General features: G+C 48.5%; 2 protein-coding genes and 1 long non-coding RNA gene across 5 annotated transcripts; 1 reads left to right on the top strand and 2 right to left on the bottom strand.

The window, feature by feature from the left end:
* Nucleotides 1-53,468: 53,468 nt before the first annotated feature.
* On the bottom strand, nucleotides 53,469-61,466 carry LOC132366702 (uncharacterized). Its single transcript, XR_009503502.1, has 4 exons — nucleotides 61,182-61,466; nucleotides 59,425-59,483; nucleotides 58,358-58,504; nucleotides 53,469-54,435 (listed from the first exon to the last, which is right to left on the bottom strand). It is a non-coding gene; the product is annotated as an uncharacterized LOC132366702 (long non-coding RNA).
* A 393-nt stretch (nucleotides 61,467-61,859) lies between these two features.
* PIGG (phosphatidylinositol glycan anchor biosynthesis class G) lies at nucleotides 61,860-102,952 on the top strand. Of its 3 annotated transcripts, none has more exons than XM_059923815.1 (13): nucleotides 61,860-62,158; nucleotides 63,065-63,270; nucleotides 70,616-70,825; nucleotides 72,459-72,647; nucleotides 73,540-73,681; nucleotides 80,178-80,390; nucleotides 84,212-84,429; nucleotides 84,594-84,875; nucleotides 86,113-86,570; nucleotides 88,882-89,073; nucleotides 94,067-94,376; nucleotides 97,973-98,136; nucleotides 101,666-102,952. In XM_059923815.1, the coding sequence occupies exons 1-13, from the start codon at nucleotides 62,005-62,007 to the stop codon at nucleotides 101,877-101,879; spliced, it is 2,952 nt and encodes a 983-aa protein (XP_059779798.1). In that variant the 5' UTR covers nucleotides 61,860-62,004; the 3' UTR covers nucleotides 101,880-102,952. The 3 variants fall into 3 exon arrangements, with proteins under 3 accessions (XP_059779798.1, XP_059779797.1, XP_059779799.1); XM_059923814.1 differs by lacking the exon at nucleotides 101,666-102,952 and adding an exon at nucleotides 99,200-100,039; XM_059923816.1 differs by lacking the exon at nucleotides 101,666-102,952 and adding an exon at nucleotides 99,181-99,275.
* A 21,393-nt stretch (nucleotides 102,953-124,345) lies between these two features.
* TMEM271 (transmembrane protein 271) lies at nucleotides 124,346-126,063 on the bottom strand. Its single transcript, XM_059924306.1, has one exon. It carries the CDS (start codon nucleotides 126,061-126,063, stop codon nucleotides 124,945-124,947), a length of 1,119 nt encoding a protein of 372 aa, XP_059780289.1. The 3' UTR covers nucleotides 124,346-124,944.
* Between the last annotated feature and the right edge of the window lie 11,200 nt (nucleotides 126,064-137,263).

Genomic DNA, 137,263 nt, shown 5'->3' with positions numbered 1-137,263 from the left:
TAGCACAGAAACGAAGACCCAATATAGCAATCAATCAATCAATCAATCAATCTTAAAGAAACAATAAAAAATTAAAAAAATAAAATAAAACAAAGCAGAACAGCGACTAAGACCTCATGGAAAGAGCTGCATGCCTCCCTTTCTGCGCGGCTACTCAGGGACTTACCTCGAGGCCAGTACTCGCGATGAGTTTCCCTTTAGCTCTATTGCGTGGCAGGATGAGTTCCACCCCGGGCATCGAAGCACCCTGCTTACCTGGAGAATGCTCATTTTCTTCCCAGAGCCATGCCTACAGTGGCTAGTGGCCTGTCAACAGCAGTCAATTTCAAGTAGCTTCAAGGCAGCATGAATGGAGCTTTCAGAATGGGAAAGCAAGGCTAGTTCCATCAGGCCCCCATTTCCACGGGCACATGCAGCATACATCCCTGTGCTTTCTAACAAGTCCAAACAGACACAGGTTACCCAGTGGTTCCTTCCCTGAATCAACTCCTCGAAGCCGGGTGTTCTGCATCTAGCAAACTGCCTCAACCAAGGAAAGCTCCAGCTAGGCCTCCGGGTACATGGCTCTTCAAAAGCCTGCAGTGTTACCCGAGGAACTGGGCTTTAGTGGCAGTCGGAACGCAAGCCGACATTCTCCTGGAGGCAGGGTGACTTCAGACAGGGGGTCCCAGATGGAATGCGAAGCCGAGTGTTTTTCTCAGTGCAGCTCACACTAGGCCAATGAGTCAGACTTGCACGGCATGATGGACCTGCTAGAAAGGTGTTCGTCGACCTATGGGAGAGTTGAGGAAATCAAGCTGTCCCAAGAAAGAGTGCAGTCTGTTGCCCTACACTCGGCATACACAGAGTGGCTCCGAAGGGCTACGGGCCTGGATGTGGCTTAGCAGGCCCATGGGGGCCTGAGGGTACTCAGTGTTCTTGCAGGGAGTAGGGTGCCCACGCGAGGCTCCTAGATGTCCTGCAAAGCGTACTGACGTTAAAATAATGCAGAGTAACGGCTATGGCCTCCTGGAAACTGCTGCACGCCTCCGCTTCTGCATGGCAATTCAGGGCCTTACCTCGAGACAACTGCTCACGCTGAGTGTCCCGTTATCGACACAGCATGGTAGGATGCTGACTTTCTCCTCGAGCAGAGTGACTTCAGGTACGAGGTCCTCGAAGAATCCTAAGCAGAGTGTTTTCTCATGGCAGCTCAGACGGGGGCCATGACGAACACTTCCATGGCACGTCGCACTGGCTAGAAATGTGGTCCTGAGGCTGTTCCAGTGCTCTGGAAATGTAGCTCTCCTTAAGGAACGAGCAGTGTGTTGCCCATCACTCGGCATACACAGAGGGCCTCCCAGGGACCGACCTTTGGGCCTCGATGTTGCTCAGCAGGCCCACAGGGGTCTGGAGGTACTCACTGATCTTGGAGGGAAAATGATGCACACCCGAGGGGCCTACGAGTCCTAAAAAGGGTACTTCCTTTAAAATAAAGCAGAACAGGGGCTTCCCTGGTGGCGCAGTGGTTGAGACTCTGCCTACCAATGCAGGGTACACGGGTTCGAGCCCTGGTCTGGGAGGATCCCACATGCTGCGGAGCAACTGGGCCCGTGAGCCACAACTACTGAGCCTGCGCCTCTGGAGCCTGTGCTCCGCGACAAGAGAGGCCGCGATAGTGAGAGTCCTATGCACCGCGATGAAGAGTGGCCCCCACTTACCGCCACTGGAGAGAGCCCTAGCACAGAAACGAACACCCAACATAGCAATCAATCAATCAATAAATCTTAAAAAAACAATAAAAAATAAAAAAAATAAAATAAAACAAAGCAGAACAGCAACTAAGACCTCATGGAAAGAGCTGCATGCCTCCCTTTCTGCGCGGCTACTCAGGGACTTACCTCGAGGCCAGTAGTCACGTTGAGTTTCCCTTTAGCTCTAGAGCGTGGCAGGATGAGTTCCACCCCGGCCATCGAAGAACCCTGCTTACCTGGAGAATGCTCATTTTCTTCCCAGAGCCATGCCTACAGTGGCTAGTGGCCTGTCAACAGCAGTCAATTTCAAGTAGCTTCAAGGCAGCATGAATGGAGCTTTCAGAATGGGAAAGCAAGGCTAGTTCCATCAGGCCCCCATTTCCACGGGCACACGCAGCATACATCCCTGTGCTTTCTAACAAGTCCAAACAGACACAGGTTACCCAGTGGTTCCTTCCCTGAATCAACTCCTCGAAGCAGGGTGTTCTGCAAATAGCGAACTGCCTCAACCAAGGAACGCCTCAGCTAAGCCTCCGGGCCCGTGGCTCTTCAAAAGCCTGCAGTGTTACACGAGGAACTGGGCTTTAGTTGCAGACGGAACGCAAGCCGACATTCTCCTGGAGGCAGGGTGACTTCAGACAGGGGGTCCCAGATGGAATACGAAGCCGAGTGTTTTTCTCAGTGCAGCTTAGACTAGGCCAATGAGTCAGACTTGCTCGGCATGTTGGACCTGCTAGAAAGGTGTTCGTCGACCTGTGGGAGTGTTGAGGAAATCAAGCTGTCCCAAGAAAGAGTGCAGTCTGTTGCCTTACACTCGGCATACACAGAGTGGCTCCGAAGGGCTACGGGCTTGGATGTGGCTTGGCAGGCCCACGGGGGCCGGAGGGTACTCCGTGTCCCTGCAGGGAATAGGCTGCCCAAGCGAGGCTCCCAGATGTCCTGCAAAGTGTACTGACGTTAAAATAATGCAGAGCAGTGGCTACGGCCTCATGGGAAGTGCTGCACGCCTCCACTTCTGCATGGCAATTCAGGGCCTTACCTCGAGACAACTGCTCTCGCTGAGTGTCCCGTTAGCGACACAGCATGGTAGGATGCTGACTTTCTCCTCGAGCAGAGTGACTTCAGCTACGAGGTCCTCGAAGAATCCTAAGCAGAGTGTTTTCTCATGGCAGCTCAGATGAGGGCTGTGACGAACACTTCCATGGCACGTCGCACTGGCTAGAAATGTGGTCCTGAGGGTGCTCCAGTGCTCTGGAAATGTAGCTCTCCTTAAGGAACGTGCAGTGTGTTGCCCATCACTCGGCATACACAGAGGGCCTCCAAGGGACCGACCTTTGGGCCTCGATGTTGCTCAGCAGGCCCACAGGTGTCTGGAGGCACTCAGGGATCTTGTAGGAAAAATGATGCACACCCGAGGGGCCTACGAGTCCTGAAAAGGGTACTTCCTTTAAAATATACCAGAACAGGGGCTTCCATGGTGGCGCACTGGTTGAGAATCTTCCTGCCAATCCAGGGGACACGGGTTCGAGCCCTGGTATGGGAGGATCACACATGCTGCGGAGCAACTGGGCCCGTGAGCCACAACTACTGACCCTGCGCGTCTGGAGCCTGTGCTCCGCAAGAAGAGAGGCCGCGATAGTGAGAGGCCCGCTCACCGCGATGAAGAGTGGCCCCCACTTGCCGCAACTGGAGAGAGCCCTAGCACAGAAACGAAGACCCAACATAGCAATCAATCAATCAATAAATAAATCTTAAAAATAAAATAAAATAAAATAAAGCAGAACAGCGACTAATACCTCATGGAAACAGCTGCATGCCTCCCTTTCTGCGCGGCTACTCAGGGACTTACCTCGAGGCCAGTAGTCACGTTGAGTTTCCCTTTAGCTCTAGAGCGTGGCAGGATGAGTTCCACCCCGGCCATCGAAGCACCCTGCTTACCTGGAGAATGCTCATTTTCTTCCCAGAGCCATGCCTACAGTGGCTAGTGGCCTGTCAACAGCAGTCAATTTCAAGTAGCTTCAAGGCAGCATGAATGGAGCTTTCAGAATGGGAAAGCAAGGCTAGTTCCATCAGGCCCCCATTTCCACGGGCACACGCAGCATACATCCCTGTGCTTTCTAACAAGTCCAAACAGACACAGGTTACCCAGTGGTTCCTTCCCTGAATCAACTCCTCGAAGCAGGGTGTTCTGCAAATAGCGAACTGCCTCAACCAAGGAACGCCCCAGCTAGGCCTCCGGGCCCGTGGCTCTTCAGAAGCCTGCAGTGTTACCCGAGGAACTGGGCTTTAGTTGCAGTCGGAACGCAAGCTAACTTTCTCCTGGAGGCAGGGTGACTTCAGGCATGGGGTCCCAGATGGAATACGAAGCCGAGGGTTTTTCTCAGTGCAGCTCAGACTTGGTCAATGAGCCAGACTTGCACGGCACGTTGGACCTGCTAGAACGGTGTTCGTCGACCTGTGGGAGTGCTGGGGAAATCAAGCTGTCCCAAGAAAGAGTGAAGTCTGTTGCCCTACACTTGGCATACACAGAGTGGCTCCGAAGGGCTACGGGCCTGGATGTTGCTTAGCGGGCCTGTGGCTACTCAGTGTTCTTGCAGGGAATAGGGTGCCCACGCGAGGCTCCTAGATGTCCTGCAAAGCGTACTGACGTTAAAATAATGCAGAGCATCGGCTACGGCCTCATGGAAACTGCTGCACGCCTCCTCTTCTGCATGGCAATTCAGGGCCTTACCTGAAGGCAATTGCTCATGTTGTGTTTCCCGTGAGCAACAGAACATGGTAGGATGCTGACTTTCTCCTTGAGTAAGGGGACTTCAGGTATGCGGTCATTGAAGAATTCTAAGCAGAGTGTTTTCTCATGTCACCTCAGACGAGGGCCATGACGAAGACTTCTATGGCACGTTGGACTGTCTAGAAATGTGGTCTTGATGCTGTTCGAGTGCTCTGGAAATGTAACCCTAACCCTCTAACACTAACCCTCACCCTCCCCTTAACCTTAAACCCTAAACCCTAACCCCTAACCCTTAACCCTAACCCTAGCCCCAACCCTAAAACCCTAACTCTAACCGTAACCCTAAACGTAGTCCTAACAAAGGCCACGAACCTGTCCCTAACTCAGTCCCTTTCACAATAGCTAACAAAGGTTCTGATGCTAGTCCTAACTAAGGCCCTGACACTGTCCTTAACTAAGGCCCTGAAACTACTCCTAATTCAGGTCCTGGTCATGTCTTTAACTAAGACCCTAATGCTGACCCTACAAAGGTCCTGATGCTGCTCCTAAGTCATGCCCTGAAAATGTCCCTAGCTAATGCCCTGACGTTAGGCTTCACTCAGGCCCTGTCGCTCTCCCTAAGTCAGCCTCTGACGCTGTCCCTACCTGAAGCCCTGACACTGGTTCTAAAGAAGGCCCTGATCCTCTCAGTAACTGAAGTCTTGACACTATCCCTAGGTTATTCCCTGACACTATCCCTACATGTTAACCTGACCCTGTCCCTAGCTAACCTCCTGCCTCTTATGCTAACTAAAGCCTTTATGCTGTGCCTAACTCAGGCCCTGAATTTAGTCCCAAGGACGTGATACTGTCTCTAACTAAGGTCTAGATGCTCGTCCTAAGTCAGTGCCTGATACTGTCCCTAACTATAGCCCTACCCCTATTCCTAACTCAGGACCTGACACTGTACCTAACAGAAGGACCTGACACTAATCCTAACTAAGACCCTAACACTGTTCCTAACAAAGGCTCTGATGCTAGTCATACCCAAGACCCTGACACTGTCCCTAACTAAGGCCCTGACACTCCACCTAGCTCAGGCACTGACACTGTCCCTAACAAAGGCCCTGACACTACACCTAACTCAGGCCCCGACACTGTCCCTAAGGCCCTGACACTACTCCTAACTGAGGCTCTGACACGATTCCTGACATAGACTCTGATGCTGGTCCTAACTAAGGCCCTGACACTGTTCCTTACTAAGGCTCTGACACTACTCCTAACTCAGGCCGTGATACAATATATAACAAAGGCTATGATGCTAGTTCTAACTCAGGCCCTGACACTGTCCCTAACTAAGGCCCTGACACTACTCCTAACTGAGGCTCTGACACGATTCCTGACATAGACTCTGATGCTGGTCCTAACCAAGGTCCTGATACTGTCCCTATGTAAGCCCTGATTCTGTCCCTAAGTGAAGCCCTGAGTCTGTCCCTAACTCAGGCCCAGACGCTGTACCTAACTCAGACCCTCAAAATGTCTTTGAGACCCTGATGCTCTTCCTAAGTCATGCCCTGACACTGTCCCTAGCTAAGGCCCTGACGCTAGGTCTTACTCAGGCTCCGTCGCTCTCCCTAAGTCAGGCTCTGACGCTGTCCCTACCTGAAGCCCTGACACTAGCCCTAAGTAAGGACCTGATACTCTCTGTAAGTAAGGTCTTGACACTATCCCTAGCTCATTTCCTGACTCTCCTGATGCTCTCCTTAACTAAGACCCTGAAATTAGTCCCAAGGCCCTGACACTGTCCCTAACTACTCTCTGTAAGTAAGGTCTTGACACTATCCCTAGTTCATTTCCTGACTCTCCTGATGCTCTCCTTAACTAAGACCCTGAAATTAGTCCCAAGGCCCTGACACTGTCCCTAACTACGGCCTGGATGCTTGTCCTAACTCAGGCCCTCACACTGTCCCTAACTAAGGCCCTGACACTACTCCTAACTCAGTCCCTCACACTGTACCTAGCAAAGGCTCTGATGCTAGTCCTAACTAAGCTCCTGACACTGTCCCTAACTAAGGCCCTGCTGCTGTCGATAACTAAAGTCCTGACTCTATCCTGAGCTAATATCCTGACCTATCTCTTACCAATGTACTGACACTGTCCCTAAGTAAGCCCTGACACTGTCCCTAAGTGAGGCCCTGAGGCTGTCCCTAACTAAGGCCCTGACGCCCAGCCTAACTCAGGCCCTCATGCTAGGCCTAACCCTGGCCCTGACATTGTCCCTAACAAAGGCCCTGACCCTAGTCTTACCTTAGGCCCTGATGTTTGGTCTAACTCAGGTTCTGACGCTGTCCCTAACTAAGGCCCTGAAGCTGTCCCTAACGTCAGCCTTGCTGCCGTCAATCACCAATGTGCTGACACTATCCTAAGCTAGTATCTTGATCCATCTCTTACCATGGTCCTGACACTGTCCCGACTAAAGTCCTGATGCCGTCCCAAAGTGTGGCCCTGAGGCTGTCCCTTTGAAGCCCTGTTGCTGTACCTAACTTAGGCCCTGATAATGTCTTTAACTAAGGCCCTGATGCTGATCCTAGCTAAGATCCTGACACTAGGCCTCACTCAGTCCCTGACATTGTCCCTAACTCAGGTCCTGACTCTGTCCCTAACTCAGGCCCTGAAGCTGTCCCTAACTCAGGCCCTGACCCTTTGCCTAACTCAGGTCCTGACTCTGTCCCTAACTCAGGCCCTGACACTTTGCCTAACTCAGGTCCTGACACTTTGCCTAACTCAGGCCCTGACACTTTGCCTAACTCAGGTCCTGGCAATAACTTTAACTAAGACCGTGATGCTGATCCTAACTACAGTCCTGATGCTGGTCCTACGTCATGCCCTGACACTCTCCCCAGCTCAGGATCTGATGCTGTCTGTTATATCTTGGTCTCTCCCTCCCTAATTCCCTGAGGCTTTCCATAACTATAGACCTGACACTGTTTCTAACTAACTGCCTGACTCTGGACCTAACTGATACTGAATAATCAGCCTCTCTGCACCGATTCTGAATCAAATCTTGAGAACAGTGTTTTGGAAAAATAGAAAAGATTAGTTTTATCACTCTGCCAGCCAATGGAGGACACAGCAGGCTCGTGCCCTCGACAGCTGTGTGTCCCAATGCAGGAGGATTTGGTGTTTTAGAGCGATGGTTCAAGGGTGTGGTTGCTCATAAGGATCAGTGTGTATGCAGGGCCTGCACTCCTTTAATCTGGTCTCAGATAGTTTCTTGATGAGCTCCTCTGGAATGAAGAATGCTAACATCTTCCACTTGTTGGGGGTTTTAGTTCTTTAAGGAGCTCAAAGATATTGTTATGTGTATCCCTTGAGGCAGAACCAGGATCCTGCCACAAGGCTGCACTATTGTTTCTTGACTCTTCCTCCCTGTCTCTGCATCCCCTCACTTCCCTGATTAGCAACTGTTCGAATTTGCCCTTTGGAACTCAGGGAAGGTCCTGGAGTCTCTAGTCTATTCCCTACAAACAAGTTAGGAGGCACACAGAAAGGCTTCTGTGCCCAGGAGACCACAGAGTCCCTCTCAGTTTCACTCCTCCTCTTCTGGATACTCCTCAATCTTGAGGAGAACAGATTTTTGACAAGAAAAGGAATAATCATTTCAGATTGAGACATTAATCATAAACTTGGCACAGGAACTCGGTTTTAAGGGGACTCGGTTTTAATCCCCACTTCACTTTTATCTTTCCCCACATCCTTCAAGGAACAGGGTGATGACTGCTCTGGCTACTTCTCGCTTAAATGGGGCGCAGTCCTGCCTAAATCTAGGGGAATGGATACCAAGTTAGAAATATTTGAGTTCCAAGTCCTGTACCTGAGACTCGTATGATTAAGATCTCAGTCCCTTGGTCCCCCATTTTGGTGTAACCAATCCAGTTAAAATAGGAGGGGTAACAACTGAAATTTTAACAGTAAAAATAGATCTCATTCCCTTAGGAATTCAGGAGAATAAGTCTGAAACCTGGTCTGGAACTGGCACTTCAGAGAGGCTTCGCAGCCAGTTGTCTAATTCTACCTAAGTAGGTTTTAACTTCTGATGTAGTATTGATGTACCATAACAGGAGCTATTGACCACTACACATATGTCTCATCTTTCTATTAGTATCTGATCTAACATCACTGTTTGAAATTTAATCGTTAAGAGAGGAGTCCTTGAAAACGTACGGTTGCAGCTACCAGCAGACATTGTTTTGAGAATGGCTAGTGGCATCCTGAGTCTGATATAGCTCAGAAATTCAATTTCAACAATACAGGAACACGGGGACTTACCTGGTGGTTCAGTGGTTAAGACTTCGCCTTCCAACGCAGGGGGTGCCGGTTTGATCCCTGGGCAGGAAGCTAAGATCCCACATGCCTCGTGGCCTAAAAACCAAAACATGAAACAGAAACAATATTGTAACAAATTCAATAGACTTAAAAAATGGTCCACATCCAAAAAAAAAAAACTTAAAAACAAAAAAAAAATACAGGAATGCATCTGAATCACATCTACAATGGTCACTTAGGTTTATCTTGGATGTCTGAACCATAGTTACTTTTTGACTGTCAAATGCATTCCCCTCCTCAATGCCAAAGCAGATGTACAATTCATATCCAAAAGGCCAAAACACAGGCCACTTTGGTCAGCAAAATTTAAGTTAAACCATGTAGAAGCCAGAGTGACTTCCTCACACCTCAATACGTGAAGAGTTTTTTTCCCTTTTGATTACAAGTCTTTCAATAGAAAGCATTGATGATCAAAATGTCAATCCGTCAGTGCCAGAATGATTCAGCTGTTTGGCCCAGGTGTAGATCATGGCCCTCAGCGCTAGGCCTCCTTTATATTTGCCTAGTTAATCCACATTGGGGGAATACTGATCAGGTATCGTGAACATGCTCAGAGGTATGTTAATGAGAAAACGCTTTATATAGGCCATACATTTTATTATTCATACCCAATTGTCACACAAGCATTGTACATGTGCTTTTAGCAGTAGACCTAAAGCAAACAGTGATACATCATGAGTAATTACACTCTGATAACTTCACTAGGTAATTTTCCTTTCCTCTTAAACATCAGGGCAAAATGAAGCCAACACAGTAACTTTCATAAACACACACTTCAGTACAGAGGTGTCATTTACCCAATTGCTCCAAGTCCTAAGTAGCTTCAGGTGAAGGACTTCCCTGTGTCTGGGAAACACAGATCAAAGCCAGTAACAAAAAAACAAAAACATTATAACCATATTCACCAGTTCACTCAGTAACCAATCCTTTTGTTAACTTTTTATGAAGCCATCCGATTCTCCATTAAGATTTTTCATTTCTTACCCAGTTTGGCATTATGATATGAAATTTATCAGAGACCCGTGCTTGCCAAAAGGTCCTTCACATAGATCTTCTTGAAGATGGAGCAGTTTTGCAAAGTGTTAGAGCACAACAGTAACTATCTATAAATCACATAAAGACTTAAAAGGTCATGGTTAAACATTTGATCACAATGTAAATGACAAAAGAAACCATTATTGCTGTGACATACAACATTTAAAAATAACTAGAATTATGACTGATAAAATTTTACCAGGACATACTAGATTTTTAGGAATTCCATGTAATTTAACATACTAATCAAACATTTCTCTCTGAGATGGCTCAAGGGCCTTCTAAAGCATCTCCAAGTTAGCTGGAGATCAAAAGAACTGTTAGAATTGGCCAAACAACACTCATTCACTGAACCAAAGTAAAGAGATTTCAAACAAAAATACAGATCACAGACACAGGCAAAGAAACTCACAAGCTGTCCACAATCAAACACAGCATTCCAAGAAAACTTTGGAGGGAGAAACCAAATCCAGGCTTGCCCTAACCCACTTCCAACAAAATCCATCTTAGAAAATCCCGGTCATGCACAACTCTTTCCTCAGTGTTCCCTTTTCACAAATGTTCATCACTTCTGTATCCATCTTATGTTGCCCCTTATTTTTTTCCACATTCAGACACAACCAGCTCTAGTACAAAGTGACTTTCTTTTCTCTTTGTACCATCAGCCTGTTACCTAGCCGCTCACTTTCTTTATTACGTAGCTTCATAAATGCTTGAACATACAGAACTTCTTCTGTCTTTCTCTTCCTGTGACAAAATAACTAGCTGAAGGATAGTATAGTCATTTAGGCTACCATTCAAAGACCACCTTTCCGCATTTTTCAAGAATGTATCCATACACTGGCCAGACAAAATTACAACAGAATTTCATTCTTTTCTTAGTCTTAGGTTTACAACTATAGGTTGACCAGTCTGCCAGGGTTTTGCCCATTGGCTATCAGATGGAACTGAAGAAGAAGCACTTCTTATGTCTGAACCATAGAACACTCAAATGCGGGCTAAGAACAAAACAAAATCCTAACCACCAATGGAAGCCTCAAACCAAAGGAACCAGAAACCAAACAGAAACCAAAAACCAAACAGCACAAGACTCAAATCAGCTTCCAAGTCTCAACTTAGCCTGTGACCTCTGTCCAAGTGGTGCACCTTCCAAATGAGATTTCCTGGAATGAAAAGTCACCCAAATGGGAACCAAGGTTCCCCCAAATGTACAGGGCTAAAAGGACCTCAGAGTGCCTGCCAGGGGAGTTACCACATGCTGGCTGAGGTGCTGCAACATCCCAAATGCTATTTTTCTGGTTCCCCAAAATAATCCCTCGGAGTAGGACATTCGGGCAGTCCAGGCAGGAGGAAGAGAGGAATGTCCTCAAGGCAAAGACAGCCTCGGCAGCTGCTAGGGTGGTCCCTCTTCCACCATCTACTCCTGCCCCAGAGTTCTAACTGCTGGGATGACTAGGGCTTGGCCTTTCCAGGCAAGGGTCCCACGTGGTCTGGCCTCTAAAGGAATTCTCCAACCCTACACTCTCTCGAAAGAGGCTGGCGTGGAGAAAATCTCAGTGTCCAATCAAGTCAGGGGACCCACAGGGGCCATCCCCAAGTCAGTCCCACACTGGGTACTAAATTTGATGTCGAAAACTCGACCTCTGTGCACCAGTGCCAAATCGAATCTTAGAGAGAGAGGTTTGGAGGAAGTAGAAAAGAATAGCTTTACTGCTTTGGCAGCCAAAGGGGGACACAGAAAACTCGTGCCCTCAAAAACCGTGCGTCCCAATGCAGGAGGATCTGGTGAGGAGTTTTACAGAAATGGTTTAAGGACACAGTTGATCCTAAGGATTAGTGTGTGCACAGGGCCTTAACTCACTTTAATCTGGCCTCAGATGGTCTCTTGATGAGCTTCTCTGGAATGAAGAACATGAAAATCTTCTATTTTGTGGGGGTTTTAGGTTGGTAAAGCGCCCAAAGATACTCTTAAGTGTATCCCTTGAGGCAAAACCAGGATCCTGCCCCAAGGCTGCACTGCTGTTTCTTGGCTCTTCCTCCCTTGTCTCTGCATCCCCTCCCTTCCCTGATTAGCAACTATTCGAATCTGCCCTTTGGAACTCAGGGAAGGTCCTGGAGTCTCAAGCCTAACTAAGGCCCTTACACTACTCCTAACTCAGTCCCTGACACTGTACCTAACAAAGGCTCTGATGCAAATCCTAACTCAGGCCCTGACACTGTCTCTAACTAAGGCCCTGCTGCCATCAATATTTAAGTCCTGACATTATCCTGAGCTAATATCCTGACCCTGATCTTACCAAGGTTCTGAAACTGTCCCAAACTAAGCCCCTGGCGCAGTCCCTAAGTGAGACCTTGAGGCTGTCCCTAACAGAGGCCCTGATAATGTCTTTAACGAAGACCCTAAGGCTGATCCTACAGAGGCCCTTATGCTGCTCTTAGGTCATGCCCTGACACTGTCACTCACTCAGGCCCTAAAGATAGGCCTCACTTAGGCCCTGTTGCCTTACCTTAGTTAGGCTCTGACGCTGTCCCTACATAAAACCTTGACACTGGTCTTGATGAAGGCCCTGACGCTGGTCCTAACTAAGGCCCTGATGCTCTCAATAACTAAGGTCTTCACACTATCCCTAGCTCATATCCTGACACTACCACTGGCCTGGAATCTGACTCTGTCCCGAGCTAATGTCCTGCCCCTTATCCTCACTGAAGCCCTAATGCTCTCCTTAACTAAGGCCTGACACTATCTCTAACTAAGGTCCGGAATCTGTCCCTAATATAGGCCCTGCTGCCGGCAATAACTAAAATCCGGACACTATCCTGAGCTAATATCCTGACCCATTTCTAACCAAGGTCCTGACACCGTCCCTAAGAAAGCCCTGTTGCTGTCCCTAAGTGAAGACCTGAGGCTGTCCGTAACTCAGTCCCTGAAGCTATGCCTAACTGAGGCCTTGACACTGTGACTAACTCAGGCCCTGATCATGTCTTTAACTAAGACCCTAATGCTGATGCAACAAAGGCCCTGATGCTGCTCCTACATCATGCCCTGACAGTGTCCCCAGCTAAGGGCCTGACGCTAGGCCTCACTCAGGCCCTGTTGCTCTCCCAGAGTCAGGCACTGACGCTGTCCCTACCTGAAGCCCTGACACGGGTCCTAAATAAGGCCCTGATACTGTAACTAAGCTCTTGACACTATCCCTAGGTCATTTCCTGACACGATCCCTAAACTTTACCCCAACCCTGTCCCTAGCAAATGTCCTGCCTCTTATGCTAACTAAAGCCCTTATGCTGTGACTACCTCAGGCCCTGAATTTAGTCCCAAGGCCGTGACACTGTCCCTAACTAAGGCCCTAACACTATTCCTAACTCAGGCCCTGACACTGTACCTAACAGAGGCCCAGATGCTAGTACTAACTAAGGCCTTGACACTGTCCCTAACTAAGGCCCTGCTGCCGTCAATATCTAATGTCCTGACACTATCCTGAATTAATTTCCGGACCCATCTCTTACCAAGGTCCTGAAACTATCCCTAAGCAAGCCCTGACGCTGTCCCTAAGTGAGGCCCTGAGGCTGTCCCTAACAGAGGCCCTGAGAATGTCTTTAACAAAGCCCCTGAGGCTGATCCTACCGAGGCCCTTATGCTGCTCCTAAGTCATGCCCTGAGACTATCCCTAGCTAAGGCCCTGACGCTAGGCCTCACTCAAGCCCTGTCGCTCTCCCTAAGTCAGGCTCTGACGCTATCCCTACCTGAAGCCCTGACACTGGGCCTAAATTAGGTCCTGATGCCCTAAGTAACTAAGGTCTTGACACTGTACCTAGGTCATGTCCTGACACAATCCCTAGACCTTAACCTAACCTTGTCTTTAACTAATGTTGAGCTTCTTATGCTAAATAAATCCCTGATGCTGTTCCTAACTAAGACCCTGAAATTAGTCCCGAGGCCGTGACCCTGGCCCTAACTGAGGCCTGGAGGCTCGTCCTAACTCAGGCCCTGACACTGTCCCTAACTAAGGCCCTGACACTACACCTAACTCAGTCCCTGACACTGTACCTAACAAAAGCTCTGATGCTAGTCCTAACTCTGGCTGAGATACTGTCTCTAAGGCCCTGCTGCAGTCAATATCTAAAGTCCTGACATTATCCTGAGCTAATACCTGACCCATGTCTTACCAAGGTCCTGAAACTGTCCCAAAGTAAGCCCTGATGCTGTCCCTAAGTGAGGCCCTGAGGCGGTCCCTAACAGAGGCCCTGAGAATGTCTTTAACGAAGACCCTAATGCTGATCCTACAGAGGCCCTTATACTGCTCCTAAGTCATGCCCTGACACTGTCCCTAACTCAGGCCCTAAAGATAGGCCTCACTTAGGCCCTGTTGCCTTACCTTAGTTAGGCTCTGACGCTGTCCCTACATAAAACCTTGACGCTGGTCCTAACTAAGGCCCTGATGCTCTCAATAACTAATGTCTTCACGCTATCCCTAGCTCATATCCTGACACTATCCCTGGCCTGGAACCTGACTCTGTCCCGAGCTAATGTCCTGCCCCTTATCCTCACTGAAGCCCTAATGCTCTCCCTAACTAAGGCCCAGACTAGTCCTAACTAAGGCCCTGACACTGTCTCTAACTAAGGCCCGGAAACTGTCCCTAATATAGGCCCTGCTGCCGGCAATAACTAAAATCCGGACACTATCCTGAGCTAATATCCTGACCCATTTCTAACCAAGGTCCTGACACCGTCCCTAAGAAAGCCCTGTTGCTGTCCCTAAGTGAAGACCTGAGGCTGTCCGTAACTCAGTCCCTGAAGCTATGCCTAACTGAGGCCTTGACACTGTGACTAACTCAGGCCCTGATCATGTCTTTAACTAAGACCCTAATGCTGATGCAACAAAGGCCCTGATGCTGCTCCTACATCATGCCCTGACAGTGTCCCCAGCTAAGGGCCTGACGCTAGGCCTCACTCAGGCCCTGTTGCTCTCCCAGAGTCAGGCACTGACGCTGTCCCTACCTGAAGCCATGATACTGGTTCTAAATAAGGCCCTGATACTCTCAGTGACTAAGGTCTTGACACTATCCCTAGGTCATTTCCTAACACGATCCCTAGACTTTACCCTAACCCTGTCCCTAGCAAATGTCCTGCCTCATACGCTAACTGAAGCCCTTATGCTGTGCCTAACTCAGGCCCTGAATTTAGTCCCAAGGCCGTGACACTGTCCCTAACTAAGGCCTAGATGCTCGTCCGAAATCTGGCCCAGAACTGTCCTAACTAATGCCCTAACACTATTCCTAACTCAGGCCCTGACACGGTACCTAACAGAGGCTCTGATGCTAGTCCTAACGCAGGCCCTGACACTGTGTCTAACTAAGGCCCTGCTGCCGTCAATATCTAAAGTCCTGACATTATCCTGAGCTAATATCCTCACCCATGTCTTACTAAGGTCCTGAAACTGTCCCAAAGTAAGCCCTGATGCTGTCCCTAAGTGAGGCCCTGAGGCTGTCCCTAAAAGAGGCCCTGAGAATGTCTTTAACGAAGACCCGAATGCTGATCCTACAGAGGCCCTTATGCTGCTCCTAAGTCATGCCCTGACACTGTCCCTAGGTAAGGTCCTGACGCTAGGCCTCACTCAGTACCTGTCGCTCTCCCTACGTCAGGCTCTGACGCTATCCCTACCTGAAGCCCTGACACTGGTCCTAAATTAGGCCCTGATGCCCTAAGTAACTAAGGTCTTGACACTATCCCTAGGTCATTTCCTGACACGATCCCTAGACCTTAACCTAACCTTGTCTTTAGGTAATGTCGAGCCTCCTATGCTAACTAAATCCTTGACGCTGTCCCTAACTAAGGCCCTGACACTACACCTAACTCAGTCCCTGACACTGTCCCTAAGGTCCTGACACTACTCCTCACTCAGTCTCTGACAGTGTACCTAACAAAGGCTCTGATGTTAGTCCTAACTCAGGCCCTGGCACTGTCTCTAACTAAGGCCCTGCTGCCGTCAATATCTAAAGTCCTGACATTATCCTGAGCTAATATCCTGACCCATGTCTTACCAAGGTCCTGAAACTGTCCCAAAGTAAGCCCTGATGCTGTCCCTAAGTGAGGCCCTGAGGCTGTCCCTAACAGAGGCCCTGATGTCTTTAACGAAGACCCGAATGCTGATCCTACAGAGGCCCTTATGCTGCTCCTAAGTCATGCCCTGACACTGTCCCTAACTCAGGCCCTAAAGATAGGCCTCACTTAGGCCCTGTTGCTGTACCTTAGTTAGGCTCTGACGCTGTCCATACGTGAAGCCCTGACACTGGTCCTGATGAAGGCCCTGACGCTGGTCCTAACTAAGGCCCTGATGCTCTCAATAACTAAGGCCCTCACGCTATCCCTAGCTCATTTCCTGACACTTTCCCTGGCCTTGAACCTGACTGTGTCTGGAGCTAATGTCCTGCTTCTTATCCTAACTGAAACCCTAATGCTCTCGATAACTAAGGCCCTGACTAGTCCTAACTAAGGCCCTGACACTGTCCCTAACTAAGGCCCGCAATCTATCTCTAATATAGGCCCTGCTGCCGGCAATAACTAAAACCCTGACACTATCCTGAGCTAATATCCTGACCCATCTCTAACCAAGGTCCTGACACCGTCCCTAAGAAAGCCCTGTCGCTGTCCCTAACTCAGGCCCTCAAACTATCCCTAACTGAGGCCTTGACACTGTGACTAACTCAGGCCCTGATCATGTCTAAAGATACCCTAATGCTTATCCAGCCAAGGCCCTGATGCTGCTACTAAGTCATGACCTGACAGGGTCCCCAGCTAAGGCCCTGACGCTAGGCCTCACTCAGTACCTGTCGCTCTCCCTAAGTCAGCCTCTGATGCTGGCCCTACCTGAAGCCCTGACACTGGTTCTAAATAAGGCCCTGATACTCTCAGTAACTAAGGTCTTGACACTATCCCTAGCTCATTTCCTGACACTATCCCTAGACCTTAACCTAACCCTGTCCCTAGCTAATGTCTTGCCTCTTACGCTAACTAAATCCCTGATGCTGTCCCTAACTAAGGCCCTGAAATTAGTCCCGAGGCCATGACCCTGTCCCTAACTGAGGCCTGGAGGCTGTCCTTAACAAAGGCCCTCAACTTATCTTTAACTGAGGCCCTGACACTCTCCCTCACTAAGGATTGAGGCTGTCTCTATCTAAGGCTCTGAGTCTGTCTTTAACTAATGGCCTCATTCTTTCCCTAACAAAGGCCCTGACACAGTCCCTAACTAAGGCCCTGACACGGTCCCTAATAACATGAGCTGTCCCTCATTAATGCCCTGATGCGGCCCATAAATGATGTACTGAAGACGGCACTAAGGTCCAGACAATGTCACTAATGACCCAAAATGTCTGTTACTAAGGCCCTCAAATTACCTCTGAGGCCCTAAAGATGTCCATAACTAAGTCCCTGACAGTATCTCTAACTAAGACCCTCAAGTTATCTTTAACTGAGGCCATGACAGTGTCCCTAACAAAGAACTTGACACTGTCTCTAACTAAGGCCCTGAGTCTGTCTTTACCTAACGGCCTCACTCTTTCCCCAACTACTCCCTGACGCTGCCCCTAACCAAGGCCCTGATGGTGTGCCTAATTGCCTGAGCTGTCTTTCACTAATACCCTGACCCTGTCCATAACTAACGCCCTGATGATGTCCCTAATGAACAGCCTGAAGTGTCTCTTACTAAGGTCCTCAAGTTTTCTCTGAGGCCCTGACACTCTCCCTAATTAAGGCCTTGACACTGTCTTTAAGTCATGGCCTGATGCAGTTCCTACCTGAGATGCTGATGCTCTCACTAAGACCCTGAAGTCTCTACCTGAGAAGCTGACACTGTCTGTAACTGATTTCCTGACTTTTTCCTTAACTAACATCCTAATTTTGCCCCTAAATAACACCCTGACACTGGTCCTAACTACGGCCCTGATGCTGAACCTATCTAAGGCCCTGACGATGTCCCTAATAGACTTAGATGTCCCTCACTGTGGTCCTGATCCTGTCCATTACTAAGGTCCTGAAGATGTGCCTAAGTACGTCTCTGACCCTGTCCTAAGGCCCTGACCCTCTTCCTAACTAAGGGCCTTGACGCTGTCTCTACAGAAGGCCCTGACACTGCCCCTAAATAACGGCCTGACACTGGTCCCAAGTATGGACCTGATCCTGTCCATAACTAAGCCCCTGAAGATGTCCCTCATTAAGTCTCTGACACTGCCCTTAATAAGCCCGACACTGTCCCTAGCTAATGGCCTAAGCTATAACTTACAAAGTCCCTAACACTATCCCCAAGATGCTGACACCCTTCCTAACTTAGGCTTTGATGCTGCCCCTTAGTGCCTAAGCGGTGACAAAATAACACCCTGATTCTATTACTAAGGCCCTGAATATATCCCTAAGAAAGTCTCTGAAGTGTCCCTAACTAACGGCCTAAACTGTCTCTTACTAAGGCCCTCACGTTATCTCTGAGGGCCTGACAACACTGTCCCGAAGGCCCTGTTGCTGGCCCTAACTAATGTCCTGATGCTGAACCTGAGGCCCTGATGCTCTTCTTAACTAAGGCCTTGATGCCGATTCTACCTGAGGCCCTGAAACTGTCTGTAACTAATGACCTGACTCTTTCCCTAACTAACACCCTAATTTTGTCCCTCATTAATGCCCTGACACTGGTCGACACTACAGCCCTGATGCTGACCCAATCTAAGGCCTTGACGATGTCCCTAATAGCCTTAGATTTCCCTCACTGTTGGCCTGACCCTGTCCCTCACCAAGGCCCTGACCTCTTCCTAACTAAGGCTGTGATGACGTCTCTACCTGAAGCACTGACACTGTCTATAATAACGGCCGACTCTTTCCCTAACACCCTGATGCTGTCCCTAATAGCCTCATGTATCTCTCAATAACAACCTGATCCTGTTCATAACTAAGGCCCTGAATATGTCCCTAAGTATGTCTCTGACGCTGTCCTTAACTAAGGCCCTGATGCTCTCTCTACCTAAGGCACTGACACTATCTATAATAATGGCCTGACTCTTTCCCTAACACCCTGATGCTATCCCTAATTGAGGCCCTGAAGATGTCCCTAATACCCTTAGGTATTCCTCTGTATCACCCTGATCCTGTCCATAACTAAGGCCCTGAATATGTCCCTAGGTAAGTCTCTGACGCTGTCCCTAACTAAGGCCCTGATGCTGTCTCTATCTCAGAACCTGACATTCTAATGTCCTGACTCTCCCTAACTAACATCCTGACGTTGCCCCTAAGTGAGGCCCCAACACTCTTCTTAACTAAGGACTTGCCGCTGTCCCTACCTAAAACCCTGACACTGTCTGTACTAATGACCTGACTCTTTCCCTAACTAACACCCTAGTTTTGGCCCTGACTAACACCCTGACACTGGTTCTAATTATGGCCATGATGCTGGCTCGAAGGCCCTGAAGATACCCCTAAGTAACAGCCTGAACTGTGTCTAACTAAGGCTCTCACGTTATCTCTAACTGAAGCACTGACACTGTCCCTAACTTAGGCCCTGACGCTGTCCCTTATAGTCTAAGCTGTCACTAAATAATGCCCTGATCCTGTCCATAACTAAGGCCCTGAATATGTCCCTAAGTACATCTCTGACGATGTCCCTAACAGCCTGAACTCTCTTCAAGTTATCTCTGATGCTCTGACACTGGCCCTTCCTAAGGCCTCACCCCGGGGTTGTCCCAGGCTGCTGGGCAGTTTTCTCTTGTCCGCATCTCTAGCCAGCTGCCTACCATTGGCCACTCTAAGATTCTGCGATGCAGTGGTCCCACGTGGGATGTGCCTGTGTAGGCTCACCTGCGGGAGGAGAGTCATGGCCACTCCGCCCTCCAGGGGACTGCAGCTCAGGGTAGGAATCTCTCAGCCAGCGTCTGAACACAGGGTTCTGTGTCCTTGTTTGTTGTTTGTTGTAAATCCCTTGGAGTTACCTCTAACATTTTTTAAATGGATCTCCCCCTCAGCATATTTATGATTTAAATTATTTACCACATTAAAATACAGGAATGACATTATTAGAATGAGCAGGAAGATATCGGATGCCCCCCCCCAAATGATCTATTACTTGGAGGATTTAAAATTCTAATGAGAAAACACTCACTCTCCTCACCCTCTTGGGCGTCAGCACAAGGCGGGAATCAGCTGCATTCTTTATTTATCCCTCTGATTTTCCAGAACCTTTCCTTCAAGGAGAAATCTCTGGGCTCTGCGGGAACTGTGAGTGGTGACCATCAGGTAAATCTGAGACTGAAAAGCAAGAGGAAAAGAGAGAGGGGAGGAGATGAGGATTGGTGATGGGGAGAAGCAGGATGCTGAGAGTCTGGGTTAGTCTCCAATGAAGCTAAGGACCACCAGGATCTGGCCCCACCGGCCTTGTCACCTGGTGTGGGGATTGGGGACAGCCAAACCACCATGGCCACTCTCAGAGAAATAAAGAAGGTGGGAGGGCACCCCTGAGAGCCAGGTTGAAAATGGTCATGCTGTGAAATAATAAGATGCCCTTTTCAGAAAAGTGAAGATGGTTCTCTTGGTTCTCAAAGACTTGCAAATACTCTGTGTCCTTCTGGAGGCATGCTGAAGCCGTCAGCCTTTGAGGGCAGTAATGGGAGTGCATCTGGGCTCAAGACCATCCAGCGCTCACTCCTTGAGGGTGCTGAGGATGACCAGTGTCCACCCCTCGGGTGCTGTGGGGCCTGAGATCCCCTGATCACCGAGGACGGGAGGGACCACACAGACACTCCACTGGACCACCGGGGGCTTGGCTGGTGGGCTACAGTCCTTTAGCAGATACATGGTTTGCAAACATCTTGTGCCATTTTGGATGGTGGATTATCTTATTCCTTGCTCCTTTTATACACAACTGTTTTTCATTTTGAGGAAGTCCAATTCATCTATTTTGTCTTTTGTTGCTTGTGCTTTTGGTAGCAGATCTAAGAAATCATGACTAAATCCAAGGTCATGAAGATTTACTCTCACGTTTTCTTCTACGAGTTTTATAATTTTGGTTCTTGCATCTAGGCCTTTGGTCCATTTTGCGTTGATTTTTGTATACGGGGTGAGGGGAGGTAAGGGTCCAACTTTATTCTTCTGCATGTGGGTATCCAGTCGTTCCAGAACCTGTGCTAAGTGTTTGGGAGAAAATACGTGCAAATGATGCAACCAACAAGGGCCTCATTCTAAAATATACAAACAGCTCATACAACTCAAAAAAGAAAAAAAATCAAAAAGTAGGCAGAAGGTCTAAATAGACATTTCTGCAAAGACATACAGATGGCCAATAGGCACATGAAAAGATGCTCCACGTCGTTAATTATTAGAGAATGCAAAACTATAGTGAGTTATCACCTCATAGTGGTCAGAATGGCCATCATTAAAGTGTCTAGAAATAAATGCTCGAGGGGGTGTGGAGAAAAGGGAACCCTCCTACACTACTGGTGGGAATGTAAATTGATGCAGCCACTATGGAGAACAGTATGGAGGTTCCTCAAACACTAAAACTAGAATTACCGTATGAACCAGCAACCCCACTCCTGGGCACACGTCCAGACAAAACTATAATTTGAAAAGATACACGCGCCCCAGCATTCACAGCAGCACTATGCACAACAGCCAAGACATGGAAGCAGCCTGAGTGTCCCTCAGCAGATGAACGGACATAGAAGATGCGGTACATATATGCAATGGAATACTACTCAGCCACAAAACAGAATGAAACAATGCCATCTGCAGCTGCACGGATGGACCTAGAGATTATCATACAAAGAGAAGTAAGTCAGACAGAGAACGACAAATACCATATGCTATCACTTATATGTGGAATCTAAAATGAGACCCAAATGAACCTATCTACAGAACAAAAACAGACTCTCAAATATAGAAAACAGACTTGTGGTTGTCAAGGGGAAGACAGGGGAGAGGGATGGATCGGGAGTTTGGGATTAGTAGATGCAAACTATTATATATAGGATGGATAAACAAGGTCTTACTGTCCAGCACAGGGAACTGTATTCAATACCCTGTAATAAACCATAATGGAAAAGAATATGAAAAATATGTATATATGTATGTATGTATATATGAATCACTTTGCTGTACAGTAGAAATTAACACCACATTGTAGGTCAACTATACTTCAGTATCAATTAGTTTGAAGGCACTTTTATAAATCAGGCCTTATTTCTCTTGTCCTTTCATCCTGGGACAAATGTATAACAGAAACTAACCTGGATTACTCCGGGATGAACTCATATCATACAGAACTTTAATTGTTGAACAAACCATGAATATCAGTTACACCATGGGATGTCCTGATCCAATATGAAGTTTGTATACCTTGTATCAAGCCTGCAGAATCCACGAAATTTGGAAATTCAAACTGAAATGAAGCCACCTATCCCATGACTTCTCCACAACTAGTTATACAACATCAATTGGAAACCATATACAATCAAATGAATGCAGACAGAAACAACTATAGCCTTCCTTTTTTTTCCTTTTAGATAAAGACGGTATTTAAGGTGATGTCTTGGGCCGTTTCAGGGTGTTACTCAATTTCCTGGGTATCTGCCATGCACACAGGAGGTACACATGTTAGTTAACTTGTTTGTGCAACTATATGAAGGTAGTTAATACCACAAACCTGTATACGTAAAATGAATTAAATGCTAAAGTCATGTTTTGCATTTTTAATGACAAAGAAAAAAAAGTGTAGTGCTGATATTTGTTACAAAAATGAACATTAAAAACATTCTTAGTGAAAAAAGCCATACAGAAAAGGCCACCTAGATCCCATACTCATCTTGTCTGCTTCAAATCCATCAAGGTTGTCCAAATGAGGGGGAAACTCAGTAATGGTTCCAGAAAAAGAAAACTGGATCAGGATGGAAAAAGACATTTTCATACAGTTGGGACAGCAGGTGAAAGTTGAAGTGGGGCTGAGTATTAAATTATAATGTGGACATCAGGATTTCCTCATTTAGGGGTTATGTGCTGGTTCCTTGGGCAAAACACACTGAGCGTTTTGTGTGAAGTGGCAAATGTGAGTACTTTTTGCCATTATTGCAACTTTTCTGTACATTTTAAATTACTGGAAAGTAAATTACTTTTCTAGACAACCATGTCAGTATCATGCCAGAAAATCAGATAAGACAGACATCAAATTTTGTTATACAGGCCAAGACTCACCCAGACCAAGTTCAACCAAAGTTGTGACACTTATTTCCCTTGTAGGAGTCCGCATGGTATTAAGAGGCACCGTGGGAAGAGTATATTAGTAGCTACCATGTCTTGGGTCCTGTGGATTACCTGGGGTGCAGTAGACACTGAGATTTTAGTATTGCAATTTTTCACATTACTTCAAAAAATATGTTAAAAAATAAATTCAGTAAAGTTGCAAAATATGGAATCAATATACACAAATCAGTTTTGTTTCTATACACTAATAATGAACCACCAGCAAGAAAAATTAAGAAAACAATCCCATTTACAATTCCATCAAAAAGAACAAACTATGTAGCAATAAATTTAACCAAGGACATGAAAGACCTATACTCAGAAAACTATAAAGCATTGATAAAGAAACTGAACACACAATAGAAAACAATATTCCATGCTCATGCATCAGAAAAATTACTACTATTAAAATGTTTATTCTACCCAAAGCCATCAACAAACAGTGCCAGGAAAACTAGACACCAGACTCCAAAGAACGACACTGGTCACCATCTACACGGCACATAAAACTAACTAAAAGCGCACAGTATTCCACATTAAACCCTTTCTCTCCTGAGGCCCCTGAAGATGCGCCCCACCCACCCAGCAGTCAGCTGCACAGGAAGATTCTCCACACTTGCTCGTTTTTTCCTCTTGTGGAGTCTCCTCACCAGTGGTTCCTGAGAAAACCCAGCTGCTGTCAGTGTGGACAATGCCTCATGGTCCAGCAGCCTCAGCCCTGACAGGAGACAAAGCTCCTGTCTGCTTGTCACGGAGCAAAGTCTGTGGGCAGGGTGCACCTGTGCCCCCAGGGTCAGACAGGTGGGTTCGGCGCCCCCTGTGGGACGTCAGAGAAGAGCCGGGAGCGCCGCACTCACAAACCCAGAGGCCTCATCCGGAAGGCAGTTCTGCTGTATATACTAAGTTTGGAAATCCAAACTGAAATGGAGCCAAGTATCTCACTGTATCTTCTCAAAAGATGGTTAAGGAGCAATTAATTACAAACCATATGTAATGAAATGAATGTAGACACAAACTTTACAACTTAAACCAAAATTCACTCAAAATTGCCCATAGACAAATTTAAATTACCAAACTATAAAAGTCCTAGAAAAAAAAGAGATAATCTACATGACTTTGGGTCTGGTGACCTTATTCAGAAAACCGGAAGACAAACCACAAACTGCAAGAAACTATTTCCAAAACACATATCTGATAAAAGATTTGTACTCAAATTATGCCAACAGTGCCATTAAAATTTGGTAAAGATTGAAACACACACCTGGCCCAAGAAGATAAACAGGCAGTAAATAAGCATACAAGAATATACTCAAGATGCTGGTGGAATGCACGTACAACCAACTTTGGAAGACAGTTTGGCAGTTTTTTCCAAATCTAAGAAGTCTCACCTTAGGATCCAAGAAGTGTACCTCTTGTATTTAGACAACTGCTTTGAAAAACTGTGTTCAAACCAAAACTAGCATCAAGTAATGCACAGCAGCTCTATTCATAATGGCTAAAAACTTAAAGATATCAGGATGTCCTTCTGTAGATGAATTCATAAGCAAATTAGGGCACATACATGTCAAGGGGAGAAGAATACACCACCCCAAAATATGCCCATTTGACAAAAGGATTATTTTGGACTGATTAATTTAAGAAACAGCAGACCCAGGAGAATCTTTCAAAACCAAGTAGAAAATGCCCTTTTAGGAGGTAAATTTACATTTATTAAGGATATCTCCATTTGTAAGGGTATGTCCCTCTCTGGACGAGGAACTGAATGATGACTAAATATCAAGAAAAGCTTGTTGGGACTTCCCTGCTGGTCCAGTGGTTAAGACTCCATGCTCCCAATGCAGGGGACCAGGGTTCAATCCCTGGTCAGGGAACTAGATCCCACATGCTGCAATTAAGAGCCCGCATGCCGCAACTAAAGATTTCACAGGCCTCAACTGAGACCCGGCACAGCCAAATAAATAACTGTTTAAAAAAAAAAAAAGCTTATCAATGAAACAGGCCTGGATGTAAATCTGTGTAACAACCATACCCTTGTTTACTGGGCTTTGACTAATAACATCCCTTAAATGGCTTCCTCCATTCCCTAACATCTTTCTTTTGTTCTCAGCAGAAGATAGCATTTAAGGTAATGGCTTGGGCCATTTCAGGGAGTGACTTAGTTTTCCTGGGTATCTTTCAAGTATACAGGAGGTACGCATGGTATATATTAAACTTCTGATTGTTTTCTCCAGTTCGTCTCTTTTTCATTACAAGGGAGATCTCAACAAAGAACATAGAAATGTAGAGGAAAAACTATTTTTCCTCTCATATACATGCAATGCAATAGTATTCAGAGATATAAAGGAATGGACCATCAACCCGTGCAAAAAAAAAAAAAAAAAATAGATGCATCTAACACTTACATTGCTAAGTGAAAGAATCCAGCTTGAAGTGCTACACACTGTATGACCTCATTTATATGACATTCTAGAAAAGGCAAAACTGACAATGGTAAACAGTTTACAGAATATGTGGTTGAAATAGTCCATATGATTAGTTTAGTGGTGAATAACTGTCACTATGCATTTGTCTACACCCACAGATTTTTACAACCCAACAAGTAATTTACAATCTATTCAAACTTAGCTACTTAGGATATGGGAGTGTCAAAGACTGGAATACAGAATGTAACAAAGAATCTAACTGATTCAGAAATGTATGAAAAAACTCACTGTTGGTAGTGGGACAAACGGGCTGACCTAAGTTAACTTTGGAAATGTACAGAATCTGTAGGCCAAAGACAAAATGTGCCATACATACACAGTGGACTCTGTGTTCTTTCCATGAGGGGTAGTAGCTAACAGTACCGAAACTACTATATCAGTAATCGAATGGAACAAGCACTGAATTTAATAAATGACAAATGGTGGAAGCCAGGTTTCTTACCACTGGAGTGGGATGTTACAGTCAAACAAAGGGAGAAGGTTACAATATCCATGTCATAACAGATCCGGTTGGAGACATCAGTATAAACTATCTTTAGCCTAATAGAGATACACACAGTTCCACATGGAAATCTTTATAATTATGGGTATATGCATAGGCTGGGATACATGCACATATTTCCATGCACTGTCAGCTGAGCATATTTAGCTCCCACGTGTAAGTTTTTAATACCATTCTCTAATAAAAGGAACAAGGGCTCTTTGAAGAAAGGGCTGATGCTAGGACTGAGACAGTAAATATATGAAGCAGGATAATCTTAAAATATCAGAAAGTAAAGAAGTACCAAAAATTTTAAAAACCCACAAAAGGAAAATTATGTAAAATGAAAACAGGAGCAAATGGAAAAAGCTCTCAACAGCCAAAGCAAGAATTAAGTAAGCAGTCTAATAATGTAGTGCTGCATTATAACCAAAAGTTTACAGTAATTATTCACGTGTCCAAACTGGTAAAAATAAATTACATAGTTTCTGATGAACGGTGTTAAATAGAAATCTCCTATGCAGAAAGCTTCTAAGCAATGTATATAGCCACTCAGCTGTCCATCAAGGATGTGAAGATAACCCCTCTCTCCTCAAGTGTGGGTTCCGCATTATGACTTCCTCCTAAATAAAACACACAGGATGGACATGGGGAAAAAATTAACCTCACTGTGGGAAAACTTGACACACACTACTTCAGCTAGGTGACCAAAGTTAAGAATATAAGTGAGAAGTTCCCTTAAGAGCCTGTTCTCTCGATACATAGTGAAGAGGAAGCACTTTACCTCTGTGGTCTGCTTTTTCAAAGCCAAGTCTAACCACGACAAAACCACCAATCAAATCCCAGTGCCCGGCAGTCTATAAAATACCTGACCAGTCCTCCTCCACACTGGCAAGGTCATGGAAACAAGGAGAGTCTGAGCAACTGTCAAAGCCCAGAAGAGACTAAACAGACATGATGGCCCCATGTCCTTTGAGATCCTGGAACAAGGAAAGGTATAACAAAGGGCACATGAATAGGGACTTCACTTAATAATAAAGTATCAATATTTGTTCATTATTTTTCATGATTCTGTAGAAAATTAGACAGGAAAGATTAAACGTCAAATAAGAGAAATCTACTGTAACAAACTGGAAATCTAGAGGAAAAGGGGGATTTCTTTGTAAAAACACATTACCAAAATGAACCCTAAATTAAGGAAAATACAAAAAGACCAGTTAATCACTGAGGAATCTCTTCCCCATACTGGTTATCCTATCACTGTTCCAGGGTTTCCCTCTCCCGGGACAGGGAAGGAACAGGGACAGAGATGTTTGGCAGCTCCCCTAGTATCTGACCCCACCCAGTGTCTTCATCTCCCCCAGCCACACCTACCCAGTGAGGACACCTGAGGAAGGATCAGGGATTATTGATTCAGATGTATCAACCAGGACTTTTTCTTTTCCCAGCGACTGGACACACTTACTGAAGTAAAAGAAATTAGTATTTATTGTAAGGGTAGAAATAAATTAATACTTGCAAATGGAAAGTTGAAGAATGGGTTTGGACCTGGCAGGTTCAGTGGCTCACACTGTCTCAGTGTGACCTTGCTTCTCTCCAAAACTTTGTCCTGCTCAGTGCCTTTGGGGGACCCCATTCATAGGCACAGGCTCTCTCACTGCCCTTGGGCCAACAGCAATTCTAGGCTGACAACCACTCACCATCCATTCTCTGAGAAAGAGTTTCTCCTTTTCTTGGATTCCAAGAAAGTCATGGTTTTAAATGCCTTTGATCTGGCTTGGGTTGCATTCTCATCCTTGACCCATCACCAGAAGATGGAAAGTGGGACTGGCTAGATGTGGGCTGTAAACCCATCTTCGAGCTGGGTGGAACATGGGCTCATCCTTCTGCAACTGTTTGGACTGGAAGCAGGTGAGATGTAATTCCCAAAGGAAAACTGAGGCACTTGGGCCTCAGAACAGATGCTGGCTGGCAGAAAGCAGCAGATTCTAAGTCAATGACAGCTCACTGCACAGCACAGAATCTGACACAAAAGGAAGAAAGGGGTTCACTCAGGGTCAGGGGCTGCAGCTACTCATCCAGTGCTCTTACTGTCCTCCCAAGACTGCAAGAAGTTCTTTCACTTACTGAAAAGTCAGGATCGTTGGTGGTGGTAAACTCAAGTCTCTTTCCTTGGGCATCAGGTCCTCACATCTCAGAGGCTGGCCCAGAACAGCCCATGTGCCCTCAGAAGACACACAGACCTCATTCCTGCCCCTGAGAGGTGGGAGCCCTTGAGTTATGCCATCTCCATGGCCATATTAATTGCCCATCCCTGAAAAACAATACTGCTCCTTTTCCAGTTTCTTCTCTCTCCTTTACTAAGAGGAAGAAACCAAATGCTAGGGTGGTAAGGAAACTCTTGTGCAATGATGTAATGGGAGGCTCAAGAATTATTCCAAGCCATGGCACCCATAATTGGCAGGCTTTCCAGAGGCCACATGGATGCATATGGCTCTCCAAGACAATGCAGTGTCACTGTGAACCTTCCACTGGGAGGTCCAGTTGCCCCCATATCTTTGATTCTTAATGAATATGAATGTCAAAAGTTTCTAACGGGGGCTTCCCTGGTGGCGCAGTGGTTTAGAATCTGCCTGCCAATGCAGGGGACACAGGTTCGAGCCCTGGTCTGGGAAGATCCCACATGCCGCAGAGCAACTAGGCCCGTGAGCCACAATTACTGAGCCTGCGCGTCTGGAGCCTGTGCTCCGCAACAAGAGAGGCCGCGGTGGTGAGAGGCCCACGCACCGCGATGAAGAGTGGCCCCCACTTGCCACAACTAGAGAAAGCCCTCGCACAGAAACGAAGACCCAACACAGCCATAAATAAATAAATAAATAAATAAAAATTAAATTAAAAAAAAAAGTTTCTAACGACTGACAGGACAAAGGATTGCAGGGCCATGGTCTGCTGTATGGTTGTTGTGTCAGGGACGCACTCCAATGTTTAGAGGATTATTACTTCTCTTGGCAGCCTATGAGGCTGTGAGCAGGAGGCCTTTTTCTCAACCACATGCGTGTTGGTAGTTGAAACTTCTCAAAGGAATGTCTACACTGACCAGGCAGTTCTTGAATTGCCCAGCATCCTGGTCAGCTCCGTAACTGTACATGAGGGCCTGACAATGCCCAGGCTGGACTGAGCTAGAGGACCACAGATGTCTGCCTGGATAGTCAGAGGTCAAGGGCTGTCCTGCCCGAGACCTGATCATCTATTCATGCCCACTCAGATGGGACAAAGGATGCCTCCAGAGCCAGGAGGGCCCCACCAGCCCTTAAGAAGGCGGCATCTGGGGGCTGGCAGGTCACTGCACCCAGTCCTGTATAAATCCACACATGCCCACTGAATGCCCTGCTGTCTGGGCTGTGCTGGAACCTGGGGCTGCCCAGGCAGAGTAGGGCCAGCATCACCCTTCCCAGGTGGGAGGGCAGAAGGAAACCATGCATGACTTCTGACACCCTCCCTAATCCTTGACAGAGGTTGAGTTGGATGAGAAACAGTCCGAGACAAGAACAGACATTTCATTCTTCTCTCAGAGCCCAGGACTGGGGGAAGGGAGGCCAGAAAAACAGTTACTGACCTCAGCTCCCTGACTCCTGTTTGATCCTGGGCAAGTCCTATCCATTCTGGAGGCTTCAGAGAGAAGGAGAGGGGAAGGCAATGAGGGTCAACTGTGCTTAAACCTAACTCTAACCTTTACCCTAAGAACCCTAACCTCTAACCTTAACCCCCTAACAACCCTAGCCCCAGACCCTCGCCCCTGACCCTTTAACCACAACCCTCTACCATAACTCTCCAATCATGACTCTCCAACAATGACCCATAACCCTAAACCGTGACCCCTGAACCCTCACACTGACTCAACCCCAGGCCTAAAGCCTGGCCTAGTGGGTACCGAGGGATGACTGTATGAACTCTCAAATAAACCAAGGAATTAAATCTTCCTGACCATGAATTTAGCAATGGTTTCTTAGATTTGACAGTAAAGCATAAGAAATGAAAGAAAAAAATAGATAAATTGGATTTCCTCAAAATTACAAACCTTTGTGCATCAAAAGAGGTTATCCAGAAAGTAAAAAGACAGCCCACAGAATGGAAGACAATATTGGCACATTATATATCTGATAAGACTCTTTACCTAGGATATACCCAGGGCTTTTACAACTCATCAACAAAAAGACCAACAATAAAATTTTTGAAACAGACAAATGGCTTGCATGGACTGCTCTCCAGGCAGGACATACAAATGGTCAACAAGGACATGAAAAGATGTCAAACATCAGTAGTCATGATGAAAATGCAAATTAAAGCCACAGTGTGATGCCCCTTCACACACACTAGAACAAAAACAACAACAAAAATAAATTTTAAAATATATAAATAAAAATAACAAATGTTGGCAACAATGTAGAGAAATTGGAACCCTTAAAAGTTGCTTGTAGGGGCTTCCCTGGTGGTGCAGTGGTTGAGAATCTGCCTGCCAATGCAGGGGACACGGGTTGGAGCCCTGGTCTGGGAAGATCCCACGTGCCGCGGAGCAACTGGGCCCATGAGCCACAATTACTGAGCCTGCGCGTCTGGAGCCTGTGCCCCGCAACGGGAGGGGCCGCGATAGTGAGAGGCCCGCGCACCGCGATGAAGAGTGGCCCCCGCTTGCCACAACTAGAGAAAGCCCTCGCAGAGAAACGAAGACCCAACACAGCCATAAATAAAATAAATTAATTAATTAAAAAAAAAAAAAACGTTGCTTGTAGAGATGTACAATGGTGCAGTCTATGTGTACAAAACTTTAGCATTTACTCAAAAATATAAAATATAATTACCATGTGGTTCAACAACTCCACTCCTAGATAAATACCCAAAAAATGGAAAACACATGTTCAAACAAAAACTTGAACACCAATTATTCATAGCAGCACTGTTCACAATAGCCCAAGGTAGAAAAGATTTAAATGTCCATCAGCAGGTAAATGGATAAGCAAAATAAGGTAGATCCATAAGCTGCATTATTCTGTTATATAAAGGAATAAAGTAAAATTATACAGTCGCTGTGGAAAACTCTATGGTGGCTCCTCAAAAACATGGAAAATGTATGAGCCCTTGATTCCACTCCAGGGTGTACACCCAAAATATTAGAAAGCAAGGACTGGAACAGATATTTGTACCCCGTATTCATAGCAACATTATTCACAATAGCCAAAAGGTGGAAGCAACACAACACATCCTTCAACAGATGAATGGATAAGTACAGTGTATTATATACACAATGGGATATGATTCAACCTTTAAAACTAAGGTAATTCTCACACATGCTACAATGTGGATGAACCTTGACGTCATTATGCTAAGTGAAACAAGCCAGACACAAAAAGGACAAACGTTCTACGATTCCACTAGTATGAGGTATCCAGATAAGTCAAATTCAAAGACAAAGTAGAATAAGGTTGCCAGGGGTTGAGGTGAGTTAGTGTTTAATGGCTACGGTTTCACATGGGGAAAATAAAGTTCTGGAGATGGATGGTGAGGATATTTTTACAACAATGTGAATGTAGTTAATGCCATAGAACTGTATACTTAAAAATGGTTTAAATGGGGCTTCCCTCGTGGCACAGTGGTTAAGAATCCACCTGCCAATGCAGGGAACATGGGTTCAAGCGCTGGTCCTGGAAGATCCTGCATGCCACAGAGCAACTAAGCCCACGAGCCACAGCTACTGAGCCCTCGTGCCACAACTACTGAAGCCCATGCGCCTAGAGCCCGTGCTCCACAACAAGAGAAGCCACTGCAATGAGAAGCCTGCACACGGCAACGAAGAGTAGCCCCCTCTCGCCGCAACTAGAGAAAGCCTGCACACAGCAACAAAGACCCGACACAGCCCAAAAATAAAAAATAAAATAAAATTTTTAAAAAAGCTTTAAAAAAAAGTGGTTTAAATGGTAAATGTTATGTGTTTTTAATCACGATGGAAAAAATGAATGAAATAATGATCAATGTTACAATGTGGATAAACACTGAAAACATCCTAAGTGAAAGAAGCCATACAGAAAAACCACCCAGATCTTGCTCATCTTGTACACTTTAAATCCAGCAAGGTTTTTAAAGTGAGGAAAAGCCCCAGTGGTGGTTCCAGGAAAAGAAAACTGTATTCGAATGGGAAAATACATTTCCACAAAGCTGGGGCAACTGGTGAAAGTTGAAGCAGGTCTGTGGATAGGATTATAATGTGGAAACCATCATTATTCCTCATTTTGGGGTTATGTGCTGGTTCTCTGGGAGAGTGGCCCTCCCACTCTCACAAGGTAAAACAAACTGGAGTATTTTGTGAATGTGGAAAACTTGATACTGTTATTTAAAGTTTTTTATACACTGGAAATTTACTAGAAAATAAAGTACTTACCAAAACAACCATGTCGTACCACGCCAGAAATACAGACATCAAACTCTGTTACAGAGGCCAAGCCCTACCCAGATCCAGCTCACCTGCAGTGGGGACGCCAATCACCCTCGTAGGAGTCCACATACTATGAGAGGCACCGTGGGAAGATTACATTGGGAGCCACTATGTCTTGGGTGCTGTGGGTGATGTGGATGTAGCTGAAACAGTGGGATTTCTGAATTCTAGTTTTCCACATTCAACCACCAAAAAACCGTTACAACTAAAAAATGAATTCAGTAAAGCTGCAGGATACAAAAAAAAGAAAAATCAATGCACAAAAATCATTTGTGATTCTATACACTGATAATGAACCATCAGAAAAAGAGTTCTAAAAAAACATCCCACTTACAACTGCATCCAAAAAGATAATCAGGAGTAAATTTAACCAAGGACGTGAAGGACCTGCACACTGAAAACTGGAAGACACTGATAAAGGAAACTGAACAGACAAAAATAAATGGAAAGATACCCCGTGCTCATGGGTAAAAAGAATATTGTGAAAATATGCATTCTAAGGTGGGACTTCCCTGGCCGTCCAGGGGTTGGGACTCTGCGCTCCCACTGCAGGGGGCGCAGGTTCGATCCCTGGTTGGGGAACTAAGATCCTGCATCCTGCATGCCACATGGTGTGGCCCAAAATTTTTTTTTAATTTAAAAAAAATATGCATCCTAGCCAAATTAATGTATAGATTCAATGCAATCCCTACCAAAAGTGCAATGACATTTTCCATAGAAACAGAACAATCTTAAGATGTGTGTGGAACCACAAAGGACCCAGAAGAGCTAAAGCGACCCTGAGGAAGGAGAACGGGCTGGAGGCATCTCGCTCCCTGACTTCACACTTCATTACGAAGCTACAGTCCCAAAAAAGTGTGGAATTGGCACAAAAACAGGCACGCAGACCAGAGGAACAGAGCAGAGAGCCCAGGAATCAACCTACAGGTGTGTGATCAGTTAATTCACAAGAAAGGAGCCAAGAACATACACCAGGGAAAGGACAGTCCCCTCAGTAAACGGTGCTGGGAAAACCGGACGCCACACGCCAAAGAACAACACTGCACTCTGTCTACACCACACACAAAAGGGGCCCAAAACCCAGTTTTCCACATCAAGCCCTTCCCCTCCTGGCTCCTCTGAAGACAGACACCCTCAGCGGTCAGCCACGTACAGGAAGCTTCTGCCCACTTTTCCTTACCTTCTCCCTCAGCGGCGTCACCTCCCGGCAGGTCCTGAGGAGACCAGGCTCCTGTCAGAGAGAAATGGACCCCACGATGTCCCAAAGCTGAAGCCCCAGGGGGTCCTGAGGAGACTCGGCTTCTGTTAGTGTGGACTCGACCCCGGTTGTCCCGAAGCCCGGCCATCAGCATGGACTCGGCCCCACGTGTCCCAGAAGCCAAAGCCCCAGCGGGTCCTGAGGAGACAGGGCTCCTCTCAGCGTGAACGTGAACAGCATGATCTGAATAGACATCCCACCAAAAAAGATATACAGAGAGTAAAAGTCATACAGAAACAAGCTCAACATCATATACCATTAGGGAATTACAAATTAAAATCATGAGATATCACAGCACACCTATTAGCACTGCTAAGCTCCAAAAATATGACAATACCAACGGCTAGAGGGTGAGGAACAAAAGGAGCTCTCCCTCATAGCTGGGGGGAGGCATGTGCAGCCACTTTGTAAGACAATTTGGCAGTTTTTTCCAAAGCTAAACAAGTCTCACGTTGGGATCCAACAATCATGCTTCCAGCATTTAGGCAACTGCTTTGAAAATCTATGTCCAAATGCAAACAAGGATGCAATTATGCACAACAGCACTTTCATAATAGCTAAAAACTTGAAGAAATCAGGATATCCTTCAAAAGATGAATGCATAAGCAAATTGGGGTATATCCATGTCAAGGCGAGTAGAATATGCCACCCCAAAATATGTCTCTCTGGCATAAGGATTATTGGTCTGCTTTAAAAAAAAAAAAAAAAGGGCCTCCCTGGCAGCTCAGTGGTTAAGAGTCCGCCTGCCAATGCAGGGAACACGGGTTCGAGCCCTGGTCCAGGAAGATCCCACATGCTGCGGAGCAACTAAGCCCGTGCGCCACAACTACTGAGCCTGCGCTCTAGAGCCCGCGAGCCACAACTACTGAGCCCGTGTGCCACAACTACTGAAGCCTGCACACCTAGAGCCTGTGCTCCATGACAAGAAAGGCCACCACAATGAGAAGCCTGCGCACCGCAATGAAGAGTAGCCCCTGCTCGCCACAACCAGAGAAAAGCCTGCAGCAACGAAGACCCAATGCAGCCAAAAATAAAATAATAAATTTATTCAAAAAAAAAATCTCAGAAAACTGAGATTGCCGTTTTATGAAGGACATTTACAATAGAGAAGTCTCCATTTATAAGGGTATGTCCCTCTTTGCACCAAAAATAGAAGGATAATTAAATCTTAAGTAACTCTTTTCACTGGAGAAGTCCTGACTTAAATGTGCAAACACTCATACCCTTGTTTACTGTGCTTTGCAGGATAACCTGCCAAAACTGGCCTTCCCCCCCTTCCCCAGCATCTTTCTTCTGTTTTTAGCTGAAGACGGTATTTAAGGGGATGGTTTTGGTCATTTCAGGGAGTGACTCAGTTTTCCTTGCTATCCCCCCTGTATTCAGAAGGTATACATGTAATTAAACTTCTGCTTTTCTCCTGGTAATCTGTCTTTTATTTCAGGGGCAGGGGGGCCTCAACCAAGAACCTAGAAAAGTAGAGGGGAAATTGTCTTTCCGCCCATACACATGCAGTGGAATACTACTCAGCAGGAAGGAATGCACCATCAGCCTATGGAAAGACATGGATAAATCCTCAGTATATACTGCTACGTGAAAGCATCCAGGCTGAGGAGGCTGCACGCAGTATGACCCCATTGGTGACACTCTGGGAAAGGCAAAGCTACACAGATGATAAGCAGATCATGGGGTGGGGGGTTTGAAGTGTTCCATGTGACACTCTAGGATGGATACCTGTCACTATGCATTTGTCTAAGCCCTCAGATGTGTATAGCCCAAGGGGCCAATCGTAATCTATTCAAATTTAGTTATTTAGGATGTAGGAGTGTTGCAGGATGGAATACATTATGTGACAGAGTCTAACTGTATTAGAAATATATGGAAACAACTCACCGTAGGGGATGGGATCAAAGGTGCTGACCTAAGTTACCTTTGGAAATGAATGGAATCTGTAGACTAAAGGCAAAATGGACCGTACATATACAGTGGGTTTTATTTTACGAAGTTCTTTCCAGGGTGTAGTAGCTAACAATCCTGAAACCTCTGCACATGTAACCTGGAAAGGAGCAATGCATACATAAACGGCAGATGGTGGGAGCCAGGCTCCTTGCTGTGGGAGTGGGAAGTTACAGATAAGCAAGGGGAGAGCCTCTGCCCTCGTAATCCTGGATCTGGGCTTCCTGGGCGGATGTTGACTGGCCGGGGAAACACACAGATCTTCACGCTGGGAAGACCCTGCAGACACAGGAACTTCACGCCCCATCTTTCCACCCATACCTGCTGGAAACACTCAGCCCTCCATCATCAGTCAATTGCAGCGTTTAAGACATTCTCGCCCCCAGGCAGATAAAGGAGCATGAGGGTCTTGCTTACCCCTAAGCTGTCCCAGAATCCAGGCCCTGGGGATGGAGCCAGGTTGGGGCTTCCTGGGCCTCTGACCAGCAGGTGAGAGGAAGGAGGAGGACCAGTCCTGAGGACAGAGGTTCCCTCAAGTCTGTGAGCCCAGGAGCCCCGATGGGATTCATTCCCAGTGCGGACATGGGCGGGGCCTGCAGTGGTTCTGTGCTCCCCCTGGGCCCCTTTGATGAAGCCATGGCAGCACTGGCCCCAGACATCTCCTGGCAGTGTCTCAAACTCTGACACAGCGGTTTTACAAAGGAACAAGAGAATGGAGCTGAGCCCCTGACGGCCACTCCTTTCTGGCTCTGAGTTGCTTCCAACAGGACCGCAGTCACCTGCACGTAGTCTGCTGTGACCTACCTGCCCCCATTGGCCTTTCCTCTCCCTCCCTGCGATGAGTCCCGTGACATTTCCAGCCTGGAACCCTCTCGCAGGCCAGACGCCTCTGTCCAGTCACTGCACCCCCATCTCACCTTGGGGGCTAACAGGGCCCTCAGGGGACCGGGATCCTGCAGCTCCCCACACCCAGAAGCAGCCCCACCTTCCCTGGTTGCTGAGCCCAGGCACGGGGTGTAACCGAGCAGGACCCTACGGGGCCTTCCCAGGACAGACCCCTCCCCGACATCCTCTGCTGTAGCTCCTCTCTGAAGTACCTGGATAACAGCATCTGATGCACGCTTCCTGAGTTGTTTTAGAGATGCTAAAACCACCACCAAACGGAAGAAATTAACTACCTGATGATCTTGAACAGGTAGCCCCGGAACTTATGCCTAAGAATTTAGAATGTTAACTGCCTGTTACCTCACCATCAACCAGAGAATTGTGCACCAGCTGATCTCATACCCTGCAACCCCCCTCCTTCACTTGGCCTTTAAAATTGCTGTGCTGAAATCCTTCAGGGAGTTTGGGGATTTAGAGCACAAGCCGCCTGTTCTCCTTGTATTGGCACTTTTACAATTAAAGCTGCACTTCCCTTCACCACACCCGGTGTCAGTAGACTGGCTTTACTGCACTCAGGCAAGCGGACCCAAGTTTTGTTCGGTAACACTGGGGTCTCCCAGGCTCCCACTCTCCTTGTGCCCCACTGACTGTCATCTGCTCCTCCAGAGTCTTGTTGCAGCAAAAATAGAAATGAAGTTTTCCCTCCCCTGAGAACAAGGAAAACAAAGGGAACAGCGAACAGGCTAGAGAAGAAACATAACCTGGCCTGAAAGAGTTCATCACTCCTTGTTTTACTTTGTCACTAATTTGTACTAACTAGATTTGTACTTTACAAAGCGAACCTCACTCCCTGACACTACGTAATTTACCTCTGGCACCCATCACCCCTAACTCTGTGTGAGTTACATCCCCTGCCTCTCACTCCCTAACCTTACTATGTCCAGCACGTACATTCTATATGCCCCTTATAACAAATCACCCCCTATAGTCTTTGCATTTCAGAAACAAGGTCACCGGCCGATAAACCAGAGGCAAATGGACGCAATTACCAGACTGCTGGACCCCAATTACCACGCGGCCTGATGCCAACTATGACTGTTTTGAAATAATGCAAAGAAAAGGAGGAATGCAAGACCTTCACTACTTTGATCCTCATCCTATACCCCGGACTGCGAGAGCCCCACATATAAAGCCTTCCCTGATTCTCAAGGAGGGCGGGCCCAGTTCTTGAGGCGCTAGCCGGCTGTGTCTTCCCTTCTGCCTGGCAGAAGAATAAAACCATCTCTCTCTTCCTCCAAAATCCCTGGCTCCGTATTTCTGTTCAGCCTCGGTGCACGGGGAAGCCGAGATTTCGACAACAGTCTGTGGCCAGTTCCCACACTAATTCACCTCTACGCCCACAGCGCTGGCCCAAGCCCGATCCTGTGCCCGGTTCCTCCATCAGGCCCTGGCAAAACTCCCTGCCCGCACGGTGCACCTCACATCCCACCCCAACGTGGCCTTTCTGAAGCATAAACGAGACTCTGACTCTCCCCCACCTGTAATCCCCCAAAAGTTTCCCCACTTCCGCTAGGGTGTCTGCTGGGAGAGACATCTGCCAAGGCCCTGAGAGTCCCCGGCATCCCCACGAGGCTGCTGGCTCCTGGGTTCCCTGACAATGAGCACCTCAGCCGGCCAGGCGACACGGCAGGAAACCCCAGAACCGCTCACCTCAGGAGGGGACTGGCACGGCCACGGCCTGATCAGAGAGAGCAGAGAAGGGCTCCCCAGCTGGGACACAGACTCTGCACGAGTGGCCTCTCCCTGAGCCACTACATCACCTCATGTGACTTGAGGGAAGGAAGGACCGAGGCACACTTGGCTCCTAAGGAGGATGGGATAGGCTCAGTCACGTCCCCCCAAATTCACATGCTGAATCCCTAACCCCCAGGACCCCAGGATGTGGCTGTATTTGGAGATGGGATTTTTAAAGAGGCGATCAAGGTAAAAATGAGGTCACTAGGGTGGATCCTAATCCAATAGGATTGAGGTCCTACAAGAAGAGATTAGGACACAGATAGGCAAAGGGGGAGACCACGTGAGGACCTGGGGAGAAGATGGCTGTCTAAGCACCAAGGAGAGAGGCCTCAGGAGAAGCCAGCCTGCACACACCTTGATCTCGGACAGCATCCAGGACTGGGAGATGATAGGTCTGTTATTCAAGCTGCCCAGTCTGTGGTATTTGTTACGGCGGTCCTGAGCAGACTCACACGCAGGGTAACTCAGGGCTCAGACTGGACAGAGCCCACTCTCCATCCCCCTGTACGGGAGTTACAGGATCCTTAGGAACTGAGGAGGGGGTCCCTGAGGAGAGGCACAAGATAGAAGGTGCTAGGCATTAACATGACTGCATTCGTGTTAAACGTGCCTGAAGTCCATTCACACGAGATGGTCTTGTCCTGTATGTACATCGGCACCTTCAGTCTGAACTGAGATCTCTGGCTTCACCACCTCCACTGAGAGCATTAGCTTCACCTGCTGTGGACCGTCTCCTGTAGGATTTCCAGAACCACAAAGCATCAAAGCTTCACAGGACCCAGAGTCTGTGCGCTAGCGTCCGGGCGACCCTCAAAGCAGGGCCGCGCAGCTGCCCATCAGAACCCATTTCCCTTTTTCCTGTTCACAGCTACCCTGCACCTCCCAGCCTTCCCACCCCTTACAGCTGGGGCACAGTGTCTCGCGTTACCAAGGGGGAGAGGTGGAGGTGGCGAGGGCCTTGGCCAGACTGCATCCTAGGACGGAGGGCATGATGCCCACCTGGTCACCCCACCCTGCTGGTTGGAGCCCTCACCTGGAAGCAGGGAGGAGAAACAAGGTGGACAGAGCCTGGGCCCTGCCACCCACCTGCCGTGGACTCTCACATGAAAGGGACAGAGACATCTTGAGCTTCAGCCCATTTTGGGGGGGACACTTGGTTCCAGTAACAAACCTTTGCCCTAAAAGCCAAGGTGCTTTACAAACCCCTCCCCAGCTGTCACAGAAAGTCAGACTTAACTTCATCACACTTTTCTCAAACCCCAGCTCATGCTGAGACCACCACTCAGCCTTAGAGTCAGCATTGGGCCCCCAGAAACCCTAAATCAGTGGCTGGACACCACAACGTTGAGGGGTCAAGTAGGAAACCCATCCCTAAAGGTGCGGGTTGCACACTGCCTCCCGAGGTTCTTACACCGGTACATGTTGGGGGTATTTCAATCCTGACTGAGGACATTTAATGTCACCATTCATGTTGCTAATTAAGAACCCACTAGTTAGAGGAAAACCCTATCAAGATACTTGCTACACTGATGGAAATTTCTGAAGTTGGTCGGAGGCGGGGCGTTTTCTCACATGCTGCCAGCAGCCCCCCACAAGGACCATCCTCATTGGAAAGCTGCTTGGACCGCGCGGAGGCGTCTCTTTGTGAACGTTAGCTGACCTCCAAGCCAGCTGCTCCTGAACTTTACCCACCCTTCCCAGGAAAGCCGCCTGAATATGTGCAAGGACCTCACAGGCTGGAGGAAAGGGCTTGCAGCCACCCCAGCGACAGCACACGTGCTACGTGGGCTCCTGCACGTCACACAGGTCGGTCCTGGCCCCGGCTGCTCTTCTGGAAGCTTTCCATTCCCTACCCGAGTTACCCCTCCTGTCCTGGCCCCCACTGCCCTTTTCTCGCTTCCTCACCTCTGCCCGGGGAGAACTTCCAGCAGCGGCCCGCTCAGACCGGGCCACCCTCACGGCCGTGGCCCCTCCCTCCCTCCCACCAGCCCAGCCCCGAGACTGCTGACGGCGCAGAGAATATGGCGTCAGGCACAGCTGCAGGGGATCTTGCTGCCGGGAGGGGTGTTTATATTGACCTCAGCCCAGGCACACCTGGGGAGGGCTGGCCGGCCGGGTCAGGCTGCCCAGGCCAGCCAATCCTCGCCCCTCAGGGGCTCATAATTGCAGAAAACGGGCCTTGTTGTGCCGGCCAGGCCCAAGGAACAGGTGTGGGGTCCTGAGGGTCAGGATTGACATGGGGCTACAACTCTGGCTGATTTTCTAATCATTTTAACTGGCTCATGAGTAGGAAACAACTTCAAGAAGACCCTCTCCACACGAGAGGAACCCAGGAGTCAGGGAGAGGAGGGGTGGTGAGTGGAGACAGAGGCCTGGTGCCCCAGCTGCAGTGGAAGCCCCCGGAAGACCAGGCGGAGGGAGGCCGCACAGAGTGAAGCCCAGGGTCACAGACCTGTCGGAGCTGCTGTTTGTTAGTTCAGGTCCTGCTCTGAGGTGCTCAGGGTCAGCTCTGACCAACAGGTGGGCTGGGGTGCTCTGCAATGAGGGCCACGTGCACGGTTCCTGTGTGCCCAGCCCTGCCAGGTGCCTGCCCAGGGGAGCTCCATACCCTGGGAGGGGCCTGCCCACGAGAGCCCCGGGGGCTGCCGGGTGCCTGCCCAGGTGAGCTCCATACCCTGGGAGGGGCCTGCCCACGAGAGCCCCGGGGGCTGCCGGGTGCCTGCCCAGGTGAGCTCCATACCCTGGGAGGGGCCTGCCCACGAGAGCCCCGGGGGCTGCCGGGTGCCTGCCCAGGTGAGCTCCATACCCTGGGAGGGGCCTGCCCACGAGAGCCCCGGGGGCTGCCGGGTGCCTGCCCAGGTGAGCTCCATACCCTGGGAGGGGCCTGCCCACGAGAGCCCCGGGGGCTGCCGGGTGCCTGCCCAGGTGAGCTCCATACCCTGGGAGGGGCCTGCCCACGAGAGCCCCGGGGGCTGCCGGGTGCCTGCCCAGGTGAGCTCCATACCCTGGGAGGGGCCTGCCCACGAGAGCCCCGGGGGCTGCCGGGTGCCTGCCCAGGTGAGCTCCATACCCTGGGAGGGGCCTGCCCACGAGAGCCCCGGGGGCTGCCGGGTGCCTGCCCAGGTGAGCTCCATACCCTGGGAGGGGCCTGCCCACGAGAGCCCCGGGGGCTGTTGGGTGCCTGCCCAGGTGAGCTCCATACCCTGGGAGGGGTCTGCCCACGAGAGCCCCGGGGGCTGCCGGGTGCCTGCCCAGGTGAGCTCCATACCCTGGGAGGGGTCTGCCCACGAGAGCCCCGGGGGCTGCCGGGTGCCTGCCCAGGTGAGCTCCATACCCTGGGAGGGGTCTGCCCACGAGAGCCCCGGGGGCTGCTGGGTGCCTGCCCAGGTGAGCTCCATACCCTGGGAGGGGCCTGCTCACGAGAGCCCCGGGGGCTGACTGGGTGCCTGCCCAGCTGAGCTCCATACCCTGGGAGGGGTCTGACCACGAGAGCCTCGGGGGCTGCCGGGTGCCTGCCCAGGTGAGCTCCATACCCTGGGAGGGGCCTGCCCACGACAGCCCCGGGGGCTGCCGGGTGCCTGCCCAGGTGAGCTCCATACCCTGGGAGGGGTCTGCCCACGAGAGCCCCGGGGGCTGCCGGGTGCCTGCCCAGGTGAGCTCCATACCCTGGGAGGGGTCTGCCCACGACAGCCCCGGGGGCTGCCGGGTGCCTGCCCAGGTGAGCTCCATACCCTGGGAGGGGCCTGCCCACGACAGCCCCGGGGGCTGCCGGGTGCCTGCCCAGGTGAGCTCCATACCCTGCGAGGGGTCTGCCCACGAGAGCCCCGGGGGCTGCTGGGAGGAGCACGTGAATGAGCGTCCTCTCTATGCAGCCAGCACAGAGTTGCTCAGCGACTTCCCTGTGGGCGGTGCTGGGGTGAGATGAGAACCAGGAGCTACTGCGGGCCCCCTGCACCCCCATCTAGGCCCAGCCACAGTGACGAGGTCAGTAGGCGGTTGCTGGCTGCTGTGCTGCGTGAGGGAGGCCCCACCAGTACCTCTTGTTTCTTCTACCTGACACCATGGAGGCCGCCCCAGGACAGAGCGGACAGCCTGCACAGGATGAGTGGGAGCTCCTGGTGACCCTGCAGGGGACGTGAGAGGGACGGACCAGGCAGGAGGGGAGTGGGCACCCAGGCAGAGCCGTGGGGCTTGGGGCCCAAGGGGGCACTTCTGGGTCTCAGCTGGGAGTGGACGGGCAGGTGGTGAGTATCACCCAGGAAAGCTGCTCTGGTGACGTGAGGCTGAACACGCTTCAGGGTGATATAAACTTCCTGGGTGACCCCAAAAACAGCATTGTGAGATGAATCCCATGAAAGGAAGGTTTTGTAAGAGGAATCTTGCTGAAGGGAAGGTTTGCAAAGTGAATCCGCCTAAGAGGAGGCCCTGTGAGCCAGTCCCCTCAGAGGGGGGACATGGAACCTGCTGGGAGCAATCGTTCACCCTGGGCGGGCGATGGGCACAGACCCCACTTCCTGCTCCCACATCTGTGCTTCTGCGTAGCTTACTTGGCTTCTTGGAGTCTCAACTTCCCAGTCTGTTTATCGGGTGACAGTAGCATGGATTGACTAGTAATTTGCTCAGAACAGGGTAGAAAGGGGTCCCATGGAAATTCCACAGAACACCATCAGAATGGGAATCGCAGGCCCTGTTTCCCGCAGGTCTGTCTTCAGGATCAGGAGAGCAAATCTGAGCAGACTTGCAGCAGAGCCCAGGGATGGGCTCAGTTTGGTGGGTCCTCCTGTTTCCTGAACCTCAGAGAAGGGAGGCTCCAGTGGGTAGTGGCGTGTTTACCCCACACCTGGGAGCATCTGGACCTCAAGTCCCAGCAGCCGCTGAGCCCTATCAGCCCAGTATCTGGGGCCCCAGGAGGCAGGCGGGAAGCCTGGAGGGCTCAGGCAGGAAGCACTGGTGTGGTCATCACCCGTGCGGAAGCTTCCGAGCCAGTGTCCAGTGGGAGCTCTTGCCCTGCCCATGAGTTTCAAATCCACAGCACAGATCAGCTTCTAGCGGCTCTGTTTGTTCTCTAGGCACAAAGCAAAGTCCTCAGACCCAGTATGTCCATGGCCCGTGAAAAGACACGTCTGGTCTGGCACCAGGAGCTGCCTCTGGGTCCCTCCTGATTGGACGCCCAGCAGCCAGTGTCACCACGTCATGACCATCAGGTGGTGTCGGGTGTGGGGGGACGAGAGCACACGGTCCAGGCCCACAAGGGACCATGCTGTCCACGGAACCAGTGTTGTGGCTATAGGTGTGCCCTCCACCACCCCACGGGCAGAGACCACCGTCCCCTTACACACTGTTACCAAATCAAGTCATATGAACCCTACTCGGGCCCTAGCCTGGCTGAGGATCACTGCCTCGACAGGGAACGTTTCCTTTTTCCATTCTGGTTCAAATAGGCGAATAACGAAACCAAAGCTGAGACCGACAGAGCACAGGCTTTATTCAGTGGCCAAAGAATGGAGAAGTGGGAACTAAGTTCACAAGTAAACTTCTCGCCCACCTGGAGAGAGTGATTTAATTTTAAAGAGTAAAGGCACAATCAGCTCAGTAATTGGCCACGGGGGCTTGAGGGGCCAAGGCTAACCTGAGCTGGAGGAACGTGGGTGCCTGCCTGGACGCTCAGAGGCCAAGGGCTGTTCTGAGACCTGCTTGGACACCCGTGCAGATGGAACAAAGGATCCATCCAGTCCCAAGAGGGCCCCACCAGCCCTCAAGAACGCAACACCAGACTTCCCTGGTGGCGCAGTGGTTAAGAATCCACCTGCCAATGCAGGGGACACGGGTTTGAGCCCTGGTCCGGGAAGATCCCACATGCTGTGGAGCAACTAAGCCCGTGCACCACAACTACTGAGCCTGCGCTCTAGAACCCGCGAGCCCCAACTGCTGAAGCCCACGCGCTTAGAGCCTGTGCTCTGCAACAAGAGAAGCCACCGCAATGAGAAGCCCCCACTCGCCTCAACTAGAGAAAGCCTCCGTGCAGCAATGAAGACCCAACACAGCCAAAAATAAATAAATTAATTAATTAAAAAAAAAAAAAAGGCAGCACCTGGGGGCTGGCAGACTGATGCACCGAGTCTTACATCACGTCTACTTAGTATCCTGCATGTCAGGGCCATGCTGGACCTGGGGCTGCCCAGACAGAGTGGGGCCTGCATCACCCTTCCCAGGAGGGAGGGTGGAGGGAAACCCTGCATGACCTCTGAGGCCCTAAGAACCCTTGACTAAGGCTGAGCTCAATTTGAAACAGTGGGTGACCAGAGCAGACATTTCATTCATCTATCAATGAGAATGCAGCACTGGAGGAGCAGAAAACAATGGCCTCGCTCAACCTTGACGCTAATCCTGACATGGACCCTAACCCTAAACTCTGATCCTGACCCTAAGCCCTGACCTAACCTTAGCCTAACCCGTACCCTAAACCTGTACCTTACCCTAACCCATGCTCTACCCGTATCCTACCTGTACCCCAATTCTAACCCATTCCCTAACACCCACTCTAACACAGAACCCTAACACCCTGAGACCGAAACCATAAACCTTAACCAGTAAGCAAAACCATAACCATAACCAAACCATAAAATATATTCATTAACATACCCATAAATAACTCATAACCATAAAACTTAAACCATAACAGCAACCATAAACCATACACAGCCCCAACCCTCACACCAGCCCCAGCCCTAATGCTAACCCTCCAAACCACTTACACCAAGCCAAGTCTAATCAGATTATACAAATACATCTTGAAAAAGAAAACTGGGGAATTCTCTGGTGGCCCAGTGGTTAGGACTCTGTGCTTTCACTGCCAAGGGCTCGGGTTCGATCCCTGACTGGGGAACTAAGATCCCACAAGCCATGGGATGTGGCCAAAATAAATAAATAATTTAAATGAAATAAAACCACGATTTTAAAAAAGATTTTAAAAATACAGGAAAAAAACAAGAAAACTACCCCAGTACAACTTATAAATATGAATGTAAAAATCTATCACAAAATAATAGCAACATGAAACCAACAGAACTTTAAATGGATAATGCCATAAGCAAGTATCTCTACACGAGAAATTTCAGGTTGCTCAACATATTTAAAAGTAAGCAATGTATTAAACCACAAAAATGGTGTGAAGTAAAAACACATAATCGTATCAATTAATGCAAAAAATCTACAATGAAAATCCAGTGTTATTTCATGATAAATACTCAAGAAAGCAGGAATAAAAGGAAATCTGTTCAATATGGAAAAGAGTAGTACAAAAAGCCACAGCAAACATCATGCTCAATGTTAAAGACTGAAAGATTTACTCCTGAAATCAGGAACAGGGCCAGGAAGCTGGCCTTCATCACCGTTACTCAATAGTGTACTGGAAGTCCTACCCAGAATCTTGAGGAAAGAAATAAAAGGCATCCGTGGGTGAATGGAAAAATTAAAACTGTGTCTCTTCACAGAACATAGGTCACATCATCTTATATATAAAACTACCTATAATCAGCAAAGAAATTATTTGAGCTAATCAACTAATTAAGCAAAGTTATAGAACAAAATATCAATTCATGAAAATCTACCTTATATGCATACGCTGGCAAAAAATAATCTGAAAAAGAATTTATGAGAACAATTCCATTTTTAATAATATCAACATCAATATTTAGGAGTATATTTAATCAAGGTACAAGACTTGTTTTTATGTATGTAAAGTTGTATGTTTGAAATTACTGGAAAGTAAATTACTTTTCAAAACATCATGTATGTCAATAGCATGCCAGAAAAGCAGAGAAAACATCAAACTTCCATGTAGAAGCCAAGCCTTACCCAGATCCAGTTCACCCAAAGTCCACATGTCATTCAGAGGCACTGTGGGAAGGTTATATTAGGAGCCGCTGTCCTCTGTGTTGCGGACGACCTGGATATGGCAGAAACAGTGGGATTTTTGAATTCCAATTTTCCACTTCATTCCAAAAAAAAACTATTAGAACTAATAAATTCAGTAAAGTTTCAAAATCAATACACAGAAATCAGTTGCATTTCTAAACACTAATAATGAACCATCAGAAAGAGAAAGAGAGCAACCCTATTTACAAATGCATCAAAAAGAACAAAATACCTGGGAATAAAGTCAACCAAGGAGGTGAAAGACCTGCACACTGAAAACTTTAAGACATTGATGAAGACATTGAAAAACACACCAATAAATGGAAAGGTACCCGGTTCTCATGGAATGGAACAATTAATATTGTTAAAATATCCATTCTACCCAAAGCAGTGGACACAGTGAATGCAATCCCTCCCAAAATTCCACGGTATTTTCCCCCAAAATAGAGCAAATCCTCCTAATATCTGTGGGGAACCACAAAGGACCCCAAATAGCCAAAGAAACCCTGAAAAAAGAGAACGGGCTGGAGGCATTTCCCTCCCTGATGTCACACTCTGCTGAGAAGCGACAGTCACCAAAACAGTGTGGAACTGGCTCAAAACGGGCACAGGGACCAGAGGAACAGGACAGGGAGACCAGAATTCAACCCACACGGACGGGGTCGGTGAATTTATGACACAGGGACCAAGGACACACCAAGGAGCACGATACTCCCCACGATAAATGGTGCTGGGAAAACTGGACGCCCCATAGCTCACGCTGGCTACCCTGCACACAAACCTGACCAAACACCCAGCTTTCCACGCCAAGCCCTCCCTCGCTCACACGAAGACGGACCCCCTCAACGGTCAGTCGCCCACAGGAAGCTTCTCCCCACTTTTCCTCACCGTCTCTTCACCCTTTCCTCAGGCATCACCTGGGTCCTCAGGAAACCTAGTTCCCTAGTCAGCGTGGAGGCAGCCCCACTTTGTCCTGAAGCCGAAACCCCAGCGAGTCCTGAGGAGACGGAGACCGAGCTCCTCTCAGCAGAGACGCTGAGCCGGGCGTCCTACCCGAAGGCCCCCGCCCCCGCCCCCGCGCCTGAGGCGGCTCAACTCCTCTCAGCTGCCCTCACAATCGAGTTCCATGGAACGAGCATGCGCTGTGGGTCAGAGAGGCGAACTCGGCGCCACCCTGTGGTCAGTGCGGGAAGTGCAGGCCGCGCCTCCCTCACAGGTCACTGGGGGCAGCGTGCCCTACTGACAGGACTGCTGAATCCATTAAACTGGAAATTCAAACTGAAATGGAACCTCTATCCCAAAAGTTTTCTAAAAGTAATTAAGGAACAATTAATTGGAAACCATTTGGAATGAAATGAATGTAGATGCAAACTTTACAATTTATACCAAATTCACTCAAAGTTATTCCGAGGCAAATTTTATTTTATTTTATCATTTATTTTTGGCTCCGTTGGGTCTTCGTTGCTTCATGTGGGCTTTCTCTAGTTGTGTCGAGAGGGGCTACTCTTCGCTGCGGTGCACGGGCTTCTCACTGCAGTGGCTTCTCTTGTTGGGGAGCGTGGGCTCTAGGCGCACAAGCTTCAGTAGTTGTGCCGCGCAGGCTTAGTTGTTCTGTGGCATGTGGGATCTTCCTGGACCAGGGCTCGACCCCTTGTTCCTTGCATTGGCATGCGGACTCTTAACCACTACACCACCAGGGAAGTCCCCACAGACAAATTTTAAATACAAAACTATTCAAAATTATAGAAGAAAATTGACATGAGCTTGGGTTTGCCCATGTAAATCATGAGCTTTGGAGTTTTAACACACAACACAAAAAGGCAATCTAAAACTGAAAACAAGGAATAACATGGACTTAATAAAATTAAAGATTTGTACTCTGTGAATGACCTTACTCGGAAAATCAAAAGACAGGTCACAAGACAGGAGAAAAATATTTGCAAACACATATCTAATAAAGGTTTTGTCTCAAAACATACAAATAATTCTAACACAAACAACCCAATTAAAATAGGGAAAGATCTGAATGGACACCTGGCCAAAGAAGATACACAGACAGTACACAAAACTATGCCCAGGACTAGGGGGCAGAAAAACAATGGTCCAGCTCAACTCCCTGAGCTATTTGTGACTGTGGACTAGTCCTGTCCTTCATGGAGGTCTCAGAGACATGGAGAGAGAGGAAGGGGAAGAGGGCCAGTTATGCTTAAACCTAACTCTAACCCTGACCATTCCAGCCACTTTCATTTGACATGGTCTAAGAAGTCCTAGTCATAGTCATTAGATTTTAAAAAATAAAAATAAAAGGAATCTCATGGCAGAAGCAAAAGTAAAACTGTCACTGTTTGTAGATGACATGGTACTCTATACAGAAAATCTTGAAGATGACACCCAAAACCAAATAGAACTCATCAGAAAACACAGTTAAGTTGCAGCATACAAAATTAATCTAGAGAAATCGGTTGCATTTCTATACACTCACAACAAAATGTCAGAATGAGAAATTAAGAAAACAACCCCATGGACAATGACATTAACAAAGATAAAATACCTAGGAATACATCTAACCGAGGAGGTAAAAGACCTGTACTCAGAAAACTGGAAGACATTGATGCAAGAAATTGAAGACGACACAAACAAATGGAAAGACATACCATGCTCATGGATTAGAAGAATTCGTATTGTTAAAATGATTCCACACCCCAAGGCAATTTAGAGATTCAATGCCATTTCTGTCAAAATACCAACGGAATTTTTCGGAGAACTAGAACCAAGAATTCTGAACTGTGTATAGAAACACAAAAGAACCTGAATTGTCAATACAGTCTTAAGAAAGAAGCACAAACCTGGACATATCACGCTCCCTGATCTCAAACTATACTACAAATCTAGAATCATCAAGACAATATGGTATTGGAACAAAAGAAATACACATATGCCCATAGGACAGAATTGACAGCCCAGAAAAAAACCCATGCTTACATGGTCAATTCATCTATGACAAAGGAGGTGACAATATACAATGGGGAAAATATAACCTCTTCGATAAATGGTGTTGAGAAAACTGGACAGCTACATGCACAAGAATCAAACTGGAATCCTTTCTTATACCATCTAAAAAAATAACCTCAAAATGAATCAAACACTTCAATATAAGACCTGAAGCCATAAAACTCCTAGAAGAAAACATAGGCAGTACACTGACATAAGTTTTAGCAAGATTTGTTGGATCTGTCTCCTCAAGCAAGGGAAATAAAAGCAAAATGAACCAATGGGACTCCATCCAACTGAAAAGCTTTTCAACTGCAAAAAAAACTATCCACAAAACAAAAAGGCAGCCTACTGAATGTGAGGAATATTTGCAAGCAATATAGCTGGAAGTGGTTCATACACAAAGTAGACCAAGAACTCACTCACACAACTCAACCTCCAGAAAAACAAAAATCCAAATAAAAAATTGGCAGAAGACTGAACATGTTTCCAAAGAATATATACAGATGGCCAAAAGACACATGAAAACATGGTCAGCATCACTCATCATCAGGGAAATGCACATCCAAACCACAATGAGATTATCACCTCACACCTGAAAGAATGGCTATCATCCAAAAGATAACAAGTAAAAAGTATTGCCGAGGATGTGAAGAAAAGGGAATCCTCATTCCCTTTTGCTGGGAATGCTCATTGGTACAGCCACTATGGAAAACAGTATGGAGGTTCCTCAAGAAATTAAATATAGACATACCATATGATGCAGGAATTACACTTGGGGGTATCTTTCTGAAGGAAACCAAAAAACGAATTCAAAAAGATATATGCACCCTTATGTTCATGGCAGCTTTATTGGCAACAGTCAAGATATGGAAGCCAGCACAGTATCCATTGATAGAAAAATGGATAAAGAAAAGTTCATATATATAGTTTCTCTCCCTCTCTCTCCCTCTCTCTCTCTATATATATATATATTTATATATTTATATATATATATATGAAAACTACACACACACACACACACACACACACACACACTGGAATATGACTCAGCCATAAAAAAGAACGAAATCTTACGACAACATGAATGGACCTAGAGGACATTATGCTAAGTGAAATATGGCAGAGAATTACCTTATGATGTCACTTATATATAGAATCTACAAAACAAAACAAATGAAAACAAAACAAAATGAAACAAATGAACAAACACAACAAAACAGAAAGGGATTCATAGATCCCAAGAACATGCTGGTGGTTGGCAAATGGGAGGGGGGGTGGAGGGATGCGTGCAATAGGTGAGAAAGATTGAGAGGTTCCAAATTCCTGTTATAAAACGAATGTCATGGGGTGTAATGTACAGCATAGGGAATAGAGTCCATAATACTGTAATAACATTGTATGGTGACAAATAGTAACTAGACTTATCTTGGTGATTATTTTGTAGTGTATAAAAATATCAAGTCACTATGTTGTATACCAGGAAACTAATATGTAATATTGCCCGTCAAGTATACATCAATTTTTAAAAAGAAGAAAAAATACTATCTTAAAAAAAAAGAGCGTTGGGGAATTCCCTCGCAGTCCAGTGGTTAGGACTCCATGCTTTCACTGCTGAGGGTGCGGGTTCGATCCCTGGTTGGAGAACTAAGATCCTGCAAGACTCACAGAGCGGCCAAAATTTTTTTTTTTAATTGAAAATTAAAAAACAAAAGTGTAGTGAGATAAAGAGTAGATGCAGAAGAAGCTTTGAAAAGATGCAGGTTGAAAGGCCAACTGTCCGCTGAAGTTTGACTTTCAAGTGGCCCAGACAGATTGAGGATTTGAAGAGGAACAGCCATGTGATGCTAATGGAATGTTATTTGTTTCTTTGCTTAAATAAGGTTTATCATTTTTTTAAAGAAGTTTTGAGTTCACAGCAAAATTGGGCAGAGTACAGAGAGGTGTCATATGCCCCCTGCTCTGCTGTTACTGCTCTCCCCATCTACCCCCTCCCCACCTACACAGGTGCTCAAGAGTTTCTCTCTCCCCAACTATCCTATCAACATTCTGTGTGTTGGTCACTATCGATGAATCTACATGGACACATCATGATCACCAGAGTCCAGAGTTTACACTAGGGTTCACTCCTGGTGTTGCACAGTCTATGGGTTTTGACAAATATATCTCGCCATGAATGTATCACACTGAATAGTTTCACTGCCTTAAAAATCCTCTGTGGAAAAGTAAAAGCTAGAGCTTTACTTAGCCCACTCTGCCATGCATTTTCATAGCTGTGCCTATGTCTGCGGTCAAGTGGCAGAAGGACCAGAGGATAAAAAATGGTGAGCTCATTGCCAGTTCAGAGCTCCATATTTCAGTCTTCCCCAATTTGCCAGAGTCCTTTTCAGAGTCCTCAGATAGCTTCTGCTGTTTATTCTGGCTAGGTTTTATAGCTGCATTCAGTGGGAAAGACCAAGAGGGATGTGCTTACTCCATCTTATTCCCACTCAGGGTTTTTTCAACTATATTCATGAATGACTTCGCCTATAATTTTCCTTTCTCTTACTGTCTTTGTTGGGTTTTGTATCGAGATTATGCTTCCCATAAAACGAGTTAAGTGTATTCTCCTTTTTAAAATTCTCTGGAAGAATTTGTGAAGACTGGAATGTTCACTAATGAAGCCAAATGGAATTTTCTTTGTGTGAAGTGTTTTAATTTATTAAAATGTTTTTACTAGTTATAGGAATATTCAGTTCTATTTCTCCTCGTGTTATTTTTAAGTTGTATTTTCTAGGACTTTCTCTATTTCATTTACATTTTCAAATTTATTAACATACAATTGTCTGTATATACTTTTATGATCTTTATAATCTCTTTAGACTCTTCAGTGATCCTATTTTTATTCCTGATTTTGAATTTTTAAAAAACTTTTATCAGTCTCACATAGGTGCCTTTATGACTTTGGATAGTCAGTAGTTTCTTAGATATTACCAAAAACATAAATGACCATCATAAAAATTAAAAACTTTTGTGCCTCAAAGGACACCATCAAGAAAGTGAAAAGACACAAATGGAAAAAATATTTGAGAAGCACATATATGACAAGGAACTTGTATTAGAATATGTAAGGAAGTCTTACAACTCAGTAATAAAAGGGAAAAAAAGCAATTTAAAGATGGGCAAAGGATCTGAATACATTTCCTCAAAGAAGATACACACATAGCCAACATGCACATGAAAAGATGCTCAATATCATTAGCCATCAGTGAAATGCAAATCACAACCACAATGAGATGCCACTTCATACCCACTAGGATGGTTATAATAATTTTTTTTTTTTTAAATTTTTGGCTGTGTTGGGTCTTTGTTGCTGTGCGCGGGCTTTCTGTAGTTGTAGCAAGCGGGGGGGGCTACTCTTCGTTGCAGTGTGCGGGCTTCTCATTGCAGTGGCTTCTCTTGTTGTGGAGCACGGGCTGTAGAGCACACGGGCTTCAGTAGATGCGGCACGTGGGCTCAGTAGTTGTGGCTCACGGGCTTAGATGCCCCGCGGTATGTGGGATCTTCCCAGACCAGGGCTTGAGCCCGTGTCCCCTGCATTGGCAGGCGGATTTTTAGCCACTGCGCCACCAGGGAAGCCCAGGTTATAATAATTTTTTAAAAAAACAGATATGAAATATTAGTGAGAATGTGGAAAAACTGGAACCCTCAAACAATGTTGGTGGGAATGTAAAATGGTACAACCACTTTGGAAAACAGTCTGGCAATTTCTCAAATGATTAAACATGCAGTTACCATATGACCCAGTAACATATACACTGGGTATACATACCCATTAATTTCATTCCTAGGTATGCATACTCAAGAGAAATAAAAACGTATATGCACACAAAAACTTGTACGTGAATGTTCATAGCGGTATCACACATAATAGTGAAAAAGTCGAAATAACCCAAATGCTCGACTCATAAATAAACGTAGTATATCCATATAGTGGAATATTATTAAGCCATAAAAAGGAATGAAGTACTCACACATGGTACAACATGGATGAACCTTGAAAACATTATGCTAAATGAAAGAAGCCAGTCACAAAAGACCACATGTTGTATAATTCCATTTTTATGAAATGTCCACAATAGGCAACTCTACAGAGACAGAAAATAGAAAATTAGTTGTTGCCTAGAGCTGGGGGATTTGAGAGTACTGAGAAGTAGAGACTGAAAGTACAAAGTTTCTTTTGGGGGTAATAAAAAGGTTCTAAAATTGATAGTGGTGATAGATGCACAATTCTGTGACTATACTAAAAGCCACTGAATTGTATACTTTAAATGGGTGAATTGTATGGTATGTGAATTTTACCTCAATAAAGTTATTAAAAAGATACCAAAAAAAAAAAAAAAATCCTCTGTGCTCGACCTGTTTATCATGCCCCACCCCTCAACCCTGCCACAAACCCTTGGCAACCCACCCTTTCTTTGGTTTGCCTTTTCCTGAATGTCATATGTGGTTGGTACCCTAAGCTATGCCACCTTTCCAGATTGGTTTTTTTTATTTTTATTTATTTATTTATTTATTTATTTATTTATTTATGGCTGTGTTGGGTCTTCGTTTCTGTGCGAGGGCTTTCTCTAGTTGTGGCAAGTGGGGGCCACTCTTCATCGCGGTGCGCGGGCCTCTCACTATCACGGCCTCTCTTGTTGCAGAGCACAGGCTCCAGACGCGCAGACTCAGCAATTGTGGCTCACGGGCCTAGTCGCTCCGCGGCATGTGGGATCTTCCCAGACCAGGGCTCGAACCCGTGTCCCCTGCATTGGCAGGCAGATTCTCAACCACTGCGCCACCAGGGAAGCCCCAGATTGGCTTCTTTTGGTAAGTGACATGCACTTAAGGTGCCCCTCCCATCTCCCCATGGCTCCATATCTCTCTCATATCTTTTCAGTGCTGAAGAACATTCTGTTGCATGGATGGAGACCAGTCTGTGTGTCCATTCACCTCCTGAAGGACATCTTGGTTGCTTCCAAGTTTTGGCTGTTATGAATAAAGCTGCCATAAAATGTCCCATACAGGTTTCTGTAGAGATATAAGCATTCGACTCATTTAGGTCCATCAATACCAAGGAATTCAAGGGCTGTATCGTAGGGTACAAACGTGTTTCATTTTGAAAGACACAGCCCACGTTCACAGAGCTTCTGAAGATGGTAGCTGAGAGCATGTCAGCATGCTGAGGAATCAAGCCAAGGAAGGAGGCAGAATTCAAAGATGCCGGCGAGGAAGATGTGGCCGAGACAGAACCTGACCTCCACCCTCTTAGAGCTGAAGGCTGGTCCTGAGAAGTAGATGGACATGAAACAGACTCACAGGAGGGAACCATACACATTTATTTCCCACAAGTTTTACCTGGCCCAGGGCGCTCTCCTAAGGAAATGAAGAAAGACCCAGAGAAGTGGCAAAACCTAAATTCTTTTCTGTTGGGTTGAACAAAGAGAGGCGATTGTGGAAAAGGAACTGCACTAAGTGGGGAGGCTAAGGAGGATGAGAATTAGGTTGAACAAGGTCTGTTTGTACAGAATTCTCTCATTCTCCACTCTCTGCCCCTGACGATCACAATGTCACTCTCCTTCCAGGAGAGGGAAGATGTCTTCCTGGGGCGGGTGAGGCATGACATGTTATCTGCTGCTTCCAGGAAAGAGAAGGGGAAGGCTCAGCACGCCCTTCTGCACGTGCTGTATTGCTGTTGGGGGGGGGGGAGGGGAATGTTGTTTTTGCTTTGTTTTTTGAAGTGTCTGTAGCTCAAGACAATATTCTGGTTTCCTTTACATCTAAGTCCTTTACCTGGCATCTGGCTTCTGACAGGAGGAGGGACACATGTTTCTGACATGACGGGCTGGGCAGGCAGAGGAGGATAAGATGGGTGCGGGCCCATGACTGTTCTCTTCTCATGTGTTGGGAAGATGATTCTCCTCTTGCCAGATGGGATCTAATTTGTCCATGAACAATCTAGCAAGATATCAGCTAAAAAGAGGAAGAGCAAAGGTCAGAAGAACATGGAGAAGATGGATGATAGATGCTGGGGTCTCCTGAGCAATGATTTCATCAGAGGCACATGCACATCCCTGGTCTCTGGACCACCGTGTTTAAGGCCAATTTGGTGTGTAGGTCATTTTCAATGTATGGTGGTACCATCAGGACACTTTGGGGTACTGTCTCTGGCTCATCTAAGTGGTGCCGTCAAGCCCACATAAGACGGGGCTCACCCAGGGATGGCATGGTGCCAGAGAAAGGGAGACAGCAGTATGTCATTGAGCTTAAGGTATTTCTAAGAGAGTGACTCTCTGAAGTGGCTGAGGTAGGAGAGCAGCCGGATATCTGTCTGCTTGTTTGTTGGGGACAGGGATGGGGATGGGGGCTTTATTTTCTGGACGAGGTGAAAGAATTCTTAAAGTGAAGGTGTTTCTACAAGGGGTCTGTCAGGATGAGAGGGTGCAGGTCAGTCCATATGCCAAGAAATCCAGAGAATCTAAAATGGCTCAGACTCAGGCCTTTTCTCAGAAATAGGCAGAGAGAGTAGTTGGCTTTGGTCATCACAAAGCTAACTGGCACCTCAGTAGTCATGACAGAAGGTTCCCAGAATGAATTGATTTGCAGGGGCCAGCACGCCTGCAGCCCTCTGCCCTCAGGTCTCAGCCCCCAGGTGGGGTACCTTTCACAGGAGAGATTTATTTCTTCCTAAAAAGAGGTAGAAAGTGTCTCTCTTGCATGGCTCTTAAGTAACATTAATTCAAAATAATCAATATGTCACTAAGGCATATTTAGAGGGAAATGCCCTCAAATGCCCCCACTCCCCTGATTACAGGGGAGACTTCAGGGTCCTCTTAGGTGGGAAGCACGAGGACCAACCATCTGCACCCAGGATCCCATCTGTAAGACTACATAGATGTGAAATCAACATAAATGTAAATAAATCTGCTTGTGTGTGAGAGAGACAGAGATAGAGACAGATAGACCCTAAGAGAGATGCACCAAACCATTCAAGACGGTCACCTCTGGGGGTGGGATTGGCAAACCTCTCTTCTTTAGGTAATATTTCAATTTTTTATAACATGTGTGTATTACTTTAATAATTCTAAAAAGATTACAATCATATGTCAAGTGTGATCCATTCATCACTCATCTATGGAGTAATTAAAGTACAATATTTCATTTTTATTTTTAAAAGATTTATTACAAGGACAATAAACATTTACAACAGTAAAGTAAAGAATTCCAAAGGAATTAAGAATCAAGTAAAGAACAAAAGTTTTTGGTGACTCAGTACCAGGCCAGCTAGGTGGCAGTACATGGCAGGGTCAGGGCAAGTTTCTCCAGGAGGTTGTGTGTGTTCTGAATCAGCCTCCAATAGAGGTGAGGAAAAGGTGTACAAGAATTGTACACTGGGGCTTCCCTGGTGGTGCAGTGGTTGAGAATCCGCCTGCCAATGCAGGGGACACGCGTTCTAGCCCTGGTCTGGGAAGATCCCACATGCCGCAGAGCAACTGGGCCCGTGAGCCACAACTACTGAGCCTGCGCGTCTGGAGCCTGTGCTCCGCAACAAGAGAGGCCGTGATAATGAGAGGCCCGCGCACCGCGATGAAGAGTGGCCCCCACTTGCCACAACTAGAGAAAGCCCTCGCACAGAAACGAAGACCCAACACAGCCATAAATTAATTAATTAATTAAAACTTTGAAAAAAAAACAGTCTAGTTATTTTTTTAAATTAATTAATTAATTTATTTATTTATGGCTGCGTTGGGTCTTTATTGCTGCACGCAGGCTTTCTCTAGTTGCGGAAAGCGGGGGCTACTCTTCGCTGCCTACTCTTCGTTGCCGTGCGCAGGCTTCTCATTGTGGTGGCTTCTCTTGTTGCGGAGCACGGGCTCTAGGTGCAAGGGCTTCAGTAGTTGCAGCATGCAGGCTCAGTAGTTGTGACTCACGGGCTTAGCTGCCCCGCGGCATGTAGGATCTTCCCGGACCAGGGATCGAACCCGTGTTCCATGCATTGGCAGGTGGATTCTTAACCACTGCGCCACAAGGGAAGTCCCGTCTTGGGTGTTCTGGATGACCTGGATGTGGTAGAAACAGTGGGATTTCTAATTCCAGTTTTCCACATCAACCCACCAAAAATCTATTCGAACTACTAAATGAATTCCGTAAAGCTGCACGATACAAAATCAGTAGACAAAAATTAGCTGTGTTCCTATACACTAATAATGAACCACCAGAAAGAGAAATTAAGAAAACAACCCCATTTACAGTAACATCAGAAGAACAAAATACCTAAGAATAAACTTACCCAAAGATGTGAAAGACCTGCACACTGAAAATGTTATGACATTGATGAAGAAATTGAAGATGTAAATAAATGGAAAGATATCCTGTGCTCATGGATAGAAAAAATTAGTAGTGCTAAAATGTTCATTCTACCCAAATATACACATTCAATGCAATTCCTACAAAAATGCCAAAGGCATTTTTCACAGAAACTGAACAAACAGTCCTGACATTTGTATGGAACCACAAAGGACCCCAAACAGCCAAGGGGATCCTGAGAAAGGAGAACAGCAGCTGGAGGAAACTCACTCCCTGACTTCAAACCATATTACGAAGCTACAGTAACCAAACAGTGTAGAAATGACACAAAAAGAGACAAAGGGGCCATAAGAATAGAATAGCGAGCCCAAGAATAAGCCCACACACATGTGGTCAGTTAATTTATGCCAAAGCTGCCAAGGACATACACCAGGGAAAGGACAGTCCCCTCAATAAACTGCCTGGAAAATGGAACATCACAAGCCAGAGGAGGACACTGGACACTGCACCACACACAAAACTCACTAAAACCCACAATTTTCCACATCCAGCCACTCCTCTGCTGGGTCCTCTGGAAACAGACACCCACCCCCGGGCAGTCAGCCACGCAGTCAGCACAGCAACCTTCTCCCCACTTTTTCCTCACCTTTTTCTCCCATGGAGGCACCTCCCAGCCGGTCCTGAGGAAACCGAGCTCGTCTCAGTGTGGGTGCAGCCCTGCACTGTTCCGAAGCCAAATCCTTGGAGGTTCCTGAGGAGGCCACGCTCCTGTCAGCTGTGCACAGGGCCAGGCCTGTGGGCAGAAAAGGCAGGTGCGCACTGGTAAGAGGGGCGGGCTTGTCGCCCTGTGCTGTCAAAGTGGGAAATGCAGGCTGCACCCACTCCCAGTTCAGAGGAGACCGAGTTCCCTGCTGGCCGTCCTGCTGAATCCACTAATGTTTGGAAATTCAAACATATGGCAGCAAATATACCATGACTTCTTGAAAAATAGGTATAGAACAATCAGAAACCATATGCAATGAAATGAATGTAGACACAGACTTTGCAACTTACAACAAAAGTCATTCCAAAGTGTCCACAGACAAATTTAAAATATAAAAGTATAAAAACTATAAAAGAAAACATAGAAGAAAATCTACATGACCATGGGTTTGGTCACATAGATCATGAGCTTTGACTTTTAACACACAACACAAAAAGCCAATGCACAAAAGGAAAAAAGTTAATAACATGTTCTTTGTACATTTATTTTTTTTATTGAAGTATAGTTGATTTACAATATTGTGTTAATTTCTGCTGTACAGCAAAGTGACTCAGTTATTATACATATATATACATTCTTCTCCATTATGGTTTATCCCAGTAACGTGTTCTTTATAAAATTAAAAATTTCTATTTGGTGAAATGCCTTTTTCAGAAAACTGAAACCCAAGCAACAAACTGGGAGAAAAATATTTTGCAAAACACATATCTGATAAAGAATTTGTACTCAAATTATACAAAGGACTATAAAACAAACAACTGCATTAAAAATTTGTTCGTTAATTGTGACAATTCTGTTGAAAACTAGAGAAAGAGGAAAAATTAAAACTCAAATAAGAGAAACCTATTGCATCAAACTGGAAATCCACAGGAAATTGGTGATTTCCTAGCAAAAACACACAATAACAAAATGCATGCTAAAATAAGGAAAATACAAACAGACCAACTCACCTCCCAGGGACTTCCTTCCCCTGCTGGTTGTCCTCTCATTATTCTGGGGATTCTCACTCCTGAACAGGATAGGAAAAGGAACAGAGATGTTCAGCAGCCCCTGTAAGGTCTGACCCCCACCCAGTGTCTGCATCTCCCCCAGCCATGCCCAGCTGAATAAGGACACACTGCCAGAGGGATTCCCAGGGATCACTGATTCTGCGTCACCTAGGAGTTTTGTTTGTTTGTTTGTTTGTTTGTTTGTTTCTGGAGTATAGTTGCTTTACAACGTTGTGTTAGTTTCTGCTGTACAGAAAAGTGAATCAGCCTTACGTATACATATATCCCCTCCCTCCTGGATGTCCTTCCCATCCAGGTCACCACAGAACACCAAGTAGAGTTCCCTGTGCTATACAGTAGGTTCTCACTAGTTATCTATTTTATACACAAACCTAGAACATCATAGTTTTAATTCACAGAAATGTCAACGGCTATTTAGGGAGGCCTATGTGTCTAGGAGTCAAGGGTGGCCTCTGGCTAGTGGCTAGCAGGAAGCCAGGGCCTCAGTCCTACTGCTGCAAGGAAATTAATTCTGTCAACAACCTGAGTGAGAGTGGAACTGGATCCTTCCCCAGTCGAGACTCCAGATGCGAACACAGCCCTAGCCAATACCTCGAATGCAACCCTGCAGAGGACCCACCAAGCTATGCCCAGGCTCCTCACCCACAGATGCTGAGATCATAAATCATAAAACTTAGTTTTAAGTTACTAAGTTTGTGGTATTTGTTATGAAGAGATATAAATCTAATACAGACTGTATTTATTTGCTAGGGCTGCCATAATAAAGTACCACAGATTGGGTGAGTTAAGCAACAGAAATTTACTTTCTGACAGTTCCAAAGGCCAGAAGTCCAAGATCAAGGTGTTGGCAGTGTTTGTTTCTCCTCAGGCCTTTCTCCTTGGCTCCTAGATGGCCACCTTCTCACCATGTGTGCACATGGTCTTCCCTCTGTGCCTGTGTGTCCCAATCTCTTTTCTAAGGACACCAGTCACACTGGATTAGAGCCCACCCAAATGACCTCATTTTAACTTAATTATATCTTTAAAAGCACTGTCTCCAAATAAAATCACATCATGACCTACTGAGAGTTAGGCCTTCAATATATGAATTTTGGGGAGCACCCAATTCAGCCCATAACAAGAACCACTGGAAAGGAGAAGATGTTTTTTGTTTTTCTGAGATGTTAGCAAAGTGTGGAGATTCAAAGTTCAGGCTCAGAGTCAGACCGATAGCTCTGAATCTTGGCTCTGTGGCTGTTTAGCTGTGTTACTTTGGATATGCTACTTTATAGTCTGACATCATTTCTCTGTCTGCAATAAAAAATAATAAGACTACCTACTTCAAAGGGTTGTTGTGTTAACCAAATAAAATAATCCATTTAAAGGGCTTGATCTAGTGCCTGGCAGGTGATAAACTAGATAAACCTCAGCTGTCATTAAATGGTTATTATTAACATTCATGGTTAGTGTGTACTGGTGAGAAGGTGGTAGAAGCTTAGACTGTCGTCGTCAGAGCTTGGGAAAACTGACTCGTTATAGACTCATCACATTTAAGGCTCGGAGACACACCTTGGAGTCTGCCTTGGGCCTGGTCTCCTTAAAGGAGAGCCTTAGAAGGGAGGTCGGGTGCATAAGCCTTAACAAGGGAAGGCTCTGGGGAGGAGGATGTGAAGATAGCAGGAGAAAGCAGCAGGGATGTGGTCTTAGCTGAAGACTACCTTCAACTTCATTCCAGAGGAGCTCGGAGCACGAATAGCACGAGTCAACTCTCTTGGAGGCAAAGGAGCTGGGCCTTTATACTGCAACCCCAGTCAATCATGAGCTCCAGGTGTTTGGGGAGTGATAACTTCCAGGGTGCAGCAGTTCCCATCAGCCAAGGACAATTAACTATTCAGAGAAGGGGGTGGCTGTCAGCTGTTGGCCCCCAGCACACCCAGAAGCCGGAGATGGAGGCACCGGGCAGTAAAGGGGTCTGAATGCGGCCCCAAGAAAGTCCCGGGGTCCAATCCCGCACAGGGACACCCAGACCCAGGAAGTCAGCTTGCCTTCTGGAGGTCACTTAGCGAGGTAACGGCAGCCCAACTCGAAGTCATGGTCGGAGACGGCGTCCTCTGCACAGACCTGCCCAAGACACACGAGGGCTCTCAGGGCGATGGCACCTGACTCAGCAGGCTGCTGAGGAGCAAACGCGGCAAAATGCGTGACAGCTCCTAGCAGGAGGCACGGCACACAGCATAGACTCCACAAACCCGAGACAGCCGGAGCGGTTCAGACCTTAACAAGGGGCTGGCGGTGCCTTGCGGGCAGACGCCCCGGAAGTACACGAGAGGCCCGTGAGCTCAGGCCCGTCCCGCCCCGGAAGCGCCCGGACCGCGGCGCGTATTTCCGGCGCGACGGCAGACGCGGGGGCGCCGGGCACCTGTCCGGATCTCCGGTTCGCGCTTGCTCGGAGGCGGCTCCCTGGAGGCGGAAGCTGCTGCCTTTGGGCAAGACGTGACTTGGGGTCCGGGAACCCAGATCCCGGCCCGGCGGGTGGGCACGATGCGGCTGGGCTCTGGGACCTTCGCCGCCTGCTGCGTAGTGATCGAGGTGCTCGGGGTCGCGCTCTTCCTCCGGGGATTCTTCCCGGTTCCCGTTTGTTCCTTTTCCGGGACGGAGCACCAAACAGAGTCCCCAGCGCCCGAACCCTCGGCTGGTATGGACCGCTCCCCGGGCGTCTCTGTTCCCCGGGCCCCACTTTTCCCGGAGGACCCTCCTTATGAGTCTCGCCTCTTGGATTTCTTCCCGCGGCTCCCCGGTGGTCTCTTCCATTCTGGTCCCCAACCCCTAGGGTCCCCTTCTTACCGTTCCAGCCTCCTTTTATGTATCCTACAAGTTTGTGGTAAGCACCACTACCAGCCCTACTAAGATTCTCCTCCCTTACCTTACCGCAGAGTAAGGTCTCCATACCCGTGAAAAGTAAGCCTCTCCCCAGCTCTACTCATCCAGTGACACCCCAACCCCCTTCCCTGAGCAGATGTTTGGGTCACTCCCTGTTCCAGGCACCCTTTTTGCTCAGGAAGACACAACAGATAAGATTGCTGCCGACCTCTCGTGTTTTCTTCTATGGCATTCCTCCAAGACCCCGTTTTTTCCAGTAGTTAAGACCTCCCTGCCTAGGCCCCTTCCTAGCCCTCACCTACCCAACAGTATATCTTAGGTAAAGGAACTCACGTTTTGGATCAAATCCACACAATACCAGCTGCTAACCATGGAAAGACAGTTTGTAAATGCTCGCCCATCCCCTACCTGCAACACTGTGTTTTAGGTCAATCTCCCTAATGTCCCATTCCAGGATACTCATGAAGGGACTCCCCTGTGCCAGTACTTCCCATCATGCTAAGGGTAGTTCACTACATAATATTAGGGCTCCCTGAGCTTACTTGTTGCCCACCCCCTGACCCCAGCGTTGTTTCCCAAGAACAGGCCTTTTTCTTTGGCTCAGGATATGTAGGTGTGACAGAGTATGTGCTGGAGAGGTAAGCAGAAACTAGATTATAAGGTGCTTGAATGCTAAATAAAGGTTAAAATTCAATTTCCTTTTTCTTTTTCAAACACTTAGGAGCCATTTCCAACTGGACCAAGCTCCCACCACCTCTCTTCAGTAAAGTTGTTATTATGCTGATAGACGCCTTGAGAGATGATTTTGTGTTTGGGTCAAAGGGTGTGAAATTTATGCCCTACACAACTTATCTTGTGGAAAAAGGATCATCTCACAGTTTTGTGGCTGAAGCAAAGCCACCTACAGTTACTATGCCTCGAATCAAGGTAAACAGTTTGACTTAATATATTATAGATCACGGTTTGGCTCGTTCAGAGGTTTAGAGGGGCTCTCTGTAGTCTGTTACTTGGAGTCCCAATTTTAACTAAGTGGAAATTAGTTTGGTGCTGTAAACCTGGCTGGGGCAATAGAATGCTGAAAAAGCCTCCCAGATAGGATGGAACTAAGACCCATGATTTATGCCCTCTGTAAAGGTAGCCAAAAGCTCATGCTTCATGGGAAGCATAACAGATTTAGAGCCAGATCATCTAGGCCAATCTAATCCAAGAGATACCGTGCTCCTTGCTAACCTGCTATCTTCTTTAATCATCAGTGGGTCAGTTAGAATTCTGGGAGGAGCCTCTAGGGTTATCTAGTTCAATCACTTGACTTTATGGATGAGGAAGCAAATTCAGATAAGTTAAATGACTTGTACAAAATTTTAGTATACACAGTGACCAAACCAACATGATCTGGCCTCACAGATACCTGTTTTTACTCTATAAACCGCCTTCAGGTGTTCAGCTTAGTGGGAGTGCCTTTGAAGTGCCTATGCTTTACTTAAGAACTATGGGGAAAGAAAAGAGTAAAGCTTTATTGATTTGCTCAAAAACAAGTTTCTTTTTGAAAATAACATCTCTGCCTTCATGGAACTTTCAGTCTCTAATGAGAGACATAGCCATTAAACAAATGAACATACAAGTAAATGTGCAGTTACAAAGTGTGATTAATGCATAATGAAGAAGAACAGAGCGTGATGTTCAGTGCTGGTTGGGGGCTCAGTTTAGATTGGGGTGGTTCAGAAAAGCCTGTCTGAGGAAATTGCATTCAAGCTTACACCCGAAGGTTGAGTGAAGAGGTGGGATCAGAAAAGGACAGAGGAGCTTAAAAGTTTGTGAATATACTGCAGGCCGGTATGGTGTAGAAGTCTCTAGCTGAACCTTACATCTGTGGATGATCGTGTGACACCTTATTATTTGGTGAGAAAGTGTCACTTGTTTTAAAGCTTGGGGGCAGCATTGGTAGTTACTCAACAAATGTTTACTGGATGAGTAAAGCAGTCTGGGATTAAAGGGGTTCATGCCGCATCTTTTACTGATTTTTTTTTCTTGAGTTTCCCATTCTCTCTGCCACTTTTGGATGTGGTTTGTCCTTCATTCAACATTCATTGAGCATCTATATGTACTGTGTGCTGTTCTACATAAGAGGGGTTCAGTGAAAAAACAAGACAGCAACTGTCCTGTTCTCATGAAGCTTACTTTCTAATTGAGGGAACAGAAAATATGTAAGTATACAAATAAATAATCAAAATTGTTTCAGGAGATGATAAATGCTATGGAAGAAATTGAGGAGGAGAATGTGACAGAGAGTGATGGGGAGTGGGGGAGGCCACCTGTAGTCAGGACGCTTGGGAACAGCCTTTCGGGGTGCAGTCATTCTGCTGAAACAAGTCCTGTGGAAGCTGGAAGAAAGGCATCCAGGCTCCTGACCATCAGGATCACTGCTTTCTTTATCTGTCCTGTCAGAAGTGTGGAAGGAACTCATTCTTCCTTTGTTCTGATAAGAAAAGAGTTATTAGGAATCTGGGCAAATTTGTAAGAAAAAATGTAAGTGAGCGTGGTGGCTCCAGGTTCTGTTCAGTCTTGTGCATTGGCCGGTGTGGTCCTCCCTTCTCCAGTTTGTTTCATTTTACCAAACCAGTGTTTTGTTTTGGGTCCTTTGCAGGTTCTTGCTCCTCATTTTCTGTCCGGGAGGAGCTAGCATACAGGAAGTCCATCCTGGAGTTAGGATTACATTGCTCTGGAATTTGATAGGATCAGGTAGTGTTGGCTAAGGAGTGTGTCCCCTGCCCTGCCTCCACTTAGGAAGGGACTTAGTTCATCTGGAGGTGCTGATACAATTGCCACGAGACACCAGTTTTAAAATTTCAAGACTAATGTCTCTAGTAGCATGTTCACATGTTAAGATGCTGCAGTAGCTTCCTTCTAAAACGTTGTAACTGATTTTTGAAAGCCTTTCCTTTTCCTGGGAATTTATAGTTGTAATAGCGGCAGTTACCACTGGCTGTGGCGCGCCCGTGGTGCAGGCACTGTCTTGTACACTCTTACCACAGCCCCGTGGAAGCTCCATGATGTTGGTGCCACTCTCTTCTCCATTTCCCGGATGAGGAAACAGGCTTGAAGTGTGAAATCTCACAGCTGGCATCAGAAACTGAGCATAACCTTATGTGTGCCTAGTTCCAGAGCCTCGGTTGGTCACACTGTGTTATACAGCAACACTGTGTTATACAGAATAAGGTGACCAGGTCAAATTCTCTTTCAATAGTCTCTGCAGAGCCCTCCTTAATTCTCAGAAGTCAGGAAACTACTGTTCCCAAGACCACAGCAACCCCAGGAAAACCTCCAATGAGATGACAGACAATCACTCACTTAAAATTCCTGGGATCTCAGCTGCAACTTTTTTGCTGCCTACATGTTTCCTGGGGTGAAGGGGATACCAGGTAGTCCCTACCCTTCTTAAAAATGTCCGTGTGAACCCAAACTAGTGTGAAGAGGAGGGAAGTGCCTTATAAAAGCCCAGAAGAAAGGGTGGACAGATTCAACCCGAAGTGGTGGAAGACATTATAAACAAAGTCAACTGACAGACAATAAATGGAAAAATTATTTGCAGTTAGCACAACAAACAAGATGTGAACCCCATGATATGTAAAGAGGATCTGATCAAGGGCAACAATCCAGTAGCAGCTGGACAAAGGATATAAAGAAATCCACATAGAAAGAAATTGAAATATGCCAGTAAGCATATAAAAAGATTCTTAACTGTACTAGTAATCAGATTAAAGGCAACTAAAGAATCTATCACATTGTAAAAATTGAAAGGTTGATGATAACACTCCTCACAAGAAATGAGGTGAACAGATCTCTGTATACTGTTTATGTGACTAACCGGACTCAGCCACCACCTCCACTACCCCCACTGTAGTCCAGTCTGCTATGGTGTGAGCCTGGATGGAAAACTGTCCCAGCACTTCTCACCCAGAACCTGTCCAAACAGATCACGTTGCTCTGCTCTAGTCCCAACAGTCCTCCAGTGGCTTACACTCTGCCTCCTAACCCAGGCCTCAGGGTGCGTGGTCTTCCACCGTTTACCTCTTCACCCTCATCTGAGCTGATTTCCCTCTTCCTGTGTGTTTTATCCACGCAGATCACACCTAGCTCCATTCCCCATGTGTGCTGCCCCCTTTCACCTTGGGGTTTTTGCAGTTTGCTGTGTTTTGCCCTGGAAAGCCTCACCTCAGCTCACCTAGACAACACTCCACCTTCACACCTCAGCTCAAATGGCACTTCCACTGGAGGCTTTTTAAAAGCAATTGCCATTGCATTTTTCACAGAACTAGAACAAAAAATTGCACAATTTTTATGGAATCACAAAAGACTCCGAATAGCCACAGCAATCTTGAGAAAGAAAAACGGAGCTGGAGGAATCAGGCTCCCAGACTTCAGACTATACTACAAAGCTACAGTAATCAAGACAGTATGGTACTGGCACAAAAACAGAAATGTAGATTAATGGAACAGGATAGAAAGCCCAGAGATAAACCCACGCACATGAGGTCACCTTATATTTGATAAAGGAGGTAAGAGTATACAATGGAGAAAAGACAGCCTCTTCAATAAGTGGTGCTGGGAAAAATGGACAGCTACATGTAAAAGAATGAAATTAGAACACTTTCTAACACCATACACAAAAATAAACTCAGAATGGATTAAAGACCTAAATGTAAGGCCAGACACTATAAAACTCTTAGAGGAAAACATAGGCAGACACTCAATGACATAAATCACAGCAAGATCCTTTTTGACCCACCTCCTAGAGAAATGGAAATAAAAACAAAAATAAACAAATGAGACCTAATGAAACTTAAAAGCTTTTGCACTGCAAAGGAAACCATAAAAAAGAAGAAAAGACAACCCTCAGAATGGGAGAAAATATTTGCAAACGAAGCAACTGACAAAGGATTAATCTCCAAAATTTACAAGCGGCTCATGCAGCTCAATATCAAAAAAACAAACAACCCAATCCAAAAATGGGCAGAAGACCTAAATAGACATTTCTCCAAAGAAGACACACAGATTGCCAAAAAACACGTGAAAAGATGCCCAACATCACTAATCATTAGAGAAATGCAAGTCAAAACTACAATGAGGTATCACCTCACACTGGTCAGAATGGCCATCATCAAAAAATCTACAAACAGTAAATGCTGGAGAGGGTGTGGAGAAAAGGGAACCCTCCTGCACTGTTGGTGGGAATGTACATTGATACAGCCACTATGGAGAACAGCATGGAGGTTCCTTACAAAACTAAAAGTAGAACTACCATGTGACCCAGCAATCCCACTACTGGACATATACCCTGAGAAAACCATAATTCAAAAAGAGTCATGTACCACAATGTTCATTGCAGCACTATTTACAGTAGCCAGGACATGGAAGCAACCTAAGTGTCCATCGACAGAGGAATGGATAAAGAAGATGTGGCACATATATACAATGGAATATTACTCAGCCATAAAAAGAAACAAAATTGAGTCTGTCATACAGAGTGAAGTAAGTCAGAAAGAGAAAAACAAATACCGTATGGCAGCACATATATATGGAATCTAAAAAAAAAAAAAAATGGTTCTGATGAACCTAGGGGTAGGACAGGAATAAAGACGCAAACGTAGAGAATGGACTTGAGGACACGGGGAGGGGGAAGGGTAAGCTGGGATGAAGTGGACAGTAGCATTGACATATATACACTACAAAATGTAAAATAGATAGCTAGTGGGAAGCAGCCACATAGCACAGGGAGATCAGCTCAGTGCTTTGCAACCATCTACAGGGGTGGGATTAAAGAGGGTGGGAGGGAGACGCAAGGGGAGGGGATATGGGGATATACGTATGCATAGAGCTGATTCACTTTGTTATACAGCAGAAACTAACACAACATTGTAAAGCTATACTCCAATAAAGATGTAAAAAAAAAAAAGGAAGAGTGACAAAAAAGAACAAACAGACACAGAGGAAAAAAAGGGACACATGCGAGACTGTGTCCTTTGAGTGACTGAGAGAACCGCTAGCCTTAGTTCCTGTTAGCTTTCCAAAAGTTAAATCTCTCCTCAAACCTGACTGGACTTTCTGCTCGTGGGTACTCAGTATCCATAAAATAAATTCTCTTTTCTGCTTTCAAAAATAAAAGTAAAGCAATTGTCATTAAATTCGTCTTGGATAAATATATTGTATATCCAAACACTGGAGTACTTTGTAGCTGTTTTTAAAAAAGAAGGTGAAATACCTGTATGTTTTCTGTGGAAAGGGGTTCATGGTATTAAGTGAAAAAAGCAAGTTGCAGAATTATCTATATAGTTTGTTACCATTTTGGTAAAAAAAAAAAATACGTACTTTATATATTTCTGATTGTACATAAATGGATGAAAGGATACTCACCCAAAGTAACTGGTTACCTTTAGGAAGTAGAATTTTGGGGTGAAAGGCTCACATTTAAAAAACTAACTTCATTGAGGTAGAATTTTGGTTCACACAGTACTGTAAACTACAGTTTGATGAGATTGACCGAGTGTGTACATCCATGCAGCTCCCACCTCGGCTCGGTCCTGACCCGCAGCCGGGAGTGCTGGTGGCTGTCGCTGTTTGGCTGACTTGCTGGGGCTACTTCTAGAGAGTCTGTCTCTCCTCAGGTCCTGAGATGTACACTCACTGATGTCTCTGCTTGTTGTGTGTTTTTTAATTCCTGGGTTTTTTTTAAGCCACTCTTCCTGAGGGGCAGCCAGGTCAGCATGGCTGAGTGGTGAGCCAATGACTGGTCACAGGTTGTGCTTAAACACATTGTGGTGTGGCCTCCACTCTCTACAGGGGGTCTTTGTGTGTGGCTCCAGCCGTCAGCTCATCTTCAGGCGGTTTATGAGTCTTCCCTGACTCTCACTTTGTTTGAGCAGGGCCTCGTGTTCAGCTGGAAGGACCAGGCAACTAGGCCCTCTCTGTTCTCTCCTGAGTGTACACTCACCCTGTGTGTGCACACAGCCTTCCAGATTCCAGGAACATGTGGGAGCTCACAGAAGCCTACCGCAGCTGTCCCATTCCCCAGACCCCCTTTCCAGACTTTTTCCTGTGTCTTACTGCAACCAGCATTGAAGCCTCAGGTAGCTGTGATGTTGGCCTTCCCTGTTTTCACCTTGTCCCTGGCGTGGGGCTTCTCCATGGAGGGCCAAATTGGGCAGGCCCCTCCTGGTCCTCATGGCTACCACGTCACAGAACTGGGTGTGCGGGAGGGGAGCAGCCCATGTTAAAACACCATAGGTACTCACAGTTCTTACCGAAATTCGAAAGTGTTTTGAATAAGAACATTTCAATTTGTGTATACCTTCGTTGAGTTTTCAAAGTCTTGAAGGGGTTGTTTTTGACAGTTTTATCCAGTTTTGTCGTTGCTCTTCAGGGAGAGGATTTGCCAAGCTCCTCATCCTCAAAGTCCAAGATTAATTCATTTTTGCGTTACTTTGCTGTTAAAGACGTCTTGGCAAAATTATTATACTTGTTAGCATTGTCCAGATTCCTCTTTTCATTGCACAGGTCCCTGGATGCCAGTGTTGTAGGTTGTCAGCTAACTCCAGATCATGGAGACCCACGACCCATTTAGATTCCGCTAAAATGAGGGAGGTGGTTGACTTAATTCTGTAGCAGAAAGGTGTGAAGACATGTCACAGCCACCTGCTCCTCCAAGAAGTTATGGCGCTGAGTGGGGCAGGGAGGTGGCCCCACCAGCACCCCTGGGCGAGTTTACTGTGAGGATTCCTCAGAGTTCCTGTTTAGAGACCGCTTTCCTCCCTGGCTGTGTGAGAGGCTGTTCTTTCTCTCGGGGGTGGACAGTAGAATTGCTGGGTTTCAGGGTCAGTGTGTGGAGTTTGCTTGTCACATGAAGCAGATCTGAAGCTTAGATGAGGACCTGACAGTGGGTTTGGGTATACAGAGTGCATACCACCCTTTGCCATTTGTTTCATTTCTTACTATCCCTCACTGCTTTTTTGACCACAGCCGTCTAGCTACCCCACGGCCTCCTCCTTTGTCCTCTCATCGGCTGAAATATGGTCAGTTCTTCACTTATTGAGTCTGCTGGTTTTGCCAAGAATCTGTGTAGCTTTTCCCCCTTTGTCCTAATACTGACCCAGCCTTCAGTACTGGTGTCGCTTTAGCTTTATGCTTGCCTCTTTCATTCGTTACAGTCATCTTCGGCACCCGTTCCCACGCTGTACTTGGATTCTGTGGTCTGACTCCTGAATGCTTCCTTCTGCAGGCATTGATGACGGGGAGCCTCCCCGGCTTCATCGATGTCGTCAGGAACCTCAATTCTCCCACGCTGCTGGAAGACAGCGTGATCACACGAGCAAAAGCAGCGGGGAAAAGAATCATCTTTTATGGAGATGAAACATGGGTGAAGTTATTCCCAAAGCATTTTCTGGAATATGATGGAACAACCTCTTTTTTTGTATCAGATTATACAGAGGTCAGTTTTTAAGAAAAATATATCCTATGAGACAGAGCCTGGTACCCTCTAACTTAGTGAGAGGCAACGTTGTTTTGTATGTGGCTTTTATCAATATACTGAGAATAGTATGGAGAGATTGAAAAAATTGTTCCTTCCCGTAATCAGCTACAAGCCAGCACCATAAACCCTAACGCAGGTGTGAGCATAGTTCTCTGAGCCCAAAGCCCAGACCAGGTGAGCACCCGTCGATGGGTACGGGGGTCGGGAAGGGCTTCCCAGGAGGAGCCGCTCAGCCGGAGTTTTGACAGGTGAGTGGGGCCTTCACAAGTGGACAGAATGTGGTGGCGGAGTCTGCGAGGCAGAGCCTGAGGTCCCCACGGTCTGCCTGGGATCCTGCCTTGCTGCTGTTCTCCTGCGAGGGCGGCAGCATGAGGGCAGACGTGAGCTGGGCGAGCCTACCTGGTGCGGAGAGCGTAGGCCCTGTGCTGCGTGTGCAGCCTCCGACAAGGAGGTTACACCCCCCATGTTGGCCCCGGGGCAGAGGGAGGCCCGCAGGGCAAAGGCACCGTGCGTCTGAGCTGGCATTGGATGAACCCATTTGCTTGGCCCGGGGGAGCGCCTGCCGTCCTGTTTACACTGACACCCTTTTCCAAAGCTGACCGTGTAGACACAGCAGTCACTGCCCACCCTGTGTGTGACGGCTCAGAAGCACTTGTCTTTGTAGTAGATTCTCCAGTGGGAGGGAGGGGTCAGGGCTGACCTGGCTAGTGGCTCTGTCAGGGGCTGTGTGGCTGGGAACCGCTGAGTGTGTGCCTCTTTCTTCCCCAAACAGCCTTCTCGTAGGACACAGGCAGACGCCCCCAGCTTCACCCTGCTGGTTTCTTGAACTCTGGGCACTGTCCTGTCTTAGCTAACTGCCCTTAGCCCTCACTTGCCTCATAACAACCTGGCACCCATTTAACTTGGTTATCTGGTCAGCTTTAGTTTAAGCTCCAGTAGTGATCCTGAAGAACTGTTTTGTGAGAACAGCCTTTGTTCGTTTAAGTTATAATATGTTCTATCCATAACTTAGAGACATAAAAACAATATTAGTGAAAGCTTAATCTAATGCAAACATTTTTTTAAGACAGTTTTTATTTTGGGGGTTGGTTGGTTTGGTGTTTTGGTTTTGGTTTTGGTTTTGGTCTTTTCAAACTCCCATGAGTCCTAGTAACCTAAAATAAGCCCGTAGATTTTTTTTTTTTTTTGCAAGACTTCTTTAATTATTATTTATTTATTTTATTTTTATGGCTGTGTTGGGTCTTCGTTTCTGAGCGAGGGCTTTCTCTAGTTGTGGCAAGTGGGGGCCACTCTTCATCGCAGTGCGCGGGCCTCTCACTATCGCGGCCTCTCTTGTTGCGGAGCACGAGCTCCAGACGCGCAGGCTCAGTAGTTGTGGCTCACGGGCCCAGTTGCTCCGCGGCATGTGGGATCTTCCCAGACCAGGGCTCGAACCCGTGTCCCCTGCATTGGCAGGCAGACTCTCAATCACTGCGCCACCAGGGAAGCCCCAAGCCCGTAGATTTTAAAATGACCATATCACTTTTCCTTGAAGAGTGAACACCAGGGAAATTAGGGAGGCTATTCATATGTACTCTTTTTCCCTTTAAAGGTGGATGATAATGTTACAAGACATTTGGATAAAGTATTAAAAAGGCGGGATTGGGATGTGTTAATCCTCCACTACCTTGGGCTGGACCACATCGGCCACGTTTCTGGGCCCAGCAGCCCGCTGATCGGGCGCAAGCTCAGTGAGATGGACAGCGTCCTGATGAAGATCCACACCTCACTGCTCTCAGAGGTGGGCCTAGAATGTCAAGGTGCCAATGTTTCCTAGAAGAAATGTAGCTTCTAAAGGGAACTGGGGTGACCTTGTGTGAGCTTCATACCCACCATCGCTCCAGCAGCCTTCACCTACAGAGCACGTGCCGCGTGCTGGGCACCGCACCCAGCAGCCCTGCAGAATAGCGGCTCTTAATATCTCTACCTGTTCCTCCAGCTCATGTTTCCTGGAGGCCTTCTCTGTCACTGTTCCTGTCTGGGCATTTGTGGAGCTTAATCTCTAGCCAGGAGGGAAGAACAGGAAGCATAATCAATGAGGACATAAGTATTCTAGACAGTGATTGGTGCCATAGCAGAACGTAGGGCAGGAGGAGGGCACAACATCTGAGAGAAAGGCTGTAATTTTAAACTGCATGGTCAGAGCAGTCTTCCTTAAGGACGTGGGAGATGTGAGCCGAGACTTGAAGGGCAGGGGTGCCGCTGCGCCATCTGTGAAGGTGTATTCCAGGTGAAAAAGCAGCAAGGGCGAGTCAGCGCCTGTCAGGTACATGCAGGGGCAGCAAAAGCCACTGGCCGGAGCTCTAGGGGCCAGGGGCAGGCAGCTCTGTTTGACAGATAAGGAGACTAGGGCATGAAGAGCAATGTGCCCAGACAGAAACCAAACCCTGATTCTCTGCCCTGAGAGGCCTAACACAACCCTCCTGTGCTCTGTGACCTCCATATGATTCCGTTTGTTTTATTTATGACATTACTCGACGTTGACCCTTTGATCTGACTATAAGCTCATAAGTTAAAAAAAAAAAAAATTTAGGAAGAGCTACTATTTACAAAGTAAAGCTGAAATCTGAGAACACATGATCTTCTTCTCCCCAGTCTGGATTCAGCTGAAATGTATTTCCTTTGCCTTATAGGAGAGAGAGACTCTGTTACCCAATCTGCTGGTTCTTTGTGGTGATCATGGCATGTCTGAAGCTGGAGGTCACGGGGCCTCTTCTGTGGAGGAAGTAAACACCGCTCTGATCTTAATCAGCTCTGCATTTGAAAGGAAACCTGGTGAGAATTTGGGAATGTTTCACACTTTAAAACTGTACTTTATTTCTTTGCTTTCTGTAGTTTGATTTTAATTTTAAAAACCATTTAACCATTTTTGGAAGCTGTGTAAGTTGAAAAACCCTGAACAATGTGAGAATGAAAAATAATGGGACAAGGGCCAGTCAGGATTTGGAGTTTACATTTCTTGCCGATTCTTAAAATACAAATGTTCTTTTTGGGAATTGTGTGCTATGAATGTCACTGCCTCGATATCTGGAACTGTTAATAAAAAGTGCCAGTGGCTTAGAGACATCTGAAGTGCATGTATGAATTGAGAGAAACATAAAAATTTAAAGTTAAGAAACAGTATCCGTTATTTGAGACTATATCTTGAGCAGCAGCGGTCAATGAGAACCACAGGAGTAGGGCTGAGTAGGACCGTCTAAGGGCCCACGTTCAGCGCTCAGACACACCGCAGCTCTCCAACCCAGGCCCGCCGGGGCCCTCGGCCAGCACAGACCTGTGCACGGCCTCTGCCCCCTCACCTCGTCACACGCAGGCAGCCAGCTCACCAGCTCTTTCCACACTGGACACTCTGGCTTCTCTCAGGTGGCCCTTGAGCACCGTTCGGCAGTGCTGACTCCGAGTCCTGGGACCCCCCATGTCTGGCTTCCCTCTGCCTCTCCCTGTGCCCTCCAGTCTCCTTTGCTGGCTTAGCGTCCTTGCCCTGGCCTTCTTTCCGGACTGCCTCTGTTTCGTTCTGCGTTCACTCCTGAGATGATCTCATCCACTCCCATGGTTTTAAGTGCCATGAATAGGCTCACACCTGTCAGATTTATCCCTCCAGCTGTCTCTTTTCCAACCTCCACACTGTCTCCTCGACTGCCTGCTGATGCCTCCACTTGGATCTTCCACAGATAGAGCAAATGTGACTTCACCTGCAATCTGCCCTCCCTATTTCCCCGTCAACAGATGGCGCCATTCACGCGGCTCTTCAAGTTGGAAACCTGGGCGTCCACCTTGATCTGCCCTCTCCCTGCATGAGCCAGACCGTCCCGGCTCCCAGCTTCCATACGTACCACCTTTCAGTAGCTGAACCTTGGATACAGTAAAAATCCTACGTGAGGCTTCTCGCCTACCTCACGGCTTTGTCTTGAGCCACATTCCCCGTTACTCACTGAATCCTGGCCTCTCCCGCAGGTCCTCCAAGTGATAACTCTTCCTCACGTGCCCCGACCCCGTGCTCCTCAGCCCCTCAGCCCCTCAGCCCGCTCGTACGCTCGTCCTTGGTCTCAACCAAAAAACTAAAGTACCTTCCTTCCGGTTGTGTCGCAGTGCTCGTGTATTCTACCATCATCCTTCGCGTGGTTTGTAATCACAGCCTGAATCGTGTGGTTTGTGTCATCTCTCTCCTGCTGCGAGCTGCACTTGGGCAGAGCAGAGTCTGTTTTATTCATCACTATATGCCTTGGGCCTCAACATTGCCTGGCATTTGATGTACGCTGAAAATATTTATGGAGTGAATGAATCTTCCACTTGAGTGGGGATTGGTTGGGGAAGAAGCTCCACCTGGTTCCTTTTGTCTTTTTACAGCCCTGCCTCCTCTTGGATGTCTGACCTCCTAAGGTATAAGTTTTTGGCTCTTGTAACCTGAGCCTTTCCTGGGTGCCCAGCTGGAGCCTGCCTTCCAGTGAGTGCACACGGTGCCCATCAGAGCACTGGCCTCCATACACCCAGCTTTCCCGCTCTGCACACCCAAAGCAGGGTCCCGTGGGGCCCCTCTACCTCAGTGAGAGCCCCAGGCCAGAAACACCCTCTCCATCCATCTGTCCACCCATTCAGCAGAGGGGTACTGAGCACCCACGGTAGGCTAGGCACTGTGCCGGCACTACAGACAGGGAGCTTGTAGTCTGGGGGGAAAAGAGACAGCTAAGCTGACGTGCTTTTATTATAGGAACGTTAGGGTTATTTTTAACTAAAGTGCTGATGTTTCATTGCTCAGATGGGTATTTACGGATCTCCTCCCTGGGAGGCCTGACACATCTTCAGATAGGAAGGGCCAGGGCGGCTGTGCATAGGAACTGCCTGCATGGGCTGCTCACATGGCTGACCTCAGTGCCAACAGTGAGTCTGAGCTCTTTCTTATTTTGTTTACTTGTTTGTTTGCTTTAAGAATAGTTATATTGTCTTCTCATCATGCTTATTTTTTGAGCGTTTTAGTTCATTCAGACTTGGTTAGCCATCGTCAGTGTCAATTTTGGGACATATCACCTCTTTAGTGGTCACCCCCACTTCCCCCAACCCAGTAACACACCCACCCCCAGCCACTGGCAATCACTAATCTACCTGTCTCTACAGATTTGCCTCTTCTGGACATTCCATATAATAAATGTAGTGTATAAATGGTCTTTTAATAAATGGACCATGTAATAAATGGTCTGTGTGACCAACTTCTTTCACTAGGGTAATGTTTTCAAGGTTCATCCACATTGTAGCAGGTGTCAGGACTTCATTCCTTTCTATTGCTGAATAATATTCCATTGTACAGATGTACCACATTTGTTTTTCCATCCTTCCATCAGTTGATGGATATTTGGGTTGTTTCTACTTTTTGGCTATTATGAACGATGTTGTTGATAACATTTATGAACAAGTTTCTGTGTGGACATGTATTTTCTTATGGTGCCGTTTTCTTTCTCGAGTACAGCTTCGCTTCTCTTTACCTGTGCTGTTGTTGTCAGATACATTCCATTTCTATATGTTGTAGGCTGACAATATACGTATATATATATATACACACACACATATATGGTTTTATATATACATATATATGGTTCTATATAATTGCTTTGAAATTTAAGAGAAAAAAAATATGTATTTATGCTGTCTTTTATAACTGTATAATTACTGATACTCTTTGCTTTTTTTTTTTTTTTTTTTTAAACTGGATCCAGATTACCATCTGGAGTCACTAGCTTTCAGCCTGAAGAACTTCCTTTAGTATTTCTTGTAAGGCAGGTTTGCTAGCAATGAATTGTCTTTTTTGCTTTTTTAGTCTGCGGATGTCTTCATTTCACCTTGATTTTTTGAAAGGTAGTTTTGCTGGATGTAGGATTCTTGGTTGACTGGTCTTTTTCTTTCAGCTCTTTGCATATGCTGTCCTACTGCCTTCTGGCCTCTGTGGTTTCTGATGAGAAATCAACCATTAATCTAATTAGGTTCCCTTCTTTCCCTCTTTGTCTTTCAACATTTTTATTATGTCTGTTAGTTTGTGTTTGTCCAACTTGGAGTTCATCAAGCTTCTTGGATGTGTTGATTTGATGTTTCCCATCAAATTTGGAAGATTTTTTGTCTCTTTCTCAGGTTGCATAATTTTTATCAGTCTGTCTATAAATTTGCTGATTCTTCTGCCAGTTGAAAATCTTCTGTTGAGCCTTTACAGTGAATATTTCATTTTAGTTATTATATTTCTCAACTTCGGAGTTTCCATCTGGTTCTTTTTTATAATTCCTGTCCCTTTATTGATAATCTCTATTGGATGGCACACTGTCATCATACCTTCCTTTACTTCTTTATGCATAGTTTCCCTTAGTTCTTTGAACAAATTTACGATGACTGCTTGGAAGACTTTGTCTATTAACTCTGACATCTGGGCCCTTCCCAGGAAGGTTCTGTTGCCTGCTTTGTTTCCTCTTTGAATCGTACTTTCCTGTTTCTTGGCATAATTGCTTTGATTTTTTGATGAAAACTGAACACTAAATACTATATTGCAATAACTCTAACTACTGCTCCCCTCCCCTCCAAGGGCCTGTTGTCATTGTTTGCGTGTTGATTTGTTGAGTGCCTTGACTGGACTGCTCCAGGGAAGCCTTGACCCCCCACGTGTAAAGTCTGCTATCGTTTCTGTGAGGGCACCGTGCCCTGGGAGCCAGCAGAGCTCTGTGACGGTCACTTTCTGTGGCGGCTCTAAGCTGTTGCCTCTCTTGCTGCCACACCCACCCAGCTGTTGGCTCCCCTCATTGCAGGCTGATTGCTGTCTCATTTTTGACAATTTATAATCAATGTGCTCTGCAGTCTGGTCTCATCCTATTGGGGCCACTTTGCAGAAGTCATTTCGAGGCCAGTCTTTGAGTTTGTTCTGATGCCAGGGGAGCCCATCTTAGCTGTCTTTTCTCCCTGACCCTCTCTGGTAAACTTCCAGCTGGCCTGCAGTCTAGCCTGTTGCTCTCATGAAGCTGCCAGCTTCCTCTTAGTCACTTACCTCCAAAACCTTCATAGTTTTCAAGAGCATCCTTAGGCTTGAATTCCCCACGTTCTTTTTAAAGTAACGTCAGTTCTTGTTGATATGTCTCTAAGTCTCTTTTAATTTATAGGTCTCCACCCCCATCCTCTTTTATTGTGATTATCTGTTGAAGAACCTGGTTAGTTGTCCTGTGGAGTCTCTCTCTGCATTGTCTGCTAACATGTCCTTTGCTCATCCAGTAAATCCCACCTGACCTGGAGTCATGAGCAGATTCAGATCCTGTTGGTTTGGTTGGTTTGGACCAGACTCTTGCTAGCAGGAAGCACAGAGTGTCCGACTTGTCTGCTATGTGGTGATGTCAGTAGCCACTGATGACCACCTAGGGCCACTAATTCGCTAGAGGTTACAAATAGTGATGTTTTAATTCTGTGAGTCCTTTTTCTTTTTTTTTTCATTAATTAGCCAAAATAATTCAGTAAAGAGAATCTTCCCCCATCTACTTTTTGGTTACCCAGCATTACCGTTTATATAAGAGAGAGGAGGTAAATGGTGGCTTATTCTTCCCAATTAATTCCCAGTTTCAAATCAGTGAATTAGTTCATTATGAGTTCACTAGCATGCTTCAACTATGACCAATTAGTTTTTATTTTTATTTTGGGGACATTTTGAACTCATGGATTTAAGCTTATTTTATTTGTTTCAATTCACTATAGATACTATTTAATATTATTTACTATTCAGTTTGTCCCATCTTTGGGAACTGGGAGCATCTTCAGATGACCTCCTGAGTCCTTCTGACCTTATGGTCCCAGAGGCCTTAGTATCTCTGAGGGCTCTGTTGCTGTCTAGTCTGAGAAGGTGTCCCAGCTGCTTGTGCACAAGCCCTTCCCTGGACCTGGAATCAGCTGCTTTCCAAGATGCCCTGGTTCCTTTCAGTGGAAAGGGGTCTTTGAGGACCACCGTCTCACAGCTAGCAGTGCTCTTGCATACTGGCTTACTCATTTCTGGACAAAGTGAGGAAATCTTTTTAAAATAAAATTGATCTTGAGTTCGTACTGATAACTTGCACTTCACTTCACTGCTGTAAAATTACCTCCTGAGATCTTTCACCTGTACCGTCTCCCTCCCGAGCTTAGAATCCTGGTTGTCAGTACCCTCGGATCTGACAGAGTATCCTGTGAGACCCTCAGTAGTCTCAGCACAAGACCAGCACCATCACTAATATCAGAGCAAAAGCACTTTAAGGTGGGGTTTTTGTTTTGGGTTTTGTTTTGTTTCAGATCAAAGCACCTAATGTAAGAAAATTCTAGAAGAAAACAGATAATAATGTTGGGTGGAAATGTTCTTCTAAGTGAGCCCAGAAGCCATCAGTAAACGGTGGGTCAAGAAAAGATTAATACATTTCATCAAATTAAAAGGAACAATTGTATACAACCATAAATTGCCACAATCATAGTAAAACCTTTATAAACTCACACTAGAGTATCTAAGAGACTTGCACCAGCACTGCCTCTCCCGGGTAGACCCTCCTGGTGACCCCTCAGCCCCCAAGACCTGCATTGTAGCTTCTGAGGTCTGTGGGCCAGATGCTCTCTTTACAGATGACAAAATTCTGAGTTTCTTGTCCAAAGCCTCCCACTGGATGGTGGCACAGCAGGGGCCTGAGCCCAGTGTCCTGACGTCACACCCGTTCTCCTGGCAGGAATTCGGAGGCTGGCCAGCCACTGCTGGGCCTTGGACTTGTCGGAAGGCGGTGTCTCGCTTCTCAGAGTTGGTTATGGAACTTGGCCCAGCTGGACCCAGCCTTGTTCTGCTCTCCCCGGTAGAGGCACCTGCTGCTGCTCAGGATGCGTGGAGAAGTCTGCGTCAGCTTCCCTGTGGGGCCGCGTGGACTGCCTGACTGCGGCGGGGCAGGGCCACCAGAGATCCACCCTCACCCTCGTTCAGCAGGGTGCCCGCTGACCTCACCAAAGAGAGCATCTCTCGGCATCCACCCCATGCTCTGAAACTCGCGCGGTGTTGAGTTTCCTGCGTTAGTGCCTCTCCCGTGTATTGTGTGCTGCTTTTTAGGGAGGCACCAGGCTCCGTGAAGAATGAGTGTTCAGTGTTTTTACTGACGTGAAAAACAACGAGGTGGTTTCTGTCTGAATCTACACAGGACGGTTTGAAGAGATGCGTGGTTTGACTTGCATTACTTGTAGAAGGTCAAATTCAAGAGTGCTACCATCACACGTGTCCTAGAGCCTGTCACTTAAACTGTATTCTTTCTTCTAGGTGACGTCAGGCATCCAAAGTATATCCAACAGACTGATTTGGCTGCAACACTATCAATAGGGCTTGGTCTGCCGATTCCAAGGGGCAGCGTCGGCAGTCTCATATTCCCGGTTGTAGAAGGAAAACCAATGAGGGAACAACTGAGATTTTTACATTTAAATACAGTACAGCTTAGCAAGTTGTTGCAGGAGAATGTTCCATCGTATAGAAAAGGTAAGCCAGTTAGTAGCTGCTGACATCTGTCATGCTGTGTGTGTGTTTCCATTGCACCTGATGTCTTCCTGACGTTCCCGTGGTGTGCACTACAGCAGTCTTTGACTGTGTGTTCCTTTTTATTAGAACCCTGACTGTCACCATTAGCAACACCCACAGATGCAACCATGTAAGTCAAAATCTTTCATAAATTTATTTATTCAGCAAGTGCTGAATTTTTTTCACTAAGCTCCTGTTTGGCCAGGGGCTGTTGAAAGCACTGGAGACACAGCAGGAGGAGAGCTCTGCCCTCGTGGAGCTCATCATCCAGAGCGGGAGAGAGAGAAGAGCAACAGCAGATGTCAGATAGTGATGGGCGCCTTAGGAAAAGGCTCAACCGGGGAAGGGTGGGGATGCAGGTGGGCGAGGGCCACTGGGGCAGGTTGGCCTGGGAGGGAGCCTTGTGGCAGACGCAGAGTCTTGTGGTGGGGATGTGCCTGCACAGTCGAGGAGTGACCGGGGGCCCGAATGGCTGGAACTGGCGGAAGGCAGAAGGAGATGAGGTCTGAGGGGTGAGGGCCTTTTGGACATTGAAGGGGTTCTCACTTCCATTCTGAGTAAATGGGGAGCTCCTGCGGGGTGTTGTGCAGAGCTGAAACCTTCCACTTGCATTTTCAGAGGCGCCCGTGTGGAGGGCTCTGTGTTGTGCTGCCGCAGAGCCAGGAGGCTGGTGTGCTACTTCAGTGCAAGGGGAGGGAGCGAGGGCCCAGGCAGTGGGATCCGGGACAAATGGTTGGTTCTGGATCTGTTTTGAAGGTAGTGCAAGCAGGATTGGCTGATGCACTGGATGTGAGGTGAAGCAATCCAGCGACATAAGGAACAACTTGGGGTTTGCAGCTGAACAGTGAAAGGATGCAGTGACCATCACTGAGGTGGGGAAGGCTGTGGGAAGAGCGGGCTCGCAAGGCAGGTGCTTGTGTGTATGCTGGGGGGCCGGGACAGGATCGGTGTCCACGAAGCCAAGTAAAGAAAGAATTTCAAGAAGGAGAGAGTGAGCAGATGTGTTGAATGGGGTTCAAGGTAAAATAAAATGAGGAATTGAGGGGACTTCCCTGGTGGTCCAGTGGTTAAGACTCCACACCTCCACTGCAAGGGGCGCGGGTTCGATCCCTGGTCCGGGAGCTAAGATCCCGCAAGCCATGCGGCGTGGCCAAAAATAAAATGAGGAACTGAGAACTGTCCGCTCATATGGCAGGTGAGGTCTCAGCAACTTTGCTGACAGAGCAGTTCACATGGAGACAGCCTGGCTGGCGTGGGTGCAGGTGAGGACCAGGGACAGGGCAACGGGCTGGCATCTGAGGTGGATGGGGCCCAAGCGGGGTGTGTCCTTAGTTTTAAGCTGCGAGAAACTGGAGGGTGTTTATATCTTGGTAGGACAGCTCCCCAGGACCATACTTTCAATCAGTTTACTCTGACCCATCCAGGGACGTCAAGGCTAATGTTTGACGCTGGGGCTGGGGCTTGTTGGGAAATGCAGAGGAGGTCACCTCCCAGTTTGAGGCAACATTTGATGGGATGTTGGCAGGTTTTCCTACTTGAAGTGGTGGGGTACTGCCCAGTGGAGTGAATGCCTGTGAGTTTGTGGTGACATGTAAACTGACCTTGAGTTGGTTGTGGAGGACACACCCTGCCAGCAGGGAGTGGTTGGGAACCAGGTGTCCTGAATGGCAGGAGGGCATGGGGAGCACCAGCTCTTAGACCATGAGACAGCCCGGGCAGCACCTCTGTCAAAGGTGAGGCCCAACCACCGTGCACGTTTCAGTGCAGACCAGAGGCAGATAACTTATGAGTTTGGTAGCTTTTGCAAATTTGTTGTTGGCAGCGTGTGTCCTTTCTCCTATACCAACAACTAATAAAAACGAAACCCAAAAAACGGTGGGGTCGTTTGCTTATTTCAGAGATAGCAGGGTAGGGAGGATTGAGCGCTGCAGTGGCTGTGGCCGTAATGAGCCTGTGAAATGAACAGAGGCCAGTCCCCGGAACGAGAAAGCACCCCCAGGGCCTCACAGCCCCATCCAGGATGCCCGTCGTCTGCACCATCAGTGACAGTGTTTCCTGAAGCAAAGCTGGGTACATGTCTGACAGGGAAATAGATGTCAAGGCCTGCCATGATATCCACCCCAGTCTGATGCAACTCGCTCGTCTGACCATTTTTTGGTCGTAGCGGGGGCTGTTATCACCTTTGGATCTTTGCGTGTGCTCTTCCTGCTCATTGGATGCTGTTCTACCTGTTCTACTGGTTAGTTCCTGGGCATCCTTTACATTTTAGCTTCACTGTCAGACCTCCCTTGTCCCCCACGCTCAACCCCATTCTTAAGTCAGTTCCCTTTCCGTTACCAGGGGTCTCTCACTATTCTGTCTACTTTCCCTCCATAGTATTTTTCACTATTTGTAGTTTCACGCATGCGTGACAACCCTGCTGGATCACAGACCCGCATTGGCAGGACCTACCCTGATGCATCTAGCACGTAGTCAGTGTTCAGCCCATTTTTGTTTGGACGCATGCACAGGTGCCCCCCATGTCTCTGGGACTCTAGGCGGTGGGGTGCAGACACAGGTGCCCCCATGTCTTTGACTTTGGGGTGGTGGAATGTAGCAAGTACGAGTACCAGCTTGGATCCAGACTTAGACCCCAGCTCTCACCTGCCCGCCCATGAGCTGGTGTCTGAGTTGCCTCCTCTCTGAAATGGGCATTTAACCTTTCAGGTCCCATAGGTCACGGGGAGAGGACCTGAGTGAGGGGCTTAGGGTCGTGCCTGCCACCAGCACTTGGTACAGGTCAGCTGGCTCCAGCAGCAATGGTGGGGCTGCAGGCATCGGGGCCCACGCTCAGGGGTTGTGCAGTGAGGATGCCACGCTATGATCAGGGAAGGCGGGGTGGGTGCACTGCTGGTGGGCTGGGCCAAGGCCCCTGAAAGGCATGGCCCAGACTACCTTGGAACAGCTCTGCTTGAAGTTGAAAGAGCATGTTAAGTACCAGGGAGTCTCGGAAAAGAAGTTCTTGCTCTGCCGACCAGTCGAGTTACAGGTGAGTCTGGTCCAGCCCTGACAGGAAGGAAGGCAAGCTCCCTGGCCTTGGGCAGCACGCCACTGTCGTCCCTAGTGGGGAGCCAGCTGCAGCCGGGGCTGGGCTCCATCCACGAGCCATCACGCAGCCCTGGCTTTATGTCGGCCGTGGATCATTCAGCCGGTGTGGTGCATGGGAGACATAGCGTTGTGGTAGGAGGGCTGGGAGACTGCCATCCCTTCCCAGAGAGGACGGGTGAAGCAGGGAAGCAGGTGAAAGAGGGGCGCTGACGGTGAAAGGCAGGAGGGGCCAGCCTGCCTTGGGGAAGGGGCCGCGGCGGAGCAGGCGTCAGGCCACTGCCTGCCCCGTCCTCACACAGAGCGTGAGGGTCGGAAAGATGTTGTAGAACTGAGGGCCTTCTCATGCAGTGCGTTTCTGGGGTGTTTTAATATTGCACCTTGAGGAAGAAGAGTGGAGAGAGAGAAGGGGGAGGAGGAGGCAAGCGGGAGGCAGAGAAGGAGGGGCCGAGCGGCGGGCAGACGCTGCTGTCCGTGGTGTGCACCGAGGGCTGGCGGGCAGGAAGGACGGCAGAGGACGGGCTGGCTTCATCCGCTCTTGGGGTTTTACTGAGGGTGTTGGCGGCCACCCCCACCCCCGGAGTTCATCTTGGTTAGGTGTCAGGCTCTACCATGTGCCATGAATAACTGAGGACTCTGAGATTACACATGTGCGTGCATGTCGGTGATAGGTGTGTGTTGCCTTTTCTTCTTGTCAGAGCCTGGATTTGAGCAGTTTAAAGTGTCAGAAAGGTTGCACGGGAACTGGATCAGACTGTACTTGGAGGAAAATAACTCAGAAGTCCTTTTCAACCTGGGAAGCAAGGTTCGCAGGCAGTACTTGGACGCGCTGAGGACCCTGAGCCTGTCCCTGAGCAGACAAGCAGCCCAGTATGACGTCTACTCCATGGCGGCGGGGACCGTCCTGGTCCTGGAGGTACGGGTGCCTGTGCAGTGTTGCAGCTCAGCTGTTAAACTGAGCAGATAGCTCAGCCAGGATTTGGGGGTTTAAAGGATGTAGGGTATCAGTGTTTTACAAAAGAGAAGGCGGAGTCCCCTGTCTGTCAAAGTCGCGGGCACCACCGCTGTTTCCTGTTCCAGGTGGTCGCCCTGCTCCTGCTCTGCGTCCCGCAAGCGCTGAGTGGCAAGGCTGAGCTGGACGTCCCTCTGCTGTCGCCCGTGTCCTCTCTGCTCTTCTACCTGCTGCTCCTGGCTCTCGCCGCGCTCCACGTCGTCGTGTGCACCTCCTCTGACAGCTCGTGCTATCTGTGCAGCCTCCCGTGGCTCGCGGCAGGCGGGGTGATGGTGCTGATCTCCACACTGCTCTGCGCAGTCGTATCTGCTCTCACCGGGATGTTTGCCGCTGGAAGCCGTCTGAGTAAGGTAAGGCTGGCTTTCCAGATAGGCTGTTCTTGTCACTCCAGCTGATGAGACATGGGTTAAACCCCTGGTGTGTACCAGGCGTGGTGCTGATGGGAGCTGAGGAAAGCGCCCACCCTTCATAGGAGCCGACAGGACGTGCTCACAGTGGCTGGTCTCCCGGGTCCCTGAGCATCCCGACTTGACATGCTCAGACCTGTGCTATCAGGTCTCGTGCCTTCCTTCTCAGTTGGAAAGACAGGGTCCCTGGGACCGTAACCAGGGGACTGTCCAGAGCGGCTGGCACAGAAGGACAGGCAGCTGGCTGACGTGGGGTCAGGAGGAGACTCAGACCCCGTCCTCATCCTGCCTCATGAAATGCAGTTTCCTGTTCTAGACTGATGTTTCCCTTTAGAATTCTTGCAGCCTTTGGCCTCTGACACCTTCATTCATCAGCCGCTTGTGGTGGCAGGGTGGCGAGAGAGAGGTGGGCAGTCCCAGTTGGTCCACAGTGCCCAGAGCCCGAGGGACCCAGTGCAGTGACTCCAGGCCCCCAGTGCAGCTCCTCGTCCCAGGGCCACAGACACCCCCCCCACCACCACCTGTGTGTTGTCGTTTACCACACACATGTCTCCCCGCTGGAGCATGGGCTTCCCCAGAGCAGTCTCATTCTCGAGGGCCTGACCAGTCTCACAGTATCAAGCTCTATCATGTGCTAGCTGCACACAGTTAATAGAACAAATATCGAGTAGTATTGAATGACGGCCATTGAGTCCTCATTTTACTTTAAATGCTTTAAATTAGTGTATTTAAGGGCTAGTACTGTGATGCCAACCGTTGTAATGGAAACTCTCTGGATTTCTGGAAAGTTCTTGGAGAACTTAGATGTCTGGTTTGGTGGAATATACCCTTGGGGCTCTTTGGTTTCGAGTAGCAGGCAGGGGCTCAGAGGCGAGGACAGGGTGCAAGGAGGGCCAGGCCTGGGGCTGGTGGGCGAGCGCTCCAGGCTCTGGCACCGCCGAGACGGTTTGGGTCCAGACGTCTCCAGTCTCCTTGTCACTCAGCTTAGAACCTGCAGTCCCGGGGAGGACCGCCCTGCTGCTTCCACGTCCTCCTGGCGGTGCTCGGGGGGACGGGGAGGGGTGGGTGCCGGGCGTGAGGAGCAGCGGGCTGTGTTCCGTAATCAAAAGCTGGACGCTCCGCAGCGAGAAGACGCACTGTGCAGATTTTTCCCTTACAAAATCCACTTTCCTTTTTACAGAATCCACCTCCGTCCAACTCAAGGTGGTCGGAGTTAGATCTTCTCATCTTGTCGGGGACCGTGGGCCACGTGTTGAGTCTGGGCGCAAGCAGCTTCATCGAAGAGGAGCACCAGACATGGTACTTCCTCGTCAACACGCTGTGTCTAGCTCTGTGCCACGAAATCTACAGAAACTGCTTTGTGGGAGACGACTGTGCGCCTCAGCGTTGCCCGCACGCGGGAGAGGAGTTTGACGGGGTCGCAGCGGCCCCACAGGGCAAGAGCACTGGCCCTGACGTGTGGGAGCTCGACAGAGCGTCCAAGCACCCCTCTCCCCTGGAAGCGCTCAGAGGCCCTGAAAAGTGGATGGTGCTGGCGAGCCCATGGGTGATTCTGAGCTGCTGCCGGCTGCTTCGGTCACTGAACCAGACGGGTGTGCAGTGGGCCCACCGGCCTGACCTGGGGCACTGGCTCACCAGGTGAGAGCATAAGCCGTGGCCTCGGGCCAGACCCTCCATAGGCCTGTTTTTCATATTCAGGATAGAAAGGGTATTTGAGATCTGAAGAAATAGAAAACTAACCCATGATTTGACATTGAGAGGTGACTTTATTTGAGGCTAGCTTGGTAGTTTGGTTTTTTATTGCTGAATCACTGTAAGTGTTCATGTTTGAGAACCTGTGAATTTTAAAATGATCACTGCAGCAGGATATAGTTTGTCACTCGCTGCCCTGTCCCCGATGGTGCGAGGCTGGGGTGACAGGCTGGCAGGGCATGTGTCCAGGAGCCCTTGGGAGAGTGGCTTTGCCTTCTGTGCTTCCGCCCTTCTCTGTCCTCCTTCCTCTCTCCCCGCGCCCAGGAAGGGCAGCTGCGTTGGTTGGAGCCTGTAGGTGAGTCTTCAGCCCCCTCTGAGGCCTCTCACGAGTGGCCGGGAAATGTAGTAGAAAGTATAGCAGATACAGAGGATTGAAGTACAGAGAAGAAACTAGGACAGAAAAGACCAGCATTTGGCTATATCATAAGTTTTACTCTCTGTCAGTGAAGGTTTAGAAAACTAAAGTACGGGAACAGTGAAATGAAAAAGTATTTCCGAGAGTGACAAGGGTCACTGTCGGATCGCTGGGAAGAGCTTCTGTAAGAATTGTCAGCAGGAAGCAGGACTCAGGAAGGTCGTAGACACGTTCCTAAAGGAGGAAGTGCCAAAGGAAAGAACAGGAAGTGCTCGCTTCTGCTCGTGATTCGGGAACTTCAGTTAGATAACAATGTGCGGTTTTATACCTGATGAGGGAGGCGTCAAAAACCCAGGCTTGACGAGCACCGGAGGGTCCTGGGACCACACACTGGCACAGTCCTTTTGGAAGATACCTGGAATTATACATCAGAGGCCGTAAGATTGTTTATTCCTCTGGCCAAATAATCCTCATGATAAATTTCTCCCAAGTGTTAACGATACTAGCAAACGTTCGGCAACCATAGTAATCACAGGTAGCGTTTTTCAGGTTCCTGCTGTGTGTCCACTCGTTTCATTTTCACAGCAACCCTGAAGAGAGGGCGCTGCCCTGTCCACGCTTGGGGTGTGAAGGCAGAGGGGAGCTGAGGCAGCACCAGGCAGAGCCAGAGCACATGAGGATGAGAGCATGCTAGGGCAGCACAACGACCTCACTTCTTATTTTCCTGGGAAGTTGCAGCACTGCAGGAGGATTTGCTGATTTCCACCCACAGATGCACTAACATGCGTGCAGGGATGCCCCCACCACCCCTGGCCCACTCTCCAGGGTGCAGCTGTGCCCGCTCCTGGGTCTAGACCCTCCTCCAGCACACTGGACCCCCACCCCTTTCCATCAAGGGTGCTCCCCTCCTGCAGCACGATTTTCCCTGTCAGTTTGTAAAGAGGCTGCAGTTTCGGTGATTCCTCCTCCAGGGCAGAGCCTTCGAGAGACGCCCAAAGTCGCCATCTCTATGCTCCATTTTCCATTTGTGACAATTAACAATCCAGGATCTGCATGGAACATGCAGCTTACAGAGCAACAACAGAGGCCCCAGTGTGGCCCCCATCACCATCTGCCATCCCCGGGACCCATGCCCTGGCACTGGCCTCCTTTCCTCTGCATCTTTCCAAGTTAGTTTTTCCGTGTGGCATATATATACCTTGGCTTAACAGCTATTGAATATTTGGGCTTTATGAGCATGAGCTGCAGTGAATAGAACAGGAAAGAGCCCTGCCTCCCCAGGGCACAGCTCAGCGAGGTAGCAGGGAGTGGTGGGCAAGGGCCAGGCAGAGAGAGGGCCTGTGACCGCTATGTGCCCAGCCTCTTCACTAAGTCTCCCCACCTCGGAGGGGGCAGACACTCCTGAGTGAGTCTGTCTGCACTGACGAGTGAATGGAAGAGGATGGTGCCAGGATGTGTGCGTCTCCCGTGGGCGGGCGCACACTGGTAAATATGGAGTTTGCACACAACCTCTTCACCTGTGGTTGGGGAAAATGAGGCTGCCCCAGAAAGGGGGCACCGGGGGAGCCAGGGGATAGTGTTAAATATATCACTGCCCTGGCCAGTGCAGAGCTGATGGTAGGTGCCAGTTGTGAATGAGCAATGAGAGATTGGGTTAACGGCCCTTTATTTGTTCCACTTTAAGAACCTCTGTTTGAATTTAAAAAACCAAAAATTTTCTTTTTTGCTTTTCAGGAAAATGAGCTCTTTTTAGTACAGTTCTTAGAAAGCCACTTGGTGTAGATCCATAATATCACTAGTTATCCTTGGTAGTAATTTTTGGCATTTTACATTTCATTTCAGCTCTGATCATAAGGCTGAACTCTCTGTTCTGGCCACAGTTTCCCTCATCATGATTTTTGTGTTGGTTCAGAAGAGGTGCTCCCTGGCATCAAAAGTGGCCATGGCGTTTGGCCTGCTGGGCATCTATTGCTACAGGGTGGCCGTTGGAAATCTGCTGTTCCCATGGCAGCAAAACAACAAAGACATTTCAAAGTAAGTGTACTGGCAGACACGAGCATTTGTTTTTAGATCTGTTCTAATGTTTTATATACTAAAAAATGCCATGCAATCTTGAGAACATTGGAGTTTGGTCTTTGTGAATTGTGATTTTGTCAACAGTTACTGACAACGCCTCAGTGAACCAATTCTGTTAGCCTCTTTTTTTGATAGGAGAGAGACAAATAACCTGGAAGTAAGGTCACTAAGATTTATTTTTTTTCAGTAAGGGATTCTTTAAAAATAAAGAATTTAAAGGATTCAGTTTTGCTCCATCAAGAAGTAACTAGTAATGAGGATAATAACGAGCGGATGCTTCCTAGCAGTTGGGGGGGCGAAGCATGCCAGAAAACCAAACTTTCCCATAACTTACGTGAGCTCCTGGAGCGGGGGCTCATGGTGATTGAATCGTCAATACCACTTTTTGTGTGTCAAAGTGGCAGCTTTTTTGTTTTTAATGGTGATGTGGGTTGGGGTGGGCAGAGCCTGTTCTGGAGGGCTGTTCGTAAAACGTGTTAAGAACCTTGACTTTGTCCAACCCTCTGACTTGGGTGTCCTCTTACAGGATTTATCTCAAAAATACAACCAGAGGTGAGGCGAGAGACTGGGATACGGGCATGCTCTCTGAAGCATTACTTTACAGTTGCACAGAGTGAAAAACAAGGTAGTTGGCCAACAGTAGTGGATAAGCCTCGGAGTTATGGTTTCAGGTCTTACGTTTAAGTCTTTAATCCATTTTGAATTTATTTTTGTGCATGATGTAAGAGAGTTGTCCAGTTTGATTCTTTTAAACGTAGCTATGTAGTTTTCCCAACACCACTTATTGAAGAGGCTGTCTTTCCCCCATTGTATGTTGTTGCCTCCTTTGTTGTAGATTAATTGCCCATATAAGTGTAGGATCATCTGGGCTCTCTATTCTGTTCCATTGATCTATGTGTGTGTGTTTGTGCATTACCATACTGTTTTGATTACTGTAGCTGTGTAGTATAGTTTACAGTTAGGGCATGTGATACCTCCATCTTTGTTCTTCTTTCTCAAGATTGTTTTGGCTATTTGGGGTCTTTTGTGTTTCCCTACAAATTTTAGAATTCTTTGTTCTAGTTCTGTGAAAAACACCATTGGTATTTTCATAGGGATTACATTGAATCTGTAGATTGCTTTGAGTCGTATGGTCATTTTAACAATATTAATTATTCCAATCCAAGAATATGGTATATCTTTACGTCAGTTTGTGTTGTCTTCAGTTTCTTTCATCAGTGTCTTATAGTTTCCCAAATACAGGTCTTTTACCTCCTTAGTTAGATTTATTTCTAGGTATTTTATTCTTTTGATGCAGTTGTCAGTGGGATTGTTTTCTTAATTTCTCTTTATGATACTTTGTTGTTATATAGAAATGCAACGGATTTCTGTTTATTAATTTTGTACCCTGCAACTTTACTGAATTCATTGATGAGCTCTAGTAGTTTTTTGGTATTGTCTTTAGGATTTTCTATGTATAGTATCATGGCATCTGCAAACAGTGACAGTTTTATTTCTTCCTTTCCAATTTGGATGTCTTTTATTTCTTTCTCTTATCTGATTGCTGTGGCTAGGACTTCCAATACTATATTGAATAAAAGTGGCGACAGTGGGCATCCTTGTCTTGTTCTTGATCTAGATCTTTTCACCACTGAGTATGATGTTAGCTGTGGGCTTATCGTATGTGGCCTTTATTATGTTGAGGTATATTCCCTCTATACCCACTTTCTAGAGAGTTTTTTTTTTTATCATAAATGGATGTTGAATTTTGTGAACTGCTTTTTCTACATCTATTGAGATGATCATATGGTTTTTATTCTTCAATTTGTTAATGTTGTGTATCACTTTGATTGATTTGTGAATATTGAACCATCTTTGCATCCTTGGGATAAATCCTACTTCATCATGGTGTATGATCCATTTAATGTTTTGTTGAATTCGGTTTGCTAATATTTTGTTGAGGATTTGTTAATCTGTGTTCATCAGTGATATTGGCCTATAATTTTTTTGTGTGCAATATCTCTGTCTGGTTTTGGTATCAGGGTGATGCTGGCCTCATAGTATGAGTTTGGAAGCATTCCTTCCTCTGTAGTTTTTTGGAATAGTTTGAGAAGGATAGGTATTAAGTCTTCTCTAGATGTTTGGTATTGCTTTCCTAATCAGAGAAAGAAAAGCAAGTGTTATCCTCTCTAAAAGGGTGTCAAGGTGAATTCTGAGGGCTATGGCCTGGTTGTCTGGGTGGCTGAGGGGCACAAGGGCCACACCTGGAAACAAGACCTGTCAACTGGTGTGGGACGTCAAGGTGATGCCAAGGGCCTGGCCGAGGTGACGGCAGAGTGGCAGGCCTTCACCTGAGGCAGGGAGGTCAGGTGGGGAGGGCATGGTGGGGAGACATCTTGAAGACTGTTCACTTCAAAGTCTGAGACTCTGGGCAGATGTCAAGGCTGGATGTCACATGTGAGGGCGTCCAATCCAGGGGTGTTTGTTTAAATCTCAAAGTGCAATACATGAATAAATTCCTCTTTCCTCTCGGATGCACCTGATTTCAGCATCACTCACTTCAAGACTTCGATGACTTCCTTACCTTTCATGGATACAACAGCATGTACCTTGTTGGTGCCCAAACTGTAGGCCAGTGCACCCTTTCATTAACCGGCACTGCTTGGTTCACATCCGTCCCGTAGAATGCTTCCATCCTCCACCCCCATCTGTCCTGATTCTAGACCCCTCTTGGTTCTAGATCTGCCCCAATTCTAAAGCTGCCCTAATTCTAGGTCTCCCTGAAAGCTGCTTCTCTCCTTTCAATCCCCGCAGGTGCTGCTGTCCATCGGTATTCTAGAATCCTCTACATTTAACTCTTGACTTTCTTCTCCACTCTGAAGCCCAGACTTGGCTGGAGCAGAAAGCCAATTTTCAATGGTTCTGGATGTGCAGGCACAGCTGACTGGTTAGAGCAAGAGGTGGATCCATTAAAGGCATCCGGTGGTGCTCTCCCTCCTCTTCACAGTCAGTCTGCCCTGGTGTCCTCCTTGATACAGAACCCAGCCCCTTTCTTCTTTGGAACTTCTCTGATTACTTGGACCTTTGCTCATTTCTCCCTCTTTGACCCTGTGGGTCCGTCATCAGCACTCAGCTTAGCACACACCTTGGCTGTGGTTGCATCTGACCCCAGCTCCTCCACCAGCGTGTGGCCCCGTGGCGGGCCTCATATCAGTCTCTGGTGTCTCCATGTTGCCAGTAGATAGTGCTCCACTGTTTAACTTAAACTGATCATCCTAAAAAAAAAGCATTTTTAAAAAACGCAGAAACTGGGCTTCCCTGGTGGTGCAGTGGTTGAGAAACCACCTGCCAATGCAGGGGACACGGGTTTGAGCCCTGGTCCGGGAAGATCCCACATGCCGCCGAGCAACTAAGCCGGTACACCACAACTACTGAGCCTGCGCTCTAGAGCCCACAAGCCACAACTACTGAGCCTGCGTGCCACAACTACTAAAGCCTGCGTGCCTAGAGCTGTGCTCTGCAACAAGAGAAGCCACCGCAATGAGAAGCCCACACACTGCAACGAAGAGTAGCCCCCGATCACTGCAACTAGAGGAAGCCCCGCATGCAGCAACGAAGACCCAACACAGCCAAAAATAAATAATAAATAAGATAAATAAATTTATTTTTAAAAAATGCATAAACCTTTTCCTAAGAAAATCTGATATAGGAAAATTCAGTTTTCAACACAGATACATTCTTTTTTTTTTTTTTAATTTATTTACTTTATTTATTTATTTTTGGCTGCATTGGGTCTTCATTGCTGTGTGCAGCTTTCTCTAGTTGAGGCGAGCAGGGAACCGCTCTTTGTTGCAGTGCGCGGGCTTCTCATTGCGGTGGCTTCTCTTGCTGTGGAGCATGGGCTCTAGGCGCGGGCTTCAGGTAGTTGTGGCTGGCGGGCTCTAGAGCACAGGCTCAGTAGTTGCGGCGCACGGGCTTAGTGACTCCGTGGCATGTGGGATCTTCCCGGACCAGGGCTTGAACCCGTGTCCCCTGCATTAGCAGGCAGATTCTTAACCACTGCGCCACCAGGGAAGTCCCCAGATACATTCTTACGGTGAACATTTCATTTAAAATTTTATTTACTTAGCGTCACTTTAAATAATCAGCTTTTCTAGTATTTATTAAATGTTTGATTTATGAAATGGATCTAAAATACGTTTTAGGAATATATAGTGCCGTAAATTGTATCCTTTACAGGTGATGACTACTAAAATACTTAACCCACAGCAGTATTTAATACTTACTGTGCGCCACACGCTTTACGTGCGCTCTCTTGTTTAATTGTCAGGACAGCCTTGTGAGGTGGAGGTACCATTTCTCTTCATTTTACGAATAAGAAGCTGAGCATCAGAAGTCGTAATTAACTTGCCCCAACAGCAGAGCTCATCTGTGGCAGTGCCCAGACTAACCTGGCGCCACCTTCCTCCAGACCCGCAGTCTGGACTGCACCACTGTATGTGTGTGTCTGTATACACATGCAAGCACGTACTTAAACTGCTTGGTCGTGAACATGCTCGGTTGTGTCTTAGCATTTATGAACTTACGGAATTTCCTGACAGAGCTGGACCTTATCCTACTGCAGTGGTTTTTCAAACTAACTATGCAAAGTAGGTGGACAGTTCTTTTGGCTACAAGTAATGGCTCTGGTCCTACACCCAGGTGATCCTTGGGCCACATGAGCAAGATTTCCTGTAAGGCAGCTCCATCAGAGAAGTGAGCGCAGAGAGGACAGGCCTGCCGGCCTCTGGGCAGGGGGTCCTGGGGGCCTGATGTGCAGAGGCAGACGCCCTCGGTTCCACAGAGCTCCCCCGGCGGGTGGGTCCTAAAGCTTGTATTGTCAGCTCAGTAGACACGTGGTTTTCATGGGAAAACGTGTGTTTGAATTTTTCTAGCTGGTGCTAATGAATCTGACTTGTTTTGCTTTCTTTAGGGGCATTACCGAAGCTCGTTTTGTTTATGTCTTTGTCCTTGGCATTCTGTTCACGGGCACCAAAGACTTGCTTAAATCTCAAATCACTGCTGATGACTTCACAGTCAAGACCGTGGGCCTCTGGGAAATATACAGTGGATTAGTTCTCCTGGCGGCGCTGCTCCTCAGGCCTCACAATCTTCCCGTCTTAGCGCTGAGCCTCGTCATCCAGACCGTCATGACTCACTTCGTCTGGAGGCCCCTGAGGCACGACGCAGCTGAGGTCACCGTGATGCATTACTGGTTCGGTCAAGCATTCTTCTATTTTCAGGTAGGTTTTCATCATTATCGTGGGTAGAAGACTATGAACTTTTTATGTCGTTTATCTTTTAGTTTTTCTTTGAGAAAATTTTACCATAAGCTAGGAAGTTATAATGTATGTTTAGTGAAAGAACTGTCAGTATGGCGTGGTGAATTATGCTTAAATGGCACATACAACATAAAGTACATGTAGTTATTGAAGACAGACATCCTTGGTGGCAGTGTGTAGTAGCTGCGCTGGATCTGCTTTCAGCGGGCGGTTAGGGAAGCGCGTCGCGTTCCCGTGGCTTTATCGGATGTGGATGGTGACTGCTGTCACCTGCTCCCCTGGCGGTCAGCACTGGGCGTTACTGGGGCTCCCCACTTGCTTATTAATCTCTTGGGCCCCGTGGTTGTCACGTCTTCTCTCCAGTGTTGAAGGGCCCGTAAAGGCAAGTCCAGCCGCCTCCAGGGTAGACCTCAGTGTGCAGCTGTGTACTTGGGAAGCACCTGGACAGGTGAATAGAGCATCCAGCTCCTGGCCTTGGAGGGACCGAGTTCCACCCCAGCCTTCCTGCATCGCTGCCCTGGGTCAGGTGGCCCCGCCCTTGACCTGGACCGCATGTGTCACCCCTGAGGGTGGAGCGCAATCGCCGGAGTCCCCGTCTCGCTCCGCACTCCCCGGCCAAGGAACTTTGCAAACCTACTGAACGTCTAAGTGTGTTTCCCCATCTGTACAGTGAGGATCTGTATTTCCTCCCTTCTCCTCTGTCTAGACCCTGGAGCTTGCCTGGTTCCCTGTGTCCCGACAGCTTGGCCTGGGGCCTCTTCCTCGTCTCCTCCTCCTCCTCTCCTGGTTTCCTGCTGCTTCCAGCCTCACTACAGTTGCATGGCTTTTCCTTTTGTTCCCTGAAGCCCAGAAGTGGGTAGGGGTAAAGTACTAGAAATCTGTAAGTCCTGGAGGGATGTGACCTGACCCTCACCCTGTCTGTGCCTCCCCAATCCTCCACCCCCACTTTCCTTCCATCTCCCTTTCACTCCAGCTGTAGCCTCGCCCCAAGGACCCCCACTTTCAGTGCCTACCGTTGTCACCAGGACCCCACAGTGACGTCACAGCTGGGGTCCGTGCGGACCCAGGGAGTGGACCGCACCTCCCTGGAGTCTGAGCCCCCCGTCGCAGGACGGCGCCCTCTCTGACAACCGAACGCCGGACCGCAGATTCTGTTCCTTGTGTGCCTCATGGTGTTTTACCACCAAGGGCACAGCTGTTTCGTACCTGTCAGAAGAAATTCAGAAGGTCACAGGCGTCATGGATGTGGGGAAATGCAGAGCTTGTGTTTCCAGAATTGCAGAGTACCAGCCGGGAGTGGGAAGACGGCGAAGGGACCAGCGTGAACGTGGGCCCCAAGGGAGGAGGGAGGAGAGCGGCCTGAGTGCCTGTTCCGAGCGCGCCTGCGTCAGAGCTGTCTGCCGGCCGGTTGGCGTAGCTCATGTGTGGCCTCGGAAGGACTGTAGGTTTCACTGCACATTTCAAGAGATGTCCAGATGGCCCATGTCAGTCTGTTTCCTCTCTTCATCTGGACGTCACTTGCAGGCCTGTTCCTGGTGGTTGCCTCCTGTCCGGAGGTCAGTTAACGATGGTCACTCTGTCTCTGAGCACAAGTGGCTTGGTGGGGAATGGGAACGCTGTCACATCGGAAGATCGCCTCGTCCCTCTCCCTTCTCCAGGCTCCCCAGGGCCCAGCTCAACAGTGGGCTTGTCTGGTGAACGCAGGACACCCCTGCCCGGGGGCGCACGGCCCCACAGCCCTGCGTGGGAGCCCTCCCGGCAGCGCCCACACAGTCTACAAGCTGCAGGTGCGTCCTGGTGGCGCAGCAGACCGTGCTGGCCTGATGAGGCTGGTGCCCACAGTCTCCCTCTGGACGCAGACGGAGAGGGCGGCTGCTGGTCAGGCAGCCTGGCTCAGCGCTGAGGCCTCAGCGTCAGGAGGACTGACCACAGGTAGCGCCCGAGCGAGGAGGCAGCCTCTGACGTTCGGTCTGCTCCTCTGGGGCATGTGGCCTCGTCCCACGGGGGTGAGCACGGAGCTCCCGTGACGGCATGTGGTGCTGGCACATCTCGGGCGCTGCCCGTGGGCAGCCAGAGCGCACGAGTCCAATGGCCACGGGCGTCCCTGCAGCGGGCGCCGTCAAACGTGCCAGCGGTCCCTCGGGAGCAAGACCAGCCCAGGTCGGCCGTGCACGGCGGGCCGCGCGGCAAGTCAGACGAACAGCAGCTGCGCGGGCCTGGGAGCCGAGCGCCCCGGGGCCTCCCTCCCCTCCCCTCCCACAGCCCTTCCCCTGGGCGTCTCCCTTTTCTCCCTGCCGGGTTTCCCGGCAGGAGAATCACAGGCTCTCTGCTCCTTCCGGGCTTCAGCTCACCAGCTCCTCGTGGTATGGGGTCAGGAGCGTGGTGCCCAGCTGGCATCCACGGCTCTCCACGGGCCCCTGGGTCTCTCCCTGCCTCGGTTCCCCACCTGCACGGTGTCAGGACTGTTGAGGATCTAGTGAGTTAACGCAAGGAAAGCCCCAGAGCATGCAGGCCGCGCCTTAGGTCGACCCTCTCTGACAGCGGAATCGGCTTCAGCGGGACCTCCAGCGACCTGCCTGGCGTCGGACCCGCTTTTCCATCTTCGGCCCGCCTCCCCTCAGCGTGGCGTTTGGGACCCTTGTTCTTCCCCCCCTCCTCCTCTCAGCAGCTCTAGGGTCTCCTCCTTCTCCAGGGAGGGAGTCATGCAGTTGGGGGAAAGCCCAGGCGGACGTGGGCAGGGGGGGTCGGGGGAAGCTGCACAAAGGAGCTTACTGTCGAGAGAAGGGCACAGCTCTGAGATGCTTGGGGTCTGCACCACGACCCAGTGACTGCCGGGAGTGGCACACGGCCGAGGGAGAAGGCGTGGGCTTCACCCAGCCGGACTTGTGTCCCAGGCCGTTGAGTCAAGAGCTCCTGGGAGGGGCCTTCGCTGGGCTGGGACAGACATTTGTGCTGTCAGACCCGTAAACATCATGAGTGTCTCAGAAAAGGCCCCCAGCGTCAATAAAGACTGAGAGTGGAGAGGGACTGAACCTTGTGAGACCCTTGCCTTGGATTCAAAACCCCACCCTCCCTGCGAGGGACAAGCTGCCCCGTTACTGGCCAGGGTCTCGCATCTGACACGTGAGCCAGACACCGGGCAGCCAGCCCGCCCACCCTCCGCCACCTAACAGCAGCGTCCCCCCTCGAGCGAGCCGCGTGGCAACACCGCCCTCCGCGCCCCCGTGCCACGTGCAGCCCTCAGACCGGGTCCCTGAGGAGGCAGGTCGGTGTGTCTGTCTGAAGTAAATAGACCTGGGGAAGTTTGGAATTTTCCATAGTTCATCACCAGACTTACATTTGTATAGTTTCTCGAAGGTAAAAGACATTCCGCTTGCTCCTCCTGCCTGGGCGTGAGGCGGGCACGTGGAGGGACAGCATCTAGGGTCAGCCCCGGAACCAGGAGTGAACGGGCAGCTGGGGCTCCTGTGTGTCCAGGTCACCGTGACTGGCTCTCACAGTTGCTCGTGGCCATGGTATGAGACCAGCCGGCTCAGCATGTTTCTCCCCGTGTCCAGGGAAACTCCAACAGCATCGCCACTGTGGACATCTCAGCAGGCTTCGTGGGCCTGGACGCCTACGTGGAGATCCCGGCCGTGCTTCTGACGGCGTTTGCGACGTACACGGGGCCTGTGCTGTGGGCCGGCCACCTGGTGAACTTCCTGGCCTCGGAGGCCAGCAGGTGAGCTCCTTCGCCTGTGATCTGACGGCAGCTTAACTCCTATTACGGAGACAGGGCGCCTGAACCCCAGGGGCTCAAAGGTCTCTCTCATTGGTTTTCTTTACCTTGAACACTCCACGGCGCGTGGCAGGGCTGGTCTGTGTGGGGACGGCTCAGACGCCCCTGCTGGCTTTTTCCAGCTCATACCAACGTGTGTCTCCAGAGGGACAAGAAGGAAAGTCTCTTTGCATTTTCTCTACTTGCTGGTGACCTGGTTGGAGCACGGGGCGGGGGGGATGGGGGGCTTCCCTTTGGAACAAGAGGACAGGAGGTGCTGGTTCTCACCTCCAGGGTCCCTGCTGGAGAGAGGAGCCTGGACAGGCCTGAGGGGCTGTCCGTGGGGGTGCGACTCTGTGTTGCCCTGTCCCGCCCCCGTGGAGTCCAACGGTCACCAGCCCCAAAGGCTCCGTTCCCACCAGACTGGCGGGGCAGCCCACTGTTCTGTCCTGCCCGGCACGTCCATCCGTCCACCCTCCCCTGCCTGTTTACTCCACAGTGTTCCCACCCCCTCACATGCAGTGCTTCCTTCCTGGCTTATACACCGCTCCCCGCAGAAAGGGGGCTTCATGAGGAAGGGGCCTCCAGCTTCTATCCACACAGTAACCTCGGTGCCCGGGCCCACCTAGCAGAGTGCAGCCCGAGTGGTGCGTGGCTGCGTGATTCCGTGCTTCCCACACGGGCCCTGGCTCCCCGGTCTGTAAAACGGGCGATGGTGTCGCCGCCACGGGTTGTAGGCCCATGTGAGGTTTCGCGGGGTGTGAGGCTCCCTTAGCGCCTCTGAACTCCTGACACACTCCCCTCCACACCCCGGGGGGTCAAGCGGGTCAGGGAGGCCCCAGGAGGACACTTCGCAGCTGAGGGGAGGGCGAGCTTCCTGTCGCCACCCTCCCCTCGGGGCCCCCACTTCTCCGCCCGAGTTAACAGCACAGGCCTCACTGTGGTGACGTCTGACCCCACACTGAAGCTGCCCCCGCTTACTCGGCCTCCCTCACGGGTTCTTCTCAGTCCCACGTGTCACCCCCAGACCAGCTCCTGAGACACAGGCCTCCGGGACCCTCTACCTCCGCACCAAGCTCACGTCCACGTCGATGGACGGGGTGAAGGCGAGCATCGGATTTTGGAGCAAGAAAGCAAGAGGCGGCTCCCGCTGCGGAGGGTGGGCTTCTGCCCTGAGGCCGCTGGCTCCCGGTGGGCTCCACCTGCTCTCTGCTCTCCAGACTGCCACGGCTGACCCTTGGCTTCCCCAGTGAGAGGCTCTCTCTCCCCAGCTGCAGGCTTGCTGAGGACAAGGGAGGGGCCTGCATGTGGCCTCTGGGATGTCTGGACAGACTCCCCTCTGATCAGCCACTGCCGATCTGGTCTCCCGCGAGCCGAGCACCTGCTGGCGGGAGCGGAGGGACGTGGGGTCGCTGTGCGGCGCAGGACGCCCTCCCAGGCTTTCGTGCTGGACGTGAACCCACGTCAGCGGCACGATCGCCGCTGAGCTGTGGGTTCTTTCATTAGCGGATTCCTAGATGCCCCTGGGGGTGGGTTTGGTGGGGTCGAGAGGCCCAAACTGACCGACGGGTGTCTTCGCGTGTCGGGGACCAAGGGGCCAGGAGCCGGTGAGGTGAGCTTGCCGCTGCCCCCGAGGGCTGCCTGCTCTGGAACACGGCTCTCTGCGTGTGCCGCGTCTGCAGACCCCAGGCCTGCTGGGCAGGTGGACCCAGGCGGTGAGGGCCTGGGCTTCTGTGAAGAGCAGCTTCCTGGTGCTAAAATCACAACTTGATTTTCCCGGCACTTCTCATCTATTACACTTGTATTGGGGAGAAAAAAAGACAGATGAAAGCATTTTTTTAAAGTGAGTTGAAAGCGTTTTAATCAGTTGGAGAGTGTTGTATGATGTTTTCCCTAATTAAGGAATGTTTCTCCTTTATTTTAGTAAAGGTTTTTCTTCTTCATTTTCACTCAAGTTTCACTCATTGTTTCTACTTTTTCTAGTAAAATAAGAAAACTATAACCAGATTAAAGTGGTAAAAAAAGAAAATATATTTCTAATGGCTTAAAATTTAGGCCCTGGGTGGCCCGTGCCCCTCTGCTTTGGGGGCTGGCCTCCGGTCTGGAGCGCGGCAGCGGGGACAGCCGAGCGGTCCAAGCTGCAGGGCCTTCGTTCATCCCCTAGGTCGCAAATTGTCACTTGTTGAGGTTACGGGAACTGTCACCCCACTGGCTGTCTCTGTGGAAGGAACCCCAGTCAGAGTCTTCCGAGTGTGTGAAATCGAAACACAAGGAAGTGAGTGTCCTGAGCTCCCCTCCCTCACTGTCTGGTCAAGAGGGGAGTGGGGTCAGCAGGCTCCCAGCTGAGCACAGACGCCCTGATGCCCCAGGAGGGGGCAGCAGAGCCCCCGCTGAGGCCCGTCGTCCACCAGGCCTTTCCCTAGGGTGCCCTTTGCTGGGTGTTGGGGGAAAGGCCCTGGGGAGGGAGGAGGTGATGCTTCGGGGCCCAGCTCTCCAGGGATCCCCTGCCGGATGGACTGGATCCCAAGTGGGACCCAAGGTGTGGGCGTGAGGACTCGCTCCAGGAGCGCGGAGTCCGGTGGGGCAGCGGCGAAATGAGCCAGTCACAACGCTGGGGTGAGGGGTCAGGACGGCATCCCAGAAGAGGGCCTGCAGGTAGGAGTCGAGGCTGCGTGATGCATCAAGGAGAAGTAAGCAGAGCCTGTTACCCACTGAGGGTGACGGGCAGCTGGAGAGCCCAGCAGGAAGGATGGGCACTGAAGCCCCAGTGGGGGGCCAGTTAGGGCCAGGCAAGGACGCCTGCCTGCGTGACGGAACCCCTGCTCCAGGAGGGGTGAGCGGCAGCGATGCGCATCGTGGCTGACCGCGGACAGGCCACCTGGAGACTCGGGGCGAGGTGTGAGGAGAGGCGCCAGGACTGGAGTCAGGGAAGCCTGGCCCCCGAGGATCTGTGGGGTTGGCAAGGAGTGAAAGGTGCCTGGGTGGTGGAATTCGTCATCCTGAAATGGTCACAACCCCGGACGGTGCCTTGAAGAACAGGCTAGATTTATGTAATGGTGTGGGGATGGCTTGGAAACAAAGGCAGTGCATGCATGTGCCTTGAGGGGGACTGTTCTTATTTCAGGAGTGAGCCAATGTCCCCAGACCAGACCAGACAGACCAGACACCCCACTGGACATCACACGTATCTCATCCTTGCGTGATTTTCTTTTCATTGTTTATATGTTATAACATGTATAATTTTAAAATAAATAACTGTAGAATTTGGGGGTGCATTTTTCAAAACTGTTTTGCAGATTGTGGTGGCCCTAAGTGACTGGAGGTGCCCGTCTGCAGCTGTCCTCTCCTCGGGCGCCACAGTGCCCACCAGACTAAGTCCCAGGAACAGGAATTACTGTAGTCAAAGTGCAAATATCGATTATTTGTGTGTGTTCATGCCTCACATGATCCAGAAGTGGCATGTACTAATGCATGTTTCCCTTTTTATTAACAGCGGTTCGGCGCTGAGTCATGCTTGCTTCTGCTACGCACTGATTTGTTCTATTCCAGTTTCTGCGTATATCGTTTTGGTGACATCCCTGCGTTATCATTTATTTATATGGAGTGTGTTTTCTCCAAAACTTCTCTATGAGGGAATGCATCTACTCATCACAGCTGCTGTCTGTGTATTCTTCACAGCCATGGACCAAAGCAGCACAAAGTCTTAGACTAAGCTATTAAGACACTGGAAAAAGAATATATTTTTAAACTTTACTGTTTACTTCATGGATTTGCATAATGAAAGAAATCTGTTTAAATGCAAGATCATTCTTAAAAAAACAAGGTGTGAATTCTATAAGGTTGATGAATAGTTTCAGTTTCTTTGACTACTGTACTTGAATTTAGGTTAAATAGTAAGTGGTTTAAAAAGGTCATTTAAAAATACTTAGTTTGGATATGAATTGTATTCCCCTGTTGACAATCACTCCAGAAACTTCTGAACTTTTAATTTCCTCTGGATAAGTTACCCAAATATATCAGTTTAATCTGAAGAATAAAAAGTTTCCAGGTTTGTCACAGTGCACGGGAGCCCCAGAGGGCCTGGGGCCTCTGTGGGACGAGGCTCATCTGCTGCCGGGGTCCCCTCGCAGAACTCAGGAACTACCGGGGTCCCCAGCAGCTTGGGTTTATGTGGGTTACGTCTGTCAGCATTTATGGCATTTAAAATTAAAACTAAGACATTCAAAAATAAGTATTCATTTGAAACTAAGGTTATAAACCCGTTGTGTGTTAATATAACATTTTAAGGAAAAATAACTATATTTTCCAAAACAAAAATATTTAGCGAGGAGAGTGGCATTGCTTTACATTTTTGTAAATCTGATGTCTGACTTAATTGAAGGCAGTTGGATTCTGTGTCTGTCTGTTGTGGTCTGTGTGTGTGGTTGCAGCAGTCGCACAGATGTGTCATTGGAAAAGGGAAGAGTACTTTAATATCCTTTTCTGATCATCATGGATGTTCTTTCTTGATACTGCACTAAAACTGGACCTGTGACAGTTTCTTAAAGGTTAGTTGGAGAAAGAAGAAATGAGCGTGTGTAAAACAGGTGAAGACCTACTCGGGTCTCACCTGAGTGAACAGACTGGCACCCATGTCTGCTGCCAGGTTTGACAAGGACTGTGGCCATATTAGGTACTCTTGTTGGGGAAAGCTGGGTGAATTGTACGTGGGACTCTCGGTAATATTTTTATAACTTGTGAGATTTAAACTTTTCAAAATAAAAGTTATTTTAAAAAAGAACAGATCAGTTGCATTGTGGAATCTGAAACCGTATCAATGAACTTTCGTGCTCTGCTCCGTTAAAATCCACTGATCTGTCCTGCTCCCTGAATGGATCTTCTACACGGGTGTGGTTCTGTAACATCTGTATTATCATTTGGGAAAAAGCGATGCTTTAAGCTGTATAGATCTTCCGGATGTTGGCCCAGTCGGTCCATCATTCACCAAAATTCACTTGTCACGTCACCAACAGTCTCATCAGAAAAGTCTTTAAGTATTGGAAGCTCACAGTGGCAAATGTAAGTTTTCCAAAACTTTACTTACCTGTGAAAACTCAAATTTTATGGTTGACAGCAAATACTGAGCGTTTTTTTCCTTGAACTGGCAGTCTCACTTGGTTCGTTTTCAAGGAAATGGCTGCCACATACCCAAACCCTGGCAACCAGTTTGTCATTCTTTCAAGTACAAATAATGGCATTCAGTGATGGGGCTTTTCCTGGAGACAACCTCACGGTCCAGGCGCATCCTGTGTATCAAGTACATTCCCAGCTCTTGAGGGATCGGTCCGCTTCTGCCAGCATGTCCTAAGGGACCTGGTGCCCCTCTGCTGAGCTACGGCGGTGAGGAGCACCGTGACCACGGGCATAGCGGTTTGACCCACTGTTGCTCTTAATGTGCTTGGTGCCCATCACAGGCAGCCTGTAGAGTTTATTCGAAAGAATGAACCTCTGATCGTTCTTGCTGAGGTACTAGGAATTAGAGCCTGATTTCAGCTCCTGGACAAATATTTGCTTCCTGGGTGCCAGCACATCCTGGGCTCTGGGGAACCTTAGTGAACAAAACGGGCAAAACCCTGCCCTCATGGAGCTGACATTCTAATGGAAGGCAGATATAACTCAGATCCATTTTTCCCTGCTGAGAATAAGATGATAATAAAGAAGGGAAGTGTGTAAAGAATGGCCAAAATGCTGTTTTTAGAGAGGATGTTCAGAATCAGCTATTCTGAAGAAGCAACTTTGAGCAGAGCCCTGAACAAAGTGTGCATGAGGTACACCTAGGTCAGCACAGCCCCGCAGCAGCTGAGGGAGATGCATAAGCAGGGAGAGAATGTAGCGGGCTGGCCAGCTGCTGCTGCAAGAGTGCCACAAAGCCAGGACCAAGGGGGACTGGCCAGAGTGCTGGAGGGGCACATGCCCCAGGGGGAGCTGCTGAGGAAAGCAGGCCATGCCCTGTCTGCAAGGCCCTTTGCATATGACCTTCCCACCACCCTGGACGATTATTATCAGAACTAACCACAGATGAAAAACAGGTGTAGAGGCGGAAAATTCTGTTTGGGGCCACAAAGCTAGTGAATGTGTGGGCAGTCTGATCAGACACTATGAGGCTCTGCTGTGGTGAAGGACATGGGATGAAGAGTTAAGTGCCAGAGAGCTGATCCAGGGTCAGTGGCCCTCTGGGCTTAGTGGCCAGCGGAGGGCAGAGCAGCCACACAGCGGGAACGCAGAGGAGGAGGAGCAATCTGGGGATGCAGGCAGTGTGTGGGAAAGCTCAGGGTCACCCCAGACCTGATGTGAGAAGAGAAGGCTCCAGACCTTGCCTCCTGGCCCTGTGTTGGAAACGGCAGCATTCCCCCACCCCAGGTGCCCATCACACCCCCCTCAGTGGCATATGCCACCCGTCAATGCACCCTGTCACCTGGCCTCAGTCACAGGCGTCTCTCGCCTGGGTTCTGAATAGAGCAGGCCACAGTCATCTTTGAAAGTAAAAACCAGGCAACAGTGCCCTGGTCAAAACCCTTCTAGGGCTCATCCCATTCATTTAGAATAAAACCCAAGCTCCTGGTTCTGGCCTGTGCCGCCCTGCCCTCCCCTCAGCAGATGCCCTGGTCTGCAGCCCGCACCAGCTCCTTCTGCACACAAGGCAGTGCCCAGTCGTGTGTGGTACTGCTTGTGGAGCTGTGCTTTCCTGCACTGATTTCTTGACCTTGAACCTTCTTATTTCTCCTTTTGCTGCCCTCTTCCCCCTCCTCCTTACCTTCCTAGGGCCTGCCCCACCCCACCTTTTTAAGGAAAAATAATATTTTTTGTCATTTTTTAATTGTAAATACTTCAAACAATGAAGAAAAACACACCTATGATTGTGGATTTATGTGTTTCTTAGATCTGTTAGATTTTCTTCATATATTTTAAAACTGTTGTTAGACACATATCTACTGTCTGTTATATTGTCCTTATATATCTACTTTGTATCATCATGAAATATCCCTATTTATCTCCAGTAATACTCCTTGTCTTAAACTCTATTTTGTCTGATATTAATACTGCCACTCCAACTTTCTTATGATTACTGTTTGCATATATCTTTTTCCATCCTTTTAATTTCAGCCTACTGTGACTCTGTTTAAAGTGGCTCTTACAAGAGCTCAAAATTTGCATCCTGCTTTTTTATCCAGTCTGACAATCTCTGCCTTGTAATTGAAATTTTTAGTCCATTTACATTTAATGTAATTATTGATAGAATTGGATTTAGAGCTGCCATTTTTCTCGTTTCATTTTTGGTCATTGTTGTCATTCTTCTGTGTCTCCTTTCTTGTCTTCTTTGGGTTAATTTAATGCTTTTTAGTGTTCCATTTTATCTTCACCATTGTCTTTTTTTTTTTTAATTTATTTTATTTATTTATTTATTTTTGGCTGCGTTGGGTCTTCGTTGCTGCGCGCGGGCTCCCTCCAGTTGCAGTGAGCGGGGGCCACTCCCCGCTGCGATGTGCGGGCTTCCTCATTGCAGTGGCCTCTCTCATTGCGGAGCACGGGCTCCAGGCACGCGGGCCTCAGCAGTTCCGGCACGCGGGCTCAGCAGTTGCGGTACACGGGCTCAGCAGCTGTGGCACACGAGCCCAGTTGCTCCGCGGCATGTGGGATCCTCCCGGACCAGGGATCAAACCCGTGTCCCCTGCATTGGCAGGCGGACTCTCAACCACTGCACCACCGGGGAAGCCCCACCATTGTCTTTATATTAAATTAACAGACTATCTTTTAGAATAGTTTTTGCTGTATGGAAAAATTCAGTGGAAAGTACAGAGAGTTCTCATGTTACAGTCTCCTCTCTGCACACACACAGTTTGCTCTATTATTAACATTGTGCATTAGTGTGGTACACTTGTTACAATTGATGAGCCAATATTGATACATTATTATTAGCTAAAGTCCATAGTTGACATTAGTGTTCACTCTTTGTCTTATATATCTACTGGTTCTGAGAAATGTATAATGACATATATCTAATGGTATATCATCATATAAAATAATTTCACTGCCCTAAAAATCCCTCGTGCTCCACACCCTCCCTGGAGCCCCTGCCCTTTTTATTGTCTCCATGGCTGGAATCATACAGTTTGTAACCTTCCCAGGTTGGCCTTTTTCACTCAGTCACATGCATTTAAGTTTCCTCCATGTCTCTTTGTGGCTTGATAGCTCATTTCCTTTTAGTGCTGAATAATATTCCACTGTTTGGATGGACCACAGTTTATCCATTCACCTACTGAAGGACTTCTTGGGTTCTTCCAAGTTTTGACAACTATGAGTAAAGTTGCTATAAACATCTGTGACTGGCTAGTGTGCTCAGTGGGATTTCAGCCCCACTTGCCACACACCAAGATCTTGGGACACAGTGTAGAGCTGCATGCAGGGACCTGAGCAGAGCAGAGGGAGGTCCCTGGATATTAACTGTGCAGAGACCCCCAGAGCCCATGTCAGGAGGGATGAGAGCTCAAGAAGGAGGTCTGTATGAAAAGAAATCCTGGATTACTTGGAACATTTGAACACTTGGAGAGAATGTTTTCACTTCTGTCAAAAGTTGGGGATGGGGCTTCCCTGGTGGTGCAGTGGTTAAGATTCCACCTGCCAATGCAGGGGACACAGGTTTGAGCCCTGGTTTGGGAAGATCCCACATGCCACGGAGCAACTAAGCCCGTGCACCACAACTACTGAGACTGCACTCTAGAGCCCGCGAGCCACAGCTACTGAGCCCACGTGCCACAACTACTGAAGCCCGGGCGCCTAGAGCCTGTGCTCCGCAACAAGAGAAGCCACTGCAATGAGAAGCCCGCACACCACAACGAAGAGTAGCCCCCATTCACCGCAACCAGAGAAAGCCCGCGTACAGCAACAAAGACCCAACGCAGCCAAAAATAAAAATAAATAAAATAAATAAATTTATTAAAAAAAAAAATTAAAAGTTGGGGATGACATGGCCACAGGTTCATGGAAAACATCAGTCAGCTGTTAATTTCAACAAAAACAAGAAAGAGAATGTAGTCACAGAACCCCATTTACCTCACCTATGGACAATGCTTATGATCTTAATAAAGGAGAATACTGATTTGACCCCTAAAAATCCCAAAACTCTACTGGGGAGAGAAGGTTGTGTGTCAGGTGGGGGGTATAAAAAAACTAGTCCCAATGTTCAATAGTAAGAAATCAGCGGGGGAAGGGATAAATTGGGAGATTGGGATTGACATATACACACTACTATGTATAAAATAGATAACTAATAAGAACGTACTGTATAGCACAGGGAATTCTACTCAATACTCTGTAATAACCTATATAGGGAAAGAATCTTAAAAAAAGAGTGAATATATTTATATGTATAACTGATTCACTTTGTTGTACACCTGAAACTAACACAACATTGTAAATCAACTATACTCCAATAAAAATTTTAAAAAAAAGAAATCAGTAATAGTCTAAAATGGAAATAACCAGCATAGTAATCATTTTTTCCATACATACGGAGGCATATTATCAGAGAAAATGGTTGCTTACAGGGGTGGAAATATGAATAGACAGATAAAACAATAGTACAATTGACTTTCAAATTAGATGTAGTATTAGCTTGACTTAAAATTGAACACTGGATTAGTATAATTTACCACAGTAACAGATTAATCCAGGAAAAAACTGTGGAAGGAAAATCAAAATGGAGTCAGTATTGCTAAGAGAGCTCTGAAATGGAGCTGGGGGCCACTGCGGGAGCTTATATGGTCCCAACCTGAATGGAATCTGACCTTTTGACCAGTTAATGTCCCAATGAAGGCATCTGCCAGAAACTCAAGATACTAATCTGACCCTCATCCTAAAACAACTCATGACAGCCATCGCTTAAGGACAAATATTTCCTTTCTTGTGTCAGAGCACAGCCTCATGGCTTTTGGTTTATAAGCTTCTGACTCTTTCTATTCCCTAGAACACGCTTTTGGTTTTACCTGAATCTGTGCCTCCTGAATTATAATTCTTAAGACCCCAGATAAACTCTTTTCTTAGTTGCAAGCTTCTGTGGCTGTTTTTCCTCTTTGGCTGACAAAACAAATGATCATGATAATCGATGGAAAAATACATAGATAGAATTCAATGCTTATTTATATTGGAAAAAACACACACACACACACACAAAAAATCCATCCCCCCAAAAAAAAACTCTTAGCAAACTAAAAATAGAAGAAACTTCCTTAATGTTAAAAAGTGTCTACCAAAATTCCAGGCAAACCTCATACTTAATGACTTAACTCAGAAAAAAGAAGAGGAGGCCTGTCATTCCACCTCTACTCAACTTTGTGTTGGAGATGTCGGGGAGGGAAAAATTTCCCCTTGTACCCACCTTGAGTTCTTGTAGCTGGACTAGTAACATTGACACAGGGCAGATTAACAGGAGACAAAGACACAAACTTAATTCACGATCACAGAGGGCTCTTAGAAAGGACTTAAGAAGTGGCCAAAGCAGGCAGCTTTTATACTTTTTAGACAAAGAAACAATAAATTTGAGAGTAAGTGACAGGACAAAGAAATTTAGGTTTGGGTGCTTGACTAGTAAGGAATTTAAGGGACTTCCCTGGTGGCACAGTGGTTAAGACTCCGTGCTCCCAGTTCAGGGGGCCAGGGTTCGATCCCTGGTCAGGGAACTAGATCCCACATGCCACAACTAAGAGTTCGTGTGCCACAACTAAGACCCAACACAACTAAATAAATAGATTAAAAAAAAGGAATGTAAGCAAAATTTGGGTTTGAGTAGTAAAGAAGTAAAGGTTTGTTTAGACAGGTTTCTCGCCCTGAATTCCCTGTCTCTGGAGATAAGGGTGTCCTTCTACATCCAGATGCAGGGAGGGCACCTTCACATGAGAGACATTTCCTGCTTTCAGGGCACAGAGAGGAAGGTCAGAGTGTCTCTCTTGTGTTGGCCATTTCCTAAGTAAGTTTAACTCAAACTAACTAATATGCCATTGAGGTACATTTTTCTACCTACCTTGGGCCCCAGCAGAGGTCTTAGCAAGAACACTTGGATCACTTGCAGAGGGTTTGGAAACCAAGGACATCATTTATGTCAACTGAAATTTTTAAATGCACAATGTGAGAGCTGTGAGTTTCAGTTTTATTCAGGGACATTACTGATCACAATAGCCTAGGAGACAGCCTCTCAGGTAGCTCTGAGGAACTGCTCCGAAGAGGTAGGGGAGCAGTCAGTATATGTGCATTTGTTGGCTGAGAAATACTCCCATCAGGGAGTTTGAGCCACCCGTCTCCTCGCATGGCCCTGCAATAAACCTCTCTCTGCTCCAAACTCCAACGTTTTGGTTTGTTTGGCCTCAGTGTGCGTCCGGCACATGGACTTGTGTTCCGTAACGTAGGTTAACGACTGCAGTGGTTAATGAGCTGGCCCTTGTACAACCAGATGGACGACAACATTGTTAGTCACAGATGATATTGGAAATGGACAAATAATTACAACTAAAGTGAAATTTTTGCAATGTTGTTGGTTACAAAATTAGTACACCAGGTCAGTAACAGGCTTTACACCAGCAATAACCAAATAGAAAATGAAGTTTTTAAAAAGGCAACATTTACAATAGCCACAAAAACTAAAATGCATCTCAGGGAAAATCTAACAGAACTCATGCAAGACAGTTACAAAGAAAAGTATTAAGCTTTATTGAAAAACATAAAAGAAGACCCAAATAAGTGGAGAGATAGACCTATTCAAAGATGGAAGGACTCAAAATTACAGGATGGCATTCTACTCAGAGTAATGTGTAAACCCCATGCAATTCTAGCCTGTGCCCTGGCAAGGTAATGCAGGGTACATGACAGTCTTATCTGAAACGCACATGGAAAGTGCCAAGAGCAACATTCTGAAGAAAGACATTGGACGTGCAGTTCAATAGAAAAAAATGAATAACATGGAAGAAAATTTGTGTAAATATAGAATATCAATACATGTGAGTGTTGGGGAGGGGGAAATTTTCCTGCCCCTTCTAGGTTCTTCCTGCTGGTCTAACAATTAAATTGACATGAGAGAAATTAACAGGAGAAAATTAAACTGTCAATGAAAAGTTAATTAGTCAATCTAAGGAAGAAATGGAAAATTTTATTTGCCCCAAATTTGAGGATTATAACCCATGAAGAGCATCTCAGAAAACTCTGAGAACTGTTCTGCCTGTTAGAAGTCAAGGCATAGTTATATACGTTTTTTGAGACAGAGGGCTATACATCAAAAGATGTATTATTGACAGTTTACATAATCCAGATCTAAGCGTCATCATGGTGGGTCATGTGACCCCTTAGAAGATCAAGACGGAATGTTATCTTTAAGGAGTTATCTTGTTGACACTGGGAGAATGTTGCTCTTTATGGTTGAGCAGGTGTTCCTGCCAATGGGGAGGTTTGCTTGATGCATAATGCAGATACACAATGTACGGTGAGGGGAGATAGGAGGCCAAAGGGCAGAGAAAAATTTTATGTTTAAATTTTTCTTGTCTTGCCATAAAATATGAATTTTATTCCACAAAAGTTTACTAACACGTATACATGGGAGAGACCCAGGAAAACTGACCAAAATGGCCAAAACCCTCACCTTTAATACCACCCTCAGCTAAAGACAAAAGAGAATATTCAGGGCTTCCCTGGTGGCGCAGTGGTTGAGAATCCGCCTGCCAATGCAAGGGGCACGGGTTCAAGCCCTGGTCTGGGAAGACCCCACATGCCGCGGAGCAACTAGGCCCGTGAGCCACCAATACTGAGCCTGCGCGTCTGGAGCCTGTGCTCCGCAACAAGAGAGGCCGCGATAGTGAGAGGCCCGCACACCGCAATGAAGAGTGGCCCCCACTTGCCGAAACTAGAGAAAGCCCTCGCACAGAAACGAAGACCCAACACAGCCAAAAATAAATAAATAAATAAATAAAATTACAAACAAACAAAAAAAAAACTATTCCCTTTAAAAAAAAAGAGAGAGAGAATGTTCAGGGTGGGATGAATCAATTACGGGTGGTTACAGGAAAAGCACAGTAAACAAGGGTAAGATTGTGATGCAGATTTAAGTCAGTGCCTTCTCCACTGTTAAGAGTTTCTAGAGATTTGGTCACCCTCCTCTTCCTGGTATAGAGGTGAAAGCGCCCTCACAAATGGAGATTTCCCTTACAAATGTAAGTGTTTCTTACAAAAGGGGAGGAAATTCCTGCCTGGTTTTCAGAGTTTTCCCCAAGTCTTGCTGTTTCTTAGAAAATAACCAGCTTAAAATAATATGCTGTGAGACACATTTTGGGGTGGCAAATTTTGTTCCCCTACGTGAGAGATGATGTTACAAACAGCTTAAAAATAATAGATTTAATAAAGGCACTGAAATAAAAAAGAAAATGTGTGAGAAAAATTAGCTATCCCTACAATAAAGATAAAATGATAAAGGAGATACCTGGATAGATGACAGATAGATACACACACACATTTGATGACAAATCAAAATTATAATAGAGTAATCATAGTGAAACTGAAGAGGACCCTGTGGGGCTCCTGGACACAGAAGCCTTTCTGTGTCCCCTGTTTCTTGTTTACAGGGAACAGACTCCAGCCTCCAGGGCCTTCCCTGAGTCCTAAATGGCAAGTCCAAACAGTTGCTAATCAGGGAAGGGAGGGGATGCAGAGACAAGGGAGGAGCGGCCAAGAAACAATAGCGCCACCTTGGGGGAGGGTCCTGGTTCCGCCTCAAGGGATACACAGAACAATATCTTTAGGCTCCCCTGGTTGCACAGTGGTTAAGAATCCGCCTGCCAATGCAGGGGACACGGGTTCGAGCCCTGGTCCGGGAAGATCCCACATGCCGCAGAGCAGCAAGCCTGTGCGCCACAACTACTAAAGCCCAAGCGCCTAGAGCACATGCTCTGCAACACAAGAAGCCACCACAATTAGAAGCCCGTGCACCGCAACAAAGAGTAGCCCCCGCTTGCTGCAACCTCGGAAAGCCCGTGTGCGGCAACAAAGACCCAACACAGCCAAAAATAAAATAAATAATAATTTTTTTATAAAACCAATGTCTTTGAGCTTCTTACAGAACTAAAACCCCCAACAAATGGAAGATGTCAGCATTCTTCATTCCAGAGAAGACCACCTGAGGCCAGATTAAAGGAACCAGAGAAGCTCATCAGGAGACCACCTGAGGCCAGATTAAAGGAACCAGAGAAGCTCATCAGGAGACCACCTGAGGCCAGATTAAAGGAGTGCAGGCCCTGCACACACCCTGATCCTTACCAGCAACCTGCCTTTGAACCACTGCTATAAAACTCCTCACCAAACCCTCCCGGGTGGGGCCACACAGTTTGTGAGGGGCATGAGCTCACTGTGGCACCCTTTGCCTGGCAAAGCAATAAAGCTCTTCTTTTCTACTTCACCCAAAACTCTGTCTCTGAGATTTGATTCGGCACCAGTGCACAGAGGCCAAGTTTTCGGCAACAATAGCTCAGGCGTGATCTTGGGTGGCCTTGGCCTGCAGCGGCTTGAAGCAGGATTTCGATTCCTGGCCAGAGACTGCAGTCAGGCTGTGACAGTGAGAACGCTGAATCCTAGCCACTAGACCAGTGGCCAGTAACAAGGCCCTGGCCCGTGTGGCTTTGCAGAAAATGAATTTCCACAAAGAAGCAGAAAGTAGTGAAATAAGTGAAGTGTGTATTAGGAGGACAAAGAGTACATGTGAATAGGCACACAGGGGTAGGCTCAGAGAGAGAGCGGGCTTTGTGGTAGTTTGAATCACTTTTATGGGGCATTTCTTCCAGGTTTCCTTTGGCCAATCATCTTGCTTTGTCTCATTTTGAGTCCGTATTTGCTTTATCTCAGGATCCTCCCATGTATGTGCGTGCATCTCTTAGCCAAGGTGGATTCTAGTGAAGAGGCCTATGGGTAGGTTGACATCACTCCCTTTTTGACCTCCAAGGAGCCTTTCTGTGCACGTATCGTCGGGAAGGCCTCTTTGACCTCGAGAATGAGAACTATGCGGTCTCTTATCTGGGCGGCGCTCAGCTCCCCCTCCTCTGCATCGGGCAGTATCTGTCCACAGGGGACGAACTCCAGCCGCTCAGCCAAGGGCCCATCTATCTCCTGCCTCAAGGCATACAACAATGGAGTCAGGCAACCACTGAGGACCTGGCCTCAGACACTACCTGCACCACTGAGAACCTGAATTTTCTGAACCATATTAAACTCAAGGGCACCACCAGCCGTTCTCAAGACAGTATCTGCTGGCCACTGCCAGCTGTAGCCTTATGATCTCAAGGTCTCCCCTTCTAACTATGCAAACATTTCGGACTCCAACCAATCCTTGCTTAACTAGCATCCTTACTTCTTGCCGGCTCCAGTTATAATTCTTGATAAAAAACTCATTTAACTAACTGTAACCTTGCTGATTTTGCCTTCATACGCATCCCCCGTTTCGTAGTCCCACAGAACACAATTCAAGTGATCTTGGATCTGTGCCTCCTGGGCTACAGTCCTAACAAACTCCAAATAAACACCTTTTTATTTTAATCAGGTCTCATCTCAGATTCTAAAATGGTGGTTAACACGTACACTTATATCTAATAATAAAGGATAAAGTGAGATCTCTACCTTACATTATAAACAAAGATAACTTCCCAGATGGATTAAAGGCCTTATTGGAAAGGAGGAAATTTCTCTCTCTATCCCACGTGAGTTCTTGTGGCTGGACTAGTAATAAAACTGACTCAAGACAGATTAACAGGAGAAAAAGAAACAAAATTTAATACATGTGCACAGAGGTCTCACAGAAATAGTACCTAAGAAGTGGCCAAAGCAGGCAGCTTTTATACTTTTTAGACAAAGAAACTATAAATTTGTGAGGAATTGAGAGAGGACAAAGAAACTTAGGCTTTAGTGCTCAATTAGTGAAAAAATCTAAGCAGAGTCTGGGCTTGGGGAATAAATTTTAAAAGTAACAAGGTTTGTTTAGACAGGCTTCTCAGTCCTAATCCCCTGTCCCTGGAGATAAGGGTGTCCTTCTGCGTCCAGATACAGGGAGGGTACCTTCACATGGGAGACTTATTTCCTGCTTTCAGGGCACAGAGAGGAGGTCCAGAGTGTCCCTTTTGCACTGGCCATTTCTTAAGTAACTTTAATTCAAAATAATCCAGATGCCATTGAGGCACATTTTGGGGCAGCCTACCCTGGGCCCCAACAACTTAAATATAAAAGCAAAACTGTAAAACTTTTACAAGAAAAGGAAAAATATCTTTAAAACATCAGGATAGGGACTTCCCTGGTGGTCCAGTGGTTAAGAATCCGCCTTCCAATGCAGGGGACACGGGTTGATCCCTGATCAGGGAGCTGAGATCCCACGTGCCGCGGGGCAACTGAGACAGCGCACCGCAACTACGCCCGCGCACCGCAACTACTTAGCCCGCGCACTACAACTAGAGAGAAGCCCGAGCCCTGCAACGAAGAGTCTGCGGGGCCGAAAACAAAACAAAACAAAACAAAAAACCACCAGGATAGGGAGAATTTCTTAAGCGAGAAACGGGAAGACAAGCGTCGACTTACAGAAAACTGCACAACATAAGTGTTGTGAGCTTAAGTTTTATTCAGGGACCTTACTGAGGACAATGGCCTGGGAGACAGCCACTCGGTAGCTCTGAGAAACTGCTCTGAAGAGGTCAGGCGAGAAGCCTAGCTTATATATAATCTTTGGCCTGGGAATATGTGCAGTCAAGCTTACATCTTGGTAAAAGACTACTGCTGTTCACAAAGAACAGACATCTCAGGTTAAAGGTTTTAGTGCTTTTCTATGTAGGGGAAGATGCAAGAGCCTGGCTTCACTAAAATTCTTCCTGAGATATGCATCTAATGATCTAAGGAGCCTGCTTGTCCAAAGCACAGATCACCCATCCTGTTTTCTTCCTAAATTCCTCTCAGGGTGCACGTCGGTCAGCACTGCAGTGGCTGATGACTTAATCTGCATTTTCTTTATTTATCACAAGCCATATAGGAAAGGATTAATAAATGTGATTTACTTTTTGACAAATGACACCCCAAACGAAAAGGCAACTCAGCTCTGGGATAAGGAGCAGTACCCAGGGTATATGTCTAGAAATCAATCAGTAAAAAGACAAGCAATTTGTTTTTCATGCTAGAGAATAAGAACGTAGGAGTTACAGAGCGGTCAATACCTCACTAGTAACTGTGGAAATGCAGGTGAAAACTGTGAGATACCATTTCACAGCAACTAACAAGAGGAAACGCGAGGGTCTCTGAGGGAGGTTCAGGAGACGGCCCTGAGCTGCAGTGGGGGCAGGCCCTACACACGCCTGCCCAGAGCCCCCATGGTGCAGCTCCTGGGAGAGCAGAAAGGCACAGGCCCCAGGAACACACCTGAGTGTGAAGCTTAGAGAAGCCTTCCCTGGGAATGAGACAGGTGAGGGGTTTTGTGCAGCACGGATTGTAAGGGGAGAAAGGAAATCCCCTAGGAGCGACTCGGTGGGGAAATGGCAAATGAGCTGAGGGTTGGCTGCACGATCCGACGCAGCACAGCAGTTAGAATACGGGAACAAGTTCCAGTGAGACCACAAACAAATCTCAAAGACATGATGTTGAGGTTAACACACTACGTGTCCTGTGATATTATCATTTACAAAATATGCACGTGACGGAAATGTGTTTCTCAGATGTATTTGCTCTTCACCCACAGTTCCTGGCTCCCAGTTCCCAAAACCCTTGGAATTTTCATATCGATGAGAGCAACGGGAGTATCCTTTGTTATAACATTTGGCCTCTTGTCTTCAGTTTCTGAAAGTGTTTCACGGCCATGAAGGTGAAGTGGTTGTCCTGTTATCCGTAACAAGCCCTGTCTATCACAATTGGGTTTATGTTAATGAGGTGACTTTTGTATCCCAGACCAGGGTGGGGGCTGGTTGCCAGGAGAACCAGCCAGGTGATTAGGGGGCTGGAACTTTCAGTCCCACCCCCTGATTTCTGGGGAGGGGAGGGGAGGGGCTGAGGTTGAGTCAATCACTATTGGCCAATGACTTAGTCAATCATGACTATGTTTAACGAAGCCTCCATAAAAACCAAAAAAAAAGGAGTTCTTTTTGACCCTTTTTGGAGAGTTTCCATGTCAGGGAACCAGGAAGGTTCCTGGTGCCACCGTGCTGGGCCCCCAGCTCCACGAAGACAGAAGCGCCTTTGTTCAGGACCTGGCCCTGTGTGTCTCTTCATCTGGTTGTGGATTCATATCCTTTAATATCCTTTAATAATAAATCGCTAAACTACTGAGTAAACATAAGGTTTTCCTGAGTTCTCTGAGCCATTCTAGCAAATTAATGGAACGACCCAGAGGAGGGACTCATGGGAACCTCTGATTTATAGTCAATCTGTCAGAGGTACAACCTGGACTTGTGTTTGGTGTCTGAAGTGGAGGGCAAAATCAGATTCTATCTCTGGGTTGATAGTGTCAGAATTGAGTGGAATTCTCAGATTCCACACTGGCATCAAGAACTGCTTGGTGTGAAGAAGCCTCCACACACAGTCATTGGAATTGGGTCCAGGAACTCTTCTCAGTATGACACCATTATGTAAAGTTTAAAAACATGCACCCCAATGTTCACTGCAGCACTATCTACAGTAGCCAAGACATGGAAGCAACCTAAACGTCCATCGTCAGAGAAATGGATAAAGAAGATGTGGTACATATATACAATGGAATACTACTCAGCCATAAAATAGAATGAAATAATGCCATTTGCAGCAACACGGTTGGACCTAGAGATTCTCATACTAAGTGAAGTTAAGTCAGAAAGAGAAAGAGAAATGCCATATGATATCACTTATATGTGGAATCTAAAATATGACACAAATGAACTTATTTACAAAACAGAAACATACTCACTGACATAGAGAACGGACTTGTGGTTGCCAAGGGGGAGGGATGGAGTGGGAGTTTGGGATTAGCAGATGCAAACTAGTATATACAGGATGGGTAAACAACAATGTCCCACTGTATAGCACAGGGAACTATATTCAATATCCTGTGGTAAACCATAATGGAAAAGAATATCAAAAAGAATGTATATATATGTATAACTGAATCACTTTGCTGTACAGCAGAAATTAACACAACATTGTAAATCAACTATAGTTCAATTAAAAAAAAAATTTCAAAGCAACACTATATAATGTGCACAGACACACACTTTTGTTGTGGAAGCATGAAAACACCCCAGGCATGACCCACAACCAACGAGAGGTGAGTGGTGACCCAGAGGACGAGGAGGACACCCTGGCTGTCCATGTACCACTTTACATATTTAAAATTAGAAGAGAAATGGGGACCAAGTACGGGGAATGACATTTTAGACTGTTAAGAGTTTTCTGTTTTATTTTTGATGCCATGTAAACTGAATCTAGACGGTGGAGACGCGTGTATTATATTATATGCGGTACATCACGTTTAACATTTTTACTGATGAAAATAAAGGAAGCGTGTGGGGAGGAGGCTGTCCGCAGTTAGGGTGCTCAGCAGCCACTCGCCACAGCAGCTACTGAGTCTTTGAAACGTGGCCGGTCCAAACTGAGATGTGCCTTAAGTGTAAAATACAACCAGATCTGTGCACTTCGTATGGAAAAAAAAGAATATGAAAGTCTCTTTCCCCTCCAGTCTCCCAAGAGTGAGCACATGCACTTGCATCGGGGCGGGGGGCAGGGAGGGAGCGTGCAGCCCCCTCTGGAGTCCGGCATCTGGCCCAGCGGGTAGCTGCTGAATGAACACTGAGATGAATTAGCGGAGGCTGCGTTGAGGGGCTTGGTGACGGGCGTAGGGACGGAGCCCCTCAACCAAGAAGAGGGAGATGCTGAGTTTTGGCGAAAGGCTTAGTTTAGGGTCCTGAGGGACCCTGAAGGGGGCAGTGAGCAGGCCGTTGGCTGAAGGCACAGAGGTATGGAGGGAGCTGGAGATGGTTACACTGCCCACCCCACACCTGGGCTCACAAAACTCCCACAAATGCCACTTGGGAACAGAACCTTGGTCCTGCTTGTGGCTGCAACAGGCAGGGGGCCCAGGCACCAGGCAACGCTGGGTTCAGACTGCTGCTCTCACACCAGCTCCATCCCGGGCACACAGCACGTTCCCTAAGCTTCGGTTTGCCCACCCGTAAAGTGCCATTTCCAGGATTAGGGGAGGCAGTGTCTGCAAAGTGCTTGCCACATGGGGCCTGGCCCATGGTGAGCCCTCAAGACAAGTTAGCCCTTGATCAGGTGATGCCTGTGCTGACAGAGATGGCGGCGGGTGTGGGACCCCGGGGGCGGGCATGCAGGCTCCGTCAAGGCTAGCTGCACGGGCAGGTGAGGGCATGGTCTCCGGCAGCCCTGGAGCTTTTCCCAGCCTCCAAGAAGGGATGGGGATGGCAAGAGGTGAGGGAGGCGGGAGGGTGGCAGAGCTCACAGCTGTGGGCGGCTCCACTGGGCAGGGGCAGGGGGCACTGCCTCAAGGGCCGGCGGCGCAGGTGGTCCTGCAGGTGCACCTGAGGGGCGCTCCCAGCAAAGGCGACGTCCCAGCGGGGCCACGACACGGGGCGGGGACAAGGGTCCAGGAATGGGCAGAGGCGCTGAGGGGACTGTGCGAACCAAGGCTGGGAGGTGAAAGAGCAGGTGGGCAGAAAGCCCTTAAGATGAGCAAGACCGAGGCCGCAGCAGGGTCCGCGCTGCCCCAGGCGGAGAGGCCTGGAGACGGGAAAAGCCCCCTTTCGGAGCAGCCTGGGGCCGGGAGCACACAGTCCGTGGCCTTTCACCTGAACCCGAGCGGAGTCTCCCAGCGGGAGGAGAGCCTCTGACACCAGGGCCACCCACCCCCCAACCTGCCAAGAAGAGGAGGGTGATACGTTCCAGGCTGGATTCACAAAATATCGCAGTCTCCGGGGCTCTTATCTGAAAATGTTTGCAAATACACCAAATGGAACTTATTTTCAGAAAGTTTTTCGCCTCGGGGGATTAATTTTACTCTTTCAGCTTCTTTTAGAATGTTCATCTGACAGCTGACGAGGGCTCCACCAGCTTCATGCCTGTGCCCCGGTTCAGGGACGGGGTGCCTGTCCCCAGGGGTCCTCAGAGCTGGCCCCAGGCAGGAAGGAAGGAGCAAACCACTCAGCCTCAACTGAGTTCTGTACTGGGTTCAATATAGTTCAGCACTGTCCCCCCCCAAATTCTTGTTCACCCAGAACATGGCCTTATCTGGAAATAGGGTCTTTGCAGATCACTCTGGACTAGAGAGGGGCCTAAAGCCAATGGTGTCCTTTTAAGAGGCAGAGAAGGACGCACAGAGGTGGAGGCCACGAAAGGCGGGCAGAGATAGCGGTGAGTCCACAGGCCCGGGCACGCCTAGGACTGCCGCCCCCAGGAGCCTGGAGGGAGGCACGGAACGGATCCTTCCCCAGAGCTTCCAGAAGGAGCCAACCCTGCCGACCCCCTGACCTCAGACTTCTGGCCTCCAGACTGTGAGAGAATAAATACTTGCTGTTTTAACCCACGTAGTTTGTGATGCCTTGTGGCAGCAGCCCCAGGAAACTAAGATAAGCTCCTAAAACGTCCAGGCGCCCGAGGCAGCACAGAGCCCGCGAAGGTCCAGGCCCGCGTCCTCGCGCCCCTTCCTCTCCCCCCGGACTCAGCGCCGCCGCTCCGTTCGCTTCCCCAGGGAAGCACACCGGCCTCGGTCACCACGCCTACTTTGGCCCCACCAGACAGGGGCCCCCCGTGGCCCCCGGAGAAGGGTGAAGGGTCAGGCTGGGCCAGGTCCATGAGGGTTTACTTTTCTTCAGAAAAGGCAGTTCTTGAAAGTTTCTGGGTAGGACAGCACAATCTGACACACGTTTTAGGAGAAAGTTGTATCAGGAGTGGAGCTGAAGAAAGGGCTCAGGCTGGCGGTGTAGGAATAGTGGACGGGCATGGCAGGTGTGCGGCCAAAGCCAGCCTGGGGTCAGGGAGGAAGGCAGCCCTCCGGGTGCCAGAGCCGTCCCCACCCCCCCACCCCGTCTGCTGGGAGCTCCTGCCCTCGGTAGAGCCCACGTGGTCGTGACCACGCAGTTTGCTCGATCAGGACAAGCGCCGCAGAGACAGGGAGGAAATGATCATTTTGTGGAATGTGCTGTGCTTTGACACAGATCTCACTGGTCCTAAAGTAACAGGACTTCTATTGACGTTCTGTTGAGGATCAATAGTAGATAAAAAGGTAAAGTAGAGATCGTGGCTTCTCTACATGAAACAAACATGGAGACTTTAAGAAAACCATTATAAACAGCGACAGGAACCACCAGGCTTTCTCCCACCTCCCCAGTAAGTCCTTAGAATTCAAACTGGGGACATAATGATGTATGGGCACTGTTTTCCAAAGTTACATTTTCTTTTTCCATTTTGGTGGGGGTTTTTCCTGAAAAACGCTAGGCTGAAAAGTAGCAAATTAAGCAAAGAGATTGGATCATCTAGAAAATAAACCAATGGACATTAGGCTGCTGCCTCTGTCTCCTACAAAAATAGGTACACAGGTATATAAAGAGTTTATTCTTATTTATATGCCAGAATTCATTTTTCTTCGAGTCTCTCATTTATTAATTTTCATTCATATCTTGGTGAGAAAACAGTGCTTTGGGGCAATAACAACACTGAGGGCTTGCGTGCAGCCCTCCCCCGGCCCGGAGGTCACCCAGAGGTCAGTGGCCACCAAGCCCAGCAGTGTCTCCCCAACACTGCCGCCTGGGAGCCCGGGAACTCGGCCTGCGCGCAGCCCCCTTGACCCCGGCGCAGCCCTGCTGTGGCTGGCTGTGCTGTGCTGGCTTCTGGGTGAGGAGCCGTCCCACCAGCTCGCCGCACCTGGATGCGACAGAGTGTGCAGGTCTACGTGGTGCCGCTCAGCACCCACAGGTGCCCTCCACGTTGCGCTCCTATGATGCCTTGTCGAGGGAAGCACCAGCCCACGGCCAGGCCACTCCACCCGACACGTTGCACCTGGCGTCCTGGGTGCCCCAGGCAGGGCCACTGGCCTGGCTCAGACATCGCCGGGGAGGCTGTGTGTGTGTGTGTGTGTGTGTGTGTGTTCATACACTGGTGCATGTGCTTGCAAACAAGTGTACGTGTGGGAGTATGAACACATGCATGCATGTGTATGTGTGCACACGTGTGCATTTGTGTTTGTGGGCTTTCCTATGTGTGTGTGCACTCATGTGATGTGTGTGCACGCTCATATGTGCATGCATGCATCGCACATAACTGTGTGCCTGTGTGTGCATTCATAAGTGTGCATACATACGTATGTGTGTGCCTCTGTACACATTGGAGGTTCCCACCTGCTCGGCGTCATGACACCAGCCAAGAGTAAAAACATTGCTCACCAGCAGTTTCATGTTCACCACAAACACCATCTGCCTGATTTTTTAAATTAAATGATTGTTTAATTGAATATCAGTCGAAAATTCAGTTTTGTGGTTGCGATTTGTGTTGCCAAGAGCACCTCCTCTGCCTGAGGAAGCATGTAAACCCAGGCACTCTGGGATCACTGGTTCATCAGTCTTAAGAAAACACAGCTTGTTTGGTGACTGTGTCATGTGTGGTGTTAATTAAATTATTCTTTTAAATATAAACAACCTTTATGTTTAAAATAGTAACTTACAAACTCAGCATTAAGTGATGTAAAAACACTAAAATGTGTTTAATTTTGGTATTTCATGATGATAATAAACTCTTGGTCTGGCCTCCACCAGGCCAAGAGTTTATCATTATTCTGAGAAATAGAATAAGACCCATATTTTAAGAAAGCTCCAAGAACTGGCATTATTTTCCAAGGAGCATAAAGAATCAATTCTAAACAACTAACTTAAACTTTCAAAAAGGAGAACAAGCGTGAATGAGAAGGGCTTGCGCGGTGGATCAACTGCCAGGGCTCTGGAGCCATCACAGGAAGTTCGTCCCAATTAGAAGGAAGCTGGGCAGCTTCACGATTCTCCACTCGCTTCCCCGAGTACTGGTCTTTGGAACAATTTGAGTGTAGGGATATTTGAGATTTTATTTCCTCTAGTAAACTTTAAAAATTAAAACCCTGGTATCCCACATCATTATATCAGCCTCTATAACGTGGACTTAACCATATTCATGGAGTTAGAAACACATCTTTAAAAATCCCATCTGGCTTCTTGGTCAAACGTACATTTGACGGGGCAGAAGCCGCTGTCCGCACCCCCAGATGCTCTCTGCTGCCCCGCCCCGTTCTGCCCTTCTGCTCTACCCCAAGGAAAGTTTGACGCTTGATTTTGCTTGCAAATTTGAAAGATTCAGAAGGCATCTAACATTTTCAGCTGCGCAAACCGTGTAAGACAGAACCTCAGAAAACAGGAAGGATACGGGAGGGTCTGACAGCTGACGTCTGTGCTGCTCACGCATTTGCTCCGTGCCGGGGGTCCCCGCCCAGCTGCCTTCCGCGAGAGCCCACCGCGTGCCCAGCCACTGGGCACACACTGGCCAGGCTGCCTCCTCGTTAGTTCTGGAAGGCAAGCCTTGCAGCTGCCGGTGAGGTCTCTGCCCCAGGAGTGAGGAGCAGCCCTGATCAGCGGGCAGGAGATGCCTAGCTGTGCCGTATTGATTTGGCTTAGGTAGATGGGGAGAAGTATTTTAAAAGTCACTTGTGCTGCCACTTACCACTTTTTCTACTTACATTGATGGCCAGTGGGCTGGGGGTGTGGGGGCAGGGGGCGCCGGGCCATAAGGACCGGAGTGGGACTAGCTGGGCCGGGCCCTCAGCCTGGCTGAAGCCAGAGGCCCAATATGGACCATTATCTGAAGAGGTCTGTGGATGAGGACCTAGTAGGTTGGCTCTGGATGATTCTTCTTCCTCGGGTGGCATCAGCATAACAAGGAGAAGACACTGCCCGTGGCCTCTCCGATCAGAACCCCCAGGTTTCAAAGTAATTGTCCAAGCATCAGCACGACTGCTTTGCCTCCTCCCCTGGACGGTGACAGGTCTGCACGTCTCTGAGTGGAGAGAGGGCCTCCTCTCTGTAGCAGTTTCCGTCGCAGCTGCGTAGTCTGGCCAGGTCCCGGCTGGATGTGGGCCTCGGTCACCTGGGTACATGGGAACTCGAGCTGCAGGCAGTGCCCTGGGAGCTAAGGAGAGGTCTCACCCAGAGCCTGCACCCGGAAACTACATCTCCAACGCTACATCTGGCTACTTATTCACAGTTAGAAGTGGACCCCTATACGCTCTAGAGAGATTACACATTATTTCCTTAGCTTTTGTCACCTCAAGTGTCTTGTGCTGTGCTCACCCGAGCAGAGCACAGAGTGTATCCTCAACTCCTTTTGCAGGAGGCACACACCATTTGGGTCAAGGTGGGGCTCTGCTTAGAGAGCACGTTCAGAATTAGCAGCACACCTGCCTGGCACCACAATTCCAGCACATGGGAGTTGGATCACCTTTTCCCAGGAGGCACACACCATTTGGGTCAAGGTGGGGCTCTGCTTAGAGCACGTTCAGAATTAGCAGCACACCTGCCTGGCACCACAATTCCAGCACATGGGAGTTGGATCACCTTTTCCCAAGATTCAGAGCCTGCCTGGCTCCCAGTCAGCCCACAAGACTGGGTGGAAACACACTTCACCATCATCTGGAACGCATTTCATATTGCGTGTGTAAACATGCACACACACGCACATCCTAATGATCTGAAAGTATGACCTTCACGTCAATTAAGGCTACTTAAGGGGTATATTTCAAATGAAATGCTATAATATTCAAAATCACCAGATTAATGAATTAATCAACAGGATAATAATCTTTGCCAGAAAAACTATGACTGTGATTTTCCAGAATAGGATTGGATTGTTCTTATGTATTAACCAAAATAAGCTCAGCTTTGCTGTAAAAACCCCATCGCCAGTTTCCAGAAAAAGAAATGTATGGGACCTGATATACACACAGAAATTTAGTCTCAGAAAGAGGTTGGATTTAGTCAACCAACTAGCATAATACAACTGTTCAAACTCAACATTTGTCTGACCAAATTCAATCATTTCCCCCCAAAACGGATTTGTGTCGACATCCTCTAACCCCAATGTGATGAATATCTCCAATAACATGGCAATTAATTTAATAAAGGAACTCACCAATTTTAAATTGCAATAAATTTACCAAACATTTTCACTGTTTATGGAGAGCTTTACAGTAAGAAAGTATCAACAAAAGCAGGCACATCCGTGTACAAAGTGTTGCTGTTGGGTGCTTCTTCACTTCTTCCATTCCTAAAGGACCAGCTGCTCTTTCTGTCCTCTCAGCGAGCGTTCTTCCCGCCGCGAAATCACCCTCGCTGGGTGAGCTCTCACTCGGGTCTCGGAGGGCGCCCAGGGAACGCGCCCAGGGAACGGACTTGCCAAAGAGAAGTGCGGTGGGGCGAGCCAACCCCAAAACATTTATTGTAAACTTTAAAATGGAGTCCGGATACGAACAGACACAGAAAAGAAGAGAAACCTCCCAGACACATAAATAATCATACTGGAGGGCCAGTCTCGTGGCGGGTGGCCCCCAGAGGCCCTGGGCCAGACCGCCCCTGAAGATGCGTCGCCACGGAGAGGCCTGGCTCTGCGCCCCGCCAGCCCCCGACCTCCCTCGCTGCGGTGGCGGGTAGGGAGGCGGCCGCAGTACATCCGGATCGGCCCGGGGGCTCAGCAGGCCCGGCTCGGCTCCCAGGGGCGCGCCGCCTCGCAGGGCGGCCGGCAGCAGTAGGGGTAGGAGGCGTTGAGGTCGGGGTCCGAGGGCGCGTACCCCGGCAGCTCCACAGACGGGTGCCCCCCGCAGCACACCTCCACGCCCGCCTCGTCAAACGCGTGGAAGACGCCCACGTTGATGTAGGAGACCGCGTGGCGCGCCGCGAAGCCCGCGCAGTCCCCCGGGGCGGCGAAGTCCGACTCCTCCGGGGACAGGATGGAAGCCTCGCTCGGCCGCTGCTGCAGCCTCCGCCCCCGCCGACCCCGTCGGCCCCGCCGCGCCCGGGAGCCTGGCGGCTGCGCACGGAACCCCGGGCCGCCGCGGGGCCGCGCCAGGGCCCGGCCTCCCTTCCGCCGGCCGCGCCGGCCGCGCCGGGCCTGCGAGGACTTGTAGTTCTTGACCAGCAGGAGGCTGAGCAGGCCCAGGAGGCACTCGAGCGAGTTGAAGACGGTGGAAAGCACCAGGCCGCGCTGGTAGTCCTTCAGCTGGCGGCACTTGGCGGACGTGGCGCTGTCCAGGGTTCCGCGGGCGCGCGGCGCGCCGGGGGCCGCGGCCGCAGTGCCCGCGGCCGGGCCAGGGGCCGCGGCCGGCGCGCGCGGGGGCAGGCAGTAGTGGGAGTACTTGCGTTCCACTAGGGACACGGTGTCGCCGTCGATCACGGCGCCCGCGAAGGCGCTGAGGACCCCGAGCATGAAGACGAGAACGCCGAGCAGGAGCAGGTTCTGGCTGTTCACCCGCCCCGAGGGCCCGGCTGCGCTCCCCGGCTCGCCCGGCGCAGCCTCCGGAGCCCCCGCTGGGGCCGCGGGGACCCCGAGCCCCGGGCCCGGCCCCGGCCCCGCGAGGGGGGCGTCCCGGGGCCCGCAGCAGAGCAGGGCGGCGCCGAGCAGCGAGAGGCCGGCGGCCAGCAGCAGCCCCGAGTAGAAGGCGCCGGCGGCCGCCCCCAGCCGGAACGGCTCCCCGCGCAGCTCCGAGCCCAGCGAGAAGCACTTGAGGCCGACGGCGGCGGCACTGAGCGCGCAGGCGAGCAGGAGGCAGGAGGAGAGCGCGGCGCAGGCCCCGCGGACGCTCCACTTCATCCTCCGCGCCCGAGCCGGCCCGCACCCCGCGCGCCCGCCGCCGCCCGCCGCCGCCCCCGCCGCCTGCGCCTCCTCCCGGCGCCGCGCGGCCGGACCGCCGGCCTCCTCCTCATCCTCCCGCGTCCTCCCGGGCCCGCGCCGCCGCCGCCGCCGCCGCCGGAGCCCGCATCCTCCGCCTCCCGCCGCCGCCGCCGCGGCCCCGCGCAGGGAACCGATGCGACGCGGAGGACCGCAGGACGCGCGCGCCCACTCCCCAGCCCGCGGTGCCCCTCCCAGGACGTTCAGCTCCCCCCCCCCCCACCCGCGGCCCGGTGCGCCAGGCCCAGGCGCCGCCCTCCCCCCTTCCCCCCAACCCCCGTAGCCCCTAGGACACCCCTCTGCCGCCTCCCCAAGGAGAGGTGCCCGCTCGCCGCGTCTCTCCGCCTTCCTCCCCCTATCAGCGCCCCTGGCCTCTCTGGGAACGCCACCCCCCACCCCTGCCTCCCTCCCCTGATGCCCCCAGGCCCCACCTCCGGCACCTCCCACCTCTCGAGACCCTGCCTTTGCGCTCCCCTGGTCACAGGGCTGGGGTCTCACTCCATGCCCACCGGCCTGCTAGAAATCAGGAAGCCTGGGAAGTTAGCTTGGGGGCAGGAATAGGGGCGCCCCGGCGCTGAGGGGCTACGGGGGAGAGCCTGACTGCGGGAGGGGGAAGAGGCGAGTCTGGGGGAAAGCGGAAGAAGGAAGAGCCCGGGGGGGGGGGGGGGGAGAAGGAGATTTGAGTGCGGGGGTGGGGGGGTGGGGGAAGGGACGGGGAGCGAGGAGCTCGGGGGAGGGGTGAGATGAGGGCGGGAGTCCGGATGCGGGGTGGGGGGCAGGGTTTGGAGGAGGAGCTCAGAGGCTGCGACCCTCCGGCGCCGCCCGGGTAGTACCGGCTCGAGGGCGCGGGGGAGGGGGTGCAAGTGCTGCGGAACTGGAGGTGAAGCCTCAGGCAGAACCTTGGAGGAGTCTCGTTGCGCTTTAGTCGCAAAAGCCCTTCTCAGGGATCATGCAGGAATTTCCCCCAGATGCGGGTGCGAGTGAGTTAACTCATCAGAAGGCGGTTCACGGCCTGAGAGCACCGCGGGGGAGGGGGGTGCAGCGCGGGGGAGGGTAAATCGGCTCCTTCCGACCGACGCGGACCGAGAAGAACTCTCGATGAGTGAGAGGAAGGCTTGGGGATGGTTGGGGCGTGGAGATGGCCTTCCCCCAGGCCTCTCTGGGCCCCCAGCCTCCTCCCAGAACCAGACCTGGGAGGGGCGTCTCTGGAAAGCCCTCTGAGGTCCCACCGGGCCGAGCGGCTGGGCCCGCGCCCTCGGCTCTTTCCACACCGTCGCTGCCGCTGCTGCAGCGAGGCACGGGGAGCCGATGACTCACCCTGCCGGCTAATTGCAGCGTTAAATAACTTTGCGCTGGATCCAGGGGAGGCGGGAGTGGCAGCAGCTAGAGAACGCGCTGGGGGAGGAGGGGACGGGGGAGGTGCAGGGGTGCTTTGAGAACACACCCGCGTTCCTGACGCCCGCTTGGCAAGTTCAGGCCTGGGAAGACGTCCCCCAGAACTCACAGCGTCATGCCCCTTCCTTCACAGAGTGTCCAGGGTGCCCGGCGAGCAGGGCCACAAGCCCCCAGAGGCCGCTCGCGTCTGGAGAAAGCCTCACCCGCATTCGCCAGGCAGCCCGCGCGCAGGGGTCCCTCGCCCACGTTTCACGGAAGCCATCTGCCCAGTGAATACATGTGAGCGCCCTTCATGCGGCTCTCTGGACATTTGCGTGGGATTGACTTGAACGTCAGTAGCTGCGCGGAGAAGGAGCAGGTTTGGCGGTATTTTTAGCGGGGGGGTGCAGATTTTAGAACATCGACTGAACCTCCTGATTCCGTCCTGCTCCGCATGCATGACGACTTGCCAGAAAAGTAGGGGTAGTGAGCCTTCTTTCACATTTATGGTGTATAGGTTTTAAAAGGACAGTGTGTAAATCAGCTTGTATAATAATCGTGGCACCCACGCGCGTAAGCGGAGTTGCCATGAGCTGACTTCCAATGATTATTTCGGTTTCCAGGGAGACGAGGTTTGCAGCCACCTCCGTGAAGGATGGAGCCGCTTCTCCATTCCCAATGCGGTGCCACAGCAGCCCGATTGATCAGGCTTTGCGGGGAGAAGGGAGCTGACTCGCCTGGTTCTGCGCCCGGCCTCGAAAGAAGGCCTGAGTCGGCCTGGGCGGGCTGGGGGGCGGGGTCGTGCATCAGCCTCTCAAATCGAACGACCTGAACTAGGCAGGTCTGTGGTTTAGTATTTCTCCGGGATCTGGCCTCCTCTCTCCTCTGGAGCTCGCCACCGCCCCCTCTCACTAGACACTTCCCTCCCCTTGACCACCTCTATGTTCCTTAAATGAGCCGTGCCTCTTCCACAAGCAGGGCCTTGGCATGTGCTGTTGCCTTTTTCTGCTTTATGTTCCCCATGCCACATTCTCAGCCTTTTCATTTCTTAGACCTTAGCTTCAGCTCCCTTAGTCGGACCTAACTTTTGTTGGGTGCCCTCTGTCCTGCCGGCAATGTAAAGAGTGCTCCCCAGGGCTTTCTTGTTCAGTCCTTGCAACAAACCCTGAGGCACCTGGCACTGTGATCCTAACAGAGGCTTCCCACCCAAAATCGGGTGACCTGTGGAGACAGAAGTCAAACCCAGACTCTGTGCCCTCCCCCTGCCCCCCACCTCCCTGCGCCCCACCTCCCTGCGCCCCACCTCCCTCCGCCCCACCTCCCTCCGCCCCACCTCCCTGCGCCCCACCTCCCTCCGCCCCACCTCCCTGCACCCCACCTCCCTGCCCTCCAGCTCCTAACAAAGAGTCTCCCATAACAAGCAGGATCTCCCAGTGGTCTCAACGTCTGTCTTCCCGACCAGACTGGGAGCTCGGTGCAGGCAGGGTCCGTGTCCGACTTGTCCCCACCTTCTCCCCATCAGGGCTCGGCCCTGCCCTAGCCGAGCAGAATGGACGAGTGACCAGATGGATGCATGGGTTGATGGCAGCCAACCTGGGGTTGCTCTGTCCTGTGACAGCATCTAATGTCAGTCCAGGTTTGCTCCCAAGGAGAACAGGGCCAGGTGACACAGGCCAGGCCAGCAGGCGGGAGAGGTCCCACCTCCCTGTTGCGGAGAGCTTGTGGAGCTCTGCCGGCAGAGAGCGACCAGCGGGTGTCCTGTCATAAAGTGTCTTGAGCTGTGCAAGTTCGGACTTCATCCTGAGGATGGGGAGACCCTAGAAGGGCCAAAGGATGCTGTGCTGTGTTTTAGAAGCACTGCTTCGAGAAGGCTGGGCTGGGGAAATGGCGGCATGTGGGGGGTCTCGTGCAGGTGGACAGTCCTGCCCCCATCACAGTGTTCATCTCGGGTTTCCCCCCCCCGCCTGGCCTCCCACCGCCTGGCACTCAGCAGATGGTAAGCTATCTTGCCGAGAGTGTGTCTGTCTCCCCTCTGTGTCCGCAGGAGGGAGGGGCAGAAGTCTGGGGTCCCTGCCATACAAAGCTCACAGGGACCCTGTAACCGCCCACTTTCACAGTGAGCGCCTGTGCACCTGAGCTGGTTTCTGACACCTACGACCAGGGGTGTAAATTAAAACAACCCATGCACATTTTGAAAGTTAATTCCATTGCTTTCTGACAGAATCCTTTTCCCCAACCCCTGACCATCTCACCTGTGAAGCTCCTCCCCTCCCAGCCACCCGGCAGCGGCCAGCGGGGACCCTGGCACAGCTGCGGTCCAGGGAGTGACTTGGGGGCCCCACAGTGAACTCTGAGGCAGGGAGCTCACTCCGGAAAGAAGCACCGCCCTCGTGAGAAATGCCCCTCTAGGTGGTGAGGGGCAGGTGGGAAGGAGTAAGTTTTGCAATCACAGACCCTACCACATGCCAAGCAAATCCACAGGGACCCTTGAGTCGCCAGCGCGTGGGACGCATCACTGCCACATTTTAAAAACAGGGCACAGAGAGCAGAGATGACGATGTTTTTAAACCGTCATGTGTTTTTTTCTGATTACAGAGGTAATCATGTGTCAAGTGAAGAATATTTTCCCTATTAACTTTAAATTGCATTTTAATCTTACATATTTATTAGCATCTAAAATCCAATCTCCTACAGTGTTTACTTCAATTAATTTGGCTGATTCTAATTATTTTTTCTAATTTGTTTTTCATTTAACTTTCCAGCATTTTTATCCTTTATCTTTTTAACTGGTTAGATGCTCAAATGTTTCTGTTATTAATTCTAAGCCCCTTTTTTTCCCGGAACAATCAATATTGATCTTCACGTGTAGGTGCAGTGTGTGCGTCTCTGTGCCAACGCTGCACAAGTGATGGTTCACGTAAAGCGCTCAGTCTCACAAAACCAGAGCCAGTGAATTATTGGCGATACAGCATGCACTTTACTGTTTTATAAGCTTTTGTCTTGTACAATATAATAGAGCCACAGGAACATCCATAAAATATGCATGGAACAGTTTAATGACTTATATATGAGCATCTGCATCCTTGCCACCACATCAGGAAACAGAACACTGAAGATGCAAAGATGCAGCTCGCCCTGCCCTCCCCCAAAGGTTCTGCCGACTTCACTGAAACCACTTCTTTGTGTTTATTTGTACTTTGATCACCTAAGCATGCACCCCTAAACATTTCAGTTTGGCTTTGCCTGTTTTTTGAACTTTATACAAATGGAATCATAGAGCATGATTGTTGCACATCTGGTTTCTTTCGTCCAACTGAATGCCTGTTGTTGTGTCTGTAGCTTATCCCTTTTAATGCTGGTACTAAGCCACTGTGCGAATGTGCCACAATTTATTTATCCATTTTACTGATGATGAGCATTTGATTGTTTCTAGTTTGGGGATATTATGAATAAAGCTGTTGTGAACTTTCTTATGCTTGTGCACTGATGCACTTGAGCCTGCATTTTGTTGGATCATGAGTAATGTACATGTTCAGATTTTTGTGTGCGTTTTTATTGAGACACAATTTATGTGCAATAACAATCACTGATTTTAAGTGTTCGATTCAATGAGTTTGGACAACTGTACACATTGGTATGAGTCACCACCACAGTCACAATACAGGACTAGTCCAAACCCTCCACCAAAGTTCCCCTTTTCAGTCATGCTCTCCTCCGCCCCAGGCCCTACATAACTGCTCATCTGATTTCTGTTGCTGTAGTTTTAGTAAAAACTTTCATGCTCCTACAATCATAAAGTATGTAGTCTTTCATGTTTGGCTTCTTTCACTTGACAATGCTTTGTTTTTACTGTTGAGTAGAATTCCACCAAGATTTGACTATCCATTCACAAGATGATGGACATAGTTTGTCCATGTGGAGTTACTATGAGTTAACATTCACGTGCAAGTCTTTTGTGAACGTATGTTTTAATTTTTCTTGGGTATATACTTAGGAGTGGAATTGCTAGGTTGTGTCTAACGTTTACATTTAACTTTATAAGAAACTGACTCATTGTTTTCCAGAGTGGCTGTACCATTCCGCACTGCCCTCAGCAGAATGAAAGTTCCCAGCACTCCATCCCCTCACCAAACCTCGGTGTTATCAGCAGTCTTCTTAGTAATGCTGACCAGATGATTTTGATTGGAATTATACTGAACCTATTGATTAATTTGAGCATAAGTGATACGTTAGCAACGTTGAATCTTCTGATCCATGAACAAGGTTTATCTCTACATTTATTTAGGTCTTCATTAATTTCTGTCAATATTTTGTAGTTTTCAGTATACAGGCCTTGCACACATTTTGTTAAATTTACCTTTAAGTATTTTGTATATTTAATCCTTCTGTAAATACTACTTTAAATAATACTTTCTTGTCCAATTGTTTGTTACTAGTATATGGAGATACATTTGATTTTTTAAGTTGCCTTTTAATTCTGTAACCTTGCTAAATTGACTTACGCTAGCAGCTAGTTTTGTAGATTCCTCAACATTTTCTATATAGACAATCATATCACAGGTAAGTAGAAACAGTTTTAATGCTTCTTTTCCTACCTGCATGCCTTTTATGTTTTGTTTATTTGTTTGTTTGTTTATTGTGCCTGCACCGCAGCAGGGATCTTAGCTCCCTGACCAGGGAAGCACGGAGGCCTAATCACTGGACCACCAGGGAATTCCCCATTGTTCCTGATTTCAGTGGGAAATCATTTGATTTTTCATCCTTAAGTATGACGCTTTTCTGGAGAAAATTTTCATCAGGTTGAAATCTATTTCGAGTTTTCTGAGAGTTTGTTTAATCATGAACAGGTGATGAGTTTTGTCAATTTGTTGTTGTTGTATTTGTTGAGATTATTATATGGCTTTTCTTTTTCAGTCTGTTAGTATGGTGAATTACATTTATGGCATTCCTAATCTAAATCCCACTTGGTCATTCTCAGGCAAGTAGCATCTATTGCCTATTATCAGGAAGAGAGGTACAGATACTTCTGCCCACTACATCTTGCTTTAGGAGTCACCAAGGAAAACACAATACAGTCAAGCACTCGATGGAACAAGCTTTACACACACAGAGAAGTGACAGAGCAAAATAACAGCTTCACAAGTGAGTATTGGTCTCCCATGGCCAGCGGGTCCTTCCCAGCAGCTGATATGTGGCCATTAGCCTGCATGCACCCCGCTTGTGCTGCAGCAGGAGGACCCCGTCTCCTCCCTACAAGGAGCAGATGTGGGGCTGGTCAGGTGCCCTACGGCACACACTCTTAAGCAGAACAAAGGAACACATATTGAGCCTAAAACAGGGGAAAATATTCCCACACAAGGTGACAAGCCCAGTACAGGCTTGAGGACTCTTTACCTCTTGGTGAGGAAGTGCTCCAGGCCCAAGGCCCATTGTTATGGGCCAAGTGGGGGATTAAAAGACTGTGTGCACAAGACTGCCTTTCTCAGCAGTCATAATGTGTTGTCCTTTTTATACTGGGGCGGATGTGATTTGCTATTATTTTGTTGAGGATTTTTTTTTTAACCTCTTTATTGGGGTATAATTGCTTTACCATGGTGTGTGAATTTCTGCTGTATAAGGAAGTGATGTTGAGGATTTTTGTGTCTAGGTTAGTGAGGGATACTATGTTTAGTTTTCTGGTAATGTTTCTGTCTTGTTTTAGTGTCACGGTGATGCTGCCTTCATAACTGGGTTGCGAAGTACTTACTTTCCCTTTTCTGAAGAATCTGTGTAGAATTGGTATTATTTCTTCCCTAAGTGTTTGGTAGAATTCACTTGTGAAAACGTCTGGGGTTAAAGTTTTCTTTCTGGGATGATTTTAACTATACATTCAATTTTTTTAAACAGTTATAGGGCTACTCAGGTTATATGTTTTTCTTGATAAGCGTTAGTAGTTTGTGTCTTTTGAAGAATTTGCCTACTACATTTAAGTTTCCAGATTTGTTGGCATAAAGTTGTCCACAATATTCCCTTTTAAGTGTGATTTTTATTATATGTAAAATATATCTCAATAAAGCTGAAAGAATAAAATGTTTAAAACTTAAAAAAAAATTTTATGTCTGTAGGATCTGTAGTGAAATTCCCTCTTTCATTCCTGATATTGATAATCTGTGTGCTTTTTGCTTGATCAGTTTGGCTAGAGGTTTGTCAGTTTTTGACCGTTTGCAAAAACTAGTTTCCGGTTTCATTATTTTCTTTATTTTTTGTTTTATATTTCATTGATTCTGCTCTTTTATTTCCCCCCTTTTTTTCTGCTTACTTTGGCTTTAGTTTGCTCTTTTTTTTTCTGGTTCTGATTTGAGACCTTTCTTCGTTTCTTACATAATCCTTTAATGCTATAAATTTCCCTTTAAACATTGCTTAGTGGCTTACATCAACACTGAGTGAATTGAATCCCTTAGTTTGAACTTGAATTCATAAAAGAAAATTCACTTTTTCTTTACATGCCCCCATAACTTTTTAAGGTGGTACCTGATGGAAGATACTAGAAGGTAGTACTCAAACTGAAAGACAGGAGCTGGGAGAACAGATGGATGGTGGATGGAGGGATAGGTAGGGGACTTCACTGATAATCCAGTGGTTAAGAATCCACTTTCCAGTGCAGGGGGCACGGGTTCAATCCCTGGTTGGGGAACTAAGATCCCACATGCCGCGAGGCAGCTAAGCCTGTGCGCCGCAACTACCGAGCCTGCGAACCACAACTAGAGAGAAGCCCACGCACTGCAACAAAGATCCCAACACAGCCAAATAAATAAATAAATAGGATAAGTGGATAAAATAAAATGCAAGATGGAATAGCACCAGTGGTGACAACGTGTCATGAACTGGAGAACAGGATTAACTCAACTCCGATCTGCGGTTAAAAAGGAAGTTAACTTCTTGTGTTGTGCTGGGGTAGTAATCAGCCTCAGATGAGAGTGGCTTACAACCATCAAAGTATCCCTCACTCATATTTCATGGTTGCAGGAGGCTGTGGTCTGTCTTCTTCATTCTAGGACCCCAAATAGCCCCTTTGGGGATGTGACGCGTTCATAGAAGAGGGATAAAGGGCCCTGGAGGCCCCCACAACTGCTGAGAAGTGCCGCTCTTGCTTCCTTCCACATTCCATTAGCCAAAGCCACAGGTCAGTGGCCTGAGGTCAGTTGCAGGGATGTGGGGGTGGAGCTTAATCCTCTTACCAGACTGCCGGCCACTGCTTTTGCGATCCCCGCTGGGCAGTAGTATTTTATCCCAACTCCTTACTTGTCACCTTATGTGCAGCCACGGCTTCTTCTGAGCAGACTGATCCTTTGAACCAGAATATTCTGTCACAGGGCTTTTCAACGTTCCTCTTGGCCCTTGGGTCTGTGATCATCACCTGAGTTTTCTGTCGCAGGCAAGCATACGTCCCGTCTGAGGGGAGGGCCCATCCCTCTCAGCTTGTTTCCTGTGCATTCAGACACTTCCCACGGTGAGTCTCACTCTGAGATTCACGCTCAGGCCGCAGAGCCTACTGGTCTGTTTCTCTGCGGAGCCCGGGCTCACACGATAACAGCCGAATTTCCCCCACCGGTTGAGAAAAGCTGCTCACAGGGCTGAATGGACACCCGCTGGGGAGGGTGGGTTCCGGCCTGTCCCCTCGAGTTCTCGGCGCTTCCCTCCTCTGGGCTTGGCCCTGCCCTCAGACTTGCCTTCCCCAGTGCAGCCACGACTGGGCAACCACTATGCGTGTCCCAGAGCAAAGAATCATGACTGGCCAGCATGGCCCGGGTGCTTCCCTCTGCACCGGCGGCAGTTGCCAGGAAACATTCGAGGCAGCTCCAAGCTGGCCCCCAGCCAGTCTCTGGCCCCAAGATGAGGCTGGCTTAGACCAGGCAAACTACAGTCCACAGCCAAACCTGGCCCACCACCTGCGTTAGCCTCGTGGGGCTGCCCTAACCGAGTACACCACGTGGGGGCTTGAACAGTTTATTATCTCTCAGTTCTGGAGGCCAGAAGTCCAGGCCTCTCTCCAGCTCCGGTGGGGGCTGGCTGCCCTTGCGCCCCTTGGTTGCAGACACAGCACCACAGTCTCTGTCTCCGTCCACGAGTGGCCTTCTCCTCTGTGCTTCTTCTTATAGAGACACCACCCACCCTAGTCCAGTAGGGCTCATCTTAAATGGGTTACATCGGCAAAGACTTTATTTCCAAATAGATTCCCATTCACAGATTCCAGGTTAAAAAAACAAAAGGCAGAAGTTAATTCACCAAGGCCTTCTTTACAGTTTTAAACAGAAAAGACTGTGGTACCTGTGGTACCAAGGGGATGCCTGCTCCTACTCCCCTGCCCCCCTGAGCCCTCCATGTGCCCCTCTCAACCCCCCCCCCATGGAGGCGGAATGCTACTTGGTTGGCAGTCACAGCCATAGGTCCTTTTTTGGTTGAGCTAAGTGAAGCTATTAAAATTCTGGAAGCTTGAGGGATCCCATCTCTTCTGCCCCTGGATCCATGTAGGTAATGGCCCGGGAGGCCCTTACCTGGGAGGCGGGCAGCATTAGCTAGGCCACCTGGCAGCACCCGAGGCCACGCCTTCTCTGGGGGGCTGGCAGCAACAAAGGTGATGGTCCCCTCCATCCGCTCTCTCAGCTGTTCCAGAACTGGGGCGGAGAACAAGGCAGCATTAAATTCCCCTCAGAACTCAAACAGGAACACCCTAAATGTCCATGAATAGGAGACTAATTAATTAAATAAGTGTGGAACCTCCACAAAATGGAATTCTGTGCAGCCACTAAAAATGGTGATGGGCAGGCCAGAAAGGGCCGGTGCCCTGGGTCCCAGTACAGAATCGCTGGCTTGGACTTGTGTGCAGAGAGGAGGGACCAACATCGCCAGCAAAGCTCCTGGCAGGGAAGCGGCGCCAGTGAGCATGGCTGCATCTACCCCCTGGACCCGACACAGCCCCTTCGTGGGAGGTGGCAGGGTGAGCCTCTGCACTGCTAGCTCTCCGACGACACGTGGTTTCTTATGTTACTTCTAACATGTCCCATTCAGCTGGAGAGCTGCCTCCTGTTGGGTGGTGACCCACTGGGAACACTGCGTGAGACTCCCACTGTGGCCCCTGGGGTTGTCGCAGTGCCCCAGGCCCTCCCTCTGGTCCACCTCACCCCCTCTGACCTCCCGCCTGCAGCTCGGGGGGGGGCACAGTCCCCCTTAGCTGCTTCTCCTGCCACTTCTGGCCGAGGGTAGACCGCCACCCCATGGCAGGGCGCCAGGGTTTCTGAATGGCAGAATGGCTGCCCACAGGGCTGGGGTGCCCCTGAGGGTGTGGAAGCTCACTCCCCACGGGGCAAGCCTTGGCCAATGGGAAGCGGGAGACCGGAGGAAAAGAGGAGATCAAGTCCCCTCCGTCCTCCTTCCTCCTTCCTCAGCTGTCCTGGGGCACGTGGCCGAATGGTCACACCTGCTGCTCGGCCAACTGTGTCTGTGGCTCCTTGGGAACCAGGGTTCACTCTCCGTCCGCCCCCACTGCCCCCGGGATCATAGCTCTCCTGTGAAGTATTTGCCCCCGGCTCTGTTTTCAGGGAATCAGCCACGCACGACAGGACAAGACGCCCCAAATCTTAATGGCTTAAGCAACTTCCTGTCTCATGATCTGTGGGTCACTCATTTGGACGGGGCTCAGCTGGGCAGTTCTGCCAGTCTCGCCTGAGGTCACACTGGGGCCGTGGTCAGCTGGCAGCTGTCCTGAGGC

This window comes from Balaenoptera ricei, chromosome 5 (genome assembly GCF_028023285.1).
Source record: "Balaenoptera ricei isolate mBalRic1 chromosome 5, mBalRic1.hap2, whole genome shotgun sequence".
Lineage (NCBI taxonomy): Eukaryota > Metazoa > Chordata > Mammalia > Artiodactyla > Balaenopteridae > Balaenoptera > Balaenoptera ricei.
This window is presented reverse-complemented; position numbering and strand designations above follow the sequence as displayed.

Coding starts and splice junctions, on each gene's coding strand:
- PIGG (XM_059923814.1), top strand. CDS start 62,005: ATGCGGCTGGGCTCTGGGACCTTCGCCGCCTGCTGCGTAGTGATCGAG. Junction 63,271..70,615: donor TTACTATGCCTCGAATCAAG/GTAAACAGTTTG, acceptor TTCCTTCTGCAG/GCATTGATGACGGGGAGCCT. Junction 84,430..84,593: donor GGACCGTCCTGGTCCTGGAG/GTACGGGTGCCT, acceptor TTCCTGTTCCAG/GTGGTCGCCCTGCTCCTGCT.
- TMEM271 (XM_059924306.1), bottom strand. CDS start 126,063: ATGAAGTGGAGCGTCCGCGGGGCCTGCGCCGCGCTCTCCTCCTGCCTC.